We start from the raw sequence: 144,179 nt of genomic DNA, 5'->3' as shown, positions 1-144,179 counted from the left end.
ATCTGCACCGAACCTATTTCTGCCTGACTTTTCTTGTGATTTAATATTATGGTTGGTGTTCACTTTTAAATGATAGCAAAGAGATTCCTGAAATAAATAATATCATCAGGTCTTTCTGTATCTAAAGTGAATACAGAGAGGATCAAAGTCAGAGCAAGCAAACAGGTATTTCTGTGCTAAATAATAACGCATAGTGTCTATAAAATCATTAATTTCAGTGTTTTTCATGTTATAAATTAACGTTTAATGAATTGTAAATAAAGATTAGTTTTTATCATTTACAGTCACAATCACAAATTATTTGTCATTTCTCATTTGTCGGGTTTTTTTTTGGTCATGACTGCTTTGACGCGCTATATCTCCAAATTAAATAAAAACACTGAATTAGCCGAGGTTTCCAAGGCAGAATCACCTTTGTTATTTTTTTTAGGTTTAGTTATCAAAATGTATTTTTGTGTGATGTTCTGTAGATCTTGGCTTTAAAATGTTATGAGGAATAAATAAACAAATGTTGCCTTATATATTTTACCTTAAAAAAATAAATATATAAATGCATCGTCAGTTTTGTCTTCGTTCATCACTTGAAAGACAGTTTTGGTCACTTTAACAGAAAGTTGTTTATGTGTGCTGCTTGTGAAAGAAAATAAAAATTAACAATTTGTACCTGGTCTGGCCCCCTCCCAACCCATGCAGACAAACATAGATATGATTCGACTATCGGTCCACTATGGAAAGATTCGACAATTCTGATTCAAATACGTAAATCCTTAGTCGAGGACACCCCTAAAAGATGCACACATTATTCATGAACATGTTCATCTCTGGCCTGGCTCTGTTATGTAATAGCTGATTGACAGGTGCACAACTCCGTCTTTCGAACAGGTATAATTTTGTATAGTTACTCATTTAGGAAAATTATCCATGATTTAATGATTTTATTATTATTATGAAAATGTTTTTTTTTTTTGCAGATTGATTACGATTTGTATACCCTAGTTTAAATACAAGACCTTTTTTTTTACCACGGAGGGCCGGTGGTATACGGAATTTCCAGATAGATTTTTTGGTCCCACTCCGCCCCTGACTGTATTAATGCGTTAGGCGTCACATTAATGTCCCTACTTTTTAATGGCCTACTGGGCACGAATTAATAAAAATGTATAAGACCCAAGGTGTATGAATTTGATCCTTACATAGCACTGTATCATGAGCCAGTTAATGTCCCAATATGTTTTTTAATTCTGTGCAGGAATAAATAAAACGAACTGTGACTTATTAATAAAGTGATTTTGCATTAAGCGTCATGTTAATGTCGGTTGGGTTAAGTTTTTTTTAATTCTGCACAGGAATTTATAAAACTGTATATGAAGTATGGCTCATTAATAAGGTATATAGATCAATCTTGATCTTTACATACTGTATTTATGCGTTAAGCGTCATGTTAATGTCCCGATGGTTTATTTTTTATTATTCCGAGCAGGAATGAATAAAACGGTTTAAGACCCAAGATGTATGAATTTGATTCTTATATAGCACTGTATCAATGCGTTAGCTCACGTTATGTCCCAATATTTTTTATGAAATTCTGGGAAGGAGTTAATAAAACTGTATATATACACGAGCCTAAGGTGTATGAATTTTATACTTAATAGCAATGTATTAATGCATTGAGCTGCGATAAGCGTCACTATTCCGATGGTTTAAATGAAATTCTGGGCACTTATTCATAAAACGTGGGCACGATTTAACTTAATCCAGGGAACGAGTTAATAAAATGTGGGCACGATTTAACTTAATCGAGGGAACAAATTACTAAAACGTGCACACGATTTAGCTTAAACGAGGGAACGAATTACTAAATCGTGCGCACGATTTAGCTTAAATGAGGGAACGAATTGCTAAAACGTGCGCACGATTTAATAATTCGTGGGAACGAATTGCTAATTCGTGGCCACGATTTAAAAAAAAAGTTTTACCATGTCATCAGAAGGGCTCCGTAGTTTTGTCTTGTTTTCAGTAGAAATATTTTGAGCAAAATGACCTAAGAAAGTGAGTCTAGTTTTACATATATACATAGTTATACATATATGATGTTTAATATAAGCGAGATTGTTTTGTTGTTGTGTTTTTCATCAAGAAAAATATTAAACCCATCATTCAAGCAGCGCTTTTATGGATAAGTAGCCGGTTGCTCCGCTTGGGACTGGCGTGTTCTGTGAGAGTTACCTGCGCACATTGACTCAAGCACTTAAGTAAACCAGCTGTTGCACTCGCATTGCACGCAAATTCATATGCGATTTAACGCAGCTTACGCAAGCACTGCATTTAAACAGTTGCGTAATTCAAAAGTGAAAGTAAAATGTGCATGTCTGCATGCGCATTTATAAGCCCCTCCCACCCGGTGATACCGGGATCACCGAGTTTGTGACGCGCCAATTAACCGGTGGGAAAATTACGTCACCGCAGCAACCCTACTCTCCGTCAGGATGTTGATATCTCCTTCTTTTGGCACACAACTCTCATCAGTTTCCAGAGGAATCGCAGGACAGCTGGAGTGTTTTTGTAGAGCCTGTATGGAACTCCATTGAGGTCTGGAGCCGATGCAGCCCTTGCTCTACGTACGGTTTGTTCTACCTCACTTCACCTGGGTGGACTGATATCCAGCTCGTGCTCTGGTGGGTTGACTGGTGGCATGTCGTGTGAGAGTGTAACTTTTTCCTGGTGTTTGTCATCTGTGCAGGTGTTTTTCAGATGTTCTTCCAGGTCTGCCTTTGACACTGAGAGACTTCCGCTCTTCTCCTTTGTGAAGAGATCTTTGTAGAAGCGTGATCTTGTTTGCTCCTTCCTTCTGTGCTTCCTCAGGAGGTTTTCAACTCTCCTCAGTGTTGCAAGGCTGCCCTGAATATCTTTCTGCCACAGGTTTATACTAGTGCTGTGTTCAAAATATCGATACGACGATACATCGTCATGGACGCCTGACGATGCGCGCATCGATACAGCACCTTCCGTATTGATTCGGATGTACTTTTGAAAGTAACGTGACGAATTGCTGTTGATCCGTGATCCATATGGAAAGGACGGATGTGTCCCGCGGACTACGTAGAGTTAAAGGTGGCGGGGTATACTTTCACTTTGCGTGTCTGTCTCGCTGGCGCACGTGTCTGCATTGTGAGCCGCATACTCGCGCTCTCTCTCTCGCGCGCGCATTAAAGTCAATGAGTTCAGTATGAAAGCTCAGATATCTTAGCCTATACTACTGCAAAGGGCTTTATTAGCCATGCTCTTATAAAACAGTACTAACGCATTTGAGAAGAAATGCGACAAAGATTTGCATGTGAAAAGTGTATGTCTACAGAAGAGATGCAGAGCTACTTCAAACTATAACTGTCACATTAATAATCTGATTTCTATTAAATAGTATTAAGTCTGACTGCATGTTTATAGATATATTCATAGATGTAGAATAATGAGAGACAAGATTAAGGCACCATCTTTGTAAAACTGCTTTTTAAAAAACATAAATTAAGTACTAACTCTGGGATTTTAAATATTTCTAATAGCAAATAAATGAATGGCAAAAACACAACTGTTACAACACTGCTTATTCAATGTACAATAAACAAATAATAATAAATAATAATAATAATAATAATGTTACTAAATTCTGAACAAAAATGTAATTCAAAATAGTCTTGTATCGTGATGCGTATCGTATCGGGACCCTTGTATCGGGGAATTGTTGGCGGTACACAGCCCTAGTTTATACCCTCCTCCTAATCCTCTATGGCCTTCCTGCTTTGCTTCTTCAACTGCTTCATTGCTTCTAAACTTTACCTGTCAAAATGATTTGCAGCATCAGAGTTTTTAGTTTTGAGCAGTAGTAGAATGTCACAACTGGCCAATCAGAATCTAGCATTTTAGAGAATCGTGTAATAAGAAATGGTTAATGTAACCAATAAGATTAACACAAAGTTGCACAAACAGTCAAAATATGATCAACTTGAATTATCACCATGACAAATAACTACACAGACTTCTTATAGAAAGGGATTCTGTTCTTTGGAGTTTGTAAAAAACGTTCTGCAAAAAGTGTGCACTGCTTGGTAAAATAATGTCCAAAAACATTTAAAAAAAAGTTTAAAACATGTCAACAGCACCAAGGAGGGTATATTGCTGGAGTGACTGTCAAAACAATGAAGGCTTGATGGCAGAGATCGCCATCTTTCAAGCCAAGGACAAAAGGGAATGGTTTTGTCACCTCAGCCTCTCAGAAGAATGCAACCATGTTGGTCCCAACCTGTTGAAACAGACAAAACACATGTTAGAATGCAAGCAAAGACTCTAAATGCATCATGCTGCATTATTATACAAAACCAAACAATTTATATTTCATAAATACAAATGTACCATCTAGTTAAATTGTCATGAAATTTATAAATTTCTTTTAATTCAATAACTTTGCAATATACCCTTTGTTAATGCCAATAACTCAGATTCACAGTAATTTCAGAATCTTCCATGTCACTTTACCTGGCAGTAAGCCCAATTTTTAGATTTCATGCTTGCCCTCATTGCTTAATATAGCCAACGCTTTATAAGAATATATTATGTAACAAATACAGGGCTGGACATTAACGTTTGTCTCTAAAGTTAATGTTTTAGATGTGCGAGTGAAAGACAATTTTACTTGTCCGGTTGAAAATGGCAGGTGTTACACCTGAAATACACTGCAAGCATTGGTGGTGTGTTACAGCTCCGAGGTTGCTTTGTTTCGTCTTCTACGTGCTAACTCACACAAGAAGCGGATCAGAAGAGCAGCAGTAGGATGTCACGTGATTTTCCTGTCAGACGTTTTTCTTGATTTTCTAAGTTCTAACATGGATAAGTTGGCTAAATGTTCATGTTTTGTTAGGATTCATTCTGTATATTGTTTTGTTTTTTGCAATGTCCTATTTTGTTGTTCTGTAGTAAAAAAAGTGAATACACTTAAAAATTCAGTTAGTAGGCTACATCCTCAATTATGTATATTTCACAAGATGAGTCTGCACAAGGTGTTTATTTTGAAATTGACTGGATATTTGACTTTTATTTTGTATTTACGGTGTGGCTTCAACGCAGCGCACGTCAAAAATAGACTTTAGCGAAGCAGTGGGGAGAGCCGCTTCTGGGATGTTTTTGAAATGTGTCGCGGCGCATCTGATGTAAACACAAGCGTTGACTAGAATGACCCCGCTCAATTCCGGTTGCCTCTTCTGAGCCGAAGCAGAATTGAGTGAAGCGGTCTGGTCCAACTTTGAGCGGTGAAGTGGAGTTGGCGAACACCCACTTGAGCGGGGAGTGGAATTTCTCACCGCTCAGCTCTGCTCACATACTCTGCTTGCAAACCAAAGTGTGCAATACTTCCATTACTTACATGTAGACTTAAGATTTTCTTCCAACTTTTGTAGACAGGAGTTGGAATATCATCATGGGGTTCTGTAGAGATTAATGTTTTGTTTAAATTAGTAACTTTATTGTCATAATACTATTATTGGAAAACAACTATTCTATTCCCAAGTGTACCTGGAGGTGATTTCAAGGTTTAATGTTCAATTTAATTGTCATTACTCAGTACAGGTACAGGGCAACGAAATGCAATTAAGATCAAACCAGAGGTGCAATTGCAACAGTGCAAAAAGTTTGCATAATTGTAGGACATAAACATGGACATAAATATATATACATATATATATATGTATATGTTAGGCAAATACATTTAAAAAAAAACAAATAATAAATGGTATGAGGAATAAAATCAGCAAGGGTTAGAGTTCAATAGAGAAACAGCTCCTAGAAAAAAACTGTTCTTTAGTCTGCTGGTCCTTGTCCGAAGGCACCTGAAGCGCCTACCGGAAGGCAGGGGAGAAAACAGTGTGTAGGCAGGGTGAGAGGAGTCCTTAAGGATACTGCGAGCTCTGTGCAGACAGTGTTTCATCTGGATGTGCTCGATGGCAGGTAGTGGAGTCCCAATGATACGCTGGGCAGTTTTCACCATCCGTTGCAGTGCCTTGCGTTCTGCAACAAAACAACTCCCATACCATACTGTAACACAGTTGGTCAGGATGCTTTCTATTGCACAGCGATAGAAGTTAATCTGGATAGTCTGGGAAAGCTTATTCTTCCTAAGTGTTCTCAGGAAGAAAAGGCACTGGTGAGCCTTTTTGACCAAATTGGAGGTGTTGGTTGTCCAGGACATGTCCGTCAAGATGTGTATCCCCAGAAATGTAAAACTAGAGACACGCTCAACAACCGATCCATTGATGTGGATGGTGTGTGCCACTTGTTCCTTTCCTACAGTCCACAATGAGCTCCTTAGTTTTGGTGGTGTTGAGGAGCTGGTTATTCTCTGTGCACCATGTGGCCAGGTGCTTGATCTCCTCCCTATAAGCAGTCTCATCATTGTTGCTGATGAGTCCAGTAAGCATAGTGTCCTCCGCAAACTTGATAATAAAATTAGATCCGAACACAGGCTTGCAGTCGGAGGTGAAAAGGGAGTATAGAAACTGACTTAGTACACAGCCCTGTGCTACACCAGTGTTTAGTGTGATGGACTATGTGCAGGTTGGACCTGATCGAACAACCTGGGGTCTGTTTGTCAAAAAGTCCAAAATCTAGTTGCACATGTGGGTATTGATACCCAGGTCTGCCAGCTTAGCTATTAACTTGTTTGGGATAACAGTATTGAATGCTGAACTAAAGTCAACAAACAGCATGCATGCATAAGTATTTTTATTGTCTAGATGTGTGAGCACAGAGTGCAATGTCATGGAAACTGCATCCTCTGTGCTCCTATTACTACGATAGGCAAACTGGTATGAATCCATTGTGGATGGTAGGGAGTCTTTTAGGTGTGCCAGGACCAGCTGCTCAAAGCACTTCATAACAATAGGTGTAAGTGCTATAGGGCGGTAGTCGTTAAGAAACATCGGGCTGAAATATTTTGGCACTGGCACAATGGAGGTGCGTTTAAATCATATTGGGACAACTGCTTGTGGAAGAGACAGATTGAAAATGTCTGTAAAAACTCCAGCTAGCTGTTCCGCACATGCCCTGAGCACACGTCCAGGAATGTTATCTGGTCCAGCAGCCTTGTGTGTGCTGATCCAGCTCAGTGTATTGCAGACATCTGTAAAAGAGAGTGTGATTGGCAATTGGTCAGCTGAGGGTTTAAACTTAGTGGCAGTTTCATTGTTGTCTCTTTCAAAGTGAGCATAAAAATAATTCAGGTCATTCAGGAGGTTAACATCAGTGGTTGCGGGGGAAGAATGAGAGGGTTTATAGTCACTAATGACCTGAATACCCTGCCACATGCGCCGAGGATCAGAATTGGAAAGGAGTTCTTCTATCTTCAACTTGTAGCAGAGCTTGGCTTCTTTGATGCCCCTCTTCAGATTTGCTCTGGATGTACCATAGGCCTGTGTGTCTCCTGATCTAAAGGCAGTATTACGTGTCCTTAACAGGAGTCGTACTTCCCTACTCATCCATGGCTTCTGATTTGGGTATATAATGATCTGCTTCTGGGTTGTAACACAGTCAATGATGTTATTGATATAATCTAGTACAGAGGAGGTGTGACAGTCAATGTCCGTGTGAGAGCCACTGGTAGCTTTAGAAGCAAACATACTCCAGTCTGTGTGTAAAAACCTTTCCTGGAGTATGAAATCTGCCCCCTCATGCCATCTTGATCGTCTTGACTACTGGCTTCACACGATTGATGAGAGATACATATTTAGGAGTCAGGAACAGAGAGAGGTGATCCGACTGACAGAGATGGGGGAGAGGTGTTGTAACGTAATCTCCAGCCATGTTTGTATAAACATGGTCTAAGGCAGTGGTTCTCAACCAGTGGGGTGTGCCCCCCATGGAGGGGTGCCGACACTATCGCGGGGGGCGCAAGTGACTACAGGATGGAAGGGAAAAAATAAAATCTGAAAAAAACATTTTTCAAAAAAATTTTTATCACTAAACTACTGTCATCAAATGTTATCATTTTGTATATACATAACTCCTGAAAAAAAAATGTGTTTGCACTGGTTTGACGATAATGAGCACGGAAATACAGGTGATAAGCGGTTTTATTAAGCGAGTCATTGAGTTGCTCATTCAAGCGATTGTTTCAAACGGCCATTTCATCAAGAATGAGACAGATGTTTGTGAATGGGTCATTGAATCTTTGACTCAACCGATTCGTTTAAATCACTGAATCATTCAACCACGATGGAGTGTTTCGGTGAGACGCGATATGCTGTGATCTTTGTTTGGATTCATCAGATCTATTTTCCCTGCTAAAATAGACCAAAACAGTCAACATTTCGTCTAAAATGTAAGTGATTTGAACTGTAAAACCCGAGTTTAGGCCTACTTCTAATTAAGTTATTTACTATGTTTTCTGTCTTGTAACCATTTCGAAATATGACTGAAAAGACAAGATCAGGGTTGTTTTCTTGGTTGTTTAACATCTAGATGCAATTGTTGTACACCATCTTAACAAACTTCAAGACTATTAAGTTTATTAATGACCAACTTCTAAAAAGAAAATGTTTAGTTGTCTTTGTAAAGAAATTGTCACAGAGTGACTTCGGGCAGAACCAAAAAAATGAGAGCAGAGGTTTCGCCCGGATGGAAGTCGGCAAACACCGGCACTTCCGGGTATCCCCGGGGAAGCCCCAAATCACGGGAATTCGCAGCAGGAGTGGAATCTGACGCAGTGATCGCTGATTGGATGGATTGGAGGGTGAGGAGGAGTATATAAAGAGTGTGGAGATGTAGGAAGGGGAGCACACGATTTGGGAAAGCCTGCGGTGAGTGATTGGTGAGTCGAGACCATTAAGTGGGGTAAAAGCCGGTCGAAGCTTTGAAGGAAACGTGTAAACCACGGAGGAAAAGGACGACAACGTATGGCATATAGGTGAGAGAAATCATATGAAGAAGGAGTAATACTTACCGGTTGTGTGTGTGTGTCACACCGAAGGAGTCTCTGGATTACTCGTTTGGGCAGTGGCGTGTTTACCATTTTGGGGGCCCTTTGCAAAGTCCAAGAACCAAGGCCCCCCATGCCCCAGCATTGCCCAAGGTTTTTCAATTGAATTGCACAACAATAATATTCAGTATATAGAATTAAGTAAGATATATATAAACCGGGTTTATTTTGTTTTACACTGCTTAAAATAACACTAAATTGTTACAGTTTGGCATGACAAAAATTCTTGGTTTAAAAAAAATGTTTCGCGCCCCTCTCAGATATTTATTTTGCTTGCAAATGTATTATAGGATGTATTTAAAACAATGTAATTAATACTGCAACTTCAGTGTCTGACATCTTACTAAAAAAACCAAATGAGGAAAAAGAGGAAGCATTATTATTTTCAGACTGATCTAACAAACTGAACTAACAAACACCAGCAAAGAACATTGTAAGTTGGTTATTGCTTGAATTTATGGATGGGAATCACATAACTCTCAAGTTCATATTGTAAAAACAAACTTACTGTGAGATACAACAAGCATATAGACTAGAAATACACTAAAGACGAGATTTTAATGACAATGATGAGATACAGAATATGATTTATGTATTTTAGACATTATTTAAACCCCTGCATGGTGTCTTTATCATGTTTATACCTGTACGAGTGGGGAACAAAAGATGCGTGTCACCGATCAAACCAAACCACCAATCACAAGTGTGAAGCCCAAAGTGAAATGTTCTGCAGTTACGAGAGCACAGAAAGAGTCGAGCGAGCGCTCATTCCAGCACTTGTGTGGCTGCTTTTGTGCGCGCTGTGCAGAGGTGCGCTGTCCCGTAGAGTTCGCTCATCTGCGCGCTCGCGAGGACGCTTGTCCACGCGCGAAAAGTGTTCTGTGCGCTCGTATCTCTCGCCCGCGCGTGGTTATTGTGCGCGCGATTTTTGGGTCTGATTAAACGCCATATCCGCGCATATAATTGGTTCGCGCAGCGCAGATCACTCGAGTGGCGCAGTTTCGTCCTTCTTTTGATGAGTTCGGCTTCCCATACTATATGTGCCCTCGCGAGGATGCGCGCATATATTATTCTGCGTGCATACTTGCACATCTCTCCCTTGCGCGTGCTTTATCCGTGCCTTAGATTTGGGTCTGAATAAACGTAACATACTTTCGCACACCTTGTGGCCAGTAGGGGGCCCCCCAAGCCCGCGAGGCCCTACGCAATTGCGTGGTTTGCGTGGTGGGTAAACACGCCACTGCGTTTGGGCAAAGCTCCCGCTGAAACTCTGCTTGTAATGAGGACCTGGACCGAAGGAAAGATAAAGAGAGAGAGTATTAACACGGGCACAGTGAGTACCAAAGCCTTTATATCATTGAAGTGGATACAAGTACGATTGTGGAAATAACCGTCTGTTGTTTACATGGCCCCGCCGTTTATGCTGAAGTAGGCGGGTGAGCCAAAACTGAAGTAGCTGGTGTTGCCTGCAGGACTATTACGACCAAGGTGGGGCATCGTTGTAGCTACGCATGCTAAGTCTCCTGCTGGGGTGAGTCTTGTCCGGGTGCAAAGCATGGACCTTATCCAAATTCACCAAAGTGTGTGGAGTGCCGTGAGTGAGGTTGTCTGTGGCGTGTGTGCACCTGAGGCATTGCAGTGTCGTGCCGTGTCTCTCTTGTTGTCTACACTTATCCCCAGATACAGAAGGCCCTGTAGAGACGAACATGAGCCGCTACCACGGTGGTCCCTCCTCCTTTAACCCACAGCCCGCTACAACCCCGCAACCCCGGCCAACGAATGTGGACCGTGTCCTTGAGTGAGGTACTGTATTAAGTGTTTCAGATATTAATATACGGCCAGAAGGGACGTCGAGAGCATTGTATGAAAAACGAACTGTTGTGTGTGGGTGATTCTCACGAAACCATTGGAACACCACGGCACTAATGATTTTAGCTATAAAATGTGTAATATAGTAATATTAAAAAGCATCAGAATTAACACAATACTGTTTTCTAGCTTGCACAATGTGTGATTTTAACATAAGAATATACAATTTGTCAATTTTATCTAATTTTCTGCTTAAATTCTCATTACCGCAATGCGTCCGGCTATGTTTGAACATGCGTTATGTTGTAATTGAAACAAATTAACACAAAAATATTTAGAAAAAAAATAAATTGATGTTTTGCTAGACTACTTTAGATGACAGAAAAATAATTTACTGAATATTCATGTATAATAATAATGAAGAAAAATTAGGAAAATGTTGTGTCCGTGCCTGATGTTCTCATCCTCCGCAACACTTTTTGAGAACAGTTTAAGCACACATACATAATTTTAATAAAGTTTGATTTTGAGTGACCAAGCACATGGACCAGTTACTTCAAGATGGCTACCAGGTAAGATCATCTCTTTATATCTTTCCAGTTAAATTTGAAATATTCTCTTGTCAGAATGCTTACACAACATTTTGATTATCATTACCGAAACAGGTAGTTTTCTACATTTCGAAAAATTTTTGATTTACAATTTTTTTATGAAAATGTTCTTTATTAAAGTCTAATTATATGCACTGAATAAAAAATGAGCAAAGCCTTCATGGCTTCTCTATTTTTAGCAAAACATACTGGGGTACCTCATCCTCCGCAACACCATTCTCATATACCGCAATTATTTAATAGCAGTTGCGGTAAAGAGAACTTCTGTTTCGGAAATGAGAATTTAAGCATATTGTTTATTACTTTTAAATATATCTTATGAATTAAATACAAATTTAAAATGTAATAACTGTTGATATTTTGCTTTATGATGCTTCATTGTAGACAATCAGCAAGTGAGAAAAAAACTTAAGCAAAGGCCAGTTTGACAAAGTTCAGGGAGAAACTTTACAACAACCCAGAATGGCTCGAGGAGCACAGAAGGAAGGAGAGAAAGAGGTTAGGTTTGGAGATATAACTAGCAGGTGTATTTAGCAAAAAACACACTACAGTGTTAGGAAATGTACATGGCACACACACACAACACAACGCAACAAGTCTATAATATATTATGATGTGTACATACATTTTTTTCTTCCAATGTTGTGAGACATGCTAATTTAATGTAATGCTTTCTTTCCACTTTCAGGTATCAAAGACAACCTAGCGATGGCACGCCACGCGTCTAGGCGCTGCAACAGCAGTTGCTTCACAAGATCCACAAAGTTGGATCCCATGTGTGCCTGCATCTCAGCTCCCTGCGACCGCACAACGCGCGCTGTCTGCAGCGTCAGATTGCTGCGTGGGGGCGAGGGACAAAGGGAGACTACCTCCTTTCTGCGCAGTGCGTGAGTCACAGACACCAGAGAGGATGGCCTATAAGCGCCCAGCGCTGTTACAGAAAGCGGGTTTTTGCACAATTCATTAGGACTGTGCATTAACCCTTTCCGCTGTCTTTGCAGCATGTGGGTTGTGTTCGAGAGTGGGGGGGGGGCGTGTTGTAGACGCTTATGTGAGGACGGGCCCTGAGGCGAGCAACACAAAACCAACTGAAGAGAAGAATGCTCTGTTTTTGACAAAATAACAATCTTTATTACATTTAACAGACAAACATTTCAACATTAAGTCCCTGCGTCACCCGCAACAGCCAGGGGGACATCCAACGAGACTCTCATTCTTTTCCGCCGCTCAGCGTTCTCTTCTTCACAGCACTCTTGTCAGGAACACGGCTTCGTTCCGGACGGCAGTCCCCCAGGACCCGGTTTCTTGCATCATATACTGGAGGATTTGTGCCAGGGACTCTTGCGATGCACCACCGGTTCTGGTCCATGAGACACAGGGTGGTGAGGTAGGAAGTGGCTCATAGCCTTAGAGCTTTTCACCGCTTCCGAGAAATGCTCCGTGATTGTGGCCACCGTGTCCCCAAACAGGCCGGATAGAGAAACGGGCGTGACTGTGCATGAGCACCATGAGTGGTCTTCGTGGCCCTTAGCGTGAAATTCGTAGCCATCCTCAGATCCCTGAAGGTATTTAGATCCGTGCTGCCTTCATCCAGAGCCTTAAGCACCTGCGCCTAAAAGATCTGTAGGATCACCATAGTGTGCAATGCAGACAGAGCCTCTCCCGGCGCGGGTATGCTTTTTCGGACAGGTGTGCTGTCATGAGGCTTCACTATCCTCAAAGCTGTGCCACACCATCCAAGGAAGTGGACAAGGGGCAGAGGTGAGCAGCCACAGCGTCCTTGATGGGGGGAATACACAGGTAGCCTACCTAAGAAAAAAAATGGGGGGAGGGGTAGCCCACGCTTTGGTGACTTTTCTCCGAGCGGCAGCGGGGCGGCCCGAGTGAAGAAAACAAAAGTCAAGCTTGCTTCTCTGGGGATCTTGTGGGGTGCTCCACTCAATCTCCAAGTCCTGCAAGGCTTTGAAGAGAATGCGCACCAGTTCCTTGTAGAAGGAGGGCTGTGTGGTTGATGCACCACGTGGAGCCTGGTCCCAGTCTCTGTCCAACGCTCTCAGAGACATCTCATCTTCCTCCGCTGGAAACCCAAAGGAAACAGACATGGCAGCTTCCGGTTCAGGACACAGGCTCTCGGCGACAAACTGAAGTGGTGAGAGAGGGGAGGACAACCACCTGCGGCTCTTTGCCGGCAGTGGGACACTGCAGTAAGAAACATCAAAGGGCGATGTTGAGCCGGGTCCTGAGCACCTTCATCGGGAGATCCTCACAATAAGGGACACCCTGAGCCAACAATTGCCGCCTTTAGGTGGAGAAGCCCCAAGCAGAGCACACAGAGTGGGTCCATCAGACCTCCGCACCACAAGCAGATTTGCGACATCACGGAACATAGAGAGGGCTGCTTACATTTTAACCTGAATTCAATTTTGCTGCCTTTGAAGTCTGTCCTAAAGCATTTCTCATTGTCATTGTCTCATAAGGCAGCGAGTCAACAAGTCAGCTGTCTAAGCTTTCGGACACAGCCTCTCTCTCTCTCTCGCGTATTAATGGAAACAGATACAGAATGATAAAAGGTCAGAAGACCAAATCATATCCAGCAAGGAAATATTTTTCATCTTATTTACACAAATGTTTTTTGATATCCAGCTGACATTGGCTGCAGCCTTCAGAGCTCGCATTTGTAGGCAGCATATGTCATCAAGACCATCTTATTTCAGTATGTTAAATGCATAAATGGGGACTTAAATATGACACAAAGGGATATTAATATAGGCCTTCCTGTTCTCATGTTTTTTCTATAATATTTTTTTCAAAGACTACACAATAAAACAGTTTTGAACTTCAACGCACGATGCTGTAAATATTATCAGTTTTTTCTACTTTATAATTTGTTTTTAACAAAATCTCAGGCTAGTATATGTATTCTCATTACCGCAATAATTAACCTCATTTCCGAAACCTATGTATCATTACCGCAACAGATACTTATTAAATGTTAATTTCATTAATAGAAGCATAATACTTTGATTTTAAACGCATGTGCAGAATCTCCAAATTATGTTCTTTCAGGTTTGTCATGTCATTTTGAAAATGTGTCAGGTTTCTTCGAAATATAAAAAAAAAATAGTTGCAAATTGTGGAAGGTGTTGCGGTATATGAGCTAAATAAAACAAAATAAAAAAAACGTTAAATTTAAAATAAATATTATTTCAGAATTTCAATTTACTGTGCATGACTATTAATAATCCATTTTTAAAAATGTGAAATTATATTAGCTTTTCTAACAGTGTTGATGTTTCTGACTGTTGCGGTAATGAGATTTTTTAGGACTTACTTTTGAAATTATGTTACAAAAAGTGTTAAATGATAAGTAAAAGTTTTTAAATTAATGTTCCCATATACTTCAGACTTTGTTTCTAATGTCTGGTGGAAAAAAAAGTAAATTTAAGCAATTTTTCCATTTTCATGCTTGACATTTTTACAACCAAGTTTTCGTGAGAATCACCCGTGTACATTCTATGGTGGCTGTGTGAATTGAGTGGCCCACCCCAACGGTTTAAGTCTCCACCAGCCTCTAGGAGGAAGGGAAGAGGACGTGTACGCCACGAGGACAAACGCAGGTTGGACACTCTACCTCTAAGTCTAGCTATATTCGACCTTCCTAACCACCCTTGGACGCTGGCCTCAAGCCCCTTCGACTACCTGTAACATCGAATTAGAGGTGACATATGACTCAAAGTCTTTGCTAATGCCAGTGATACTTATCGCCCTCTAGCTAATGCTATACTCACCTAGAAGAACCCTCACGCTGAATCAGAAACCTGTGATTGTCAGTGATACTTACTGCCCTCTAGCTAATGCTATACTCACCTAGAAGAGCCCTCACGCTGAATCAGAAACCTGTGATTGTCAGTGATACTTACTGTCCTCTAGCTAATGCTATATTCACCTCTATATTCACCTAGAAGAACCCTTACGCTGAATCAGAAACCTGTGATTGTCAGTGATACTTACCGCCCTCTAGCTAATGCTATACTCACCTAGAAGAACCCTAACGCTGAATCAGAAACCTGTGATTCTCAGTGATACTTACCGCCCTCTAGCTAATGCTATACTCACCTAGAAGAACCCTCACGCTGAATCAGAAACCTGTGATTGTCAGTGATACTTACCGCCCTCTAGCCTACGTTATACTCACTTTGAAGAACCCCCATGCAAACCTGCAACTTGTGATCACTAGTGATACTTGCCGCTCTTGACAGACGCTATACTTACCTCGAAGCACTTCCACATTGAAGGGAGGAACCTGTGAAGGGGACAAAGAATTAGGGAAAGACGGGGACGTTCGGTCTAGGAGTTGAAGTTAATATTGCACTCACCTGTACCTCACATTCCAGCCAGTCATCTCAAGGCCTAGTGCGGCCGTCGGAGTCGAGGCCTGGAGACGCCCCTGTGGAGTGGAACCGAACAAATCCTTCCCTGCGAAGGCCCAGGTAGTGTTGCCTGTCTCCCCCCCCCCCCTTTTTCCTTACCGTGTGTTTCGATTTCTGCCTTCAGGAGAAGCGAAGGGCGCCACGGGAACAACTCACATCACAGGAATTGGGCAGGGACGAAGGAGCTCTGTCCTGTCCTTCCCCTGGGAATACATACCTGGCTGGACACCCTTTACTCTCTGGACCCCCGTTGTCTCCTGGAGGAGAAGAGAGAGAAATAGTTATTTTAAATTCCTCTTTCCCACTCCCAACTGATTTTAATTAATTTAATATTGACATATTTTTACTTATCTTACTTGTGTGTCTGGTCATTGGGGTGCTTTGGGGACTTCCTCGAGGTGGAACTTAAGGAGGGGCGTGACTCACAAAGCCTGTGGTCCGCCTCGGCCTGTGACAAAATACTCACACGCACGCACACAGCCACGCACACACAAACATGTTTAAATACATTTATATTGTTAATAAATAACAATAAATTGTTAGTTTTGTTTTTCACTGTAAAAATGTCATGATTTGCCAATGAAAAGAGAGTACCGCCACCTTTTTCTCCCATTTCAAGCACTGATTATAACACAAACATAAAAAAATTTCTCAAAAGCGACAAATCCAGCGACTTTTACTGGTGTTTTTGGAGACTGTTGTGGTGTTTGTAGACTCAAAAGCACGAATCACTCTGCAGTTAGACCTACTGTGCTCAACGAGCAGGGGGTGCTGCCGTGAGCCCCTCCCATTCAAAACTGCCGCTGTTCCCGTCCTGGTTTACAAAGCGGTATGTAAATGTAAATGTTTCTTCACTTTTTCTCACACAAAAATAAATCACTGCATTTAAATTGACTCATGACAAAGCTTTACATTCACTCTAGTCTCTTGACAAGTTCGCTTTGTGCCAGCTTTCGTTAGTCTGTTATCATCAATCTCGATTTACATAGGCCTTTACAACAAAACCCCAACAGTCTTTTTAGACTAATCTCACACTTTTTTTAAGATTAGATCAAATCTCAGCCCTAGCCAGTATTTTTTTAACTGCTAGGCAGTAGCTACACTTAAAACCAAAACTAAAAACCACCCACCCGAAGACACACACACACACACACACACACACACACACACACACACACACACACACACACACACACACACACACATTCTGGTTTCCATGTTTTGTGGGGACATTACATAGACGTAATGCATTTTATACCATACAAACTGTATATTCTATTCCCCTTACCTACCCCATTCCCTAACCCCAACCATAACAGAAACCCTTCTCCTACTTCAAATTTTCAATAAACATCATTTTGTTTGATTTATAAGCTTGTTTCCTCATGGGGACATCAAAATGTCCCCACAAGGTCACAAAAACACTGGTATTTCTATCTTTGTGGGGACAATTGGTCCCCACAACGTGATAATTACCAGGTACACACACACACACACACACACACACACACACGAAGGACTACAATCGTTATGTATTAAAATAAAATCTGAATTGTTTGCAAAATTATTATTTTGTTGGTTTTATTAAAGATTGTGCCTAAGTCCCAACTGATTAGCCCCTGTCCCCCGATATGTCTCTCAACATAGCCACACACACGAACACTTGCCTAAACTTTAATATTGGAAACACATAACAAAAATTGAGAAATTTCTTGTGAGGGCCAACAAGCAAATCGATGAAGCATACCTGCAGTTTGTGTTTTATCTATCTATCTATCTATCTATCTATCTATCTATCTATCTATCTATCTATCTATCTATCTATCTATCTAACTATCTATCGGTGTGGGGGGGCCCCAACTGCAATGAACCTGCTTTGGGGGGGCCCAGCTTGTAGAAGATTGAGAACCCCTGGTCTAAGGTTTTATTTTCTCTGGTGTGACAGAGAACATGCTGGTGAAATTTCGGTAATACTGACTTTAGGTTTGAATGATTAAAATTACCTGCAACAATAAATGCAGCTTCAGGGTGAACAGTCTGTTGTTTACTGATGGCTGCATAAAGTTCTTTCATAGCAAGCTTGGCATCAGCATCCGGGGGAATATAGGCTGCCGTTAAAAAAGTGGAGGTGAACTCCCGGGGTAGATAAAACTATTTACATTTAACCATGAGAAACTCAAGGTTAACTGAAAAGTGACTCCCAACAACGGCAGAGTTTGTGCACCAAGCTTTATTAATGTAAATGCACAATCCACCATCCCTGGTCTTGCCGGAGCCATCTAATGTTCTATCCGCCCATAGGCGGAAATCCTGGGGGGGGGGGGTCGGGGGGGACAGGACCCCCCTATCTGAGGGTTGTCCCCCCTAAAATATCATTAAAATATGTGTATTGAAAATAATTTCATGATTTATAATACTTAAAATAGTTGTGTAAGAAGCCAACGCATTAATCAGCTATATGCCTACAAACCAACGTTTCCCATCACTTATCAGTTTAACCTCATATGTTTTAAAACGGGACTATTTGGACATATAAACATGAACATATTTCGTTTTATGAGAACAGAAACAGATAAACGAACAAGAAAACATTTTTATGCATTCATGCAGAGGTGAGGCAGAGCTGAAAGTTTGAAAGACATTAGGTACACAGGTCTGAGAAGCTAGAATACAATAAACGTGTAAAGGATAAAAGTATATGGCACTCATCTCATTATATGCTCATTTAAACTAGGTATATAGTTTATTAAAATAATGTATGTTACCAGCAATACATCAATTACAACCTTACTATAGTGATTTTATTTACTAGCTGCTGACCTCATATTATTTTTGCTTCAAGTGCATAACTCACCAGTAAAAATCATTAAACAATTCCATAAATGTTTCTTAGTTATAAAAAAGCTTTTTGTTTTATTAACTTTTTGTTATTGCACTTTAATTGTTAAGATGTTCCTACAATAAAAAAACAACTAGTTTGAGATTTATATTCCCTTGTCCTTTTTGAACTATACTAGAAAACTCTCTCCGCTGTAAAAAAGTAACTTTTACTCGGAGTAAAATTAAAATGACTTAGTTTTACTTGAGTAGATTTTTAGACCAGTAACTTTACTTTTACTTAAGTAGAATATTTTATCTTTCCACCTCTGCATTCATGTGTATTAAAATAAAATTTGCGTCCGTTCATAGAGAAAGAGAAACATTTTCTATCTGTACACATTTCCTTGGAAGTACAATTTTGCCTGTATTATTGGTGTCCCCTTCAAAAATTGTTCTTGAAAAATGTTATGTTTAATGTCCCCCCAACATTTAAATGAAATGTTCGCCCCTGTATCCACCCGGAGTATATCCCGTCCCACTAACTCAATAGCGTTGTCAGGTATTCCGCTGTTTAACCATGTTTCTGTGAAAATCAGGACATTACAGTTCAAAAGTCTCTTACTGTATGTGATGCTGAGTCATATCTCCCCCATTTTGTTCACCAACGACCATATATTAGCAAGTAAAATGCTGTGTAAATGGGTGATTCTCACGAAAACTTGGTTGTAAAAATGTCAAGCATGAAAATGGAAAAATTGCTTAAATTTACTTTTTTTTCCACCAGACATTAGAAACAAAGTCTGAAGTATATGGGAACATTAATTTAAAAACTTTTACTTATCATTTAACACTTTTTGTAACATAATTTCAAAAGTAAGTCCTAAAAAATCTCATTACCGCAACAGTCAGAAACATCAACACTGTTAGAAAAGCTAATATAATTTCACATTTTTAAAAATGGATTATTAATAGTCATGCACAGTAAATTGAAATTCTGAAATAATATTTATTTTAAATTTAACGTTTTTTTTATTTTGTTTTATTTAGCTCATATACCGCAACACCTTCCACAATTTGCAACTATTTTTTTTTTATATTTCGAAGAAACCTGACACATTTTCAAAATGACATGACAAACCTGAAAGAACATAATTTGGAGATTCTGCACATGCGTTTAAAATCAAAGTATTATGCTTCTATTAATGAAATTAACATTTAATAAGTATCTGTTGCGGTAATGATACATAGGTTTCGGAAATGAGGTTAATTATTGCGGTAATGAGAATACATATACTAGCCTGAGATTTTGTTAAAAACAAATTATAAAGTAGAAAAAACTGATAATATTTACAGCATCGTGCGTTGAAGTTCAAAACTGTTTTATTGTGTAGTCTTTGAAAAAAATATTATAGAAAAAACATGAGAACAGGAAGGCCTATATTAATATCCCTTTGTGTCATATTTAAGTCCCCATTTATGCATTTAACATACTGAAATAAGATGGTCTTGATGACATATGCTGCCTACAAATGCGAGCTCTGAAGGCTGCAGCCAATGTCAGCTGGATATCAAAAAACATTTGTGTAAATAAGATGAAAAATATTTCCTTGCTGGATATGATTTGGTCTTCTGACCTTTTATCATTCTGTATCTGTTTCCATTAATACGCGAGAGAGAGAGAGAGGCTGTGTCCGAAAGCTTAGACAGCTGACTTGTTGACTCGCTGCCTTATGAGACAATGACAATGAGAAATGCTTTAGGACAGACTTCAAAGGCAGCAAAATTGAATTCAGGTTAAAATGTAAGCAGCCCTCTCTATGTTCCGTGATGTCGCAAATCTGCTTGTGGTGCGGAGGTCTGATGGACCCACTCTGTGTGCTCTGCTTGGGGCTTCTCCACCTAAAGGCGGCAATTGTTGGCTCAGGGTGTCCCTTATTGTGAGGATCTCCCGATGAAGGTGCTCAGGACCCGGCTCAACATCGCCCTTTGATGTTTCTTACTGCAGTGTCCCACTGCCGGCAAAGAGCCGCAGGTGGTTGTCCTCCCCTCTCTCACCACTTCAGTTTGTCGCCGAGAGCCTGTGTCCTGAACCGGAAGCTGCCATGTCTGTTTCCTTTGGGTTTCCAGCGGAGGAAGATGAGATGTCTCTGAGAGCGTTGGACAGAGACTGGGACCAGGCTCCACGTGGTGCATCAACCACACAGCCCTCCTTCTACAAGGAACTGGTGCGCATTCTCTTCAAAGCCTTGCAGGACTTGGAGATTGAGTGGAGCACCCCACAAGATCCCCAGAGAAGCAAGCTTGACTTTTGTTTTCTTCACTCGGGCCGCCCCGCTGCCGCTCGGAGAAAAGTCACCAAAGCGTGGGCTACCCCTCCCCCCATTTTTTTTCTTAGGTAGGCTACCTGTGTATTCCCCCCATCAAGGACGCTGTGGCTGCTCACCTCTGCCCCTTGTCCACTTCCTTGGATGGTGTGGCACAGCTTTGAGGATAGTGAAGCCTCATGACAGCACACCTGTCCGAAAAAGCATACCCGCGCCGGGAGAGGCTCTGTCTGCATTGCACACTATGGTGATCCTACAGATCTTTTAGGCGCAGGTGCTTAAGGCTCTGGATGAAGGCAGCACGGATCTAAATACCTTCAGGGATCTGAGGATGGCTACGAATTTCACGCTAAGGGCCACGAAGACCACTCATGGTGCTCATGCACAGTCACGCCCGTTTCTCTATCCGGCCTGTTTGGGGACACGGTGGCCACAATCACGGAGCATTTCTCGGAAGCGGTGAAAAGCTCTAAGGCTATGAGCCACTTCCTACCTCACCACCCTGTGTCTCATGGACCAGAACCGGTGGTGCATCGCAAGAGTCCCTGGCACAAATCCTCCAGTATATGATGCAAGAAACCGGGTCCTGGGGGACTGCCGTCCGGAACGAAGCCGTGTTCCTGACAAGAGTGCTGTGAAGAAGAGAACGCTGAGCGGCGGAAAAGAATGAGAGTCTCGTTGGATGTCCCCCTGGCTGTTGCGGGTGACGCAGGGACTTAATGTTGAAATGTTTGTCTGTTAAATGTAATAAAGATTGTTATTTTGTCAAAAACAGAGCATTCTTCTCTTCAGTTGGTTTTGTGTTGCTCGCCTCAGGGCCCGTCCTCACATAAGCGTCTACAACACGCCCCCCCCCACTCTCGAACACAACCCACATGCTGCAAAGACAGCGGAAAGGGTTAATGCACAGTCCTAATGAATTGTGCAAAAACCCGCTTTCTGTAACAGCGCTGGGCGCTTATAGGCCATCCTCTCTGGTGTCTGTGACTCACGCACTGCGCAGAAAGGAGGTAGTCTCCCTTTGTCCCTCGCCCCCACGCAGCAATCTGACGCTGCAGACAGCGCGCGTTGTGCGGTCGCAGGGAGCTGAGATGCAGGCACACATGGGATCCAACTTTGTGGATCTTGTGAAGCAACTGCTGTTGCAGCGCCTAGACGCGTGGCGTGCCATCGCTAGGTTGTCTTTGATACCTGAAAGTGGAAAGAAAGCATTACATTAAATTAGCATGTCTCACAACATTGGAAGAAAAAAATGTATGTACACATCATAATATATTATAGACTTGTTGCGTTGTGTTGTGTGTGTGTGCCATGTACATTTCCTAACACTGTAGTGTGTTTTTTGCTAAATACACCTGCTAGTTATATCTCCAAACCTAACCTCTTTCTCTCCTTCCTTCTGTGCTCCTCGAGCCATTCTGGGTTGTTGTAAAGTTTCTCCCTGAACTTTGTCAAACTGGCCTTTGCTTAAGTTTTTTTCTCACTTGCTGATTGTCTACAATGAAGCATCATAAAGCAAAATATCAACAGTTATTACATTTTAAATTTGTATTTAATTCATAAGATATATTTAAAAGTAATAAACAATATGCTTAAATTCTCATTTCCGAAACAGAAGTTCTCTTTACCGCAACTGCTATTAAATAATTGCGGTATATGAGAATGGTGTTGCGGAGGATGAGGTACCCCAGTATGTTTTGCTAAAAATAGAGAAGCCATGAAGGCTTTGCTCATTTTTTATTCAGTGCATATAATTAGACTTTAATAAAGAACATTTTCATAAAAAAATTGTAAATCAAAATTTTTTCGAAATGTAGAAAACTACCTGTTTCGGTAATGATAATCAAAATGTTGTGTAAGCATTCTGACAAGAGAATATTTCAAATTTAACTGGAAAGATATAAAGAGATGATCTTACCTGGTAGCCATCTTGAAGTAACTGGTCCATGTGCTTGGTCACTCAAAATCAAACTTTATTAAAATTATGTATGTGTGCTTAAACTGTTCTCAAAAAGTGTTGCGGAGGATGAGAACATCAGGCACGGACACAACATTTTCCTAATTTTTCTTCATTATTATTATACATGAATATTCAGTAAATTATTTTTCTGTCATCTAAAGTAGTCTAGCAAAACATCAATTTATTTTTTTTCTAAATATTTTTGTGTTAATTTGTTTCAATTACAACATAACGCATGTTCAAACATAGCCGGACGCATTGCGGTAATGAGAATTTAAGCAGAAAATTAGATAAAATTGACAAATTGTATATTCTTATGTTAAAATCACACATTGTGCAAGCTAGAAAACAGTATTGTGTTAATTCTGATGCTTTTTAATATTACTATATTACACATTTTATAGCTAAAATCATTAGTGCCGTGGTGTTCCAATGGTTTCGTGAGAATCACCCAAATAGAGCTGATGTGGTGTTGACTTTAGCTTAGCTCTTAATCCTCCGCGCTTACCCCGCCTTTGTTTACGATCTCGCCGCTGTCTGCGAGCACTTCAGCCCGGTCGGGTAGAGTGCATAGCCTCAGGTGTTTTGGCAATCTCAGGAAGGAGTCGCACACTGTCCGTAAAACTGTCAGAAATCCGCAAACCGATATCCAAAAGCTCACATCTTTGTATCTTAACGCACAAGTGTTTTGTACAAACAGATTCAAGATGAGCAAGAAAAAATACAGCAATATTGCAAAATCTGGAGAGACCTCGAGCCCCACGATTTACTCACACCGCCATCATAGCACTTAAACATGGAAAAAGATGTTAAACATTTGTTGATGTTCCTGGCTGGGAAGTTGCATGATTCTGTCTGTAAAATGCAATGCCCAAGTTTCAAATAGGTTTTCTTAACACTTTTCAAATTATCTGCTCCCTCCTCCCTCATGACAAGTATCCAATTTATATACAAATGTAAATTATGTTAAATAAGTGCTAATCTGTAAATAAATATGTGCGCATAATCACTCCAAATCAGTGTATCACAAGTGTTATGTAAAGTCCAACAAGATGTCTACACACTGTAAACCAAATATCAATAAAACTCAATCATAATCCAAGATCAATAAGACAATAGTCATAAATTAAATAAAGGAGTTTGCTTCATTTAAGTTTTAAGATTAATCAGTACTGAGTTTATACATGTGGTGTATATAATTGCTCAGAAGTAAGCCATCCTAAATATTATGGTTAAGACTTTCAAGGTTATGAATAGGCCTGGGGTAAAAATCAAGATGGATTCCAGTCACGAGCATTGGGTTTAGGGACTGGTAATCCTGGAGTTGGGGTTAGGGTTCAGGTATGGTCAGAGTTTACATTAAAAAACAGGTTTAAATTAGGATTGGGACCCAGATGTTGTTTTTTGAAACTAGCAATAATGTCTATCACATTCACATTCCTACTCTCTCGGGTTTCATCACCTCGGGTTAAAACCATTCGGTTTCCATGTCTGCAACCCACTATCCAAACAATTAAATTCAATTAAATTCAATTTTATTTATATAGCGCTTTTCACAATTGTTAATTGTTGCAAAGCAGCTTTACATGAGTAGATGTAGGGGAGAACACAGAAACATACTCCCTTTGTCACGATACGTCTTAACAAAAAGAGAGAACCCAAACGCAGACACAACTAAAATACAAAACTGGAGATTTATTAAACACAAAAACCCACGTGGGGGTAAAACAGATAAATAAACACGGATGATAAACACGAAACAGGAACAAAACACTGGAACCAAATAAACACAGGATCAGGAGTCAGAAACACGGATGACATGAAACTCTGACTGAAGACAATGAACGCGCACACGACAGACAACCAGAGGGCATTATAAAGACACGACATCAATGGGGAACAGGTGAACATAATTAATTACGTAAGACACGAGTACATAAGGGAGTAGGGTGAAAGTGACAAGACACTGGGAACACGTGACACAAATACATCATATGAAAACCCGTGTTCCCACACAGAACACAATGCTGCCATAATCTTGCCCTCTGAAATAAGACCTGAATCTACACCGAGGTCTGGCAAGACCATGACAGCGACAAGACGCTGGGAACACGTGGAAGCCACACATATAATATGACTCCACATGTCCCCCACACAGAACATAGTACTGTCATGGTCTTGCCAGATACACTCAGACCTGAGTCTAGTACCAAAGATCTGGCAAGCCCATGACACCCTTTTCCTTCTCTTAACCTCTGTCCACCGAAGGTCCGTCTCCAACCCAAATATTGTGTACCATACGAACTAAAATGTGTGACCAGGGGCCGTATGTATAAAGCCACTCAGAGTAAAATTTTAGTCTTAAGTGTGTCAAAATTCTAAGAATGACGTCATTTTACTCTTATTCTTAGACTTAAGAATAAGTTTGATTTATAAAGCATCCTAAGTGTTAAGACTAGGTCTCAGCTCCTACATTATTTAAGAGAGCTGGAGAGGTCTCTTAACCTAGTTAAGAGTAACAAGAGGGCAGCAGAGAGGCGGAGATCATGCACTTTACAACAAAGAATTTGTGGAACTACTTTAATTTAAATGTATTTCTATAGCACTTTTGACAAATTTCTTGTTGCGTTGTACCAGAGCAGAAAATGTACAATAAATACATGTTAGTGGTATATAGACAGTAGATAGGAATTATATAACATGAAATATAAAGAGTATAGGGTTTTTTTATACAATGTATATTATATTACACAATATAATATACAGTATAAAATGTATATTAGTGAAATTTATTCAAGTGCTTGCATAGTACCAAGATTTTTTATGGGATTATCAAGACAGCATACTTAAATGGTATATAAATTTGCATAATATACACTGTAAAAAGTTAAAGTTGGTTCAAATTAATGATATTGCCTTAAAATGTAATGTTTTTTTAATTTAAATGTTCTCAGTTTAAGTGAAATAATTAAAGTTAAAAAATGTTTAAATATAGGTGTTACTAATTGAAGTAAGTTTTTTTTTAAGTAGAGCCGCTTTTGGTTTTACAGTTTATGAGGTAAATAAAATACCATAAAATGTAAATAAAATCTACAATAGCATTATAAACCTCAAAAATTGCGAAGTATCTACAAAGTTGCAGTGACATCATTACATGTAAAGTGATATAAATAGAGTATAAAACCCTGACCCAAAACATAATGTTAGCAATGTTAGCAATGAGCAAGCAAAATGTGAAAGTGACAAAGATGGAAAAATTTCAATGGTGTGCAAGTGGAGAAATCCAACTTAACTTAATCATCTTGTTCAGGCTTGATCATCAAAGTATTTTTTATCTAACTATTTGCAAACTTTAGTATTTTCTTATAAACAGCTTGTGAGTAAAATCAAAATGATGTGACTCATCTTTTTAAATAGCACTACGTTTGTCTATTTCATTAACATGTTAAAAATACTGTAGGGATGCACCGATACCGATACTGGTATCGGGTATCGGCCTCGATACCACATTTTCTAAAGTACTCGTACTCGTTAAGAGTCCCCCGATACCTGTAATCGATACCACGGTCTGAGAAATGTCTATGTTTGAGCGGCGTGTAAGGGGTTAATGCCTCTTGTGTTGTCTAAAGAGGCAGAGTTTACAACAAACTGGAAAACTAGTCCTTTGTTTTTTTGTTAAATTATATGACTAAAGCTGTTACCTGTAAATTTAAATCATGTTTTTTTATTAAGTACTCGGTATCGGTATCGGCAAGTACTGAAATGCAAGTACTCGTACTCGTATTCCAAAAAGGTGGTATCGGTGCATCTCTAGTTAAAAACTTTATCAAGATGGTGCAAAATTGTGTAAAATAAATGTATGTACTTATTTGTAATGTTGTTAAACATTTCTTGAAGCAAATTTAAATTAAAATATTTAAATACTAATATAATTTAAATGTCTTCATGATTCATAAATGTATGGTGTCACATGCTGCTGTGACTGTATAACATTGCTGGCTTTCTTTTGGCTGATTCAGAGGTTAAGGGCGGCCATTTTAGGTTGAAATCATTGTAGTCCTCAGTTTGCGGCAGCACTTAAGAATGAGTCTTACACTTTATTGAAAGTTGCGTTCAGCCTCTTTATAAACGTCTCCTATTCTCAGACTGGTCCTACTCCTTACTAAGAATTTTTTGACACTTTCTGAGATATTTTATACATACGGGCCCAGGGTCCGTATTCACAAAGAATTTTAAGGCTAAAAGTAGCTCCTAACTGGCGAATTTAGGAGCAACTCCAAAAAATACTGCGTGTGTCACTCCTAAATTTAGAACTCCTAATTTTTTTCACTAAGAGTAATTCACAAAGCATTTTAGCCCTAAAAGTAGCACCTAAGTCTGGGACAGCTTAAAAGAAGTCGAGAGGACTCCCAACTCAAGACCTATTCACAAAGGATCGTAAAATGGCTTGGTGCTGTCTGATCCTGCTTAACACGGACAGTTTCACCAACTCAAAAGCATTGCCTTAGACTTAAAAGCACACTTTAATGTAAGCATATTGTTTATGACATTTGTTTCATAATTCATTACATTCATAACAAGCAAGAAGTTTTTAGAATTACATGAAACAATAATGATATTATATATTTAATATTGTACGACAACCTGTTGCCATGCTTGCCCGTTTAAAGGCTGCAATCTCAACCCTAGACTGCGATTGTAATGCATATACCACCGCCTCTCGCAGTCGTCCGGGGTCCGCGACACAAGCGGGAATGCTGCATTGATCTGCAAACAAATCCTCTCCTCAGTGATGCGCGGGTTGATCCGAAATGAGCAGGTGCCTGCGGTCACCCGCGGTTACAAGTCATCCAAAAATATTTTAATGATCTTCGGGTCGCGGTCGGTCGGGTCGTTTGAAACAAAGATGCCGGTTAACTATTTTAAACAATTACTACCTTAAAACAAATGCGAGGCAGGGAGCGGGATCGCGTACATTATTATTTTATTTTTTTGCGGTCTGAGTTGCGGGCGGGTTAGTTGAAAACGTTGGTCGGGTGCCGGTTGTTTTGTACATTGACCCGCGCATCACTGTCTCCCACGTCTTGTGCTTAGTTTTGCCTGATATCTCAGTGCCGAAATTCCCTTTTATTACGTTTCTTTTTCCAGCACCAACTGGGAGTAACTGCAGTAACTGATCCTGCGTCCAGTTGGGCTTTCTTTTCCGTTTTGGCGAGTTCATAATCCACCGTCATTTATTTATTACATTAGGCTTCTTCAATAAGGGCAACATTTCCTTGCTTTAAGTAGTCTCTTTAGGCTAATAGGATGTCAATTAATCAAGCAAGTGTTAATGCAATGTTGTTTTTTATTATTAGACAATTGGCGGTTTTCATTTGGGTATTAGGCTAGATTTAATTTAATTTCATTCACGACTTTTCTTTTATATATGCATTACTATTATTATTTTGTGTAGGACACAGACATATTTCGATGTTGTAATTCCATGATTTGATGCGTCTGTGTTATGTTCCGCATGACAGCCCTGTCATCTAACAACCAATCACCGTGGTCATTGCGAGGCAGCTCGTGCATGAGAATTGACATCATCCGTAGCAACGAAGACTCACTCTTAGTTTCGAAGTTATCATTTTTCCTTACTAAAAGTAGGTCTGAAAGGCGTTGTGAATAACTTTTAAGAGAAAACTGCTAGCTAAAATCTTTTAGTGCGATTTAGGAGTACTCATAGTGGTAAGATAAAATGCTTTGTGAATACGGCCCCAGATCAGTATTTAATGTTTTCCTATTCATTGTATACAAATGCAGTTTTAATTGTACCATAATGCTATATCTTGTTTCCCCATATACCTCCTGTTGCAGTGCATATAAGTGATCAAATATACAACATTAATGATGTGCAAAGATATGTGTTGTTTTATAGAATAACCTTCATTCCTTAACCAAACATACTTCATTGGCTGGAAATGAGGCACCACAGGGGGAGTCTGTTTTCGGTCAGATCCAGGCCCGGGGTGGGTAATCGGGAGAACCGGGAAAATTCCCGGTGGGCCGCTTCACTTTTGGGCCGGTCGAGTGGTCTTTTCTTTTACATTTGTCACGTCAGTGAGTCTATCTTCTCTTAAATGACACTTCACACGTTTCGCATTGGCAGCGCGCAGCCTCTGCATGGGTTGTACCATGTGAGGGAGTTTTCCCCTCCCCTGCCATTGAGTTCGTTCGGTCCATAGCACGTCCAAGAAAACTTTTCTCCGGTAGGCTGGGCCGGTGTTGTGTCGAAGTCTGTTCCCCCCATGTTCCCCCCAGGGCTGGACTGGGACAAAAATTAGGCCCTGGCATTTTGGCCCAAACCGGCCCACACTACATATATTTACAAATACCAACCATCTTTGCACGCCTTTAAGCAATAGCAACTCCAATTCCATAAAAGCACTAAGCCCAATTAATAGCAGGTAGAAAAGAGTGAGAGTTGACACAACAAACACTTCTAGAACGTGTTATTTATTAATGCAGTAAAACTGTATAATCCACATGAATCCTTAAACAAGCTTCATCCTTCAAACATTTGTAAACATTTTTGTTAGGTCCTAAAAACACTATTCACTACACACTGCAGCCTATAATAAATAATGAACACAACAAAAATATTCCTATCTGATTAACTGTCATATTATATGTTGATTACAGTTTTTCTGAATTGCTAAAACACTAAACCCCAATCTCTGAACCAAATTCATAGCGGCCTAAACACATTCGTCATGCACTCTTTTGGCTAAACTCTAAACAAACTTCTGAGTAAAACACACATTTTACACTGCAATGAACTTGTTTTATAAATGCTAAACACAGGCAGGCTGCTAAAGATGAACACAACTACAACTCAGTTGTCATCAAGCAAACACAACAACTCAAAATTGTACACGCTTTTTTCTAATGGTATTCTTTACCAATTGTGTGGATTGTCAACAGTCTGAGAGGCAGATGAAGAGTACCCTATGATGAAGAACAGGACACCAGAGATGGTGCAATTGGCAAAATTTGCCATTGAATTGCTGACTTTTAACAAAATACAAGTGCTGCTTACAGTAATATTAAAACCTGATTATTACTTGCAGTACTTACAGGAAAGTATTCACTACTACATTCACTGAACTAAACTTGTGTGATTACAGTAATAGAGCTTTTTAAAATTATCTGTCAATTGTGTTGTTATATACAATAAACATATATTTTGTCTGTAAGCAGATGTCCTGGATTGTTTGATTTTGCTTGAAGAGAAATGACACGTTTTGAAACAGACAATCAACGAAAAATCTACGAATCAGATACACTCTCGTAGTCACTAACACAGTCTCACCCCATGTCGTCAATATTTGACGACACTTGACCATTCGTCAATATGTGACGCGGAGGGTATACCTTTCGCATCATTTTTTGACGAACTGGGGACTTCAATACTATTACGTCCGTTGCATTCTCTTCTCCTATTTTCTTACCATTTTCGCGTCGGTTTAGGGTTAGATTACGCAAAATTAAACGGTGTACGCGAAATTAAACAGTGTACGCGAAATTAAACAGTTGTCACCTGGCGTTGGGGTTAGAAACAGTTGTCACCTGGCGTTGGGGTTAGAGTTACGTTTGGGTAGGGATGTCATTATGTAAATCTAACCCTAAACCGACGCGAAAATGGTAAGAAAATAGGAGAAGAGAATGCAACGGACGTAATAGTATTGAAGTCCCCAGTTCGTCTGGGTTGTAGTCACAGAGCAAAGAGTGCAATTATTTTATTGCAGCTTTATCACCATAATTGTGTGTTTTTGACTTGGTTTTATCAAGGGGTATCTATCTAAACTTGTGTTTTGAAAGCAGTTCTGCTTACCGCAACTCACTTCTCCCTCGTCTCTCTCTCCCTCTCCTCACTGACATTTTGCGTGCTGGTGCTGCCAGTGCCACGCGCCACCATCATCATCATCATCATCACCAGCGACGCGAGTTGAAGAAAACAGTTGTGTTATTTTCCAGCGTCTGCCTGAAGAGTCTGTTTCTTTTTGTCGCGCAGTTTTTCTGCACCTCCCTTGAGTTTTTTCTCCATCTCTCTCTCTCTATTTTGACACGTGAACTGACCGACGTTGCACGCTCGCTTGCACAGAGACCAAAGCGGTGATTGGGCCAGCTTTATGTCATTAAAAAAAATAACCAATTGGCTGCTGCTTAAATGTGAGTGGGCCGGTCTATTTAGGGTAAAAAAAAGGACGATGACTGGGCTGGTCCGTCATTGGGCCAGCTTAATGTCGTTTAAAAAAAATAACCAATGGGCTGCTGCTTAAATGTCAGTGGGCCGGTCTGTCTAGGAAAAAAAAGACGCTAACTGGGCTGCTGACACAAAAATAGTATGAGATGGATCGGCCCAAAAAGTACGTCGGCCCACCGGGAAACTGCCCGGTCTGCCAGATGGCCAGTCCGCCCCTGGTTCCCCCTATTTTTCCCTTCAGTGTAGTGTTTTTATGGCGTTTTTATCACGTTATAGGTTTTATTATTTATATATTTAAAGTTTTAATGGCTACTGAGATGTATATGTGTGCATTTCTGTCTGTATTGTTCTTAATGGTAAGTCAATTATTTTTACAGTATGAATCATATTATATGTATTAATATTTATTTAATTATGTATGCAAACATTACATTTTTAAAACAACCAGTAAAGGAAAAAAAGAAAAAGACAGGCTATATTTTAAAAGAAATACCCTAATAGAAAACTGTCAAATGTATGAAATATTTAATAAATTGTATTATAAAATACATGATATTATGCCTTTTTAGTATAACCAATTCAAATCTTTAATCTTTCTAAATGTAACGTGATGAAAACGCTATAAAAGCACTACACTAAAGGGAAACATAGGGGGAACTGAGTTCGACACAACACCGGCCCTACCGTAACAATACGCGTCTGAGAGGAGGAGGGCGTAAAAAACAGGTTGAAGAAAAAATCCATTGAAGGGAGGATGCTGCCAAATGTGACAAACTTACAGATTTATTTTAAAGAGGACAAACAAAAGTGACAAAAACAGGTAACTTAAAGAGAAATAAGCCTAGTAATGATTAGCATTAGCAACGTAATTATTCGGCTAATACTGTTGTCAAACTATTTACAAGCCAACATTTTATTTTAGTTAAAATGTTAGCCTTTTGTGTATACATGGACTTTGCAAATATTATGCAGACAGCTTCTGAGCAGCAGATAAGCCAGTTTCCCGCTGAAAATGAGGAGGCCATGAAGAAACAACATGAATTAAAGTTATTTAACCCTCAGGTTGTGTTCAGAACCCTATAACACCTTTTGTGTTCCCAGTCAAAAATGACAAGCCTAAAAAAGCTTATAATCACTTGTTATGCTATATATTTACCCAATATTGGATTCAATATTTTTGTCAAATTGTTTTCTTTTTTAATTAGGACTGGGTTTTATATTTCTATTTGCATCTGATTAATCATAGGCCTCAAAGCATTAGCTATGCTAATAGTTTATCAACCTTTTCTTGTGGAATAGATCCAAAAAGGGCTGGGTTATCTTTGACCCATAATGGGTAAATATTGGACAGAACACGCTGCTGGGTTAAAATTGTCCCAATGCTGGGTTGTTTTAACCCAACTGTTGGGTTATTATAATCAATGGTTGCACAACAACCTAACATTGGGTTATTTTTAACCCAGCATGTGTGTTCTGTCCAATATTTACCCATTATGGGTCAAAAATAACCCAGCCTTTTTTAGAGTGTAGAGGAATATTTTTGTTAACTTCTCATCTTAAGTGAAATATTATTTAGCTTTTACCTTATTTGTTGAACCATGATATTAATAAAAACTATAGTAAGAGCTGAACTGTTGCTTTATTTATCCAATTTGAAAAAAGTGCTAATTTGGAATAACACTATGGAAAAGTGGGCCGGTCTTGGGCCTGAAACTCCCGGGCTGAAAAGTGGCCCCACTCCGGCCCTGGTCAGATCTAAACGTTGACTTCACTAAAATATCTTTAATGTTAGGATTTCTCCTATATGCAAATATAACTTAAAAAAATTGAAACTCTAACATTTTGTTGAATCTGCTCAGTTATTCTTTACAGTGGTATGTAAAATGTTTGCTCTTTCAGAAAACGTAGTAATTAAGGGGATGACCTCTTTGGGCTTCGGCACCATTTGTCTAGTCCTTCCCTCCCGTAGTTCCCGCAATGTCTCTCCCTTAATCAGACGTAGAAATCTTTTGGAATGACGCATCGGTCTTAAAGCAGTAAAAAGAGTTTGCATGGCCTCATTAAAGTGATTTTTCTGCATACAAATTATGTAAAACCATATTATTTGAGATTTGATTAAATCTTTAAAGGTATGCTTAGGATGATAACTTTTTTGTGTAAGATTTATTTCAGCAGTTGAAAAATGGCCTCATCTGGCCTGAGTGGGTCAGGATTTTATTGAAAAACTTTCTTTACTGCTTGCAGTCTCAACTCTGTGTTTATATTAGTGTAAAGGCTTTCTAAATCAACTGTAAATAAAAACAAATGCATTGGGAACTTTTAGGCTTAATCTTGTCTATAAAGGCATACATATCCTTCAAGTAACTAGAGTGTGTTTCAGAGATTGGATTCAAAAAGTGATTTATTTTTATCACATTCACAGTTAGACACAATTGATCGACCAATTGGAGTTGGAGTTGGGGTTAGATTTGGGGAATGAAGGCCTTTTTAGGCAGCACTGGCTCAGATATACTTAAAAACATTCACTCTGGGAAAATTAAAAACCTAACAACATACAGATAATGTGTCAAACTGTCAAAGGTGGTTCAGTCCAAAGTTATAAAGTTTTTTTTAGTGTGTGTAGTAAAAAAACAATCTAAAACAAGGAGAGGATATTTTTTAAATGGGAAAATGTTTTAAACAGAGGAAATGGTTTAAAGGATAGAAAAAGAAACAGGAGTGTTAAAATATAAAAATTTTGGGATTGGGTTTAGAATAAGAAGTGGGGAGGGGGATTAGGATTTATAATAATAAAAATGTAAAATGAACAAAAGAGAGCGAGTGGGTTTTGGAAGCCCTGGGGTTACTAAAATTGGGGTTAGGGAAATAAGGGGGATATTGTAATACAATAAAAAATAGGTTTAAAAGAATGGAAAAGAAAAGGGATTTGAAGTCCCAGGGTTACTAAAATTGGGGTTAGGGAAATGTGCAGGGGAAGGGGGTTATTATAGTACAATGGTCTTAAAACCACTGTACAAGCATGTATTTAAAAATCTTTTGTGTAGGGGCAACTGGCACTGACACTAATACAGCCAGGAACAAAAACAAAGGGGAATAAAAATAGGATGTTTTAAAAATCATAAGTGCAAATAAAAAGAAAAAGGGGGGGATAAGTGCTTTCTACAATAAGTGCTTAACCAAATCCACAACAAATCCACACATGATAAGATTCCTGCTGCATGTGTGAGTGTCAGTTGCCCTCTTCTACTTCTTATCAAGGCTGTATGCCCTAATACGTGTGTAAATAAATAAACAAATAAAACATAAATCTATCTACACTTGTAAAGTTATAAGTTAAATGGTTAATTCATGCATACTGCTTCGTATTTAAATAAATCCCAAAAATATATATTTTTATAAAACAATTAACAATTTGCTCAGACATGCTTTTATTTTGAATTTCTCCTTCTCTCTCTCTAACTGGTATTAACATTTTAGCAGAGGCTTGCCCGCAGGTGGCGCCATCTCTCCGACGGTGCTCCTGTATTTCTTTAAAATATTAAATACCCTCTCTCTCTCCTGAATGCGGCTGATTGATAGTAAATTCGAAAAACAATTAAAAGGATAGTTAGGAACCGCATTTTAAATTGCTTTAACTCTTTCACCGCCAGCTTTTTTTTAAAAAGTTGCCAGCCAGCGCCAGCGTTTTTCATGATTTTCACCAAAGTTTAATGCCTTCCAGAAAATGTTCTTCTTTAAATATATAAACATACAATATACCAAATGAAAGAACAGAACCTCTGCTTTCAAAAAAAAAAAAAAGTTTCATCCAACCTCAGTGGTTCTTTTGTAATCAGCTTTTGAATATGGGTAGGTCTCTACAAAAACACCACATTTTGAGCAAAAAGCAGAGATAATTCAATTTTTGTGACGGACTTTTCATAGAGATCCCATTCAGAGCGATCTTTAAAACAGACACGGACATGCAGCCGCTTGCCATAGGGCAATACTTCCGGGTTTAAAAAGTTGCGGAAGGTGTTGCGGAAAGACGGAAAATCTCGTCATTGGCGGGGAAGCGTTTTCTCTTAATTGACGAGATATCTCGTCAATGGCGGTGAAAGAGTTAAAAACACACTCTTGACTCATAACTACAACTTTTCGTTAAGGGCACCTGGATCAATGGTTTTAAGAACCTTCATCCACTTTCTCTCAGCCGCTTGTCTCTGACTCTGTGACCATGTTACATTGTGTTCAAGCCCAGTTATACGCAAATAATCCATTGAACGTTGTTTAAAATGTTCATAGAGGACTGTAGGTTTGTTACCTTTTCTCATATAGTAGAGATGTTGTTTTAGTCTACATTCCATTGTATTTTTAGTTTCTCATATATATAGTTTTTTTTGCACACTGTACATTGAATGGCATAAACGATGTTGAAAGTTTTAAGTACAATTTCACTCAATGTTAATCTTCCCACACCAGTCACATTATTTGAGAAAAAGTTATTTATGTAAACTTATGTTAGTTATGTAAACCTAGTTTGGATTTCTTAGAGGTGAGTTTTGCCATAACTAATATATCTTTTAGGTTTTTATTTCTCCTGTATGCCATGTAATGTAATTCTGTAATTTATCAAATCTGTCTGCGTCTGCTGTTCCTCCTGAAAGTGGGACCTTAGCTGACGGCCCAATTGGCCCAGGGATCGGGAATATGTTACCACCAGAGGTATCCTATTTTCAACTTCCTTTCCTATTTGATCATTTTGAAAGGATTGCCTGACTTCTGCTTTAATTTTTCTAAGGAATCTCCTTGAATAACCCCTGGGCCGCAGGGCCTTAAATAAAGTGTCCGTAGCCACCTCTACATCCCCAGATGTACAGATCCTGCGGAACCTAACGAGCTGGGATTTGATCAAACCCCTATAAGTATGTTTAAGATGATAGCTAGACTTATATAACAGAGCATGTCTATCAGTTTCCATAAAGAAAACTCTGGTGGCTAAGGTTTTGATTTGTTAACTGAGGGCTGGAAGAAAACCTGTGTGTCTTAAATCTCCAATTTATCTAATTGTAAATTATGCATAACTGTAATGGCTGAATGGTGTGTATTCAAGACCCCTACAAAACCCCTAAAATCTTCCTGTGAATGTTCCCAGAGGCCAAAGATATCATCCAGATATCTAAAGTATGTATGGGGCAATTTCTCACATTTAGGAAATGCAGTTTCTTCCCACATGCTCATATAAATATGTATGCTAGGGCAAATGTTTTGCCCATGGCCTTACAGTGAATCTGCAAATAATATTTGTTGTTAAATTTGTGGTTAGACTCATTCTAAGAGTTGTAAAACTTCCTCATCTGAAGAGCCCTCCAAACAGCTTGTAAACCCAATTCCGTGTTAAAGTTTGTATACAGTGAATTGATGTCTATAGAAAAAAGAAAAGTAGACATTGGAACATTGAGGTTTTTGAGTTTATTAACAAAATCATATGTGTACTTAATATAACTGGCGTGTTTTTGGCACAGTGGATTGATGTAATAATCAATGTATTCCGCTATACGGCTGGACTCTGAAGAACAGTCATTGAAAATGGGGCGGCCACAGGGAACCTCAAAGGGAATCATCCACTGTTCCAGCGGTTTATGGATTTTGGGAAGTAGATAGAACTGTCTGGGCCTGGGAGGATCTGGACCGAAAAGGTAAGAGTTTTGTTTTTTATTTATATATTTCTTTTGATAAAGATCTGGAACTATTTTGTGTATTGTGTCCTGTGTTTCTAAATGAATAGGATGAAGTAATGGTCTATAATGTTGATCATTGTTTAGCTGTTTGTTCACTTCCAATAGATATTGTGATCTATTCATAATGACTATTTGTGACCTTTATCTGCTGGTTTGATTATAATCTGACTATTACTTTTAAGTTTATCTAAAGCTTTCCTTTGAAGTTCTGTTATATTTGATATGATACATTGCCTAGGTCTGTAGTCAGAAAAAACAATTAGATCTTTTTGAATTATCTCCCGAAAATTCCCAGAAACAGTTGTTAAATCTGGTTCGCAAGTGGAAGGGTCAGTAAAGGGCACATACTTATAAGATGATTCATATTGAAAGTGATCTAAAAGTTTCAAATTCTATGGTAACAGTGGATGTCCCTTTGGAGTTCCCCGCATTTCTGCCGTTGTCAATCCATAGAAGGAAAGGTTTGTTATATTTGACAAGTGGGAAGTAATGGAACACACTTCTTTCCCACCTAAAAGTTTAACTGGTCTAACCAAAATGTAAGAATGTTTGTAGCAGTTTCACGGATCTAATTGACAGGGTCCTAAGGTTCTGTGCGAAATAACAGTCTATTCACATCAGGTAAGAATTTCCAATAAAACTGTTCAATTTTCCAAGGAAACCTTGCGTAGCATTCTCTAAATTTTCAGAAAAGTTAATTATAGGGATATACATTTGAGCATTTGGGAATTTGGCTTTACCGGTTCTAAATAGTTGCTGTGGCTGCTTACACATTGTTGTTGTTGTTTCCTGCTTACCTAGACAGTTATTGAGTCCTACTGACAGGATAACTATTTCTGTTAGGGGTTTTGGTTAAATTTTCTTCAAAACCCTGTTGATGTGATAGAAAGTGGCTCCCGGGAAACTGTCTATCTGTACATCATCATGTGTGCAGAAAGGAATACGGTCCAAATAAGAATCACCAATTATCACAACCTTTTGGAGATTTCCCAATCAAAGATCTTTCTGTTGGTTCTCTTGTCCATTGTAGGTTCCTGACGAACAGACAGAACCGGACCCCCTTGCAGGCCCATTGCTGTGGTATTAGAGAGGGACTCAGATTCGGGTTCATTTAGAAGAGGAAACTCTCTTGGTATTTTACCCCTCATCATTTGTCCCTCCCCCTCTAACATGTTGTTGCCAGTTTCTGGGGTCCCCTCCGTCTTCATCCGAGGAACCTGCAAATGTAAATTTGGCATCAGGAGAAGAAACATCAGGGTTAGTGCATATGATAAATTCCTCTCTATATACATTGCTATTCTGAATCAAGTTTGTGTTTTTAATATCAGATTCTCCCTGTACCTTGCTAACATCAGGTTCCACACTCTCTGCACTCCCCCTCGGGGACTGCGGCGAAGCGGCTTGATGGACCTGCACCGACATCTCCCTAGGCACCAGAAACGTAGGAGGGTCCGGCCAATTCACCCTGTGTTCAAAGGCACGGGCCGGTGCATCTACCTGTACTACAGTATTCAATGACTGAGTGTTATTTTCAGACTTATTCAAATGTTTGGTTTCATTTATCTGTGTTTTAGCCCTACCATCTACCAAAGCTGATGCATACAATCTCCTCCGAGACAATCTAGATGACCTAGTGAGAGGCAGAATGGGGTCAGAGAGTGCTGGCGGTACATCCTTAATGGATCTTTGTACCATTGATCTCAGCGTGTCTACAGAGCTATCCATAAATTTACGTTTATATCTCATTTTGCTCCACAGCACTGCTTTGTCAAACGCTTCAGCATCAAAAGTGTGTATGCTTTCTAATCCCGTTGCTATCACTACATCATAATGTTCTCTGAGGATGGTCATATCATGATCTATCCACTGAGCGATATTCTGTTTGACTCGTTCCAAAGTTTATTTTTGTTTATAAGGTTTTAAATATGGATATTTCTACAACAACACTGCACTGATTACCCTCAGAAGGCCTTTGTTTATTATCGTGGAGCCATTTGGATTTCTTTGTGAAGGATGGATGCACATTTTTTGGACGTGAAGGAGTGGACCCTGTAACTTTACGTTTGATTAACTGAACGATCTAAGAAATTTTCTAAAATAACTGAAAATGTGTTAGTCTGAAAAATGATGGACATATGCATCTCGGGGACGGCTTGGGGGTGAGTAAATCATGGGTTTAATATCATTTTTGGCTGACTTTTCCTTTAATCGTGCAACCTTACATACCACTTTTGAAAATGACATACTCACAGCAAAATAAGCAGGGTTTTATAATAAAGAAATGCTTTGATATGCCTCATTGCAATATCAACATATAACTTTGAATAATAAAAGGCAAACAAGTGCATTTTCATGTTACCTGTAAAGAACTTGGTCAAAGCTGGAATCAGAACCTCCAAGTTCTGAACCTCCAAGTTGTTTTAGCTTCTCCAGGACAAAATTTTCCAGCTTTTATCTGTCTCTACAGGGTCTGTGTAAAAAGAGCCAGAACTGTGACTTAAGTGGGCATAATTTCTCAGAAATAAAAACATTTAAAAAAGACAAAAATGTCTGTAACTTAAACAGACCAAATGAGAGTTCACAATATGTGATCCTGTCTGTGAACTCGTGGCTAAAGTTTCATAATCTAAATGTGAGATTAAAAACATCAGTTTGATTTTAACTTTTACAACAAATTTTTTTTTATTTAAAAAGTACACATTTCTTCCTCGTATTAACGTTACGTTATCTGTTTTAGACTGGATTTCTAAACCATTAGCATATGTTACCTTCTAACGTTATTTAAATGACGTTTCTAAAATGATTAAAACAACCCATGTTTTAGACATATTTCATAAAACGTTTGATCAAACTAAATAATTAAATCATTTAAAAGCAAGCATAAACATAGTTTAGATTTACTGGGCATTACAGACTAGCCAATGGAAGCTGATAAAACTAGCTTAACAGTTATGTCATGTGAACCATCATTTTGCATACTTTTTTTTGAAAAACAACCCAACGATTTTTAGGGTGTATACTATATATACACATTCATTAAAATTCTGTATGGAATCGCATAAAAATATGGGGGCCTTATTTGTATGCTCCCTTATATTATTCAGTGTCCTATTATCTTATTTTTAACTCTTTCCCCGCCAGCATTTTTCATGATTTTCACAAAAGTTTAATGCCTTCCAGAAAATGCTCCTTTTAAAACATACAATATATGAAATAAAATAACAGACCCTCTGCTTTCAAACAAAAAAATCAGTTTCATCCTACCTTCATGTGTTCTGTTTTTATCACAAATATGTGTAGGTTTCATCAAAAACACCAAATTTTGAGCAAAAAGTTGAGATAATAAAATTTTTGTGAAGGACTTTTGATAGAAATCAGATGCAGAGCGATCTTTAAAACATTAAAACATACATATACCAAATAAGTGCTAATCTGTAAATAAATTAGGGCTGTCAAAATTGACGCGATAATAACGTGTTAACACAAATTCTTTTTAACGCCACTAATTTTATTAACGGTGATTAACGCAACGCCCTTGGTCCAGGCTATAGTTGGATATATTAGGACGCAGCCTTACTGGGACCCGTGCTGTCTAAATGAGTCAGATGTTTTCATAAAAATAAGAACATTAAGCTCTCGTCTAGCAAATCCAATGCTCTAAAGCAGGGGTTCTCAACCTTTTGCAAGCTGGGTGATGGAATTGATTAATCTTTAAGTTCTTGTTTCTTTTTTGATAAAATATTGAACACACAAAAAATGTGGAAACTGCCACTGCTGGCTAGTGCTTAAAAACTTGATTTGTGTCATTATGGCATAAATAGTCAAGTGAACAGCTGCATTTATGTTAAGTAGTCTAAATCAGTAAAAGTATCACAATGTATTTATAATACAGGAACGGCAAATTAGCATGTTACCTTTTACACAAGAAAATGATTCAATAAATAAATAAATATGCCGCGAGTTTAACCCCCCCAATGGTAGACCCAAAGTTACGCCCTTGGTCGTTTGCCAGCACCTCGGCACACACGACACACTGAGGTCTCATATCAGCCGTGACTGTAAACCCAAACTGCAGGTATTCTTCATCGTGCCTTCTAAGCTTTTTTGCAGCTGGTGCGTTGGTTGGCTTGTTGGTCCTTACAAGAAATTTCTCAATTTTTGTTATGTGTTTTCAATATTAAAGTTTAGGCAATATGTAATGTGTGTGTGGCTATGTTGAGAGACGTATCGTGGGATAATCAGTCGGGGCTTAGGCACAATCTTTAATAAAACGAACAAAATAATAATTTTGCAGACAATTCAGATTTTACATAACTATTGTAGTCCTTCATCAGTGTGTGTGTGTGTGTGTGTGTGTGTGTGTGTGTGTCTTAGTCGTGTGGGTGGTTTTTAGAGTAGCTACTGCCTAGCAGTTAAAATACTGGCTAGGGCTGAGATTTAATCTCATAAAAAAATGTGGGATTAGTCTTTAAAAAGACTGTTGGGTTTTGTAGTAAAGGCCTATGTAAATCAAGATTGATGATAACAGACTATGAAAGCTGGCACAAGCGAACTTGGCAAGAGACTAGACTAGAGTGAATGGAGAGGTATGTCGTAAATTTAAATTCTGTGATTTATTTTTGTGTGAGAAAAAGTAAAGAAACATTTACACCCCACTCTGTAAACCAGGGCGGGAACGGCGGCGGCCATGCACATGCGCGATTCATTTGCAGCCTGGACGCAGAGGGGTGTGTGTCTCCTCTCTGCTCTGAGTCAGTCAGAGCCTCTGACTGCAGCGCGATGCTACGAGACTGACCGCCTGTGAGTGCTTTTGGACGGGAGACAGCAGCACCCGCTGCTCGTTGAGCATAGTTAGCCTATTCATGTTTTTGAGTCTCCAAACACTACAAAGCCTCCAAAAACACCAGTAAAAGTGGCGGGATTTGTCGCTTCTGACAAAAAAAGTCACAAGGAGGGTTTGTTTGTGTCATAATCAGTGCTTAAAGTGGGGGAAAAAGTGGCGGTACTCTCTTTGCATTGGCAAATCATGACATTTTTACAATGAAAAACAAAACTTGGAGATATTGCTGTTAAAACAACAATTTATTGTTATTTATTAACAACATAAATGTATTTAAACATGTTTGTGTGTGCATGGCTGCGTGCGTGTGAGCATATTTACAAATACAACTAAACATTTTCTTTTAAGAAGTTGGTCAGTAATAAACTTGAAAGTCTTGAAGTTTGTTAAGATGGTGTACAACAATTTGATCTAGATGTTAAACAACAAAACAACGAAGAAATCAGCCCGATCTTGTCTTTTCAGTCATATTTCGATATGTTTACAAGACATCAAACCTAATACATAAAAAAATAAGAAGAAGGCCTACACTCGGGTTTTACAGTTCAAGTCACTTACATTTAAGACGAAATATTGACTATTTTGGTCTATTTTAGCAGCGAAAATAGATCTAATGAATCCAAACAAAGATCAAGCATAGCGCGTCCCGTCACAGCAACACTCAATCGTGTTTTGAATGATTCAGTGATTTGAATGAATCGGTTGAGTCAAAGATTCAATGACCCATTCACAAACATCTGTTTCATTCTTGATGAATCGGCCGTTTGAATGAACGACTCAATGACTCGCTTAATTAAACCGCTTATCACCTGTATTTCCTCGCTCACTATCGACAAACCAGTCCAAACACATTTTAATTGTTATTCAGGAGTTATGTATATACAAAACAATAACTTTTGATGACAGTAGATTAGAGATAAAAAAAAAATCAGATTTATTTTTTCCCTACCATCCTGTAGCCTACGCCGCCCCACTGGTTGAGAACCACTGTTCTAAAGTCTAAATACTCATTAAAGATCTAAAATGACTTATTTGTACGTTTTCTGAGAGGTGAACCATCATAAATTATCTAATGCAAAGACGGCCCTTCATCTGCGTATTTTGGTTTCGCTTTTAAAGCATGCAGAAATGTAAAAATAAAATGCAGGATTTGCTTGATGTTAAAAGGGCTATTAAGAGAGATAAAGTTTGGGACCTGATTAATGTTTAAAGAGTTATTAAGAGCGAGCAGACTCAAAAGCAATCTTCCTCGGGTGCACACAGAGGCGCAAGTGCGCGACTCCAATATGTAGACATCCACACAAAATTACAGTTTTAAAAATATCTGGTTTGACAAGAATTCATGCAGGTAGGGCCTAAAATCTGTTAAATCTGAAGTGAATGTTTGGTTAACTATGGAAAATTATTTGATGTTTTAACATTAAAGATCCTTGCATTATAGTAGATCTTAAAGTTGTCTGTCTCAATGTAAATCAAAAGTTTAACATATATTGATATTGTTTTTGACTTTGTGTGTGCTAAATCTATTTATTAAATCTATTATTTTAAGGTATGGATGTGGTAATATTGTGGTGGCTGCGCCCCAGCTACCACGGAGCCGTTATTTGTCCACCGACCGACTAGATTGCCGTTTGTTCCCTGACGCGACACCAGAGCAGGTGCGTCAGCCGGCAGGGGTTCCGCCGGTGCGCTGCTCTGACGTCTTTGGCGTTTTCAGGCATGTCCACCAACCGAGTATTTTTGTCTGTTGAATTAACTGAGAGTGGGATATTGCAGGATCCCACCCCCAATTCATTTGACAGTCTCTGGAATGAAGTTTCGTGGACATGATTTTTGCAGTTCCAAACCCGTTTTCCTGTAATCAGCAGGCTCACCTGAGCCGGCCGGTCCATCCGCCGTGAGAAAATCAAACTGTCCACGAACGTTTTATATTTTACACTGCATTAGATTGTACAAGGATGTGCCATAGATCGGTTCTGGAACGGTCTGGCAGGCTGCAAATGGTGCCGCGTCCAAGACTCAACATCGTCTAGCTACAGTGCAAATTTGATGAAGATTGAAGAAAGTCGAAATTTACTTGTAATAACATGTAGGTAGGACCCTTGGCCATCCATGTGGCCACCAGTCCGTTATTCTGCATTCATACAATGTATTTAGAGTAGTCCATGAACCTTGTAAAGACCTCCTTCTTATTAATGTGACATTGGAATGTTATGACATCCCAACTGCTTTTTATTGGACACAATCATCCCATTTACAGTTTATTGGACACAGACCCACAAAAAAATATTTTTTCGCTTATTTAAATGACTTTTTTATGTTTTTATGCATGTTTAGTTTTGGTGCAATTTCCCAAAAGCTTATAATTAGGAAATACACACAACACGCTTAACTTATATTTTCTATATGTTAAAAATGTTGTAAAAATACGTATTCTTATATAAAAAGAATAACAATATGATACATTTATATTGCGCTCAAAATAATTTAGATATGGATAGAGGAATTCTTCTCAACTACCACCAATAAAGTTTTAAAATTCTTCTTTAGAAAAACGGCATTTAAACCCAAATGGACCGAACAAGAAAACGTATGCTTGCATACAGTCCGTGTATGATATATTTTCTATTTAGTTTTACATATTTTTATTTATATGCATTTAATAATAGGCTACCATAAGATCATAATGTACACACTGTTAACACACAGACCAACATGTTGGTTGGTGGAAACTCATAAAAAATATTTTTCGCTTATTTAAATGACTTTTTTATGTTTTTATGCATGTTTAGTTTTGGTGCAATTTCCCAAAAGCTTATAATTAGGAAATACACACAACACGCTTAACTTATATTTTCTATATGTTAAAAATATTGTAAAAATACGTATTCTTATATAAAAAGAATAACAATATGATACATTTATATTGCGCTCAAAATAATTTAGATATGGATAGAGGAATTCTTCTCAACTACCACCAATAAAGTTTTAAAATTCTTCTTTAGAAAAACGGCATTTAAACCCACGTGGACAGAACAAGAAAACGTATGCTTGCATACAGTCAGTGTATGATATATTTTCTATTTAGTTTTACATATTTTTATTTATATGCACTTAATAATAGGCTACCATAAGATCATAATGTACACACTGTTAAAGGGACACAAGGCAGCATTTTTATGTTAATAAATCATCTTCGTAAGTCGTTATATGGTTAAATGACTCATTACATGACGAATGAAGACTCTCTCGCCCGCCCCTACCATCTGTAGGAAGAATACCCCACTTGCAAGTTCGCTGTATCCGACCCGGTGTCCTTCAGTCTCGTATAGTCTTAGATATAGAACGCATTTACTCCCAGACACTAGGGAGAGCTAGTAGAGAAATAATACTCAGACTTGCCTTGTGTGCCTTTAAAAATGATTCAGTGGCTTTGTAAATATCTCTAAAATAAATGATCAAAGTAACTTAATTAAATCTCTTAATGCAGTTATGCGATTTTTTTGAAAATAAATTACTAAAAATAGAACAGATATTTTGTGTAAAATGTACATATATTATTTGATGTATATGCCTTAATAATATAAGTATTACATTTACAGATTATTTTAATCAATATATTTAAGAAGGTCAGAGTTATATATTTAAGTTTTTAAAACTGTAATAATTGCATATTTCAAATTAACGAATTTATGAATATTTTATTTCCTTACTACAAAGTTATAACATATCAGTGTTGTATAAAGTACTAGAAAGCAATACTAAAGTATTGTACTAGAAAAAGACTTTGGTAGAAGTGAAAGTTATCTTTTAAAATATTACTCAAGTAAAAGTCTTAAAGTATCTGATATATACTGTACTTAAGTATCAAAAGTAATTTTTGAAGTAAAAGTAAAAAGTTTTTTTTAAAGCTGTTAGAACTTTGATTGTGAACTTTATTGTGGCTTTCTTATAATAAAGCCTAGGTTCCCATTATCTTCTTAATCTCAATCATCAAATAAAAATCTGTCTTTTCCAGGACTTTTTAGGCACAATTCTCTTAAGTTCAAAGAGCAAACAGCATATTTTTAGAGCTGACATCAAATAAAAAAGCAGAAATTTCACTTTTGTATGAACTTCAGGTAAAAATGAAAAATAAATAATAATTTATTTCTTTCAAAACATGAACATATTTTTGAAAAGAGTGGAGTATCCCATTAAGTTAGCTGCTCTACTAAGAAAAAAATGCCAACTCGTTGTGTGGCAATGAAAGCACTGTGACTATGATCAACAATGCAACATTATCCTATAACCACTGAGTTTTGAGTTAATTAACATAAAAGGAAATCTCAAGTTTGAAAAACGTATGATGCTTTTGAAGATGTGAATACAGTCCTTAACACTTTCTTTCTAACCTGCCACTGATTAACATAGCAGTTTTTAAAAAATATTTCTCAATCTAACATTAGCCTACCGTAGGGAATATTCGGCCGGCAGTTATGCTATAATGTTACCATAAACAGTTAAGCGTGTTTCAGTTGAGAGTTCTCTGTGAATTAAATAAATCCATGGGAAAATCAGCTATGTAACATTAACGTTAAAGTTGACGTTAATTAAACATGTGCGCCTCGCCATCACATTAGACAGATAATTATCTGATACGGCTTACGATAACAAATGTTGAATCACATTGACATTGTGGCTTTACTTATTTTAACTTCAGGTTGGACAAGGAGTTTTTAAATGACAAAATGTAGGGGATTTTCGGTAGGCATAAGAGGCACTTTATTCGGTAATCGGGAATCTTTAATTCCAATGTACAAAAACATTTCTTACAAATACGGCCACGGGTGTATAACGTTAGCTTTCTTACCCTGTTCATCGTCGGGGTGGTCGATTACGATAATGGGAGGTCCTACAGTAGGTGCTTTCATTGCGGTTTCAGTTGTGCTTCCTCCAACTTTGGCAACACTTCCTGCCTCAGGACCTTGAGCATCTGGGCCCTGTGCTTTTCCTGAAACAATTGTTGAAATTTGTTATGACATAATGACGGTTTTACTCATAACATCTCACAAAAGCCTATCGGTCAGGTCACTTACCTTGAGGTCTTTGTGGCCCACCCTCATGTGCACCTCTACATAGCGCACATTTTTTTTGCACACAGGGCAAGGCATATTATCTATTCGGACCTTGCCCCGTATCATATTAATGATGAGCTTACGCTCCATTATGTTTACAATGTTGTGCTTATACCGAAGGTGCTGGCTGATGTGCTTTAGTTTTAACTGGCACAATACACATGTAACCTCCATCTGAAAAATGTCAAAACATTTACAGTAATGAAAAGTTTTAAAGCATAAAGATGGATTCCAGTCACGAACATTGGGTTTAGGGACTGGTAATCCTGGAGTTGGGGTTAAGGTATGGTTATTACATACATCTTGTGATGCACTTTGGACACGTTAGGGTTAGGTACCTGATAGTACCTGGGGTCATGGGGGGTTTCGGGTCTTTCAACTTCAGACCCCCTCACCCAGGCGACCCGACCAGGAGTGATCAGTTCCAGGCCTGTGTCCAAACAGCGTTCACCCACTGGTTGTCCCTCCTGATCCACAGCCATCATGAAGCTTTTTTTCTGCAGCCTCTGAAGCTGCATTGATGGCTCTTCTCTTCCGTGCCCCTGTGATTCCCAGGAGGCTGTATGCCCTGCATAGTGATTTTCCTGCAAAGCCCCTTCCCCCAACCTCTATGGGGAAGCACTGTGCACGCCACCCCCGACTGCGACACTCCTCTACCAGCTCTGCATATTTCTCCCTCTTCCTTTCACTGGCTTCCTCCATCCTCTCCTCCCAGGGCACTGTTAACTCCAACAGGATGATCTGCTTAGATGTTGCTGAGAGTAGAACCATGTCGGGTCTAAGACTGGTCTTCACAATATCTCGGGGGAATTTAAGTTGCTTCCCCAGGTCCACCATTAGCTGCCAGTCATTCACTGTCCCCAGGAGGCCTGTCAGAATTTTTTTGTCGGAAAGGCGGATGTTCTCCTGCTCTTAAGAACAAAATCTTGCGCCTTGGTGGTTGTACACCCTTGCTCTGGTTGATGGCAGTAGTGATAGACTCAGCAACCGCCTTCAGCACCTGGTCATGGCGCCAGCGATAGCAACCATCCCAGAGAGCATTAGGACAGCAGCTGAGGATGTGCTCCAGAGTTCCTCTTCCCCGGCACAAGGTGCATGCTGGAGTCTCAACCTTGCCCCAACAAAAGAGGTTAGATGGGCTGGGCAGGGTGTCATAGACCGAATGAATGAGAAATTGGAGACGATAGGGCTCATCCCTCCACAGCTCTGCCCATGATATCTTTCTCTCCATGGCGTCTTACCATCTGGTCCATGCGCCCTGTTGCCTCAACCCCACCATCTGGCTTGCACGCTGCTCCTCAACACCAGCCCTCACTTCTTTTTGGACTAGGTCCTGACTTTCCTTGCCCTTCAGTTTATTATACTGGATTGTTGGAGTACTTCCCAGTCTTGTACGGCTGAAAGCCACAGAACCCACCATTTCCTTATGGTGCAGCCATGATTCTGCCTGTTCCACTGCCACATGTGCCCTGCATTTTCTGCAAGTCCTGACCTCAACACCAGCTTGAGATACTCTTGGGTCCTTGGATTCCCTGTACTGAAGCACCTCCCTTGCTCTGGTAACCTTGAACTTCTCGCTCAGGCTGTTGATCGGTTGATAAGCATTAGCTAGGTACTTCTTAGGGAGAAGTGGAACTGGTCTGTTACTTTCCCTCTCTTCAGTACCAAGAACCTGGACTTCTCAGGCTTGAAACGCATCCTAGCCCAGGTGGTTAACCTCTCTAAGCCCTGGAGGATCCATCTGCATCCTGTGACCCCCTTGAACTGCCTCTTTAAGAGTCGGAGTTCCTGCCTCAGCTGTGCAATCTTTTCTGCCCTGCGGTTCTTGGAGTACTTGTTTGTAGCACCGCCCTTCTCCATTGAGCCAAACCTTTCGGTGGCAAAGTTTTCTGTCTGCCGCCCCCTTCATCGTAGCTTCCAGGATACCATCCACATCATCATCATCGAATTTCTGCCACTCACTCCCTTTGCTAGCTGGAGGCCACTTAACCCACCCGTTGATGTTGTGGGATACCTGGTGCTTGGGCTGCCGGAACATGGAGGTTCTGAGCGCTATGGGGTGACTCTGGGCTCCGCTCCTCCTGCGTCTCACCAGGGTCCTCTGGAGTGTGGAGGTACTGGGCTCTTTGGGGTTCCCGGCCTTGTTCCTCCTGCATCACAACGAGGCAGTTCCTCCCAGGGCACTGTCAGAGTTTACATTAAAAACAAAAGGGATTAGGTTTAGAGACTGGCAATCCTGAGGTTTAAATTAGGATTGGGACCCAGATATAAAGCCTATCACATTCACATTCTTACTCTCTCCGATTTCATCACCTCTGGTTAAAACCCTTCGGTTTCCATGTCTGCAACTTCACTATCCAAACATACTCCCTTTTCCTTCTCTGAGCCTCTGTCTACCAAAGGACCGGCTCCAAACCAGTAATGCTCAAATATTGTGTGCCATACGTACTAAAATGTGTGACCAGATCAGTATGTAATGTTTTCCTATTCATTGTATACAAATGCTGTTTTAATTGTACCATAATGCTATATCTTGTTTCCCCTATATACATCTTGTTGTAGTGTATACAAGTGATCATATATACAACATTAATGATGTGCAAAGATGTGTGTTGTTTAATAGAATAACCTTCATTCCTGAACCAAACACACTTCATTGGCTGAAAATTATGCACCACATGGGAGTCTGTTTTCAGTCAGACCTAAACTTGGACTTCATTAAAATATCTTTAAGGTTAGGATTTCTCCTATATGCAGATATAACTTTAAAAGATTCCAACTCTCTAACATTTTGTTGAATCTGCTCAAAGTTATTCTTTAGAATAGTATTTAACATTTTTGCTCTTTCAGAAAACGTATTAAAGGGATGACCTCTTTGGGCTCTGGCAAGATATGTCTAGTCCTTCCCTCCCGTAGTTCCCGCACTCTCTCTCTTTTAATCAGACGTAGAAATCTTTTGGAATAACGCCTTGGTCTCAAAGCAGTAAAAAGAGTTTGCGTGGCCTCATTAAAGTGTTTTTCTGCATACAAATTTTGTAAAACCGTATTATTTGAGATTTGATTAAATCTTTAAAGGTATGCTTAGGATGATAACTTTTATGTGTAAAAAAGACAATGCACATCTGTAGCTTAAAAATAAACGTTAATTTGCTTATATCCATTAACTGTGTCTATAAAAAAGACTGTATTATTTAAAAATTGAATCTTTGTGAATCTTTCTTTTTTAAGTTTTTACAAGTATGATGTGAATTAGCCCCTTAAATAAACTAGTGAAACGACTACTGATCGTGGTGCCAGACCCCAAAGATGTCATCTAGATATCTGTAATACATAAAAGGCCATTTCGAACACTGCAAAAACAACGTCCTTTTCCACTCCGCCATGTAGATATTCGCATAAGCTGGAGCAAATTTCTTGCCCATCGCCGTTCCCTTAAATTGCAGAAAAAACTTTGAATCATACTCAAAAAATTTTGTGTAAGATTTATTTCCAGCAGTGGAAAAATGGCCTCATCTGGCATGAGTGGGTCAGGATTTCATTGAAAAACTTGCTTTACTACTTGCAGTCTCAACTCTGTGTTTATATTAGTGTAAAGGCTTTCTACATCAACTGTAAATAAAAACAATTGCATTGGGAACTTTTTAGGCTTAATCTTGTCTAAAAAGTCATACGTATCGTTCAAGTAACTAGAGTGTGTTTTAAAGATTGGATTCAAAAAGTGATTATACTCTGCAATGCGATAAGTTTTACATTTACAGTCAGACACATTTGGTTGACCAATTGGAGTTGGGGTTAGACTTGGGGTTTGGGTTAAGATGTCTAAAAATGTAACAGAAAGTGATTCTAACCCCAACCCCGCCACAATGGTAAGAAAAAAAAAAATACATAAAATTAAATGAAAAAGAAAGTCGTGCCACTGAAAACCTATTTATAGAAATCCATTGGACTGTGTTACGGTCGGTGGCTTGGTCTTGTGTTTTTTTGTCCCTCCCATGTATTCTTTTGAAGCATGTACACACTCTTTCTCTCTCTCTCTTTCGCTATTATGTGGATGCACCTGTTCGTGATTTGAGTGGCTGATTGAGAGGTTGCTGATAAAACGCCAATGAGGAGGAGAAAAAGATGCACCACAGATCTTGTGGACCAGCCAGCAAATGAGTGTTTTTCCTTGATTTGTGTCTCGTTATTTTTCATTTTTAATTGATGTCCGTTTTTGTTAAAGTTTTCTTTTGGTTGCTATGTCTGTTATCTTCGTGTTATAAGTGGGTAATTAAATAGATTTCAATCGAGTTTGCTGTTCTTACCGTTTGCTCATTCTTATGGTTATTATGCTATTGTAACATTGTGTCTCTGTGCAACCTGTGTTTGACTTGTGTTCATGTATGCCCTTCTCCCTGTGTTGATTAGTGTCTCCGCCCCCTTGTTTGTCTCCATGGATATTCATTGTTCTCATGCTCTCCCCTTGTTTGTTGTCATAGTTACTGATTGTTTCCGGTTTGTCATTGGTGCTTATCATGTATATATACCCTGCTAGTTCACATTATGTTGGTCGGTCTTTGTGAGATGTTACATGTTGTTACTTCTGAGTTTCCCCCTGTTTATGTACCTTATTGTTTGTCTTACCTTTATTAAATGGATTAAACTGCAATTGAATTTGCCTCTCATCTTATCTCATTGCTTTAACCGTGACAGAACGATCGACCCTTAAAGGACCCAGCAGTAAATCCTCCTGTTCCAGTGTGTTTCCTGCATATCCAGTTATCCTTCGGCCCTGTGTGCATCATATTACTCCAGTATGTGCACTTATAGTGGTGCAGGTGTTTGTGTCCTTCCACCCTCCTCGGAGAGACCTTCTGACTCAGCAGGTTTTCCAGAGTTATCTGTTGGATTATCTGAACTGCTCGGCTTAACCGAGTCATTTTAACAATTTAAATCTTCTGTGTATGCAGTGGCTTTGTGTTGTGTTTGGTCTGCTTTTTGCTCTTCTGTTTCACAGGAAATCTCTCAAGCCCCTGATTCCGAGTCTTCCGAATTTCCTATCACGGCTGGAAGGTTCGAACCTGAGTCACCTGAACTTTCTAACACGACTGGAAGGTCTGAAGCTGAACCACATGCACTTTCTGTCCCAAGTGAATCTCCCGAGTTCTGTGAATCTCCCAAGTCCTGTAAATCTCCCGAGTCCAGTAAATCTCCCGAATTACTTCACCAAATTGCTTTGGAGGTATGTCTTTTGAACTTTGAGCTCCCTGTGTTTGCAATGGCCTTGTGGTGTTTTTGGTCTGTCTCCTGTTCTTCTGTTTCATGTGAAGATTTTGCAGCCCATGAAACTATGTCATGTAAATCACCAGAACTAAGTGAATCGCCAAAGTCTCCTGGATCACGTGAGTCTTCTGCACTTTCGCCTTCTGCTAGGAAGTTTGAACCTGAATCCTCTGTAAAGTCTGCTTTGGCTGAAAGGTATGATTTGAGCCCTTTGAGCGTTTTGTGTCGACCAAGCAAACTGAACCTACGTTTCCTGAAGTTTTGCCCAGACCATAAAGCCTGTTTCCGAGTTCCCTGAGTTTCCTGTTGAGGCTGAGATGGTTACTCCAGAGTGCCCTGTGTCAAGTAGGTTAGTTGATATGTATCCTTCCAGGCCTTATAGACTCTCAACCCTTGCCAAAATGACTGTGCATGACCCTCATAAACTTCCTACCCTTGCCAAAACGACAGTGAATAATTCACATAGACTTTTTACACTCACCAAAACGTCCACGGATGACTCCCAAAGTCTCTCTGACCTGCCCAAGATGGGCGACCCTGAACTCTGTCTTGTCTAAAAAGGGCTAATGCTGCATCTAGGGTGGCCATTCGTGCCAGTTCCGCCGGACACGTCCCAAACATGTTTTCGGGTTCGTTCTCCAGAAGTTGCGTTGCTCGACCGCATATACGTCATCGAGGTTCTCACATTTCAGTTAAAATACATTAGAAAATTAAGATTTATTTATTTTAAGACATACAGTCATTGTAGTTTCATTCTTACCTTGAAATGTAACGGTTGCTTTTTTAAAATTAAACCCGAAATATAAAACCTTGATGACGTATGCGGTCGACCAACGTGACTTCCGGAGAACGAACCTGAAAACATGTTTGGGACGTGTCCGGCGGAACTGGCACAAATGCCCACCCTAGCTGCATCTGAACCGCATACTTCCATACTTAATAGTAGGCGAACAGCAGTAGGAGAGGCGAGTAGTATGTCCAAATATGTAGTATTCCAAAAACAGTATGCGAAAAATACCCGGATAACCTACTACTTCCGGTAAGATTTTCGAAGTGTGCATATGATGGACACTTCACTACCCCATGATGCCCCAGGAGTTATGCAACGAAGAAGAAAGGCGTAAGCAGCGATGCGGCTGTTTTTGCGCTGGTATGATTTGATGACGACGGATGTCACATGATGTATCAACATGGCGGATGTAGTTGTCCGAATCGCATTCATACTACTAGGATTCATACTATACAGAACCTACTGTTTTAACAGTCAGTAAGTACTTCATCTCATTCAGTACCTACCTGTCAAAGATGGCCAATTATAAACTCTGTGCCTGGCCCAAGATGGCTGTCTCTGAGCTCCATAAACTTTCTGCCTGGCTCAAGATGGCTATTCCCGGGCTCCATGAACTCTCGGCCTGGCCAAAAATGCTCTGGCAGCTCCGCCTTGGCTTCAGCCTCCGCCCACGGCCCTGCCGTGGCTCCAGCCTCCACCCACGGCCTCGCCTTGGGCTCAGCCTCCGTCGCTGGATTTCCACGGACCTTGCCCTCCATCCTTCCCCCTGTTCCTCCTCCGCTACACCGCCCACCTGGACTTATGTACTCTATGTTTTCTGGTGGGGCATCTGGAAGCTGCCCCTTTGAGGGGGTCTATGTAACGTTGTGTCTCTGTGCATCCTGTGTTTGAATTGTGTTCATGTATGCCCTTCTCCCTGTGTTGATTAGTGTCTCCATCCCCTTTGTTTGTCTCCATGGATACTCATTATTCTCATGCTCTCCCCTTGTTTGTTGTCATAGTTACTGATTGTTTCCGATTTGTCATTGGTGCTTATCATGTATATATTGTCACGGTTTATAAATCATTGTTTCCTTCTTGTCTCGTGTTTCTGTTGTTACGTGTTTGTGTGTGTGTAGTGGGCATCACCGCTCAGTCACGCTGATCAGCACTCCAGCTGATTCCATTCATCACTCCAGCTGCAGCTCATTCAGACTCCTTTAAATACCTCACCGCATTTCCTCTCCTTTGTCAGATCGTTGGTTGATGTCTCCCGTGTGTGATTTCATTGCTGTTGGCATTCCTGTTTTGAGTTCGAGTTTTTGTTCCTGTTCACTGGGATTTATCGTCACTGGATTATCACTACCTTTCACGAATACCTTCGCTGACCATCTAGTAACTCTGTTACCATTCAACCTCGTCTCATCATTGGACTATTACTCACCTTTTCAATAAAACTATTTTCACTTGCATATTTGCTTCCGTCTTTGTATTTCAGTGTTGTGACAGAACGATCTGACCATACTACTTCATCACTCCAATCATTCGTCAGCACTAGTGTACAGCGGATGGATCATCAGGAGAAAAACCTCAACGACACAGCGAGAGCAGTTCAAGCGTTGGTAACACAAGTGTCCGAGCTCACACAGCAATTTCAACTTCTGCAAAGTCCCGGTTTGCCGCCCCCGCCGCCCGTTCCTCCCGCACCATCAGACAATGCTTTCCAGTCAGAGCCCCTCCTTCCAGAACTGGAGCTTTACACAGGTGAGCCTAATTAATGCGAAGCATTCTTAACCGCTGCTCGATGCATTTCTCCCTGCAACCCAGGACTTTCTCAACTGAATCAACCAAGGTGGCATTTATACTCACGCTGCTGACTTGGAAGGAAGCACTTTGGGTAACGGCGGTGTGGGAGAACCAAGACCCATGCTGCACCTCGTTCCAGACGCTCTCTGCAGAGATGAGACATGTTTTTGACCACGCCAGCACTGGGAGAGAGGCAGCTCGTATATTAGCTGTACTCAAACAAGGAGAAGGGTCAGTCTCTGATTATTCCATAAAATTCAAGACTCTGGCGGTAGAATGTAAATGGAACGAGGAGGCGCAGTGGGAAATGTTCCTGCATGGGCTGGCTGACCGAATGCAGAAGGAGATCTACGCCATGGACCTGCCGACATCCCTTAATGGGTTAGTCAAACTGGCCCTCCGAGTAGACACACGTCTCTCCCGGGTCGAACGCCGGAGCATGACGGGTCGTAGGACGGGTCGAAGAATGGGTCAAAGGACGGAGGGAGTCGAAAACCAAAGACCTGGTGGCGGGGATTTGGTCAGTCCCGTCTACGATCACGAGCCCATGCAGGTCGAACGAGCTTGGTTAAGCACTGGTGGAATCTAGGGCTGAAGGTAATTTTATGGACTACTTTTTTGCACTTAAATTCAAGATTCCCCTCCTACCACTCAACCACAAGATTGAAGTTCATGCACTCAGCGGTCAGAAATGACCTAACATCTCACTCACAACCGGACCCATCATGCTTGTCACATCAGGCAACCACACCTAAACCTTTCCATTTTACATACTGGACTCCCCCCTTGCACCCATTGTTCAAGGTCATCCTTCGCTCATTCGTCACAACCCCAGGATAGACTGGCAGTAGCGCTCAGTACTGGAGTGGAGCACTAAGTGTTATGAGTTCTGTCTTGTGTCCACCTGCTCGTCTGTTTCTGTGTTTCAGGATGAGGCAGTGGATTTATCTAACGTGCCCGCGGAGTACCAGGATCTAAGTCTCGGGCTGGGTCTCTTCCTCCGCACCGTCCCTATGACTGTGCTATAGATTTACTGCCAGGTACCACTCCACCTGGAGGCAAGTTATACTCTCATTCTGTTCCTGAAAGGGGGGCCATGGAGAAATATATTTCTGATTCTCTAGCTGCAGGGTTCATCCTCCCTTCCTCTTCTCCAGCGGGGGCGGGGTTCTTTTTCGTGGGGAAGAAGGATGGGTCTCTGAGACCTTGTATTGATTGCCGAGGGCTGAACAGCATCACGGTAAAGAATACTTATCCCTTGCCGTTGATGTCTTCAGCTTTCGAGAGGTTGCAGGGAGCATCTATCTTCACTAAATTGGACTTACGTAATGCTTATCATTTGGTCCGTATCAGGAAGGGGGATGAGTGGAAGACTACCTTTAACACCCCCAGGGGGCACTTTGAATATTTGGTCATGCCTTTTGGGCTGTCCAACTCCCCAGCAGTCTTCCAGGCACTCGTCAATGATGTGCTGCGAGATATGGTCGACCAGTTTATTCATGTTTACCTGGATGACATACTGGTATTTTCTCTCCAGGCACATGTGCAGCACGTTTGTCAAGGCGGAGAAATGCGTCTTTCATGCACAGTATGTTCCTTTCTTAGGTTACATTGTGTAGTCTGAGGGAATTCGTATGGATCCTGAAAAGATTAAGGCTGTTGTGGATTGGCCAAGTCCAGATTCCCGTAAGGCCCTACAGCGGTTTCTGGGGTTCGCCAATTTCTATAAATTTTTATTAGAAATTTCAGCCAACTAGCCTCGCCCCTGAATGCCTTGACCTCCCCCAAGACTACGTTCAGGTGGTCAGACGCAGCTGAGGCTGCATTTTCCAAACTTAAAAGTCGCATTGTCTCGGCTCCCATTCTTATTACTCCTGATCCATCACGTCAGTTCGTTGTGGAGGTCGATGCGTCAGAGGTTGGGGTAGGTGACGTGTTATACCAACGATTTCCCACAGACGACAGAATGCACCCTTCCTCGTTTTTATCCCACCGGTTGTCCCCTGCAAAACATAATTATGACATTGGTAACAGAGAGTTGTTGGCAGTCAAGTTAGCATTGGAGGAATGGCGCCACTGGTTAGAAGGGTCAGGGGTACCTTTTTGTCGTCTGGACCGAACTCCAGGCAGGCTCGGTCGGCACTTTTTTCGGAGGTTTTGACTTCATTCTTTTGTAATGGGTTCCAAAAACATCAAACCCGAATCTTTATTGGCCATTTTTGACCACTCCAAACGCCTGTCTACTCCTGAGTGCATTTTACCTGAGAATCTATTTGTCTCCAAACTCGTATGGGAGGTCGAATCAGGGGCGTTGCTAGACATATAGCTCTACTAGGGCACAGGCCCCCCATTTTTTGCTGACTTTTTTTGAAAGCCTGCTGTGTGCAACAAGTGTGCAACACTTCTATACAATGTCCTTTGCTTAACCCAACATTCTACAGTGCAACAGTTGAAAGATACATATATACAAGTGTAATCTTCATCATACCTAACATTATTACCTGTTTGGAGGAATAAATGCCATAACATGTTTGGAAATAATGACAGTAGAGAAATATTTTCTACATTATACAATGATAGCAATGATTAATAACTTATTTTTACATTAATATTTTTACAAGAATATTTTAAGAAACCAGTCATTTTATGACTGCTATACTAAATAATCTCAGTCATAGTTACTGCTAACTGTTATGTTACTTAGTGTCCTAGAGTTAAATATTAGTAAACTAAGTATTAATTTCATATCTGAAAATACAGAACAGTTTAACACATACATCTGTTTATTTTCTCAGCAACAATGCAATTCTATATACTTGAAAAGAGGTTTTCCTGAGATTTTTCCTCTAATGTTTGAGACCTGAGAGGGTGAGAATGTAGTTTGACTTACCTCCCCCTAAACTCGTCTTATCTCTCCTTTTTTCTTCCCTTTCCCTGCTTCGCACAAAACATTTCTGATGTACATCTACAGAAGCCAATTATGATTAAGTCAAAATAAGATTAGCATTATTATTTAGAAACTTACTCTAGTCTCGTCATGTTTTCATAAGCTAACTCACTCGCGTGGCGTCACCTTTTGTATGCGGTTGTGCACGGATGAACGCAAAGACTTGCGCAGACATGAATACGTGCGTGCACGCGTCAATGCGACTGCTTCGTTGCTAAATAGATCAGTTTTTGCCGCGATTGTCTTTGTAAAGGATTGCACTAGTTAACTGCAAAAATTTAAAACTTGAGATTTACACCGGGGCACAAAAGATTTACACTGGGGCACGTGCCCCAGTAAAAGGGGTCTAGCGACGCCCCTGGGTCGAATCGAAGGTCAAGACGGCCTTAGAAGGGGTAACGCCTCCGCCCGGGTGCCCACCGAATTGTTTATTTTTGCCGCAGGGATTAAGATCTGAGGTCATTCATTGGGGACATTGCTCCAACGTGGTTTGTCATCCAGGAGTTAGTCGTACCGAGTTTTGGTCAAGCAACGATTCTGGTGGCCACGTATGGCTCATGACGTTCACAATTTTGTATTGGCTTGCTCAGTTTGCGGCACTGGTAAGATTTCCAAACGACCCCCTGATGGGCTACTTTAACCGCTGCTGGTCCCTTCAAGAACGTGGTCACACATTTCGCTAGATTTTATCACCGCCCTCCCACCCTCTTAGGGTAACACGGTAGTTTTGACCGTGGTGGCCCGATTCTCGAAGGCAGCCCATTTCATCCCCTTGCCCAAATTACCCTCAGCCAAGGAGACAGCGTTGACCGTCGTAGATCACATCTTTTGTTTACATGGCCTCCTGACAGATGTGGTTTCCGACAGGGGACCCCAATTTGTGTCCAAATTCTGGCAAGAGTTTTGTAAATTATTGGGGGCGACTGTCACTCTGTCCTCAGGGTTTCATCTCCAGAGCAATGGACAAACTAAGAGAGCCAACCAGGATTGGTCTGGTCTCCAAGAATCCTTCCTCTTGGAGTCAGCAACTATCTATGGTGGAGTACGCCCACAATACATTACCAGTGTCATCCACGGGCCTATCTCCGTTTGAGTGTAGTGTAGGGTACCAGCCACCAATCTTTCCTAGTCTGGAATCCGAAGTCGTGGTCCCCTCCGCCCACGCCTTCGTCCAAAGGTGTCATCGCACTTGGACTAGACCCGAGAGACTCTACCGCTCTAGGCCTCCCGTATACGTCTCCGGTCAAAAAGTGTGGCTGTCTACCAAGAACATTCCTCTCCATTCTGTTTCGAATAAACTTGCACCCAAATGTATTGGCCTGTTTACTGACACCAAAATCATTAATCTGGTGGCAGTCCGCCTCAACCTCCCTCCAGTGTACAGGATGGTTCATCCCGTGTTTCATGTGTCCAAAATCAAACCCGTGTTTTACTCTCGTAGTAATCCGCCCTGGTTCCCCCTCCGCCGTGACTCGTAGAAGGGGAACCATCATATTCGGTAAATCATATTTTGGACTCTAGACGGAGGGGGCGTGGATTCCAGTACTTGGTGGACTGGGAAGGTTACGGTCCCGAGAAGAGAAGTTGGGTTCCTACCAGAGACATTCTGGATCACTCCCTTATTGATGATTACAATCAACAGGTAAGAGAGCCTGGGGATGCCAGGAGCGTTCCTAGGAGAGGGGGTACTGGCACGGTTTATAAATCATTGTTTCCTTCTTGTCTCGTGATTCTGTTGTTACGTGTTTGTGTGTGTGTGTGTTTGTGTGTATTGTGCACTACATTTAGGTACACCTTACTAGTACCGGGTTGGACCCCTTTTGCCTTCAGAACTGCCTTAATCCTTCGTGGCAAAGATTCAATAAGGTACTGGAAACATTCTTCAGAGATTTTGGTCCATATTGACATGATAACATCACGCAGTTGCTGCAGTTTCGTCGGCTGCACATCCAGGCCATGAAGCTCCCGTTCCACCACATCCCAAAGATGCTCCATTGGGTTTATATCTAGTGACCGTGGAGGCCATTTGAGTACAGTGAACTCATTGTCATGTTCAAGGAACCAGTCTGAGATGATTTGCGCTTTATGACATGGCGTGTTATCCTGCTGGAAGTAGCCATCAGAGGATGGGTACACTGTGGTCATAAAGTGATGGACATGGTCAGAAACAATACACGATGCTCAATTGGTACTAATGGGCCCAAAGTGTGCCAAGAAAATATCCCCCACACCATTACACCACCACCACCAGCCTGAACCGTTGATGCAAGGCAGGATGGATCCATGCTTTCATGTTGTTGACGCCAAATTCTGACTTTACCATCTGAATGTCGCAGCAGAAATTGAGACTCATCAGACCAGGCAACATTTTTTCCAATCTTCTATTGTCCAATTTTAGTGAGCCTATGTGAATTGTAACCTTAGTTTCCTGTTCTTAGTTGTCAGGAGTGGCACCCGGTGTGGTCTTCTGCAGCTGTAGCCCATCTGCTTCAAGGTTTGACGTGTTGTGCGTTCAAAGATGCTCTTCTGTATATCTCGGTTGTAACGAGTGGTTATTTGAATTACTGTTGCCTTTCTATTAGCTCGAACCAGGCTGGCCATTCTTCTCTGACCTTTGGCATCAACAAGGCATTTGCGCCCACAGAACTGCTACTCACTGGATATTTTCTCTTTTTCGGACCATTCTCTGTAAACCCTTGAGATGGTTGTGTGTGAAAATCCCAGTAGATCAGCAGCTCCTACAGAGACATCGGAAGCGAAGCGGTGTCATGGAAACACGTAGCAATTCAAGTTGGCATTTCAGGTGTGTTTTAAGTCAAGTAGTTTGTTGTAAGTAGGCAGCTTAAAGTTACGTGAAATGGAGACGGGCAACATCAGTCTCTGTATTCCTCATCCACTATTTAACCCAAATATAAACACTGTAGTAATTTATTGAAAACCCTGCCTACTTTGGTCTGGCCAGCAGAGCACGAATCGCTTGGCTGCGCTGAACCCTGCGGCAAGCGCAGTGCACACCGCTTCCTAAAACGTCTTTTTACGCTCAAAAACGTAAACAAAATGCGCGTGCAGATGGACTAAACCATTTGGCGCATTAGCAAGTGGTGGGACTGTGAGACTTTAGATACTTTTTACTTATTCAAAATGTAGTCAGTCAAACAGTTATTCAGCCAATACACTAACTTTACATTTCATCTGACATTAATTATGAAAATTTAATAAGGAAATGAATATTTCCAGGTAAAACATATTCCAGACTTCTCAAGGGCCCTCTCTTTCCTTGGGGCCCTGGTATTCAGTTATGGTTTTACCCCCAGTCCAACGCCCCTGTACACTATAAGTATGTATTCTGGTATTACCCAGTACTTATCTAGAGTTACATAATAACTACCAAGTATGTACCACTGGTAAGTACATAAATGATACAATTTAATTACCAGGTAGATACTTAAAATAAGTACCAAACATTTGTCTGTAAGTACAACATATTTACCATATATGTACAAGGTAAGTACACGTACTGTAAAATAAAGTGCTTCCAAAATTTACAAATGGTCTTTTTTATTTGATTTTGACTTTACTCCCTAATTTAGGTATTAGTCTAACTTTAAGCTATGCATTGCATAAATAAGTTTCATTTTGGGTTGTTGAAAAGAACATAACCTAATAATAATAATACTGTTAATTTGAATTAAACATTTTAATATTATAGTGTATAGATAATCTTAGGAAAATTCAGAAAACATGTTTCTAAAATTAAGAAGTCATTGCCTTATATGAATGACACATTACTCATCTAAGGCTATTCATTGCTGAGATAACACACTAGGTTGTTTTAAAAAAAATGCTTCGAAATAAATAATTAAAAACGAATAGATAAATGCTATAACATTCGGCTACGCTGTGTTATTTGCTAATATCATCAGCACGTGTTGTAACTTCAGTTGCTTTTGCGTATTGCATTAAAGTTTCAATCGGTACATGACGCCGAAGTACCGCGAGAGCAGTGCTTTTACATAGCTCTCGCGGTACTTCTGCGTCATATGCCGATTATTCTGTGCAGTGACTTACGAAGTCGACCGCACGTCTGTTTCGCGGGTGCGGGTGACGTCACACGTATCTCCGCGCTCAGTCCGTGTGCACGAGCGCGTCATGGCGGAGGCCGGTCGGTTTAGGATATACAGCTGAAATATGCCCGCTGTCTTATCGGTGTTTCCAACACATGGAATACGTGAAACTGTTTCACATCTAAAGGCGCACTTGACCGCGGACATAAAAACTAAGAAGTTCTCGCCTTAGAATAAAGTATAAGAGTTCTCGAGTATTCAGCAGAGAAAGAGTCGGTCAGCGGTGCACAGGCAGACAGGTAACCAAAAACACATTCAATGTGATTGTAGTCTTGTGTGAAACACGAAGATATTCGCTCATAAACACGAATTAGTACTCGTGTAATGGATTCAGTGGAATTTAGGTGTGTTTGTGGCGGTTCGGATAATGAAAACAAACTGAGTGACGGATCTTCTTAAGCGCAGTTCGGGAATCAACAGCGGGATTGTCGGACAACATTAGTCTGAAAAACAACTGAAATTCAGTCTGATCGGGAACAAATCAACTGTTCATTGTTGCACATGTTTGTTTTGAGTGCGAAAGATCGGCCAGGTATGTTTATAGTGAATATCCCATTTAATTCGCCCCCTAAGTGAGTCTGCTCGGTTAGCTTGAGGCTAACTTAGAGTTAGCTTGAGCGAACTGGCTTTACCAATAAGTAATGCTACATATCAGACATTAACGTCTTTTTAAGATCATTTTGAAATAAAGTAAAGATTGGCTGTGTTTTAACAATGCTCAAGAAAAGAGTTCGCCGACCGGTAGCCAAATAGCTAACACACGCTTTTCTTTTAGCGTTAGCATGTTAAAGTACCATAGCCAGTCTGGTGAATACAGAAACACGCTGAGGAAAGATTTGAAATGTACCGCCAACCCACAGCTACTAGTGGGACGAAAGATCAAAACATGGTCCCTTGATAAAGATGTAGGATTTGGAAGTTCACACCCGAATAATGATCGGATCAAGGGATGTTTGTTGATTTTGTTGTACGTAACATTACCGCGACAGCATTGCGGGGTCATGCCCAGAATAATGCTGTCCCGGGCGACCACGCAGTGTAGGAAAACCCGCGGCTTTCTAGGCCTGAATCCAAGAGGCCTCTGCAGCGTACATCACACTGTACGGGTTCATTCATTAATACAGACAGTTTCGTTTTACATGAAAGGTGATTAAAAGTTCAACACGACTCGGATTTTACTTTGAAAAGCATATAAGAATCTCTTACATTTTGTTCCCAACATATTAATACTCAATACTGTTATGCTAGCAACATTGATGTGAAGAGTGAAAACTCACCTGTTCTGCGGTTCATAATACATAACGTTCAACATTCATTGCGGGAAAATCAGGGAATCCGTGGAGGGAAGTAAAGTATAATAATACGACGAATATGTAATGCCAATTCCAACATTTGTACACCACCTGTTTGTTCTGCCACTGTACTTTATTGAAAAACTCGTTGGGAAATCAAGTGTTAATATATTCTGTTGTTTTAATGAAACATGCTTCTGAAAACCAGCTGTTGAATTGTCAATAGTTGAATTTTTGTGACGCAGTCTGTGAAATCCCACCCCAAGTCATTTTTTGGTGATTTACTGTTTTCTACATAAATAATCCAGTATTATGTAAGGAACATTCTGTGAAGATATATCCTTGTTATCTTTAATATTAAGTGAATAAGGTCAATGAACAAACTTGCTCAGACTCATAATAATTATATCGAGACTTTAGTCTGGATTTCACAGATAAATACCTAATAAATCATACAGTTTAACATGTTAGTTTTTTTGTGCTATCACAATAACATTTTAGGTGATCTGCTCTGAAGTTGCACACAGACTGTACAGGATCTGATCAGGGCACTGGTTCTTTCATATTTTATCCACTGAGATGGATGGACGTAGTGAAGATGAAAGTGCCAGTAACAGCAGTGGAGAGTCAAGGTACTCGATATATGCATTGTACATTTGTTTTAATATTGGGGGACAATGTTAAAAATAATTTACACAAAAATTAGAATTTTGGCGTAACTTGCCCTCATGATGTTCCACGCCGTTTTTAATACCGCAACAAAATATTTGGACTTCGTGATACTGAAGAAAAGTGTTATGTCACATGATAATGCTTTTTGAAATCAATTTAAATTACAATAAAATATACTTAAGATTGTATAATCAATGTATGTTGCACATTGCTTTTGGGAAAAAGATCGTTGCTCTCTGTCTCATCAGTCTTTCAGCTGTCTGCATCAACTTAAAACTTTAACTATTCATGACTTTTTGACACATTAAAACATTCAGTTATTGCAAACTATCACAGTTTAAGATATAAAAAAGGATATTTTGCAGCCCTAAAAAAAGTTTGTAAGCAATAGTACCCAACAAAGTGTCATCACTTACACACCCTCATGGCATCCCATTATCATTACAAATTTTTATGTGATATTTAGTCACAAGACGTAGAGCAAATGATGTTAAGATTTTAATGTGCTGTTTACAAAATGGGATTCATTTCATTTCTGTAAATAATTGTGTAGTCGTTTTATTAAAAACCACTGGGCATGCCATGACATGAAAAATTGGGGGAAAATAAATAATTTTTAAAGGAATATACAGTATTGGGATATATGAATATTTTACGTATTGCATCCAAGGGTTTTGTAAGTAAAAGCACACAAATAGACCTCGGTAGTGTTTTTCACCAGACACATTTGTTTTTTTATAAAATCTTAATAGTTAAAAATAATGTCAAATTGATAGTTTCTATATTGTTTGTATGCAATTTTAAGTTTTCATCACGGAATCCCAGTGACATTTTATGAGAAATTAGCTTTTTTGGTATAATTTTCTTAAGATTATAATTATGGTTAGTATAGTTTACAATCAGCACAACTTGCACTGTAAATAATTGGAGGGTTAAAAGTGACTCATTTGTTTGTGTATGCGTGTTAGTAACTCGGATGATGAGTCCAAGTCAGGGTCGGGATCTGGCTCCAGTTCGAGCAGTAGCAGTTCCAGCAGTAGCCAATCAGGAAGCAGTGAATCAGGAAGTGGCTCAGATTCTGGCAGCCAATCAGACTCTGACTCTGAGAAGTCCAAGGAAAAGAATAATCAAGAAAACAAGATTGATGGAGCAGCGGTAAGGCTTCATAAAACTTGTGCATTGCATCAACTTACCTGTCTACCTCTGAAGTTTGCATGACTGAGACCTAAAGACTTATGGATCTGAGATGTACTTTCACCTGGTTGTACACAATTAAAATCCCAGTGTTCTATAATATGGCAGTATTAATTTCACTTTACACCAAGTCAATGGTTGGCAATCATGCCATTTTTGAACATTGGTCGACCTAGTTTTTTCAGTGTCACCTTCAAAACAACTTTTTAGAAAATATCCCATCTTGAGGGGTCCATACAGTGCAGAGAAACCTTTACCAAAATGTTGTTCATCCAGAACGCACATACAACATTTAAAAGTAATCCATGCGACTCCAATGTATTCATAAATGTCTTCTGATGCTACAATAGGTTTTTGTGTGTGGATGAATACATTTGTGTTTTAAACTTGATTGAATTTTCTCTGCTGTAGTTTTGGAAGTCCAACCCCAGTATCCTGACAGTGCAGAGGTCGGCCATGCTCAGGAAACAACAGTTACAACAACAACAGCTCCATCATCCACCTCAGAGCTCATCCAACAGCGGTTCAGATGAGGTACTACAGCAAAGTTACTCCTTCAAACACTACCAATCCAATCAAAGGTCATTTTAGAGTTTCTCATGTCTTGTTTTTTTGTTTCTTAAAGGACTCTTCTAGTAGTGATGACTCGGACGATGACTCAAAGAGCAAGAGTAAAGGGTGAGTGAGTGTCTTGTGTTGATCCTGAATGTAAGATGACATTCTGAATAATTTGGTTTCAACCGTATATGCTGCTGTTCTGTTTGCAGGTCTGGATCAGATTCTGATTCGGGTTCAGACTCGGGTTCAGGAAGCTCATCTGCCTCCTCAGCAGAGGAAGGGAACAGTGAAGAGTCTATGTCCGACTACGAGCCCAGTCTCAAAGTCAAAAGCAGGAAACCTCCAAACAAGTATGCTTTTCACCTTCTTTGATGTTTTTTTAGTAAATCTCCTCACCTTTTATTTTAATCCAAAAATGTGTTACTGGTTTAAAGTCTTTTGGTGCTTTTCTACTGCGTGGTACAAACTTGGCTCTGCTTTCTTTTCTTTGTCTCGGTTTGCTTTTCCACAGCGCCATCACAGTAGTCTGGCTTTGATTGACACAATATCTTTGACATAACCTTTAAAATCATACATAGGCAACTAAAAACAATTTTGTTTTACTAGATGTGCTGTTTTGGATCAAAAGCACATATGTTGTGTATAATGCCATTTGGTGTATCTGCCAAATGGAAGACCTGACATCTCTTAATACTTTCCTCATTTGCAGTGTCGTTTGATTGTCTTGATATAATAATCACTCCAATACCTACTGCGTGTGTACTGTTTCATCTTCTCCAGGTCCAATGCCAGGAATGGCAAAAAGAGTAAAGCGTCAAAGAAGCCCTCCCGATCCTCCTCCGATGATGACGATGATTATAAGAAAGCTCTTGCAGGCCCTCGGCGTCAGGCCACGGTCAATGTCAGCTACAAAGAAGATGAGGAACTGAAGACCGATTCAGATGACCTGGTGGAGGTGTGCGGGGAGGATGTGCCACCACCAGAGGAGGACGAATATGAGACGCTGGAGAGGGTGATGGAAATGAGGATAGGACAGAAAGGAGGTTAGGATCCCTCCAAGATTTCAGAGGGGCAAACATGGATTATTTAGTTATTTTAAAGATTAACCCGTGTCAGTTTATGAAAAGCCAGTTTCGAAAGCATTGTCTCTTTTTTTACAGTGACGGGGGCTATAACCACAGTTTACGCTGTCGAGGCAGACGGCGACCCCAACGCCAACTTTGACCCCAGCCGACAGTCAGGAGAGGTGCAATACTTGATTAAATGGAAGAACTGGTCTCACATTCACAACACCTGGGAGACAGAGGAAACCCTCAAGCAACAAAACGTGAAGGGCATGAAGAAACTAGACAACTTCAAGAAAAAAGAGCAAGACAGGAAAAAATGGTATCTGTGCTTCTTCTAAAAGATGTCATGTCCTAAAGTTAATGTGCATGCATATGCTGATACTGTTTTTTTATGTCTGCAGGTTAAAAACTGCTTCACCTGAGGATGTGGAGTACCTCAACTGTCAGCAGGAATTGATGGATGACCTGCATTCACAATATCAACTGGTGGAACGAATCATTGGTAAGAAAGTTCTGTCCTTTCACTTCTTGAGGTTTAAAATAATTGTTTGGCACATGTATTTATTATTGCCGCCATCTTAAACTTGCAGGACATTCAAATCAGAAGTCGGCCGCCGGCTATCCAGACTACCTGTGTAAATGGCAGGGTCTGTCGTACTCCGAGTGCAGCTGGGAAGACGGAGCGCTCATCGCGCGAAAGTTTCAAAAGTGCATTACTGAATACATGAGCCGAAACCAGTGCAAAAACATTCCCTCCAGAGACTGCAAGGTGACTGTCACTAAACACCAAACATACTGAGAAATACTGCACTATGAACACTGAATCTTATCACTTCATCTTTTATTTTCTGTAGGTTTTAAAACAGAGACCACGGTTTGTGCCCATGAAGAAACAGCCTACCTATATCTGTGTAGAAGGTCTGGAGCTGCGGGACTATCAGTTGGACGGTTTGAACTGGATGGCCCATTCCTGGTGCAAGTATGTTTAGTTTATTTCTAGTAAATCTCTTAAACCTTGTTTTAAATTTAAACATGTACTACTGGTCTAAAGTTTAAGGTTAATTGACTAAAATGTTTCTCATGATCTTAAAAAAATAGTTTTATCTAAAGTTATTTGACTAAATGTTTGAAATAGTTTTTGTAGAATATAAAAAACTATAATTTTGCCATTAATTGATTCCTTTTATTAGAAAAACTGAAATTGGATTAAAAAATTTGAAATTTGGATTTTGCTTGTTATTCTAAAATAGTAATAAAAAAAGTGACCCTAAATCAGTGGGCGGGGGCCGAGGGCGTGGCAATCAAATGGGCGGGACGTATGCGTCATGATGAAAATTAAAATATTTTAATAAAATAAATAAAATATTTATTTTTAAAACACTCAAAGAAAACTTCATTTTGAAGAAACTATGACAAAAAATTAACACATACTAGATTATTAATGAATTAAATATTTTAACAGTAGTAATAGCTGCGTGATGAATTGAAACTAAAGGGTTAATAAACACAATCTAAAGCAGATGTTGTAGAACGTCTGGCGAACGATGATAGATAGCACAAAAATTTTAAAAACTGATTATTTCCCACTATTAATTACATTATCTTAAAGGAGTGTAACTACTGTAGCATGTAAATAATGCACATAAATAAAGTGAGCAAGAGCGCTCAACAATTATATCTAATCAACAGGCACGTGAAATAGAGATGCTCCGATCAGCATTTTTGGGGCCGTAGCTTTAAGACGTGGGAGAGATTGCTCTCTTCACGTGCACTGATGACCGGCTGCTGTGTATGCGACCGGCGGGTGTCCGCAAACAAGAGCAGCTGTGAGGAAAATGGAAGTTTAAACCTTCAAAACTTTAAAACGAATGCAAGTAATAAACTTTCGGCATGAGGATGCAATTGTCTGCGATAGATATGTGTTGTATACGCTGTTTGATAGGGATGTGAAGACGCATCGCGCTGAGGACCGTAGCGCGTCCTCATAGAAAATACGCATATCTCTGTAAAGGCAGAGAGAGAGATCCAAATCTGCACGTCACACATGAGCAACGGGTAACAAAATGCTGGCACTGTCTAAAATGATCTCTAATTGCAGCCACATCAGGAACGCTATGATGACAAAAGTAAACAAAAAGATCGGCTCATGAGATCGGCAAATTTAGCGAGTGCCGATCGCGTCATTTAATGCCGTTATCGGCCGATTACGATCGGCGGCCGATCAATCGGAGCATCCCTAACGTGAAACCCTAGCAGGTTGCTCAAACAACAAAATCACCAGCTAACTTACTTTAAAATTGCAAGAACTATAGACTAATACAATAACAGGCTTAAATAAACCCCAAAACATAAGTCCACTTACAATTCTCACAGACACGTGTTTTACCAACTGGCTATCCTCCAGACATGATGGAGCAAGTCTTATCTCATTTCAGCCGTGTGGTGCGCGTGCACGCTCGCGGTGTGAAGCGCGTCTGCGCTATTCTATGAGATGTTTTATCAACTGGCTAGTTATCCTGCAGACAGTGACGGTCCGGACCACGTCTTTCTCATTTTGGCCGTGTGGCGCGCGTCCCCGCTCGCGGTTTGATGCGCGTACACGCTATTCTCCAAGATGGACTTGACGGCCTTTTGTGCAGCGAATTTTTTTTGGGACGATCTTGTTAAGGCAGTAGGGTTTCCAAGCTTAGGCAGGCCGCCTTAAATGAAATATGCTGCAGGAAACCCTGGTGTAATGCCAGGCGATATATTTTCTTCAATAGAATTCCTCTTTAAATGCCTACAACGAATGGCCGGTTTGGACTACAGCCCTCTATTTCCTGCTTTAATGACATCAGTAAAACAGTTCGTTGACTAAACTCTGCCCACATGAATACGTCAGTCACCAGCTGCTAAGCTAAGCTGCTATCGAATCACAGCACACTAAACAAACTACACAATCAGAACTCTATACGTATTTCTGAAGGAGGGACTTCACATAACAAGGAAGACATCAGCCTGTTTTGAGGACAGTGAAAACAGCGCTATTCAGATAAGTAAATTGTGTGAAAAATATCACGTTTTTTACACGTGAAACATGAACACATGTTATATTGCCCACTATAAACACAATCAAAGCTTCAAAATCACAGACAGAATGGGAGCTTTAAAGCTAGGGCCATATCAAAAGATTATTAGATTTTCAAAATGTGTGAGATCTCGAACATGATGAATAAATCTCTGCTATGTGGTCATCACACCACACATCTTATAATTCCCTTCACAGAATCTTGAAATGTCTCTCATTGTCAAAATTTACTTTAAAGTATACAAACGTGACGGATGACAGTGTCATTAAAACTGTGGCCTGCTTTTTTATCTCTGATGTTCATGTAAATTTGAACTGTGCCTGCTGCGCTATGACTGCGGTTGTTATGGTTTTTCATCAGCTCGCTCTTTGGTTGGGTATTGTTTTGTTTCACGTGACAATCTACAGCGTGCGTGTGCGTTTGTCCTCGAGGTTCACCCCACACTAGTGGCCTTGATTGTTTGGTTGAGAACCACAGCTCTTTTCGATCAGTAGTGTTGATAGATGAGTTGCTGATTGATTCACGAGTTGCTGTATCACTAACAACCTTTTTTCTTTCTCAGAGGGAACAGTTGTATCCTAGCTGATGAGATGGGTCTTGGTAAAACCATCCAGACCATCAGCTTCCTCAATTATCTGTTCAATGAGCACCAGCTATATGGGCCTTTCCTCCTGGTAGTGCCTCTATCCACACTTACATCCTGGCAGAGAGAGATCCAGCTCTGGGCTTCCCAAATGAACGTTGTTGTCTACCTCGGTGACATAAACAGCAGAAACATGGTATGATATTGTAAAACGCAGGCGTGTGAGGTGTTATTATAGTTTTATATATTTGTGCTTGTTATAAAACAATGCATAATGCAGGGACTAAAGAAAAAATTTAATACATTTTAATGTATTAAATGTGGTCTTTGCGCTGGTTGCAATTTGATCACGTCATCAGAGTGAGAGACGCGCAAATGCAGCAAACATATTGGTGATAGCATTTGAAAGTGTCAGAGAAAGATGCAAAAACATACAGCACTACACGTTTCATTTATTATTTAAAATCAAGACATCCTAAACACCATGCAGTGTATGAGAAAAATACGGCAGCTGCGATCCTGGGTATTTGTCTGCTGAATGCACAAACACTTCCTAGAACCAGGAAAGTCCTACAATGACAAACACGCTTATACTTAACAAAAAATGAAACGTTTATTAACACAAACTTCTTGTTAGACCTCTTTTGTCTCTCTTAGCTCCTGACAAACTTTCCATCGTCTCTCTCCCTCTGCTTATGCTTGACCGTGCACGCAGGCATGCGTCCGCTGCTCAACACACAGTACAGTGTTGCATAAGCGTCGTTGCAAGTTTCTTAAGGCAGAGTAATTAATAGGTTATTTGCATTATGCGTGGGAATAAAGATGTGATTTAATATCCATTTAACTCATTTAAACTCATTTTTGTGGTTGAATGTAAATGGAACAGTTTAGATAGCTGTTAAAACCAGGTGTAAAAAGGCCCTATAATTTCTGCTGAAATGTAAAAAAATTTTTATTGTTAAATAATATGAAATAAATATAGTAAAAAGGACATTCTGAAAATGTAACTTGTGCAATGGTGAGAATATTGGCAAAATAATTAGGATAAAAATAGTTAAGTCTTTGGCTGTTTCATTTTATTCAGCTACGGCCAAAATTTTTCCTTTCAGTGCATCCCTAGTGTCTGATGCTCTTAGTCATGTGCATGATCACAGGCCAATGAGCTGTGGGTACAGCAAAAACGAGACTGAAATGTAAGGAGCGTCTGACATACTAATTAGTAGCTCTGATGTGCTAAAGCTAATAGGCGGGGCATCCACATCATCTGTTAATCACTTGCTGTGATTTTTGCCTTGAGTTCTACCATCATCTGTGGGTGATGCATGTATTTTTAATATGTACTAAGGTCTTAATGCAAGGATGTAGTATGCAACAATACCTTGTGATTTGCATGTGATTTACAATTTAAAGAGAGGCAAAAGTAGAATTCAGTAAAGCATCCTTTGTGTTTATCCTCTTATTTTGCTATGTATGCCTGATGTCTCACATGTTTATATACATTTATATGTTTATATATTGAAAATTTCGAATTGTCTCTGGTTATTTTTTTAGATCCGGACACATGAATGGATGCATCCACAGACGAAGCGCTTAAAGTTCAACATCCTGCTCACTACTTATGAAATTCTGCTCAAAGATAAGGTACGACTTTGACTTCCTTTTGGTAATTTCTTTATATCAGTGTGTCTGTTCACACTTTCTTGAATTCTTTTACGTATGTTTAAGTACGTATGTATATATTGATATTTATTAAGGGTGTCACGATTTCGATTTAAAAATCGAAATTAAGTCACAACCTCTAACTTCGAATTAAAAAATGGGATCGTCGATGCTGCCCCATGTCACGTCCGGTCGGCTTGCCAAGCGGGGGAAAAACCTCTCAGATATTTACATTTTAAACACGAGGGTTGTATTGCTACAACTCCTTGAAATGCATATCATAAACAGGATTACTACCTAGTGATCTGCCTTTGGACAGAGTGCAGCTCTCTGCACGTGCACGAGAGTGAGAGAGGCGCCAAGATGCAGCAGATTATATTTTAAACAAAAGGGATAGTTTGCCTCAGCTCGCATGAAACTCATAAAACTGAACAAATACGTAAGGATTACTACTTTAGTTTATGTTTAGACTTCGGACAGATGCGAAAGCGCGTGCCGTGCACGTGAGACCGAGAAAAGCGCAGCTGCTCATGACGCACTGGATTTATTTCAGATGCTAGTCCAAGACGCGCGCATTAAGTCCATGTGATGGAAGAAGGAATCCTCTCTCTACAAGCTCTCTCGCCTAAAGTGAAGCCTGCAAACCCCCATGCGAGGAAAAGCACGCAATGTGCATGTTAATGTGATTGTGAAACTATAATAATAATAATAAATATTAATGGCATGGCATTTTTGTCTTCCAAAAAAAGTATAGAAGAATTTAACCGAACCGTGACCTAAAAAAAATATATATCGAAAATGCAATCGAATCGTGAAATTCCTAATATTTATATTGGGGCCGGGACTCGATTAAAAAAATTAATCTTATTAATTAGAGGCTTTGTAATTAATTAATCGAAATTAATCGCATATAAATATTTGACCTGAGAACATTGAAAAGTTATTTTTTCACATGGATTTTTAGTATACCATCCATGAATAATGACTGAATACGTAAGCTTACGCAACAAAATATTGTTTATTTTTGTTCAACCAAGTCGTTGTACCCGGAGTCGGGCTAACGTCCACGCTAGCTGCTATATGTTTTGCATTGAGATGATAGTTGAGGCTCGATGTGCTGCGGGTGATATGTGAATTCCTTGTTGCATAGCTTACACACAACCATGCTTTTATCGACGCTTCCATCCGTTCGTTTTTTATAAAAAAAATTCCCATCCACGGGGCCAACCAAAGCGATCTCATCAGCTCCTTCGTTCATGTTCACTGTGGTTTGTTGTTGTCTGAAGTCATGAACGCTAGTTGGTGCTCCAGTATAATCGGTCCGCCGAAACTCATCCAATGAGAAATGTTCCACGGTGCAAAAATAAATGTGATTAAAATGCGTTAAAAATGTTTAACGCGTTATTTTTTGTGTAATTAATTAATCTTAATTAACGCGTTAAAGTCCCGGCCCTAATTTATATATTATTTTGTTTGACTGTTCCAGAGTGACTTATAGAAGCAGTTTCTCAGAGAGGTCTAATTTATATTAGGACATTTTAGGAATTTTCGTAAGCATACCTTATGAATTTACTGCTGTGCATTTTGAGACAATACTGAAGACTGATATATAAGACTGTATATTTTAATATGTGAATGCAACTTGTTTATTTTAGTTAATAATGCTGAAACATGCATTTTAGTCTGGGACTAGGCTTAAAGCGATAGTTCACCCAAAAATGAAAATTACCCCATGATTTACTCACTCTCAAGTCATCTGAGATGCATATGTCCATCATCTTTCAGACAAAAACATTTTTAGTTTTTTTAGAAAATGTCCTATATTTTCCAAGCCTTTTTTTAACTGTAGAATATGGGCTCTACCTAAGTCCAAAGAATGTGCATACATTCTTCACAGAAGTAATCCACATGGCTCCTTGGGGTTAAATATATGCCTTCTCAGGGTAATCGATGCAATTTTGTAAGAGAAATATCCTTTTTTTTATTGACAAACTAAAAGAACTATCACTTTAAAACTGGTCTGGTAAACAGCCCCATAGGGCAGTGGTTCTTAACGTTATTCCTCGAGGCCCACTGCCCTGCACATTTTGTATGTCTCCCTTATTTAACACACCTGATTCAAATCATCAGCTCATTAGAAGAGATCTCAATGAACTGAACTGAGTCTGCCAGATAAAAGAGACATACAAAACATGCAGGGCAGTGGGCCTCCAGGAATAACGTTAAGAACCACTGCCATAGGGCATTCAAGGTATACATTTTGTCACTTTTTTTTTCTGGTAGTCGAACCCATGACCCTTGAGCTACTAGCTCAATGCTCTTCTACTTGAGCGTCAGTAAGACACTACTCAAAATAAAAACTAAATTAGGTGTGTATAGTTCTGCACTTGGATTTCCACAGTATTGCAGGGGTGACAAAAATAAATCTTGATTCAAATCTTGTAATGCAAGCTTAATAAGTTTTAGCTTTATCAGTAAAAATGGTTAAGAGCAGTTGTTTATAGGGGTCAGGCAAATGCACCTGCAAGTGGCAAAGTGCTCACATTTGTTTTTCCTACAGTCATTTTTAGGTAATGTGAGCTGGGCGTTCATTGGTGTAGATGAGGCTCATCGACTGAAGAATGATGACTCTCTTCTCTATAAGACCATGATAGACTTTAAGTCCAATCACAGGCTGCTAATCACAGGCACACCTCTGCAAAACTCCCTGAAAGAGCTGTGGTCCCTTCTGCATTTCATCATGCCAGAGAAGTGAGTATACTCATCTTGTACACTTTTCCATTCAGTCTGTTGTCATATTACCTGCTGTTCTCTGTGTGTTTATCTCTTGTACTAAGTGCAAATCTAAAGATCTGGGTTTAGTGATGCATGTAGATGCATGACTGATCTTTTTGGCTGTGTGTTTATGCAGGTTTCACTCATGGGAGTTGTTTGAAGAGGAACATGGAAAGGGCAGAGACTCGGGCTACACCAGCCTTCATAAAGAGCTGGAGCCCTTTCTGCTGCGTAGAGTAAAGAAGGACGTAGAGAAATCTCTGCCCGCTAAGGTGGAGCAGATCCTCAGGGTTGAGATGAGCGCTATTCAAAAACAATACTACAAGTAAGGAAACCACTTGCAATCATTCCTGGCCTGGTCAGACTCAGGAGGGTGTGAAGCAAGTTTGTTATAAGTTAAGAAATACAATGGCACTTTATTGTCTTGAACACAACCAAAAGTGCATCTGAGCTCTTCAGTTCTTCTCTTTACTTGTTTCTATGGACAGTTAAAACATACCTGTGCACATCTTTGTTTAGGTGGATATTGACGAGGAACTATAAAGCTCTGAGTAAAGGCACTAAGGGAAGCACATCTGGCTTTCTAAACATCATGATGGAGCTGAAGAAATGCTGTAACCACTGCTACCTCATCAAACCACCTGAGGAGAACGAGTTCTACAACAGACAAGAGGGACTTCAGGTGTGTGTGTGTGTGTGTGTGTGTGTGTGTTTGTGCAACGCCACGGTTCGTTTCAGGAGCGTCCCAGTAGCAGCTCTATGTGCTGCTTCACTAAAGATACGCGCCTAGTCTATTTTTGATGTGTGGCGAGTCGAAGCTGTACAGTAAAAAATCCTGTCCATTTTAAAAGGATCACCTTTGTATACTCCCGTATTTCACATCACCTATATCCTTTTGTTTACAAGCACTGCATGTGAAATATAGATACATAATTGAGGTATTTTTGATGATTATACACCGCTTCAAATCTTTTATTCTTGTCCTTCATAACTGGACTTCGAGTCAAGAGGCATTTATTTGTCATTTGCATAGTTAACACTGGGGAAAACTGGGCATTGAAATGCTTGTGACGAGGCTCAGATATACAGTGACAATAACAAGACATAAGACATAGACATACATGAAGAGCTCTGAGATTTTTGAGTGACTACAGTGCCCATAGACCGAAAGACATGGACGGAGCATTATGTAAGCAATAAGGTACGAGAGGCTGTGCTGTATCGTGAATAAGTAACAGCTGAAGGGCGTTGTTAGGCGCGAAGCGGAGTGCCTGCAACCCCTTCAGCCGTTACTTATTCACGATACAGCACTTGCCTCGAGTACCTTATTGCTTTTATAAAACGGCTACTACACAATATTAAAGTAAAAACAAATATTAATGCAACTTTCATGAAGTTAAATCAATAAAAGCATTCCTTCTGCTAGAAAAAAATAGTCCCTGACTGCGAACAATAACATGAAAGCTCAAATAAAAACAACAAACTGTTCTCAAACTTTGTCTCATTATATGTTTATGTGTTGCTAAGGGTGTTGCTAAGAGCGCAGTGATATTAAATAGAACTGTTGGGTGAAGTGGTCATAGCAGTGTTTTATCATGAATAAAGCACACCTATTGACCAATCAGAATCAAGGATTGGAACTAACCGTTTTATAAATACAAATAAGTGGAAGTACAATAAAGGTAATCAATCAGTGTTTAGAATCTGGTGTACATAAGAAGTCCTGAGGTAATGTTGTGATTACTGCGGTAGAACGGTGTCTAAAATGTTTTAGTAGAGTGACGTAGAGCTACATGGAGGAAAATTAAAGTGGCAGTGCAGATGCAATAAATAAATGCAATAAATAAACAGATAAACTTAAGAGCAGCACTCATTAAGATGCATTCCAGAGTAGAACAATGTTTTTAGATGGAGGACAGCTGATTATTAAGTAGTCGAAATGTGTTATTTGTAGTCTATGGCCTAATAAAATAGGACATAGCAAAAAACAAAACGATAAACAGAATTAAACCGGACAAAACAACGTATACACGTTAGAACACAGGAAATCAAGAAAAACAATGTTGGACAGGCAAATCACTGTGAATGTACCTTAACGCACCACAGACGAGTGCATTGTAAATAAAGGGTTAGGGTTAGGATTTCACAGAGAGGGTCTCAAATAATTCCTATAAACCTAAAAATAACATTAGGTAATTAGGTAGATAGTTTTGAAATATAAAGGCAAAAGAGAAATGCATATTTGTTGCTTCCATTTAAGGCTACGTTCATACTGCAGGGCTTAATGCTCAATTCCGATTTTTTGAAAAAATGAGATTTTTTTGCAAGGCCGTTCACATTTCCAATAAAATGCGACCTTTTGTGATCTCCTGTGTGAACGTGAAATGACCCAGAAGTGACCCGCATGCGCATAAGAGTACTCCACGGTCAAGGACGTCACTTGTAAGCTAACGTTAAACATGGATGTCAACAACGGTGTGGTCAACAGTGGAGCTCTTTTTGCAATATTAAAGTTATTTTCCCAACGGAGCCAGCACAATTACAATCTTCTGTTTTTTTATGTAAAATGTAAGGTAACATTTGTTTAATTATTCCTCATATCATTTTAAAGCCACGATCTACAGAACATCACACAAAAAACATTTTGATAACTACACCTAAAAAAAATAAAGGAGATCCTGCCTTGGAAACTCCGGCTACAATTCAGTGTTTTTATATAATTTGGAGATTTAGCGCGTCAAAGCAGTCATGACAAAAAAAACGACAAATGAGAAATGACAAATAATTTGTGTTTGTTACTGTAAATGATAAAAACTAAGCTTTATATACAATTCATTAAACGTTAATTTATAACAAGAAAAACACTGAAATTAATGATTTTATAGACACTTCGCGTTATTATTTAGCATAGAAATACCTGCTTCCTTGCTTTGACTTTGATCATCTCTGTATTCACTTTAGATACAGAAAGACCTGATGATATTATTTATTTCAGGAATCTCTTTGCTATCATTTGAAAGTGAACACACGAAGACAGTCGTGTTAGGCATAAATATAGGTTTGGTGCAGATATTTTCCGTTTCAGCACCGAAATTTAAAGAAACGGCTTACCTGTTTTGTAGTTTAACTTTTGACAAAATAACCAGTTTGTTTTAAATACATTTTAAAAACTTATACCCGTCGAAAAACATCCGTTTTTTAATGTTTAGTTTGATGAACTCCTAAATATGAGACGAAGAGCACCTAGCACGTTCGGCTAAATTGCATGCGCAAGCATGGCCAGCACGCAATAGCGCAACATCGATACAACGAAAAGCAATCCAAAATTTACAGACTTAAATTAGATCAGAATTTACGTTTATTATAAATACAATTTTTTTTATAAAATAAGGTTAGAAGTAACAAAGTGCAGAACAAATGTGCAAAATGCCTCAAGTGCACGGAAACAAAACACAAGCCAAATAGATAAATCAGATAACCCAGAGTGATTTATAAATAAAATGAAGAAATTATTAAAAGAACGAAAGTATAGCCAGAATTGCCAGCTTTGTCTTTTAAATGTAGAAACAAAGAGGCAATGGTTTATAAACATACCTCTTATGGACGTGTCGACCGGTCACAGGGGTTGTTGGATTTATAAACGCATTTTAAAAATATTTATTGAAAGCTGCTTCACATATTATTCGCAGCATTATAATAATATGCTATATATTAATATATTTGGAGAACGCTGTTATATGTGAAATCATATAACGTGTGCACCCATACGGCCAAAATTTAATGATGTGGAGCAGTGTTAGCAACGTCGCCCATGGTTGTTGTTTATCTTATCGTTCTTGCCTACTTCAATGCAGAATTATGACGTTTGTAGCGTATCAGTGACGTACGGGTCGGATCCATGTGGCCTGGCCGTTCAGACGAAGGTCGCATTTCAAAAGATCGGATACGTATCGGATTCAGGACCACATACCCAAGTGGCCTGGGTCACATTTGAAAAGATCGGATCTGTGTCGTTCAGACTGTCATGAAAAGATCAGATACAGGTCGCATAGGGGCAAAAAAATCGGAATTGGGTCGTTTCAGACTGCAGTATGAACGTAGCCTAATTTGTAGCCCATCATATTTTGTTCTTGTTATGATTTGTGGTCATGTCCTGCCAGTGTTATTATGTCCTTTTCAAATGTTGCTTCCAAGTGTTTATCTTTAGGATTCTGTGTGAGTTTTAAGTTTGTTTGTTTTTTACAAGCATGTGCTATGTGCTGCAGCATAGTGTTTAATTATTAAAAAAGTTATCCCGATTCTTCTATAAATTTGACTTGCGTTCTTAAAAAACATTGAACTTCATATTAAAATGTGAATTTGTTGTCCACAGAACTGAAACTACAAAATCAATATTTATTGCCAGAGACTTTACATTAACTTGATGTTAAATTTCTTGTTCATGTAAAATCAAACAGTATGTTGAACCTTTTTTGAGCATCGTGGCACATTCCTGTAAAACGCATGTGTCTTGCATGAGCTGTAACTGTCGTGAAGTGACTGAATACTGATTTACAATCTGCAGCACCTGATTCGTAGCAGTGGGAAGCTGGTTCTTTTAGATAAACTACTGGTTCGGTTGAAGGAACGAGGTCACCGTGTGCTCATCTTCTCCCAAATGGTTAGGATGCTGGACATCCTTGCCGAATATCTGAAAAGCAGGCAGTTCTTGTTTCAGGTGAGGGGAACGTACACTTTCAAAGCCCTGCAGTGTTTGTGTAACAGCTGTGACATCTGATCATGTTTGTGTTTACAGAGACTGGACGGTTCTATAAAGGGTGAGATGAGGAAACAGGCGCTGGATCATTTTAATGCTGAGGGCTCAGAGGTATATGTGGTTTAAATGTATTTGTAATGCAGTATACTTGTGTTACTATGTATATGTGCTTTGTTGTTAATGGTGATTTCTACTAATACTGCATCACTGATGATGTCTTGACAATATAGGGTTAGCAATTAGATTATGGTTCACAAATATTGATAACACAAATTCATAAATGTATAAAATATGATACAAATATGTAGACCTCACCCAGCATCCACTCAGTCCAGTCAGAAACTTTCATATTGCGCTGGCCAGTGTCATTTGCATTTACAACCAGTTTACCGGGTTTTGTTTTACAAACAGCATTACTAAGTACTAAGGTCGTGTAAAATGAGCCTTAGTCTGTGAAGGACAATAGTTCACTCAAAAATGAAGATCAGTTTCTTATCAGTTCTCACCCTAATCCCATTTTAGATGATTATGATTTTGAATTGTATCGGATGAACACACTTTGATGTTATATGGGATTAGGCATGTTTCATATGTCATCTGAAAAAAATAACTCACTGGATTACTTATAGTTTAAAGCACATACATTCAATTACATAGAGTCCCTTATGTAAACATTTCAGATTGGCTAGGTTTGTTTTGTTATAGATGCAGTATTGATTTTATTTGTTCAAAAGTAATGGGTATTGTCGGTATTGATGAGTTTTTACTTGGATTTTGCAGGATTTCTGCTTCCTGCTGTCTACACGAGCAGGTGGTCTGGGCATTAATCTGGCCTCTGCTGATACGGTGGTGATTTTTGACTCCGACTGGAACCCGCAGAATGACCTACAGGCCCAGGCCAGAGCTCATAGGATTGGACAGAAGAAACAGGTGAACAACACAAGACATCCTAAATCTCCCCCCCAGCGTTTTTTAAACAATTTGCCAGCCAGTGCCAGCAATTTTGTATGATTTTTACAAAAGTTTAATTCCTGCTTATACTACGGTTACCACACCTCAAGACATCGATCACATGATATATTTAAAGTGATTCATTCGGTTTTTGTACCTAAATTGCTATTGTGAGTAGAACTGTCTCTTCCGCGTTTCATCCAACGGCTCTTTTGCTTGTTCCAAAATGTTATTTTAAAGCTGGCAATTGAGGCTTGAGCCGTTGATAGCATTCTAATTCAGTTATTAATGAAGTTATTAGAAAGAGAGCGACAGAGACACAGAGAGAAGCAAGAACTGAACCAAGCGAGAGCGAGAGAGAGGGGACGAGAGACAGAGATTGTGTGAACGAGAGACAGAGATTGTGTGAACAAGGCTACCTCTGTGCATCTCTAAACAGCACTGTTATTGCCTCGGAAAATCATCTGTCATGTTGTTTTTGTTATTCCGTTATTACAGTTAAATATCTGAAGTGATATGGAACTGTAATGCGGTCAATAGAGCTGCTTGTACCTACGTTTGCCGTGCGTTTCCCAGAAAATAAGTGCACATCTCAGAACGTTCATCAGCCAATCAGATTCAAGCATTCAACAGACCCGTAGTATAACTTAAAATATCTCTCCAACTCTTAACAACAACACTATATCTATATGCTACAACATTTCATCAGAGCTCTTCCATTAGCATTTACTTCCAATTCGAAGCCTGAAACTTGGCCATACATTTGGTTACCAAATGCAATTTTTTTTATGTTTGTGCTGCAATCTCTTTCAGGTAAATATATACCGTCTAGTAACAAAGGGCTCAGTTGAGGAGGAGATTATCGAGAGGGCCAAGAAGAAAATGGTGTTAGACCATCTAGTTATTCAGAGAATGGACACTACAGGGAAGACTGTTCTCCACACGGGCGCTGCTCCTTCCAGGTACAAAAAACCCAATTTAACCGGATGTGTTGTGTTATAAGTCTGATAAATGCTTTATGAATGCCGCTGAATCTTGCTTTGATTGTCTGAATCCACTTTAGTTCCACTCCGTTCAACAAGGAGGAGCTGTCTGCTATCCTGAAGTTTGGTGCAGAGGAGCTCTTTAAAGAACCGGAGGGAGAAGAGCAAGAACCTCAGGTCTGTAGACTCAGTCAGCTGTCTGTGCTTTTCATTTCATGAGTTGATACAGGGCAAATAATAAAACAAATATTTTGTAACTCTTTAAAATGGAGCCAATACGTTTAAATAAATACGCTGAATCACTATGACTGTATTGAAGATTTTTTGCTGATTAGAAAAATATAGTAGTCATGCACCTCTAGTTGCTGCCAATGTCAACACATTTTAAATTGCTATTATTCAAAACAATAAAGCAGTAATATGAAAAACAAGCAAATTTAAAGCAGCAGTGCAAAGAAACATCTTTAAAAAAAAATCTACAGGCAGCATAAAGCAATTTTTAAGTAAATTTTGTGTAACTTAATGTTCGAAGGAACTATTCAAGTCGAGATCCAAACTGTATGATTATTGGAGATAATCAGCAAGTGTGTCTAGTGACATTTGTGTATACCAGTATTTGTTTTTACATCTTTTAACTTGTGTGGTGTTTGTATAATTTATAGGAAATGGATATTGATGAAATCCTGAAAAGAGCAGAGACCAGAGAGAACGACCCTGGACCATCAACTGTAGGAGAAGAGCTCCTCTCACAGTTTAAGGTATTTATTCTTCAGCATTATTTCATATGTAGTGTTTCTTCGTAGGAAACAGTCATTTAAGACAGTCACATGATTAATACATCTTTAAATCCAGGTAGCAAACTTTTCAATGATGGACGATGAGGAAATTGACATGGACACAGATAGAAACAATAGGAACTGGGATGATATTATCCCTGAGGAGCAAAGGAGGAGACTGGAGGAGGAGGAGCGACAAAAGGAGCTAGCAGAGATCTATTTACTGCCCCGCATGAGGAAATGTGCTAAACAGGTTAGTGATACATTAGTTTAATGGTCATATATGATGCTTAATACTGGGTTTATTCCTTGTTTTCAGTGGTAGTATGCAGCTGTAGACATAAATGGTGTTCATTGTTGGTCAGACTTTTCTGTTGTTTTAACCTTTTACTGAAAAATGTGTTTATGAATTATACATCACTGGTAATGTTGTGGGTTCACCCTACCAATGAGAAGTGTTTTTGAAAGGGGTTTTTTTTGTATTAACAGATCAGCTTTAATGGAAATGAGAGCAGGCGGAGTCGGAACAGGCTCAGATACTCTGGTTCAGACAGCGACTCGGGTACTGACAGGAAACGGCCCAAGAAACGTGGAAGACCTCGAACCATTCCAAGAGAAAACATTAAGGGCTTCACTGATGCTGAGATACGCAGGTAAAGTTTTACAATTTTCACTTCATACAACCATCACTAAGTATGGGTAACAAAAGTGCATCACGGTTGGGGCTGCAACAACTAATTAATCATAACCGATCAGCGTTCAATGAATGTCATTATTGGTGAGGTTGGTTTGTGACATCACTGCCTCATCACAGCAGTGCGAGCTGCACAGAGGCACATCTGCACCATGCAATGGGAGTTACATGACAATGTGAGACGTGCGATGCATGACAGGACAATGGTGGAGGCAAAAGCGCAATGTTTGTTAATAAAAGTTTCATAAAATTATTTGATCTTGTTTGGAGCAGATGCACAGCTTCGTTGAATGTCATTTTCATAATTCAATTTTATTATTTTTTTATATTTATTATTAAAACACAATTGTTTAATTGTTTCAACGCAGCTTTACATTAATAGATGCAGGAGAAAACACAGAAATATCGGTGGACAACATAAGAAGCAGAGTACAGCGGCTAAGATTAAACCGTACTAATGAGCGTAGTAATAATGTAACATATTGAAGAAGGTGCAAAGTTAAGCCAATATCAGCTGACTCCCTAGGGTTGAAGAAACGTTATCGATTAGCTGCAGTCCTAAGATGCAGTCCTAATCACGGTAGGAGTAGCATCATTGTAATAATTATTTTAAACTTTAAACTTTTTAAAGGCTCCTTAGAATGTAAAACTGAATTTACCTAGGCATAGATGAATAATGAGTTTTGAACATGGTAATGACATATTATGAGCCTCAAACATGATTGTTTTCTCATTCCTTTGTAAACCTTGTGCATGTAAAAGACTGCTGGAAAACAGACAAATCTCAAAATAACACCAACTGTGACATTACAGTTGAGGTATATGCCCCAACATTAAATTACACATTAAATTAATTACAGTGTTGTTACAATGCTTAAAAGAAAGTTGTGACTGCTGAGTTGGGGCTATATGCTAGTTAATGCTATATGCTAGCGTTTAAGCTGAAGTTGTACTATTGACGTTACAGTTATGTTTTGCTGGTCCATACTGGAAAAAACACAAACTTACCACTCAGAAACGTCCATTAACAATCTCCAAACAATTGATTATTCCTCAAAGTCTTTATCTTTGTGTGAGAAAAGCTCAAACGCAAGTTTTTGTAAAAACGTATCATTTGTATGGCAAAACCCAAATGGCGGACACATTTCTAAAATCATACAGTATATATGATTATACTGTCCTGTCATATATCATAAAATTTTTTTTTGAAGATGTTTATTACTGAAAACGGATTGTAGATTGTCAATACTTAGCCAACTTTGTAAATCATTGTCTCACATGTAACCCTTTACTCTCTTCACAGGTTTATCAAGAGTTATAAGAAATTCGGTGGCCCTTTAGAAAGGTAAATAACTATCATACATTTTTAGAGGCCTTTGCTGTCCTCGCCTCTCTTTTTGACCTTTCTGTATTCGACAGACTCGATGCTATCGCCCGCGATGCCGAGCTGGTGGATAAATCTGAGCATGATCTGCGGCGGCTGGCTGAAACTGTCCACAACGGCTGTCTGAAAACCCTGAAGGAGAATCCCTGTGGACCGGAGAGAACCTCAGGCAAGACCTACCTAAAACTACATTTACTCAGTTATTCATGAAGTCTATAGAAACTGAGTCCTGATTGTCCCCTTTTGTCATCAGGAGGCAGGCGAGGCAAGGTGAAAGGACCAACTTTTAGGATCTCAGGGGTTCAGGTCAATGCCAAACTTGTGATCTCTCACGAGGAGGAGTTGGCACCTCTACACAAGGCCATTCCTGCAGACGCAGAGGAGAGGAAGAGGTAATCAGATGTTCAAGATCTTAACAGTGTATCATAACTAACTGTTAGGAGTTGGATCCTAATCCTATTTTTTATAGCTGTATAATAAACATCAGAGATGAGCTTTTAATCTTTATTGTTGTGTTTCATTATGTATTCAGGTATATGATCCCATGCCACTCAAAGGCAGCTCATTTTGACATTGAGTGGGGTAAAGAGGATGACTCCAGTCTGCTCATTGGCATCTATGAATATGGTTATGGTAGCTGGGAAATGATCAAGATGGACCCAGATCTCAACCTCACACATAAGGTACACAATAACATGAAAGCTTTGGTGTATTTTACTATTTGGTTACACTTTGTTGTAAGTCATGTCCAGTTTCTTTTAATTTGTTTTTTTTTTATTCAGTCATGCCAGTTTTGTACTTGATAGACCAATAGTGGATTTTACCAATACCAAAAACTAGGTTGGTCCGTACTTGCCAATACCCGATTAATTGACTGATAGTTAAAGGGATACTTCACCGATTTAGCATTCAGCTTTGTATCTGTAGAAACCCGGCAGTATTACTGAATGACCATGTTTCCCTCCATCATTTCCCCCTGAGAGGAGAGATATCTGCATTTTGGTTCTGCAAAAAAGTCCTCCGATGATGCAAAAATCGTCATATTACATCATCGGAGGACTTTTTTGCTGAACCAAAATGCAGATATCTCTCCTCTCAGGGGGAAATGAGGGAGGGAAACATGGTCATTCAGTAATACTGCCGGGTTTCTACAGATACAAAGCTGAATGCTAAATCGTTGAAGTATCCCTTTAATAGTGGATAAAAAAGAAACGTAACACTTAAAGTGAAACTGAAATTTATTACAAAAATAATAAAACAAGACTGAACCATGAAGATGTGCTAAATGAAATGAATGTATAAATCAATATTTATTAATATACTTAATACATTTTGAAGTAAATGCTTGTGTGAATACTGACATTAGATATTTGGGTTGGATTTATCTGCATGTATTTTTGTGTTACTATTTGAGGTACTACTAATATTAAGGGTCCTGTCAGCCTTGACGACAAACTTGGGTTCCTGCAGTTGTTTCTCTGCTAGTGCAGCATCTAGTCAGCAAATTAATTACATTATAATGATATGAAGCAACGAACGCAACTTGGAACAACTATCGACATAGATTTTTGCTATTGGTGCCGATTAATAGGCAAGACTGATCGGTGTAACTCTAGTACTTGACTTTCACAGTTTGCATTGTCACTTTACAAAAACTTTACAGAAGTTGAGATATCCCACAGATATAGTATAAATATTCCTAGAGCATTTATTATATAGCCTTCAGCTATCAAATCTTAACCCTTTTACATGATTTATAGTATGACAAGTTTTATATTATTCTTGATCAGTATAGGACATTGTAAACTTAATAGTCTGCAAGCAAAAACACGTTGCCGCTGCACTGAAATATTAACTTTTTGTTTGTTGTAGCTCCTTCCAGACGATCCTGACAAGAAGCCACAGGCCAAACAGCTGCAGACACGAGCTGACTACCTCATCAAGTTATTGAGCAAAGACCTGGCCAAGAAAGAAGCACAGAAACAGGCTGGCAGTGTAGGTTACACTGGTTACATACAATCAGGATTATCGTAAACATCTGAAAACAAGCAAGACGTCATTAAATCTTAATATCAATAATCATCTTTACAACAAACAATGTGTTTTACACGGTTCACTATAGTACTTGTTGTTTACAATAATAAAGTTATAGCGAGATGTAAATCCATGGATGTCTCATTATTGGGGTTATGTTATACTTCAGACACTGATTCTTTTACTTGTGCTCTGTAGGCAAATTCACGTAAAAGGAAACCACGGGGGAAGAAAAATAAAGCAGTGAAACCAAAGGTTGATGAACTGATGAACAGTTTATCCTCAGCTCCTCCTTCAGATAAGAGCTCTGAGGATGAGGACGAGAAAGAGGATGAGGAAAAGGTCTGTATCGCTCTCCTTTTTTTTTGAAATAAGTATTTATGCACTAGGAGTAATGGGTGTCCATGAGGTCCCTCGATGCGCACGTTTGCCGAGACCTTCTACTCTACAGATGCAACACTATTCAAGTTCGGATTCAAAGAAAGGCTGTGAGAGCACAAGGTGAAATTTGGGGCAGGGACTTAGTTTTCTCTCTTTTCCTCACAGGAAACTGCTCTAGTGAAACTGCCTAGCAGAAGAGCACGTGTCACAGAGCGACCGGTAGAGGAGGAGGAGGAGGAGGATGAGGAAGATGAGTCTGAGGAGGAGGAGCCTGAGATTAAGGAGGAGGAAGAGGAGGAGGAAGAAGAGATAAAGGAGAAGGTGGTCAAAAAAGAAATAAAAAAAGAGAAGAAAGAGGAGGGCCGTGACAGCAAAGAAAAAGAACCAAAAGAAAAGGAAATCAAGCAAGAACCTGTACTAGAAGAAGAAGAAGAAGAAGAAGAGACTCCTATAGAGGTTACAATCTCTATATTAACACATCTTAAAATATGACCCACAGGCTGGGGCACGTGGCACATCAACAGACAAATGCTTTAGATCAGTTGGTATTGTGTATTGGGTACAATATTTGCATAACTAGTTATTTAAACAGCAGGTGATTTGTGTTCTCAGGCCGTAGAGGTGAAAGCAGAAGTTCGGGAGAAGAAAGCAGATACTCCTGTGATTGTACCCACAGTAGGAGAGAGTATTTTATCATCTGAAGAGTCTGAAGAACTCGACCAGAAAACCTTCAGCGTGGTGAGTTATACTCAACTAGAGCCTTAAACATAGATGGACTGTTACTTACTAATCTGATCATTATAAGAAGTAGGTTAGAATATTGGCCAACTCACTGTTAAAACCTCTGGAGCTGTCAGTAGATCTGTCCTAAATCTGTACTTATACAAAAAAAATCTAGAAACCTTCTTAAGCATCGTTCTACTCTGGATCAATATTGTCTCAAGAAACAATAACTGAAAAAGACTTCTACTTTTTAGCAAAGCATAATTGAGAACAGGAACTAAATTATTTATTATAATTACAGAGTTATCTAAATACAGAAATTTAATAGATTAATAACATTGTTACAATATCGTATTGTCCAGCATATAAGATGAGTTTTTTGTTTATGGAAATGCCTTTTTATAAACAACTCTCATATATTCGAGCTCTAGACGATTTCATGTCAATCACACTGTACACCTGCAAAAATGCAGTAGGTAGCGCCAAATACACATAAATACGTTCACCTGGACTGAAGCAACCCAGTGGACTACAGTCATTTACAGTAAGGCAGACTTCTACTGTTAATGAAATATTGGCTATGTGTTTTTTTCACAATGAGATGGACATCCTAGGCTAATTGTTATTAAATCCAGATGGACTAAAGGTTATATATGGTACTGTATGCCATATGAAACGCATTGAAGAATGTGGAGAACCAAACTGATTCCCTTTGACTTATGAAAAGTATTTAAAAAAAGAAAAAGATGTTTAACAAATATCAGGTGTTATTCTTGCAGTTTGATGCATTTAAAAGAATCGTTTACCCCAAAATCATTTACTCACCCTCATGTCATCCTAGATATCTATCACTTATGAAATATTTATACCCTTCTTGCCCAATCTTTTTCACATCCGAAAATATTTATAAATTAACTGGATTTATAATGGATGAATGTGCTTTTTGGAGTTTTAGTGCAATTTATAGTTCTGTTTAGCTAAAGCGTACACCTCTCCAAAAATGTAACAACGTGCCAATTCTACACAGACTGCAAGCATTGTGATTGGTCTGCTAAAACCCCTCCTGTCAGATAAAAAAATCTGCATCGCATTTCTTCAAAAGCATTTTCGCTTGCGACTGTTAAAACAAAGATAGGCCAAGTTGAAGAGCGACATTTAACTCGAGGTGCAATAAAAGTCACTGTCTGTTTACCTCTATCCCTGTTGATGCTTCTCCAACAACACGCACAACAAGCTTTGCCTTGAAATGCAGTACATTTGATACTGTTCGTTACACCAGTGGACATTGCCTAAAGGCGATCTGCAATGGCACCTCAACGATGCAGAAGTATCCTTTTAGGTCCATTTTGATAAATTTAATTGACATTAAGGGATCCCCTTGGGATCAGCTAAAGAAATTTGTACACATGTGGGTGTGCAAATACATTTTCAACCATTCCTATAAGAGTGCATATGTATACAACACAAAGTAATATGAAAACCCCATGTTTAGAAAGTAATATCATTATAATAAAGTATCAGCTAGTTTTTATTTGTCTTGGCTGTTTATATATGGAATAATTGACGACAGGCCACTTCGCGTCGTGCCGTTACACCTTAGTATGCATTCTTTTCAAGTAATTCAAAGGACCGGTGTCAATAATTCTGCTTATACTACGGTTACCACAAACAGAGCTCTGATTGATTATTTTAAGAAATTTGAAAGATCTGATGTGTGGTTTACAGAAAAATAATCAACACCCATGGAACATTTCTCAGCCAATCAGAATAAAGCTTTTAGCAGGCCTGTGGTATAGACCATTTTGGAAGATGTAAACAACACTGGTCCAGAAGCACTTCATGTTTCAATTTTTAAAACTAGATAAACGTTTGGATAAAATACAACCAACAGAACATATAGAACACTTAATATGTGATTTTGTTGGAAGTAACAGGTTAGCTTTTCACTTGCCGAGTTGTAAAAACTGAAGCATACCAAGGATGAAGTCAAAATGAGAGATCTTCTTGAACAGCACAGTACTGCTGTCTTGAGTTGGACCTGTGATGCTTAAAATAATTCCCAATTCAGTTAACCAGAGCTGATGTCTGTATTTAACAATATCATGAAGATTTCCTTGGCATTTATCATTGTTTATTTATTTGTGTGTCACAGTGTAAGGAACGCATGAGACCGGTAAAGGCAGCACTAAAGCAGTTGGATCGTCCAGAGAAAGGCCTGTCTGAGCGAGAGCAGCTGGAGCATACACGCCAATGCCTGATCAAAATAGGAGATCACATTACAGAGTGTCTCAGAGAATACACAAACCCTGAGCACATCAAACAGTGGAGGAAGTAAGGCCATTTTAGTCTGTGACATCATGTCAAGGTTTAAGTGATTGTATGATAGATATGAGCTTTATTAAGTCTTCCATTTTTTTCCTCCTAGAAATCTTTGGATATTTGTTTCTAAATTTACGGAATTCGATGCAAGAAAACTGCATAAACTCTATAAACACGCAATCAAGAAGAGACAAGAAAATGTTCAGGTATGAATGCATGAATAACATCAAAAAGCATAAGGTCTGTGTATCTACTGTCATAAAACATCAATAAACAAGCGAGACTGATTTTATTATGTTAATATTTACGTTTGTTGCTTGTCTCGTTTCAGGCAGTGGAACAGAACACTAGCACTGTAAATACACAAAGCGCTAAACATTCAGGTTTGTCTGGTGTCTGTTCACATTTATAAAACATGATCGTGATCTTTATCTTAATACAGGTGAAATCCCACGATTGTGTTGTTCTTGTGTATAACACTGAATGCTGTTGCATCATCAGATATCGAGCGGATAAAAGAGTCGCAGCACGATGACAGCAGCAGAGACAGCAGCAGCTCTGACAGACATCACACATCTCGCTACCACGAACACAACAAAGAACGTAACCCTTCAGACTCGTACAGGAAAAATACAGACTCCCGAAAGAGGCCGTACCCCTCCTTCAGCAATGGCAAAGACCACCGAGAGCGAGAAAGAGACCACTACAGAGAAAGAGGAGAGCGGCAGGACAGCAGGTCAGTGGATGCATGATATGGTGCGACCGCTTTTTAAACTCACTTGACCTAAATTAAATACTTTAATCTACTTCATGTACCACCTGAAATTTTAAATAAATATTTTAATAGCACATTAGCATTTTTATCTTAATAAAACCGTTATTTTTCATTCGTTTTAGTAGTATCGTACCTCCATCTGGTAATTTTCTTTTATTGGTACACAAAATGTATCTGTCCACTTTTCATGAGTTCTCAGTTTTTGTAGTGTTGTGTAATGATCACATGACATGCAAGAACACAAAAATATTTTTGCTAGTGTTTTATTTAGATTTTTATTCCAAAATTATTTACATTTTATGATTGAATAATAACTGATTATTTTTCATTATTTGATGATTAAGATGTGTGCTTTGCTTTTCTCTACCGTAAACTTTTACATTTGTGAAATTGAGAATGAACCCCACTCATTTGAAATGGTTGTGAATGATTATAGGCCTATAAACTCATTTGAATAGAGGATTTGCCATTGCACACACTCTCTCTTGTAATGATATCTTAGTATTGATAGATGTGGCAGTAAAATATAACAGTTAAATGATACAAGGCAGTTTATGATTCCAATAAATGTAGGTTTATCATCTCAAGTAAACTTTTACTGTCATAACGTCTTGCAGATATTACAGTGACAGCAAGCACCGAAAGTTAGACGACCATCGCTCCAGCAGAGATCACCGGTCAGACAGCACTTCAAAGGACTCGAGGACGCACTCCGATCACCGTTCCCATTCCGAGCACCGATCTGGCACTGACTACGCTCACCACAAATCTTCCCGGGACTACCGCTACCATTCGGACTGGCAGATGGAGCACAGGGTTTCGGGTAGCGGCCAGCGCTCACCCCGTGAACAGCGCTCACCGTATGACTCTCGCTCGCCCTTCGAGTACTCGTCTGACCACAAGAGCACACCCGAACAGGTCTGGAGCAGCCGAAAGACATAACGCTCTCCTTTAATCAGCCATAGACACAAACACACACAGGAATGCCTTAGGGGACTGTCGGCCGCTGCACGGTGCACTGCGCCTCAGGGAGTGCAGCTCTCTCCTCACCTGGGAGGAAACATAAATTCGCTTATTTTTGTATTTAAGAATCAGCTGCGTCCTTTGTAGCTGCTGCAGAGTAATTTTTTTAAATTGTTATTTTTATAAATTGACTTTTCTGTTTCCTTTTTTTTGTTTTTTAAACAACTTGAGAATAGACTGATCCACATTTCGCTATCACGTGCGAGAAGTGGATCCAGGCATTGACTTCGTACCACCACACACAAACAAACACGCCACGCGGCTCACGAAAAGGATGCTAAATACGCTAGTCTTTATCATGCTAGAGGATGTTCTGAAGGACTGGGGTTTACCTTCCAAAGTACCTCGTTTACAGTGTTTAGTGACCACCTTGCCAATTTTTATCAGTCTTTTGTTTTTCCATCATGTTTGAATTATTATTTAAATCTGTTTTGGCTGTAAAATAATCTGGGCTTTTTAGTGTATGTCAGATAATGTCACTTTCTCACATTGTACTACTGTAAATTATTGTAAAGTAAATCAAATGGGCTTTTTTCTCAGGCTGGTGTAGTGACCCAACCCTCAACTTTTTCCCCATTAACTCAGGCTCTTTTCTTGGTTGTGATGATTTTAGACGTATGAAAATCTAAATAGTTCTGATGAAATATTCCATGTGTGTATTCTGTAGAGACATTTTTCTTTGTATACTCGCTTTGTCGTTGGTTTACTCTTTATTTGTAAATTAAGCCTCAGTGAAATCATGCACCCTGTTTAAAAAAATGATATAAAAAAGGACATGAAAGGGTCAGTCGTAGTGCTAGGTCGCGGCGCTTGTGAGGTTTCACTGGAACATTTTCATCGTCATCATCTTTCCTCCTTTTTTTCTAGAAATGTTGGCAATAATGTAATATTTTCTATGCAGCCCAAATTTATTTCTGGTGACCGGCCCGAGTCAGAATGCTGTTACAGGAAACACTGATGTATATATAACTCTATATTTCAAATCCAAATTTACACTGAAATGCATGGATTTTTAAAGTAATTGTTTTATATAATTGTTTATAAAGTCATTAAACTCCAATCACTGTTTTCACCTGCAATCTGACTTTGTTGACATAAATTAACTTATTTGTCTTACGCTGCGTCTGAAATTGTGTACTGGGACGGTATGTACTGAATTAGATGAAGTATCTATGAATACATTTCGGACATATTGCATCATCTTAAAATTGGTATGTCCTTTGACTTGAGATGTAATCGGAACAACCATAATTTACTTGCGTGTTGTTTAGCAAGTACAAATCACAAGGAATACATTTCTTGTTACCTAAATCACTTAAATAAAGGATCATAGATAAACTAAATTTTTATTTACATTTTTTATTTGCCCGGCTGTTTCTAAAGTGTCCATTGAATGCACACTTAGTCTAGCCGTAAGTACCAGGTCATCCAGGTACTTTTCACCCATTTTATACTACTTATCTCTTTGCTTACAGATTTTAATTTCAGACGCAGCGTTCGAGGTGTCTCAGACCACATTTGTGGTTGGAGGTTGATTAGTGTGAATGAATACAAACAGACTTGTTTTTAGGTATATTTATTAAATTAGGATTAAACAGTTGCATTCATTGACCAAACTTTCACTTCCTAGCAAATTCAGAATTGGTGCTTCCTTCAAAATTTAGGCAAAGACTCATAGCAGCCTGGTAATGTAATGTACCGTAAAAACAACTTGTTTACTGTGTTTACATGTACACCTGATCTTGTCATGTCAAGGAGGTGAAAACTTAAGGCTGAGTGATGGCACACAATCACAGCAAAACAAAAAATGACCAGATTATCACTGATTTACATGAGGTTCTCTTTTTTTTCCATGTCAGTTCAGATTCAGACAGCTCCTGTGAACATAAGCCATCATTCAGTAATACATCTGGTCTGAGACAAAAGTACAGATAGGAATTTTTTTGTTAATGTAATATTGTTTTCAAATGTTTCTCATTTAATACATGCAGTGTCATACTGTACGTGTGCCAGCGATTGGAACTCTAACCTGAGGGATGTGATGAGAATTGAGTTTCATGCCCTTGATTCCTTCAATAGTTGTTTAATAGTTCAAACGTTTGGTTCATACACCTACAGTTTCACCGTTATCTCATAACAGTCAGATGAGACTTTATAACAAATATTAAATCTTATTCTTGCACATAAATACATCTGAGAACTAGCGGACCAGTGACTAAGATAGATTAAACTATTTGCATAGCCTGTTACTATCATCCAGCAAAAAGGCATAGGAAAAGACACATGAGAATTACATTTACACGTAACAGTGATATATGATAGATGCCATATCCGCTTAAGCATAACTAGGTATTTTCAGCTCTGAAACGCTATCTGATGCAATATTTAATATGGTTGCTGTTAGATTAAAGGCAGAATAAAAGGAGTCGAAGTAATTGGTTAACTTTCAGTTAACCAAAAGAAAGAAAGGATTTATTTAGAAAAGTGAAATCCTGCAGGATATGCAGCAGTTGAAACGCCGATGACCTTTAGGAGCTTTTCTTCTCTTCAAAAATAATGTTGGCGGTCGCTTTCTTGGCTGCAAGACAAAAATTATTTATAATGCAACCATGCTTACAGACTGTAACATATTAAAAATATCTGTTTTCACTCTTAGTCATTGGTTTATAATGCATGACCAAGTAAGATCCCAAACAGCACTAAACAATGACATGCACATATCTTTTACCCTCATCTTTAAATTTGTCTGCAGCCTCTGATGCTTTATCCGTAATGTCTTTCATCACATTGTCAATCCTGGCTTCATTCTTCAAGAAGAAGGGACGAATGATTCTTGTGTAGAGCAGAACTGAGCCGTTTGATGGAGTAGGAGCCATGCACCAAACCAAGAAAGCACACTAACCAGTAAAAAACAAACAAACAGGCATTATATTCTTCTACACCATGTGAATAATAGTATCCAATAGTCAGATTTTTACTCCTGAGTCCTGGTCTATGCAAGTACATGAACACAGAGGATTTTAGCTGTGCATGTTTCTAAAGTCATGTCAGTATAATCTTTCAGATCATCTACTGTGATGTACAAAGCTTTGTTACTGCCACAGTGATGTAAAGCACACAACAAACTCGACACATCTTTAAATTGTAAGACAAAATACAGTAACACTGACAAGTGAATAAACTAGGGCTGCAAATAACTATTATTTTTGTAACCGATTAATTTTTCGACTAATCTGATTAAAAACCTACTACAGAGTTTTGCTAATATAATCTTTTTGTTTTTATATTTTAAGCCTTAAATAAAGTTCGTACAGCTTTTAAATAGTAAAACATCTTAACATATCAAAATATAAATAAATAGGGATGCTCCGATCGATCGGCCGATAATGCTTGCTATGTTTCTCAATGAATTACGGTGAAATGCCACTACATCCAAAAGCCAGGGGGCGCTCTCGTGCAGAAACTCAAAATGCGCTGTAGACGAAGAACAATACACACGCAGCTGTGATGACACGCAGCTCCATGAAATGGCTGAAGGATATATTTATATTGCTGTTCTTCATATCTTTTCAGGTATTTTCATGATAATAAAGAATATGTTTAATAATTATGTTTGACGAGTGTTGCTTTTTCAAATGCATGTTATAAACGACTCAAACTAACAGTGATTTTAGATTGATAAGGACTTACTGATCAAAAGCCGTAGTTAATGAAATAGCTGTAATAAGATCGGCTGTCCGATTCAGAAATGTGATCGGCTACGTATTATTAGTGGAGATCGGGACATCCCTATAAATAAACAAAATGAATCTTCAGGGATGTGTTGGTGAGGAAAATTTTCCACAGATTAATAAACTCTTGAAAATGTTTAACTTTTTTTTTCAATTTTCAACTTTAGACCTTGATCAAAATTAACAATTCATTATTAACAAAATAAATAATTCAAATTTTATGAAAGTAATATACATGCATTGTTACAGTAATAAAAACCTGGATTTCTCCCTTACTTTAAAACAGATGCTTGGTTTAATACTATTTTTATGAAAACCCAACAACAATTGAACAATACAAACTCACATTAAAAGACGAAATGAAACGTTTATTAACCAGTGTTCATTTCGCTTTTGCTTCCGTCATTGTTTTGACCTGACAATGCTGCCTTGCTTTTGAACAAGCTGGTCATTTGGTGACAAGCACGTAATAAACGTGCAGCTTGCGTTGTATGAAAAAAAAAAAACGCACAGCTTGTACCGTATGAAGCGGAATTCGTTGACAACAAATTTCATAATCAATTGTTATGGATTTTATTTGGATCAATTCATTGTTGCAGCCCTAGAATACAACAGTGTGACTTTTACAAAATCCTATGCATATTGGCTCTGTTATATATATATATATATATAGCAAACAATTAAGACTGATATGCAGCAGTGAAATTTTAATAACCATCTGCTGTAGTATTGCTCCACCTAAATATTAAAGATAACAACCATGTAATAAAATATAGTACAATAGCTAACATTACATTTACATTTGTTCATGAAGCAGGCATTTGTATCCAAAGCGACTTCAAAATGAGAGCGCATTCAACATTTTGTCTAAGCAGCAAACAATACGTCTGTGTTTACATGTAGGATTAGAGTTGAAGATGTTTATTAGCATACTTAAAACATACTGTACATTACCTTTCCCAAAAAGTAGAACGGGAACCAAGAGAGGAAGATGTCTGCGAAGAACTCTGCCACACTGAAGACCCCATAAACCACCCAGTAGGTCAACCACTTAGTGTCGTCATCTTTGGTCGCGCTCTCAATGGCTTTGATTCTGACAAAAAAAAGACAATCTGATATGAGCACTTTTTTTAATTTAAATGATCACTAAGTTTCTCAAAGCTGTTCTGCAAGTAAACATAACAAAAAGTGATAATAACTAGGGCTGTGCAAAAATATCGATACGGCTAACTATCGTGATACATTTTACCCCAGATAGTGTTTCGCTATTTCTATCTGTACTATCGCTATTTTTTTTTAAACCTATCAAATCCCTCTGTGTGCTTCAAACGAACTCCTCCGCCTTCCAGTTGTCTGTCATATACGGCCATTCAGCCAATGTCTCCGAAGTTAGCGGGAGTGAGAAAATGGTAGAAAATTTAAAAACACCTGCAGCCTTCAAAGCCAACGTGTGGAAGCACTTTGGCTTTAAAAAAAAGTTTAAAAAAATTATGCTCTTTTTACATTTTTGATAAAAAAGGAAAACTATTGCAATGTATCGTACCGTGATACATTATATCATGGTTCACGTATCGTGATATGTATCGTACCATGAGGCCCTTGCCAAAACCCAGCCCTAATAATAACAGTAGATAAAAAATTAGATGCTTGCTTCTCTGCTTCTTGGTAGCGGATTTAAATTTAAATGCAGCTCAACTGATGACCTGAAGTTACTATCCCTTTTCCAATATCTGCTGATGTTTTAATTATTTAATTAATTATATTAAAAACTTTTATATTACAGTTTCAATGTTTAAATATTTTTAAATATTAAAAGAGGCTATACTTTTATTGTTATATGATTTTAATATCATTATATAATCAGTGATATGAAATGGTTTTATTATCGCCATTTTTCTAGGACAATTAATCTACTATCATGACAGGCCTAGTTTGAAACACACAGCTATGTTCGGTATGATGGCAGTTACTGCAGATCCTTGTGGTTAAGTCACAAGGCTTTCTGTGGTTTGCCATGTTTAAGCCTCAGTTACCAGTTAGCATTCTATTATCGCATGATAAACTGAAATGATACTTATTTATTAATCACATTGTTAAGCACCTATAGAATCGCGCATGCACACAAGTTTACACAATATGCACGTTTAGATTGTATATTACATAAACCCCATTCACACAACACGTTGATCCCAGAAAAGTTCCATAAAATTGCCAGCGTGCCTTGTGTGTTAACTGAGGGGCAACCTTCTGATTTCTCTGATGATGCCGATACAGAAGTGACTTAAGGTACATTCACATTATAAGTGACTTTGTCGCCGTGTGTCACTCGTCTCTTTCAAAAGAGGCGTTTCTAAATCTGGTTATCATAAACAAATGAGTACCGTACACTCCAGTAACTGATGAAAGACGGATGACGTAAATGCCACTGATTCATTGGTAGTCGCTCCCGAAAGTCATTCATAATTTGCATAAAGTTAAACATTTCTCAACTTTGTCACGCAAGTGGACACGCCCCATATAGTCGCCAACGGTCACTGGCGCTCATGTCGTCAGAAGTCGGCAAGTTTCCATTGAAATCAGTGAGATCGTGACTCTGTTAGTGCTGATCGCTGCTAGTCTAAAAAACAGTTTTAAGCTGCATTCATCGACTGGCCGCTAGAGGCTGGCGAGAAAAAAAATGTTTACTGCCTGGTACAAAAATTGTTTTTGGTCTATATAGCTAATTTTGCCCTATATGACAACTGTGGGGGACTAATTTTTTTGCAACCGATCTGTTTAAATTATATTAAGCCTTAAAGTTCTGCATAATTATGGGCGTGGTCACTTGAGTGACAGTTAAACAGCCACTGGCTGTCACCAGAGTCGAGCTAGGCAGGCGTGGTTTCAGCAATCAGACACCTCAGCATCACCCACGTTCCGCCTCTTTACCCATTTTCGTATATCCGCGAATGATGCATTGTGACGGCAGGCACAGCTTACTATCTTCAGAAACCTACGGGTGACGTCATGGATACTACTTCTATCTTTTTTTACTGTCTATAGTGTGAAAGTGAAAGCCAGCATCAGTCGTCTCCCACCCCTCCCCACTCAAGCAGGTTTCACTCACGGTCGAGCTGTTTGCACGCGTCTGCAAAGATTAAGCATGTCTTGATGTGTAAACTTTAGAGAGAGTCGCGCTAATGTGTCTCATACTGTAATCCATTAACATACATTTGGCGAATAAAGCAATGAAACACAACGTAACGTTTTTATGTGGAGCGACTATTGCCCTGTTTGGGATTCACCCTCGGTCTCTGTATGTGCATGCGTTTAAGTGCCCTCGGTAGTGCACATACGAGAGAAACGCGTTTAAAAAAAAAAACAAGCAAACATAAAATCTCGCTGTTATTGACAGGGCACATATAAACAAAATTCTCTCCACAGTATTCTTTTTCTAATAAAAACATTTGTTTATGTCTTAAGTGTATGTATAGATTACAGTCAGATTAACCTACTTAAGTCTGTGTCATTAATGTTAATCAAACAACCCATGACAAAGAGACAAATAGCTCTAAAAAATAATTATATATTTAATTGATTGTGTTATGGTTCATTTAATTTGATTTCTTTACCTAATGCTAATTTCAGACCTTATTAATGTACAACTTTGTTCTCTTTTATAAATGTTTGCAATTTCTTTATTGTTTATTAGATTTTTCCCACCTGCTTTTTGCTGATCCGAAAAATAATCTGATCTGTGCCTCAAAAACTGTAATGTGATCCGAACTGTGAGTTCTTTTATCCGTCACAAACCCCTAGTAAAGTTAGTACACAGTGATGGCCATAAATGCAATTGTACTAATAATTGGCATAATAATTTATTTCGGTGTTTCGGTTTCGGTTTTTCGGCCTTGGTGTCCTTTTTTCGGTTTTGGCCAAGAATTTTCATTTCGGTGCATCACTAAAAAATATCCAATGTTTTTTATAGTTGTAATTCCATTTAGCCGGAAAGTTTAAATACACATCATCACAAAAATCTACTTTTATGTTATGCAAGTTTTGCATGATTTAATGATATACTAGTCATAATGGAAAGTTAAAAATGTCATAATGTTCACACATCCTTGCAACATATCAGCCAAATATTGTAAACCTTAACTAGAATGAGTTCCCTGTTCAACTGTTTACTGATTTGTATTTATGCCCATGTTAAAATGTAATTTAATAAGTTTAGTGTTTCATGATGTTTATAAAGCTGTATCATGACAAATATGTTTTACAGCATAAACCACTTTTCTTAAATACTTTACACTTCTCTAGGGATATTTCAAATTTTGATATTGCAAGTGCATCTGATGCCACAAATAAACGTTTATGCAAGGCCCCATGAGCACATCTCTGCAGTACGTATTTTTAAACAGATTGGAATCAGATGCATTTATCAGCCCGATCATTTTTACATTGGCTGTCACACAGGTTTTAAAAATGTAGAGGACAACTTGTGACTGAATTAAACATTTAAGCATCTGCAGTATGAAAATATAAAACAGGGCAACAAACACTTGCGATGTCTGCAATGAACACTTTACTTCCATGGTAAAGAGACTGTCGTGCCATTCTAGTTGGTTTTTCAGGTTTAACTGTAACGTTGCTAATCTACCTGGTGTTACCTAACCTATTATGTAGAAACTGATTTAAATTTAGACCATGTTCATGTTTAGTACACTTTGCTAGTTTTACTATATGCTGCACTAAGTTGAATTGTAAAAATAATAATAATACATAATTAAATCAAAATGAAAGTAAATATATTTTGTTTATTTTATAAAAAGAAATTCAATAATAAAACTGAAATTTGACTGGATTCATGCTGTTTGTAATTAATGCATTGCAGAGATTTTTAAGATGTGAATCAAATGCACTGGGTCGATTTTAATAACCTTAATGTATTTTAAGTTTGCATCTAACACTGGAAAAATACAAGTACCAGTATGTGACTCAGTACAGGTCGATACTCAAAATGAAACTCCAGAGACCAGTAAACTCGATCGTGACATCCTTAATCTATACGTCTACAGCTAAACCCTAGAAATGATCAGTTCTGTATAATAAAGTGTCAATCTATGAACATCTAAATATTCATTCTTTATAATAGATATATTAAGAGACAAAAGTACAAATGTAAAAACATGACAGTTATAAACATTAGCATTTCAGTTTTCCAAAACATAAAATGTGCTTATGCATTTTGTATCCACCTGTAAATAAAGTTTTAAAAAACACCAAGTTATTATAACACCTGAACCTCATAATTTATATAATGTTCATGTCATTATGTACATGTCTAATAACAGTTGACTCACTACACCCACCGGGAGCAAAGTCTGATTCACAGAGTAAATTAAGTGCAGATCTTTTTGGCTTACTGCGTGACACCTGCTGCTGCCATTATTTCAGGAACTGCGTCACATTGGCCATCCCAGCACTCACTGAGGAGTGGCACCAATTGGGCAACAAATGCTACTAGCTAATAACTGCATAGAGGCAGTATGAAGGCAAAGGGTATCCACCAACTCTGTGTTTCAGTAAATTGGTGAATCGTTTTTTTTCCCTAAGTGACTGCTACAGCGGTTTTAATGTATTTAATAGCATAATTTCTCGCCTTACTTCTTGGTTATATCAGTAACTGTATCCTACTGGACAGAAACGTTTGGGAGAGTGGAGATCAGGAGGCTGGAACATTACATTAGAACATGCCATTGAAAACTACATTTTCCTGTAGGCTACATGCATAAGCGACCTACTCATACAATGTGTGCTGGGTTTTGTGCGTACACTATGCGCACACTCTTCTGATGACGAAAACTGTGTCACGTGCACTGTATGTGCCCTTAGAGTATGTGTAAAAAATGGACCATACTTTGGCCTTTACAGTGCATTCAAGGTATTTTATCAGCATGTGTGTGTGACCTGGGAATCGAACCCACAACCTTTACATTGCTAACACAATGCTGTACCAGCTACAGAAACACACTTTTGAAATACTTTTGAGGTGTATTAAGACTGTACTCCAGTGTTGGGAAATACTATTTCCTTAAAGTGTGTATGGTCACCACCCTGTTGCATCCGGACAGAGTCATATCAGAGGGTAATACCGCGTTTCAGGCAACCTGTAACCCGTGTTTTTCCAACCTTCTACCCGTGAACTTTTACTAGATCGATGTACTCCCAGTTCCGAGTCCTGGCTTTGAAGTCATGATTTACGGGCACAAAAACCTGCCTGGAACACAGCATAAGAACCAGGAACACTTTCCCGAAACCTGTCTGACTTTAGGAGAGAGGAGCAACCCAAAAATAGGACTTGTGCCAGGTACAATACAAATGACGTCACTCTGCCAGGAAGAGTCGCGGTAACGGCCACAATGACGTCACTCGCCGCAGAATGATGAAAAGAAGAGGGTTGTGAGCAGAAAGATTGATTAAAATGCAAACTTACGATATGTACGCGGGATAGACGAAACCAATGAGATTACACAAAAGAGATGCGCCATATCCGATCACCAGATAGACAGCAAGGAAAGCGATGACAGCTGCAAAAAAGCACAACACCGTACTTTTAATCAGTGATGTTCGTGTTGTAATCCACCCATCTAAGGCTTTATTTCTATAATCATAGACTAAAATAGAGTTATAATTTGCGTGTTGTTATTTATATATGGTCTGCTACAACATGCGCACACACGTGATGTGTTTCCTGCAGTAACTACTCACCAAAAGCGATGTACGATCTGTTTACACCAGTCTTCGCCTCGATCTTCGCCAACACGTCCGTCATTACATTTTTCTCGTGAAGAAACTTCTCGAATCGCTCTTTAAGTGCTCGTGCCATGATTTGTCTAAAGTGATTGTCGTTTTGTCGAAATGTAAAATGATTCTCGAATAGCAGCTGGCCTCGCGCTGCTCCACTAGCTCGACTGACACGCAGAGACTGACGTCACGAGTGAACACTTCCTCGACCACACCCTTCCTCTACAGAAAAATACTTATATATATATATATATATATATGTATTAATTACAGATTCATAATGTGTGTGACTAGTCAAAATTATATGATCATTTAAATTAGAGTATGGAGTCAAAGTCCGCAACTAGGCAAACAAATTATTGTGAATGTGCACGTTGCGTCTATGAGCATCCATTTTTTTCCACATTTATTACCCTGGTGTGTTGGTGGAAACATTTGGGCAGGTTAAGATTCCATTTATATTCTACAGAAATGTCATAAAACTCAATTAATATTTTTTAAATATTTTTTTTCTTTTAAATAAATGTAAAAACTTTAAGTTTCAAGTTTTTTGGTTATTTTATTACGTTAATTACTTTAAGTACTCCATTTATTTCACTGTAAAATAAAATTTTCTTACGTTTTCACCCAAAAATCACGTAAAAATATGATATTCATAAAAAACGTCATTCCACTCATTTAAACACCAAGTGTTCAGTGTTTACACCTTTTAAATGCCACTTTTGTTTTTGTGACATCTTGATTACATGCCATATAAAATATAAATGCTTATATTTAATATAAAATAAGCATTTTTCATTGTTCTTTTGACTTAAAAGTCACTTTTAAAAGATTTTCATGAAAATCTTAATTCCACTAATTAAAATTCAATTTCAAAATCACACCCACTTTTGTTTTTTAGTGACATCTAATGGAATTAAAAAAGCAATTACATGTAATGTCAATGGCTGTACTACTTACTAGAAGCATCATCAAATCGTGCAGTAAGACTTTGATTTCTTTGTATTGGAATATGGTTAGTGTTCTGCACATTGGCTAATTGGCCTTTTTTGATTGCTCGGTTATTGGCTCATTCAATTGTCTGTTTATATATCTGTGAGTAGTTGTTTTATATTTGACAAAATAAAAACGGTCTGTTATAGGCTCATTCAATTGTTTGTTTGTGGGTGTGTGCGTGTTTGTGTGAATGTGGGTCACATTGGAAATGTTGTATACCACTTCATGTACCGGTATGTGTATATAGGCACTCTGTTGTATTTAATGATGGTTATTGAGCAAATAAAAATAGGCCTAATCTAAATCAGTGGTTACCAACCCTGTTCCTGGAGGTTTACCCTTCTGCATACTGTAGATCTAGCCCTGCTTTAGCACACCTGCCTCTGATTTTAGGTAGCCATGAAAAGCTTGATTAGCAGGTTCAGGTGTGTTTCATTGGGGTTGGAGCTGAACTCTGCAGGAAAGTAGATCTCCAGGAACAGGGTTGGTGGCTACTGCTCTTCTTCTTCCTTTATTTCTTTACGCCATTCCAGCATCTATGGCTATATTCATGGCAAGAACCAGTTAATCCATACACAAGTTTTATTCAGACAAGTTGATCCATACATAGGTTGGGGGAGGGACAATTTGGCATCTCTAATTTGCATAACTTGCATTTTTTTGGCCTGTGGGAAGAAACCGGAGTACCCGGAATAAACCCACGCTGACACAGGGAGCACATGCAAACTCCACACAGAAGGGCCACATGCCCTAGCTGGTGCTCAAACCGGGGACCTTCTTGCTGTGAGGCAACAGTGCTACCCACTGTGCTGCCTCGACCACTGCTCTAAATTATAGTCAATTCAAATGGGCCTTAATAGCTCTTTAAGGAGTTTTTTATTTTCACTAACTTAACATTGTTGAATAATGTCCAACATTTTTGGGTGTGCTTAAGTAGCAAACTTAGAAAAGTAGCCAAGTTCATTTTGCCCACATTTGTCCCCATACATAACTTGAGTAACAATGCCTGTATGTAACTGTATGTAATGCCTGTTGAGCTGTATGTAACTTTGACTTCTAGCGGATGAACTCTCGGTGCGCCACTCTCGGGTTGCCAGACACATATAGGAGTGCTCTGATGTTAAAAGCATAAGAAAGTTGTCATACTGGGCTCGTTTGCTGCGGTCCAAGCCCGAGTGCAAATGTTCCTGCATTGGTCTGGTTTCACGCTCACTCGATTCAATCAAATCCCAGTTACTTGGGTAATCTTACGTCACCACCAATGCACACGTACAAAAAGATGTAAATCACAAAGCGACTCAACATGTTTTTTTGTTTTTTTATATGTTGGTGTTGTCATGCATAGCAGAGAGAGGGACATCTGTGCATATGTGTTTTGGAATGTGGAATTCATCAGTTGTCATAGTAATCGTGCCACAGTTCCATTGCAACCAAGCGCAAACCACCTCCTTCAGGTTGTCTTGGGTTCGGTACCCCAGTGCGCTCCCAGCTTCACATGACAGCTTTCACAAGTTTTTCATGTGAACTGTGCCCGGTATCACACTAAACTGCCATTATGGAAACGTTAATATGTTAATTTTTACGTTTGCAGTGTTTTTTGTTGTCTGCATATTACATATCCGCTCGTGTGGATTTTTATCTCAATCTCTATTATTTTATCTCAATCTCTGCACATTTTATAACTCAATTGGCGCACATTTCGGGAGTAGCATTTATGTGCCATTGAGGTCTCATTTAAAAAGAACCTTTTTCATTGCTAAAAACAACATTATTTTGTGTATTTGGTATAATACAATGTGTTCGCATGGATTATGGGAAAAAAACACATTATTTTCCACATAAAGTATATTATTGTTGCTCCATAAATCCCTCCATTTCTCCCTTTCACACTGATATTTTACAAAGCTCATCGTTCTGAAAAGCACAATGTCATCCGATTGGCCAACTAATCTATACGTTGTTATTGGTCTGAGATTAGCTCACAATGCAGTGCTGACAAGTATTAGCAATACAAGCTGAATCTAATCCAGAAAATGCAGATGACCAAACTCATTGGTTTTGCTTAAACATCTAAAATATGATTTGCAATAAATCATACTAAAATTAATTTTTTTAATAAAAATTCAGGTTTTTAAAAGAACAAGCATATCTCCAGTATGCTACGTTTTGTTTGTTATAAAGAAACTTTGCGCATCAGGCTCATTCAAATCCTCAGTGATACACACGCAGTGTTAGCAACTCGGAATCGTTGGCAATCCTCTGCAAGCTTAGAAATTTGGCTGAACTGGCGCATACGGTTCTTTTTGAGTCCAACGTGTCATTTCGGCTGTGTGTCCTGCATCATCAACCCGGAACTAAAGTTTGATTCTGTTCGATTTGCCTCATAAGGGGTTGTGCACACCAAAACACACAGAGCTTCCATTAGAAACAATTGAAAACGCTGCTGAAAATGCCTGGACAAAGCTGAATGCCAGCTGTTTTTTCAGCTGAGTGCCAGCTGTCTTCAGCCGTGCGCTTTGGTAGCTCTGATACTTCAGCTGTGAGCCGGTTGGTTGGTGTGGTAATGTCCCGCCCCTCCTCCACTGTGATTGTACGACTGTGTGAGAACTGACATTGACGAGCGGAGCTTTCACCCAAAGTTGAAAATCTTGTGGGCGTAAAAGCTTTGGTGTGCACGCCTCCTAAGGGACCAATCACACCAAGCGCGTTTATGGCAGTTGCAGGCGTCTTTTTTGAATGATATTCTATGGGCAGTGAGCGTTTGTGCGCTGTTTATGCTTGCCAAGCACCTTGTGGTTTTTGCCGCTGGTAGCAGCATGCGTTTTTGAAGGAGCGCTGGGAGCGGAAAAGCAACCGACGTCATTCGCGTCTTTCCATTGTCCAATCGAATGAGAGGAGGGAAGTTTACAGTTGCTTTGAAGAACTGGACTCAACTCGCTCACTCTCTCCTGCATGTTTGTGCACCTCTCACCCTCAAACAAGGTCAGAGCAAGCGTCCTCTTTTTAAAGTTTCTGCTAATATGACAGTTAACAGCAAAAGAGCGCTCACACTTCAACATTTGATTGACAAGACAGCTGACTCGGTGGTTACCTAGCAATATAAAAAGCTGTGTCGCACTGCTTTTATAAAAAAGGCAGTGCGTCGCGCCTTGCGTTTCCAAGCGTTTAAAGCGCGTTTGGTGTGATTAGCCCCTGAGGCAGCAAGGCAACAAGTCAGCTGCCTGAGCTTTTGGAAGCAGCCAGAGAAAATCTCTGGGTGCTTTTTCATTCTCATTTGTGGATCTTCGTTTCCTTTCCTTGCTTCCTTTTCTCGCGTCTTAGCTCCACCCTCCTCGGATGCAAGCGCGGAAAGACATTCTTGATCTATGAGTTTTGAAAAACACTTTGGAGTCAGGCCGACTACCAAAACACACTTGTAAGTCAGAGGCGTGTCTATCAAATGAAGGTCCAGATTCTATTGGGGTGGGGAGTGTTTGTTTAGGTGATTTCAAATGTCCACATTGGCTTGCAGAGATCATGGACCCCACCTTTAAAAGTGCTGTAAAATTAATATATGTGTCTATACCACTGATCATTTATATAGATCGATGGTTTATACATAAATAATAAATATACTGTCTGAAACGAGTCTACATTTACAATAATTTAATGATTAATAGCAAGATTTATGTGATGTGAAGGGGGAGGAGATTTATACATGCGTCAGGTTTAGTTGATAAAACACTTCCCTTCTTGACCCACTTCTCTTATGACCCCTCAGAAAGCTTCCTAACTCCTCGTTCCTCACCTCCTGATGGTGTAATTAAAGAATTGAGATATAAAATGGTTTCTGGGTCGTATGATGTAAGAGCGAGGAAGCACCGTGTGCTTCGTTCAAGGCTTCATTTTCAGAATAACTACCTACAGCATTGTTTTTCTGAGAAAGATATGTGACCTTAGCATATTTACCAAATATCTACATTATTATTTAGTACGGTCAAAAACCTAGATACAGCTCCTTTAAACATCTTGTATTTTTTTCTGAAACACTTTCCTCCCGCTCAGCCAAACTTCCTACTAAACGCGTCACTTATTGCTGCTGAACTGTGTTTGGTGTCTGGTAATGTCTATCATTTAGAAAAGTGGATGATTGGTTGAAAAGACTTTGAGCAAAGTTTATACGTTCTATCATTGGCTGTTGCGTCTAGTTCCCGGTAAATCCCCGCCTTTGTTCATGCGCGGTGTCTGTATTTTTATCTAGTTAGCATTCTAGCATTTGCGTCGTCGAAATAAATTCGTAGCAATGTTTCTTTGTTCTTTCGATTTGACAGGGCAATGTACTTGAATCGTATCGTATAAATGCGATGTACGCACGGTTAGTAGCTTTGCGCTGTTAGAATCGACCGTACTAGTTTCGGTTGTTCGGGATGTTTTTACCCTTAACATGGAGACAAAACGAGGGGAGATACCTAACGGCGTACTGGACGACCTTTGTAGGTAAACAGAGACTTTACATTTACATCTGAACGTGTGCTTACAGTTATTGTTATATGCAAGTTTAACATTTTGCTTTGTTACAAGATCACTCTGTAATGATGTGTTGCAAACCTTGTGAACTCCAGCTAACTCGCCGACATGATCTACCGCTAACCAGGCAGCATTTTGTGCCGCGTTCCGAGTCATCTGCTATTCTAGGCATAATAGTCTCTTATTGACGCAGTTATGTGATGTTTTCAGCATTATGCGGCAAAAGCCCAGACCAATCGACCTGTTATTACATCAAAGTACCGCGAGAGCAATTCGAAAGCACACATTCGAATCGGTCTCGCGATACTCTGATGTCACATCAGTTTGCGCAGCGCCGCCTAAAGTCAAGGACACATGTAGTTTTAAATATGCTCCAGGTTAATATAGCAGTTCCTAAGTCAGCATTATAAGTGATAATGCTAGAAATTATTACTTTAATTATTATTATTAATGTTTTTGTTTTTCCTGCAGTCGCTTTATTTTGCACATCCCAAGTGAAGAGAGGGACAATGCCATCAGAGTTTGCTTCCAGATTGAACTCGCCCATTGGTTTTACCTGGACTTCTGCATGCAGAATGCACCAGGATTACCTCAGTGTGGGATAAGGGACTTTGCCAAGGCTGATATCCTTAAAATTATATTAAAACTACATTTAAGCTCAAATTAGGATTGTAGAGGAAGTGTATTAGTTTGTACACAGTCCATTTGTTGCCCCAGATGCTTTTGTTTTGTTTTCTCTCCTTAACTTCATAATCACTTTTTAATCACTGTCCATTCCTGCTGCCACAAGGAGAGGATGTTCAGAAGGTTTTAGAGCAGTGGAAGGAGTATAAAATGGGTGTGCCTACTTTTGGTGCAATAATTCTTGATGAAACGCTTGACAATGTGAGTAAAATTAAACAAAAGAAGTTGAGTTGTGAATGCTATTGACCCCTCATAACACTGTATTTTGTAATGTATAATTCAAGTTACTTTTTGGCTGTTTGTGAGACAATAAAATCTGGTAGTATTAACTTAAAAATTGTTTTATTTATCTGACACTGACCGTTATTCTACACCACAAAAAGGAAAAGTGTAAATGCACCAATTTTTTCAGTTTCAAGCTCATTTTAAAACACCTGAAGCAAATGTTTTGATCTTTTGTGGATTCAGATCATAGACAGAGTTAGATAATGTGTTATTTGTCACTTTATTTAAATAACCGTTACAGGGCTTAATGCAAATTAGTGGTTCAGGTTTTCACTTACCCTGCCAAAATTTTCACTGGCCCCAGCAAAAAAGATTTCAGTGTCACATATTTAAAATAATAATTTAAAAATCAAATATAATTGTATACCCATAGATTTTATTCATCATTTGTTGAAAAGAAAATTGGCAATTTTAAATGTGAACTCTAATACTGAAATTTCACCATAACACGCAACAGTGTTTTCAACAATCAATAAGGTAGGAGAAACCTCATCACATTGCTGAGAAGTTAAAGGTGGGGTGCACGATAGGGAGTCGGGCCATGTACCGAAATACACTTGTAGACAATCAGCAGTAAGGGGCGTGTCTACTAACCACCATTGTTGCCTGGGTTGAGTATGTGTGGGGCAGGGGCCTGTTTCAATGAGGAGGTTCAACCAACTCTGAGTTAAAACTTAAACTCTTGAGTTGACTTACTCTGAGATAGGAAACTCTGAGTTTTCGGTTACAGAACAGCTGATCTGAGTTAGTTCAATCGACTCTGAGTAGTTTGACTCTGAGGCTGCGTCCGAAACCGCATACTGTATAGTAGGTACTGAATTAGATGAAGTACCTACTTACTTGGCGTTAAAACAGTAGGTACTGTATAGTATGAATCCTGGTAGTATGAATGAGATTCGGACGTACTACATCCGCCATGTTGCTACATCACGTGACATACGTCGTCATCACGTCATGTCATTTCAGCGCGAAAACAGCCGCGTGCCTCTTCTTCTTCTTTGGATAACTCCTCGTCCGGGGCATCATGGGATAGTGAAGCGTCCATCGTATGCACACTGCAAAATCTAGTAGGTCATCCGGGTACTTTTCGCATACTGTTTTTCGAATACTATGTATTCGGACATACTACTCGCCTCGCCTACTGCTTTTCGCGTACTATATAGTATGTAGTAGGCGGTTTCGGACGCAGCAACAGTTAAGGGCGTGCACAACCACTATGAAAAGCCATCATCAATGGAGCTCCGATATTACCATTCACCATGGCAACAGCACGTGACAAAGAGGTCTTAATCCTTTTACTACTAAAACTGCAAGTGTTACTGCAAGTGTACAGCAACTAAGAGCATATATTTTAAAGAAAAGAGTTGTTGTTGGAAATTGCTACTCTAGTAAATGCAAACATTTAATTTTTCTTCACTGTTAAAATATCAGAAGTAAATAAACGGAGGACTGTACTTTATTATATTAATTTTTTTATGCATTCAATCCTATGGACAAAAAGATGACAAAAGCTCAGCTAAAAATGAAATTAGGCATAATACTTGGGCATAAAAGGCTACGAACTTTACAAATGTTTGTCATGAATAAAAGAGATATGCGTCAAGCCGGTATTCGAACTCAGATCACCGACAGTATGGCTGCCCAAACCACTGCGCACAGCACTACCCACTAGACGGGCGATAATAATGAGTGAATACTAGGGCTGCACGATTTGGGCAATTTTTCCCATTGCGGGTATTGATGCTAATATTGCAATGCGCGGTTACGATTATAATAAGTGGTGTCATGAGTCAACTTGTTGGGTTTTAAGGAAAATCCACACACAGTTTAGTGATAATGCTAAAATGTGTATTTGTAAAACTAGAAATGTTTTCGTATTGCCATGTGATGTAGCAACTGCTCAGTGTCAGTAATCCTAAATCCAAATTACCGCCATACAACAGACGTAGAGTTTTTTTTTTTGTAGCTAACAGATCACTGTCAATCTCCTCTGCATCCATCTTCGCTCTGGTATTCCGCGCTGCACACACACAAGTGACGACGCACGCCACACACGTTTCTTTTTTTTTAAACAACAAGGAAAATCATTCAACTGTTATCAGAAAGTTTGTGTTAACAAGTCCACACATTTATTTATTTAATATAATTGCTACATTTTGCTGTCATATAATTAAAATGTGCGCAATGAATGAATGTACTAAAGCAACTAACAAGATTAAAAACAGCTATTCATGTAAAAATGGGGAGGAGACTGCCAGAAACTCTGAGTTTACAGGATAAAACCTGCTTTAAAACCAGGTTAGATTTAGAGAGTAAGTTACTTCGGAAACAGACTCTGAGTATAAGTTACCTCTCCTTCTGAAACAGGCTTGACTTGCCCCGCTGTTTCAGGTTTAACCTACCTCCCATTTTGAAACTGAAAACTCAGAGTTTCCCTCATTTCAGGGTTAACATACTCAGAGTTTTCAACTAACCACCTTTTTAAAACGGGGCCCCAGGTCTATCAAAAGAAGGTCCAGATTCTATTGGGGTAGGGGCATGTTTGTTTAGGTGATTTCAAATGTCAACATTGGCTTTTAGAGATCGTGCACCCCACCTTTAACATCCGCAACACTTAAAATGTGTTTCGATGGTAACAGTATATAAGAATACATGCAGACAAATGACCACAGGCAGAAAATATATTTTAGTGACTGAGCGCAAAGCGCTTTACATATAACATGTAAAGAAATAAATAATAAGGGACACAAGACAAATATCTTAATGCATCATTGATTATAATGACAAAGAAATAACGCTTCTACTTATACTTAAAGGGATGGTTTCCTGGACAAGGTTTAAATTAATCCAGGAATAGGCATTAGTTATATTAGGATATTTAAGTAGTTTTTACAAACGAAGCTTACAAAAATAATACTGTAACACATGACAATGGCACTGACGTGTTAAAATATGTTAGTACAAGGTGTTTTTAAATTAAGGGAGCTCAAACATGCATTTTAGTCTGTGACTAGGATAAACCCTGTCCAAGAATCTGCCCCAAAATGACCTATAGTTTTGGCAGTGCACCTGAGCACGTGCTTGTATAATATTTTACGTGAAAACATTTTAAAACCGTAAACAGGAAAGTTGTTATGCACTTTGGCTGATTGTTTACACAACAACAGTGTTTTAGGATCCTAAAAACGGTTGAAGACGGGTTTCAAAGTACAAGTTTATGAAAACAATACCTTGTTGCCTTTGTGTAAACTATGTAAACGTAAATCTGTGATAACGCTAACATCATGTGCATGAGTATAACCAAAATAACAATAGCGACCTACAGGACTTCGAGTTTATTCACACAGAGTTTACTTGGGTTTATACTTGAGTCACTTGTTATTATAAACCTACCTCATCACCCATCTAAACAAAACAGCTTGATGCTTTGTCATCTTGATTGTTTTTATTTATTGCTCTGTAGAAGAATGTATATGTGCAGTGCACTGGGGGTGTAGTGCTTTTTATACAAAGTAACATTGACACTACCAGACTGGCACTTATAATACAGCATTTTAGTTGTCCTTGTGAATCCGTCTGATCTCTTGTGTACATGACATAAGAATGTACTTTTTAGTTTTTTACTACATTGTTGTCATGCTAATGTAACCTTGGAGTCCCCACTGAAATTTGATTGTTCCTGAAGGTGTTGCTGGTCCAGGGCTATCTGGCCAAGTCTGGCTGGGGTTTTCCTAAAGGCAAAGTGAATAAAGATGAAGCGTTTCACGACTGTGCTGTGAGAGAGGTACAATCGTCTTCCATTGTGAAAAAATACACTTTATTATATTAAAAATGTTTTCGTTTATGACATGAAAATGTAATATGTGATTTTTCCCTGCAGGTTTTGGAGGAGACAGGGTTTGATATCAGAGATCGGATCTGCAAAAAAACGTATATTGAGCAGAGAATTTCAGATCAGCTTGCTCGATTGTATATTATACCGGGAGTTCCTAAAGACACAAAGTTTAACCCCAAGACCAGAAAAGAAATCAGGGTGTGTATACATTTATGGCGCTTTTCCATTGCATAGTACCCCACGGTTTAGTTTAGTTTGGGTCGGGTCAGCTCACCTCACTTTGGCGTGGTTAGCTTTTCCATCGAGTTTAGTATCACTTCGGAGTGGGAGGGATTATAGGCGTGTCGTTATATTTACGCTGCCTACTGCTGTGACATCATACACGTGAGAGCGTTGTTGTACATTCCCATACATTCATTTATTTCTCAGTCTGCCACAAAATTAAAATTGGCCACCACAAATAGATGTTTGCACATCGCGTTTATAACTACCTCTGTCTCACATGACAGTTTCTGTTCAAACACCCGACCCGTGGCGTCAGTCGACGGCGCTCCGCTGAGCCTCATTCAAGTTGCATTTAAGCATATATAATGCGGACGTGCACGTCGCGAATGTGCCGCCACAAACTGTAAGTCTGGAAAAAACTGTTATGGTGTCCCGGATTCTCAACCTGCGGATGTATTTCATCGCTAAAAGGGTGTTTGGAAACTTATAGCAGAACACAGATAACAACATGTTTGCTTTAGACAGCGCAAGCTAGCAGTAAGTTAAAGCTAATATTTACATTATAGCGATGACGTGACGATTCTCTCAGACCAATCAGTGATCTACAGTGTTTTCGCGTCACGTTTGGTATCAGCTCGGGTCGCTTGGAACCCCAACCGAGGTGGTACGAAAAAAAGTATCGGGTACTACGTACTGCACCCAATGGAAAAGCTCCCAAAAGTAAACTGACCCGACCCAAACTAAACTAAACCGTGGGGTACTATGCAATGGAAAAGCGCCATTAGTCCTCTCTCTGCCTATTTACAAGCACATTCATTTGATGGTAAAAAGGCGTGACATTGCATATCTCTGCCCTTGATTCCTGACAGAACATTGAATGGTTTCCAATGGACAAACTGCCCTGTCACAGGAATGACATGACGCCTAAATCCAAGCTTGGACTAGCTCCAAACAAGTTTTTTATGGTGATCCCCTTTGTGAGGTACCTTTGTTTTTTTGCATTATCAATGATCTTCTGTTTCTAAAGTGATTTTTGCTTAAATTTGTGTTTGTTGGTTTGGATGGGTATAATTCAGATGAAATGTTTCTGTATGTAGACAGCTCAGAGAGTGGATTGCCAAACGCAAAGGAGAGTCGACAAGCAGCGATGAGGATTTTGCGTCTAGTGGCAGCACACCGTCCAAACCTTTCCGGTAGGATTATTTTGCCATTTAAAGACATTTATCCTCTGTAACATTTCATATCTATGAAACTAGAACTAAAGCCTGGAGCACACCAAGCCGATTGTCGGCGTTTGGGCAGTTTTTGTGTGTCATCTGATTCAGGCCCGGTGGGTAAATGGGAGAATTCCCGGTGGCCCCCTTAACTTTTGGTCTGGTCAAGTTTTTTTTTTACATTTGTCACCTTAGTGAGACTATCTTTCTTAAATAAAACTACACACGTTCCTCATTCTGACACCGCAGCGCGCTGTACCATGTGAGGTAGTTCTCCCCTCCCATAAAGTTGGTTGGGTCCATAGCTCGTCTTTTCCAAAACTTTTCTCAGGTAGGCTACTGCTGGCGCCTACCGATAGCTGGGCTGGCCCTACCGTAACTGTATGCGTTAGGGAGGATGGGTGGGAGGAACAGGCCAGGTGGGGCTGAAAAAGGCATTAGAGGAGGATGCTGCCAAAATGTGCCAAGCTTACCGATTTATTTTCAAGGGGCAACAGGTAAAGAGAGATAGGCCTATGATTAGCATTAGCAACATAATTATTTGGCTAATACTGTTGTCAACCTATTCACAAGCAAAATATAAAATGTAATTAAAAGCCTTTTGTGTTTCACCCAATACAAGGCAATTCATAGACTTTGCAAATATTATGTAATTTAATATTGATAACAGAATTCAAGCTTGATCTGTATATGCAGAAAAATTACTTTGTATTATTATTTTATTTTTATTACTAATAATTTTTGTAGTGAATAAGTGAATTATTATTTAATTTTTATTTAATCTTTACATTATTGGTTGAACCATGGTATTAATAAAAACTATACACAATAGTAAGAGCTGAACTGTTGCTTCATTTATCCAATTTAGAAAGTGCTATTTTGAAATTACACCATGGAAAAAGTGGGCTGGTCTTGGGCCTGTAACTCCCGGGCCGAAAAGTGGCCCCACTCCGGCCCTAATCTGATTCAATTTTTTGGTGCATTTCAGACCATCCGCTGAAGTAAATCTTAGTGGCTCATGTTTTTTTTGCCTATTCTCCATGTCGAATCGGTGGTGAAACTTGACTGGGAATTGATTGGCTGTTTTCGGCATAGCCAGCCATGGCACAAGAAGATAAACAAATGTGATAAAATAAGCAAATGACGAAGTCAAGAGGGAATGCACAGAACACTTAATCTCATTTTTCTTTGCATTTCTCATTCGAATACATAAACATTTTTTAAAATTATGGCTCATAAGACATTATAGATATATCACAAATTCATCTCTGGTGAGTGAGATTTGTGTGAGACTGGATCACTGTGGTCACTAGCTCTTCCGATTTTCAGTTTTGACTAATGAACCTCAACTACTGCCACCTGCTGGTACAGAAAGTTATCTCGTCACACGCAGGTGCAGAGTAGACGTGCTACTTGGCCAATGTCTTTGGACTCACATAAGCCAATGTGAGCTGAACTCATGGTTCATTTTTTTGCCATTGTTTCAGTGTGTCCCTACCCTAAAGCTGCTTGCACACTACCAGCAACTTTGTCACTTTGTGTCGCCCATCTCTTTTAATGAAGTTGTTCGGAGGCGTTCCATATTCTTGTACTAGTAACAATTATAAACAAATGAGTAAACGTCCACTGCAGTAACCGATGAATGTTGGATGACGAGAACTCCACGTTTCACTCCCATTTGGTAGTCGCACCTGAAAGTTGCTGGAAGTAGCAGGTTTTTTTGTGTGTACTGATATTCATTTTAATATAAGTAATAGTCATATGAATGTTAGAATTACATGCATGCCAATAAATAAAACTATATTTGAACATTCCTATTTATACTGTTGATAAACTAGGATTCAGAAATCTTGTTGAACAGCTTGAGAGAAGATATGTAAGTTAGAATATATATTCAGAGACAGAGTTTGTCTTCTTAATAAATGTTTTCTATTCATTTATTATTTGAGGCTGTTTATTTGTAACCTATGGTACCGTTTTAGTATCGGTACGGGGTATTAAGTTCTGGTACCGTACCGAAGTCAAAGTTTTTTTTTATCATCCCAACCCTAATCTGTTGTGTAATGGGCAACAGTATCTGTCTGCGTCCTGCAAGACGGAGGCGTAAGTTGTAGTAGGCGTGTCTTGTAGTAGTAGGAGGCATGTCTTGTACTTTTCTAAATCACGGTCCACCACGTTTGATCTTCCTCGAAGTCAGAAGCACATCAACAACGAAAAGCCTTTTAAAGGTAAATTTCGTTTTCTTAATGCAGATTTATTCAGTATTGTGTAATTAGAGGGGCTATTAAAACAGTGTCGGTACATTGTGCATATTTATGCATAAAACGTATGGGTGGAGTGTTTTGCACTGGGAATCTGCTGGTTAATTAAATGCAATAAATTAATTTATTAATTACTTGTATTAATAAAATGTATATTATAAAACGGGCAGTTCTGGTTCTTCATTCTGATTGGTTGAAACGCGTTCTAAGCCGTGATAAAATACACTGGTAACCTCACGGTTCAGACCACATTACATAAGTATCACTGCGCCACTGTTGCTGCATACTGCTTTATGAAAATAAACACCACAGTCTATAATCATATTTTTAATTTGTCTACAATTGCACAATTAATGGCGATATCCAGATAAATGTCAATAAATATTGTTGAGTCATCTCGTCGATAAAGAGAAAACGTTGTCTGAGGAGTTTATAAGTCAAGTTCACACGTCCGCTATTATCCACTGGGTGGCGATCTTACCCAACTTAAACACTGACGCATTCACTCAACACTGAAAACACAGCGTGTAAGTTTTGATGGCTCAATCTGATCTCTTACAAAAGTTCTTCACAAATATGGAATTATCTCCGCTTTTAGCTAAAAAATTCGAGAGGTGATAAGAGAACAATGAAGGTAGGATGAATGAAAGTTTTTTTGTTTGTTTTTGATTGAAAGCGGATGGTCTGTTCTTTCATTTGATATTTTATGTTTATTTAAGAAGATAATTTTTCTGCAAGGCATTAAACTAAAACTGGGTGGCAACTTAAAAAAAAAAACCGCTGACGGGGAAAGAGTTCAGCATGCTTCCAAGCATATTTGATCATCACTTCAACAGCAGCACAATATAAATGTTAATGTATAAATTAGATAACTGGTGATTTATGAAATAAACACCACAGTCTTAAAACATATTTTCATTGTGTCTTTGCTGCATCTCTGTTGGTTGGAACTGCGCTCTGTTTCAGTCACACTTGATTCTGAGGAACTACTTTGTTTGGCGGAAGAGTAATATTTGTACTAATATAATTACAACTTATTTGTGTTTTATTTTATAAAATACCGCTAACGTTATGCATATGAAGTAACCGTTTTATAAACGCAATAAACCCCTTGAAGCGTTGGGTTACCAGTGCATTTTATAACAGCTAAGGGGGTTTTAGGCACTCCGCTTCGCGTCGTGCCTAACAACGCCCCTTAGCTGTTATAAAATGCACTGGTAACCCACTGCTTCTCGGGGTTTATTGCTTTATATTAATTCTTCCAGGGATTATAAAAAGTGAAAGTGATGAAGATGGCATTTCCCAATAGATATTTAAATCAACAAAAGAATGACACTAAGCCAGGGGTATTATTATAATTAACAATAAATTTAAGAAGTGCCTTATGAGTCTATTTTTTATCTTGTTCTTTGTATATTTACAAATCAAACCGGTATGAGATACATACACAGCACACAGTCAATTGTACATTATAAACATGCATAAACATCATAAGCATACATACTACACATTGTTTACACACACACACACACGTAAACATTGTAAATTAATCATTGTAAATCAATGCGTTACAACAACCTCCCTCCCTATGGCCCCGTTTTAAAAATAATAAACACCTTTACCAAAAAGACAGCAGAGTAATAATTAAATTTTTTTTATTTAAGACGTTTTTCATTTAACACATTTCTCATGTAACACATTCATTTAAGACGTTTTTCATGTAACACATTTCTCATTGAACACATTCATTTAAGACGTTTCTCATGTAACACATTTCTCATGTAACACATTCATTTAAGACATTTCTCATGTAACACATTCATTTAAGACATTTCTCATGTAACACATTCATTTAAGACATTTCTCATGTAACACATTCTGTAACACATTTCTCATGTAACACATCCATTTAAGACGTTTTTCATGTAACACATTTCTCATGTAACACATTCATTTTAAGATGTTTCTCATGTAACACAAAGCCATTTTTCCTCACTGGTTTGACAAGCCACAATGGACTTTAATCGTTGTATTTTCAATTTTTTGAAAAAACAATTCCATGTCCTCAAAATACTCAAAATTAAAATTGAAGGGATCCATAATTTCATGCTTTTCATCAGCATTTAAAGGGCGTTTTGCAGGTAAAATTTTTCAACGAATTTGTGCAATTTGCTTGTTAATAATAAACATTTAAACTGTTATCCATTGTATTTTATGTTGTTGAGTATCACAAAACCCGAAAAAGTATGAAAAAGTACAGCGGTTTGCAATGATTCTCCTTTCCCCCACACCGCACTGTATGACGTCACGCTGGGGAGAGAATTTACCAAAGCAGCCTTGAGAGCATTGAGAATGACTATAGAAAGACGAGTAAAGTACAGTTCTGATAGCGCAGATTATTTACATAGATAGATAGATAGATAGATAGATAGATAGATAGATAGATAGATAGATAGATAGATAGATAGATAGATAGATAGATAGATAGATAGATAGATAGATAGATAGATAGATAGATAGATAGATAGATAGATAGATAGATAGATAGACAGACAGCTAGATAGACAGACAGATGGATAGGCTAGTACAGAGAGATAGGCAGACAGCCAGATAGCATAACGTTAGCATATTATCTTCGTGTAGAAAGTAAACAAACAATTAACATACTCGTGCATGCTGGCTTGAGGGGGTCCATGATCCTGCCTGAAGTGGGTGTAACTTTTATGCGATCTTCAGCACAAACGGTTTTGGCAGCATGTCTCTAATCCTGGAAGGTGAGTGAAGCACGTCACATCTGTTCGCGGGGACCAGCGACCCAAACGCACTCACTTTCTTACAGCCAGTAGCGGAATGGCAATCGAGAGAGTCGGGACTTTCCCGGTGGGTCGATCTGATAATAGTTATACGTTTCGAGTTAACAACACCGTATGGCGGCGTGATGTGCGCCGGTTCCCGCAGCCCGCTGGTCAAAGTGCAGCCTCTCTGCTCAACAAAGTATATGAAAGTGCTCAACCTGTTCGGCGGGTCCAAACATGTACAGGATTTATAAAAATACGGTGATCAATGAGCGGTTCCTCCTCAAATGGCATAGTCTGTCGTGATGTAAAAAGCCGCCGAACGCCTGTTTATTACAGTATGTATGCGGTCGGATCCGAGTGTGCTGCAGCTGCTGACTGCTGCGTATAAAATGATTCGTTATAATCACATAAACAATATAACAAAGCATCCTTTTATTTCACAAAACAATATATTTGAGATATTATTTGATAGACTAGTAAGTGTGGATTAAGGATGTTTAAAAATCTCTAGCCTGGTGGTCAGGACATGAATGGATGAAATCAGCAGATTTGCGAAGTTTTATTTATCTCCACATATATCATAAATAATAATTAGCATGGTAACTTTGCAGTATAACACATTATATATTTCCTACGATGTATATATGATTTCCAAATTATATACGTAAGTATTAAACAGCAATAAATGTCTCATCTATCTCTATGGCTCTGGCTGAGTCTTTCTCCACTTCTCCCCAATGTGACGTCATCGCAGAATTGCGTTAAAATAACCGTTAATACCAAAAACGTAAAAAAAGTGGTCTTTAAGACCATTTTTGAGACATTTTAAAAATTATACACATATCTTGAGTGATTTATGTACCCATTAATCGACAGTGGTGGTTAACCTGCAACACGCACTTTAAGGTGTCACCATTTAAAAATGAAATTCTCCAGTGACTCTACAGCCAGCCTCACTGTCTTCCATGCCAAGGAAGCGTGGCACCTGGACCTCACCTTTTGAAGAGGTTCTGTTCCTTTAGCTGTGTTAACAAATTGCTCGCTTCCTGCATGTCTTCAATATTCTGCATGAGGTAAAAAAACAATGAATTAAAATAAATATTACTGATGATAGAAACAAGACATGAAAAATCTCACTAAGGGCGCACTCACATTATCCAAACCAAACCAAGCCCCAGCACGATTGTCACCCCTCCCTACTCCCCCAGATGCACGCACTCACACTGTACTTCTTATCGATCCGAGTCCGGGCGCGCTTTCGTCATTAAGATGCGATTGTTTTGAAAAAAGCAGGAAGTAAAGCTCTCTCTTAACACTGGAACCCACCGTAATGATAAGTCTGTGTTTTTCATTCGGAGTCGTTTGGTGCGCGATTACAGACAGCCCTCTCACATGTCATCATATTGCTTAGTTCATCTGTCACGTGCGCAGCTCAGACATTCACGTAACCCCGCTGCGCGAATCAAAAGGTTTCTACGGAGGCAGATGAAGGTGAGTGGTCGCGCAGCTGACGTCTTCACCTTTTGAATCGCGGTCAGGCGCGATTGCGCTCACACCACAGCCTTCCGCGCCTGAGCCCAAGTGAACCGCGCTCCGGCCCACCTCTGCAACCCGGCCGCGGCGCGATTAAACAATCCGCGCCCGGGCGCGGAACGGAGCGATCACACTAGTCAAACAAACCAGGCTTTGGGGGTCAAACGCGCCCGAGCGCGGTTTGGTTTGGATAATGTGAGTGCGCCCTAACAGGAGGATAGTTATGAGAAAGCCTTCACATGTCATGTATTCATTGGCATTAAGTTGTGACCATTTTGCATTTATAATAACATTTACCAGTTGGCCACACCACCACCTTTCATACTAAATATTGCTTCTCCATAACAGTAATTTTGTTTTTGTACTAAACTTCAATAATTCTGGAAGATCTATGTGTCATACCAACAAAGAAATAGGCTGGCTAAAATCAGAAGTGGAACATCACGGTCATGACTACATTTTTGCAGAGCACATTCAGAATTGGGTCAACATTCTGTTTACAGTAACTAGATCTAAAGTTTGACAAAATTCACTGTATGTCCTTTTATACCATTACTAATCCTTTGTGCTATTTACCAGTCTTAAATAGTAAAATTGTTACCATTGTTTTCACTGGTGGCTCCTCTTCTTCCCCCACTCTCAAAGCCTGAAACAGGCAACACAAACTTGTTTGCATTTTGTGATATTTTTGCACTAGAAAACTTATTTGATGATAAAGAAAAGTGACCTTGGGGTCATCAACCAAAGTAACAGGAAGCCTCTGTCGTTGCTTTTCCACGCTTAAGGCCTGATAGAATAGAAAGGAAGAGTTACAACAGGTATTTTTGTTTATTGTGAATTGTACTTTGTACAATAGTTTCAGATTCAAGGAATACAATACAGAAGAGTGGACGAATATACAAAGAATGGAAAGGGGCTTACTGAGGATGGGAAGAGCTGTTGTGGGGGGGTAAGTGTACTGTGTATGTTGTGAGGGTGGCCTTACTTAGCCTGATATGACCAAGCGCTTTCACTACGTATGTGGTGGAATGAAATTAAAGTCGAGCGGAGCCACTAGACGGTGCGGCCTAGCAAGGTCTTGATGTTCTAAGTGCAAACTTAGTATAGTGTGTTAAAACTCTTTTAATTCTATTCCTGGTATCATTTCTGGTTAATGGACCCATGTTGCAGCAGGCAGTTTAGTCAGTTTTTCCAGGAGGTAGCAAAGTAAGTGCAGGTGAAACTAATAAAAGCCAATAATCCTGTCTTCACAATGTTTACTTTTTCATCTAGCAAATGTAAAAGCAACCATCATCTGTGTTTACGACCAAGCATTCTATGAAAGGCAAACCTATTATCTCAATCTCCTTTAACTTGCACTTCCTCAGATGCATAACAGGCTGCTGACGACCTTTAGGAGATCCATGGACTCATTGGTCCAATGTGCAAAAATCTTGCCATGGCTAAATGAGGTAGTGGAGGGAAATAAGAGTGAAATACAAATATTATCAGAAATGCAATCACTTGAAGCATAAATCCTGCTATTAAGCGTTGAATCATAATCCTGTTGAATCATGTGAGAATCTGTAAATGCCCTAATGTTAAATAAGTACTTCTCCAGTTGGAAGTTCTCCATCAACATGATACACCACCACCTCCTAAGGGCCATACCCTTATTGAAAATAGGTGCATGCTGTTAATTACAAAGTTCATTGTGAACACAGTGACGTTGTGAGAAGGAAATCACAGTATCTGAGAACCTAGGCTAGACTTTATAATATCATGTCTGTTGTATGCATGAGTTGTAAAACGCAATCCTTTGTTCATTAACCCTAACAATACAGTGACTGTAAAGAGTAGAACAATATTCAATATGACCTTAAAGGGGAATTCCGCCTTGAAATGATCCTAGGGTTAATAACAAACGTGTACCGAGTTCGACCGTTCACTGGAGTTTGTTTTCATGTTAGTCTAACGTGACCAGTGTTATTGCTAAACGCAAATTAGCATGTTATGGTAGCCTTCGGGGCATCACTGCATTAAAAACGAAATCGCTATGTCTATACTACTAATAATGCTCAAAATAACCCCACACTTACACTGTAGCACAATGAGGGTCTCTATATGTAAACCGAAGCATTGAGAACTTTGCAAGTGTACAGGCAGTTTATTAAAAAGGAACACTTACCGTTCACGTCTGGATCAAATATCCATGCGGGCGCCATCTTGGGAAAACTGAACTCTCGCGTGAAAGCACAACACCTGTTCCACAACAACGGGCAACAACGTTTCACGCGAGAGTTTAGTTTTCCCAAGATGGCGCCCGCATGGATATGTGATCCAGACGTGAACGGTAAGTGTTTATTTTTAATAAACTGCCTGTACACTTGCAAAGTTCTCAATGCTTCGGTTTACATATAGAGACCCTCATTGTGCTACAGTGTAAGTGTGGGGTTATTTTGAGCATTATTAGTAGTATAGACATAGCGATTTCGTTTTTAATGCAGTGATGCCCCGAAGGCTACCATAACATGCTAATTTGCGTTTAGCAATAACACTGGTCACGTTAGACTAACATGAAAACAAACTCCAGTGAACGGTCGAACTCGGTACACGTTTGTTATTAACCCTAGGATCATTTCAAGGCGGAATTCCCCTTTAAACATGACATATATAATATTATAAAGTCTAGCCTAGGTTCTCAGATACTGTGACTCCCTCTGCTCACAACGTCACTGAATTCACCATTAACTATTCACCTGAACAGTTTATTGTCGCTATAATCCTTGACCATCAAAACATAGACAGCACATTTTCTAGGTAATTATGTTCGGTTCAGGAGATATGATGCAAAATACATAATTCTGTTATGGGGACGTTAAAATAGTTTGTAAAGAATGTTAAACAGTAGCACAACCACAAAAAAACAAAACGGCTTGTAAAAACAAAACATTCATTCTTGTTAATCCACTACTTACAGACATCATCTTAACTTCCTTGCGTGATGCATGATCTAGAAGTTTTACCGCAAAAGAGGCAGGTCTCTTCTTCTTCGTCGTCTTTGAGCTTATTGGCGCCTCGCATTCTTAAAAGAGCACTACCGCCATCTACTGTGGGTAATGGATCAGGAAGATCTCGCGTGGTAGACCGCGATTTAGAAAAGTGCAAGACACGCCTCCTAAGACAAGACACGCCTACTACAACTTACGCCTCTGTCTTGCAGGACGCAGACAGACACGACTTGTAATGGCCTACAGTATATAGGATTTTTGTGGAGTGGATATTCAATTGAATTAGTTGAATTCAGTTTTTCTCTGTTGTTTTTCAGCTTGAAGCCCAGAAGATCTCAGATGTTGTTGGAAGCATCTCCAGGGTCGGGTGACAACTGGCCAAAGCAAAAACTGCAAAAACCTTTTGGACAAACTGCCCAGAGTGAATTAGTAGATGGGCTTAAACCCATGGTACGTTTTTATCTTATTGGATAAGTGTAGCCATATCTTTGCTATGTTGTGTTTATATGAAACTCTTAAAGCATTACAGACAATAATTCAAGAAAGAATATTTGCTTGTCTTTGAGAAAACTGTGTTTTCTCTTTGAATAAAGTACTGTTTTGGATAAATCATAGTGAATGATTCAACGACTTGATAGCAGTTAGATAATATTACTATTTATAAGCCAAGTTTTTTTTTTTGATGCAACATTTCAAAGGTGATTGGATTATTTATAAATGGACAATAACTTGTATGATAAGACGTGCACATAGAAAAGACATGGATAAAGATAAGACGTAAACTAATCAGTTATATTTAGTCATTTCTGTCTCCTTCATTATTCCTTTAAGGCAGCATTTCTCAAACTGGGGAGGGGGGCAAGATGGTGCTAGGGTACTATGATTTGTTTAATAAAAATTCTAAGGTCGTGATTGTTTTTTGTCATGAATTATCTTTGGGAGGCCACAGAATCATGCTCCCTACAAGGAGCATAGGGGGCACACACTGAAAAGTTTGAGAACCATTGCTTTAAAGGGGACTATTTTAAGAGGTCAAATAAATTTTTGGGGTCCCCAGAGTATGTATGTGAAGTTTAAGATCAAAATACCATATAGATAATTTATTATAGCATGACAAAATTGTCACTTTGTTGGTGTGAGCAAAACGTGGTGTTTTTGGGTGTGCCCTCTAAAATGCAAATGAGCTGATCTCTGCACTAAATGGCAGTGCCGTGGTTGGACAGTGCAGATTAAGGGGCGGTATACCCCCTTCTGACATCACACGGGAAGCCAAATTTCAATTACCTATTTTTTCACATGCTTGCAGAGAATGGTTTACCCAAACTAAGTTACTGGGTTGATCTTGTACACATTTGCTAGGTTGATAGAAGCACTGAGGACCCAATTATAGCAGTTAAACATGGAAAAAGTCAGATTTTCATGATATTTCCCCTTTAAGGTGTCTGGATAAACTGCTTTAAGTGTTGCAATCCTAAATAACTCCTTATATAACACAAATAATAGTTATTCATATCTTAGCAGGACAGATGATGTTTTTTTGCTAATTCATTATATGTTTTTTGTGTGTTTTTTCAGAGTCAGGTAAAAGGCAATGGAAAGAAACATCAGGACTCTCCAAACATTAAGAAAAAATCTAATGGTGTGAGTCAGCTGGTGAGTTCTCCCAAAAACCATACTGTTACACATTCACTCTTCATCAGAGTAAGACTGTTTCTGTTGACTAACACAGTGTTGTCTTACAGAAAGATAAGAAACTTCAGCCCAGAAGACTGCAAGACAACTTTGAAACTGGTAGGTATTTGTGCTATTCAATAGCTGATACAATAATATATGTACGCAACCTGAGCACTTCATATACCAATACTGGATAAATGGGCCCTTTGCGCTCAAAGCAGCCGCTTTCTTGCCATGACGGATAAAAACAGTCCTTCTGTTCATGTTGACATAATACCTCTGGACATCCGCCTTGCACCTACAATTGCTATTTTTAAATCTAAATTGAAAACATATCTTTATTCCCTGGCATTTTAATCATCTACTAATGCCATTTCTGTCTTATCTGTTTGGTTGTTTTTAGTTTTATTAGACTTGATTTTACCCTGTACATCACTTTGGATAGCCCTGCTATGTTTAAATGTGCTATATAAATAAAATTTACTTACTTACTTAATACAATGTCTGCAGTGAAAGACTACAGAAGAACAGTCATGTTAAAGAGTAACTAAACCCTAAACCAACTTTTTTTAGTTAATGATCTGTAAGAATGATGCTCTATTAGTGCTGTTCATTGATTTTAGTAAGTTTTTTGACATTTGGATATAAAGTGTTTCAATACTACAATATATGGTGTAAAAACGTCTGAGTGCTGCCCTCTTCAGGTTGAACAGTGGCTACTGCAGTTGAATTTTCCTATTGGATGTTGGGTCCAAGAAATAACTCGTGACGTAAGCAGGTTCAAGCTCACCACGCCCTTGTTACGATCTCACCACACACTTGGTACGAGGCTAGTTCGTCCCCTCTATCTCCGTTGGGATCTGCCCACTTTTCTTGCATTTTTCAAATATTGCAGTGGGTGGAGTCAGGCTCTGACCAGGGGTTTAGTTACTCTTTAATGAAATTAGTTTACAGAAGCTTGCTTTGTGTCCCGTACTAATGATAGAACTAAACATATAAAACGTGGCAGGAAACTGTAGATGTTTGTGCATTAAAATAGCAGGAGATCAGCAGTTACTGTAATATTCTGGTTAACCCATCTGGCCAGCAGTCATGCAACGACCAAAATCACAGAGATTTCATGTTACAGTTCACCCAATCTCTTAATGCACTAAACATGTACTGTGATGAATTGATGTTCACATACCCATAATGCACCTCGAGGGTCAAAGAACAATATGCAAAAGGTATTTTGATGCACTCAGTGACTGAATTTACTAACTTGTGTTAAATAACCTTTTCAAGTGTACTATATAAATTAAATCTTGAAAAATCAGAATAGCCTAATTAGGGCCTTCTTATACAATGCTGTACCTGAGCTAATACAGCTTACCAACATTATGAACAATTTAGACATTGCAACCCCTAGGTGGTGCTGTCTCCATTGCTCACATATTGTTAGAAACTAAAAACTATGTACGCTCACCTAAAGGATTACTAGGAACACAATACTAATACTGTGTTTGACTCCCTTTCGCCTTCAGAACTGCCTTAATTCTATTTGGCATTGATTCAACACGGTGCTGAAAGCATTCTTTAGAAATATTGGCCCATATTGATAGGATAGCATCTTGCAAAGATGCTCTTTTGGGTTGAGATCTGGTGACTGTGGGGACCATTTTAGTACAGTAAACTCATTGTCATGTTTAAGAAACCAATTTGAAATGATACTGCCGCATTCTTGGATGTTTTTCCCTTTTCACACCATTCTTTGTAAACCCTAGAAATGTTTGTGAGTGAAAATCCCAGTAACTGAGCAAATTGTGAAATACTCAGACCGGCCTGTCTGGCACCAACAACCATACCACGCTCAAAATTGCTTAAATCACATTTCCTTCCCATTCTGACATTCAGGCCGTTTCTCAATGTCAAGGATACTTCCTTGGCAGGACTAGTCCTTAAAAGTCACTTCCTTCAGAGGCTAGGTGAGGCTTCTCTTAAGCATTCGGAGAACACGTTAAATGGAACAGGCTAGCAAGTGCACGTCATTGCGTGATTGAAAGGTGTGCTTTCGGTGCTGCACACATAGGATTGTGGGTGATTTCAGCGCCTGAAGCATGCGAAGGATACACATATGCATCCTTTCTTGTACATGGGATATTTCTCGAACGAAGGACTCAGTCCTTGGCTGAAATTTCGAGGATCCTCGACATTGGAACAGTCCTTCGACGGACGTCGATGACGTAGCATCCTCGAAATTCTGGCTTCCGAGGATCCTTCCTTGACATTGAGAAACGGCTTCAGTTTGGAGCACAGGAGATTATCTTGACCAGGACCACACCCCTAAATGCATTGAAGCAACTGCCACACGATTTGTTGATTAGATAATTGCATTAATGAGAAATTGAACAGGTGTTCCTAATAATTCTTTAGGTGAGTTTAAGTACAAAAAAATTTGTTTGGGTATTTTAGCATTGTTTTCCAGTTAAAATATTTTAACATCCTAAAAATATATAAGTGTACTTGATTCTTTCTTTTTTCGCATTACTTTTTAACTCTTAACATTGTCCATATTTGTTTTCAACAGATGAAGCTGTTGATGAATATGGTTTAAACGGAGAGTTGTGTTTTGGAGAACATGAATGTGTCCTTTCCTCGCAGTCTTTCCTCAGTTTCAGATTTGATAGGGAGGCAATCATGAAATCCTGCTTCGACTCCTGAACTCCGCTCATTTTCCTCCTCTGTTTTAAGAGTCTCCTCAGCTGGGTTAAGAAACATTGTGTGTTGGACCAAGACTACAAAAAACTTTTATCATATACAGATAATTGTTTTGAATGACCTGGATCTGAAATACAGTTAGGTTTAGTTTTTGGTATAAATAGTTTGAATATTTATGCAAGTACTCGATGTGCACAATCATGAGAATGTCATGATAAATCTTTACATTTCATATCATTACTAAGAACTAGTTACTTTATTTTCTGAAACACATTCGCTTTCTCTGAATAAACACAGATGAGTGTTAATATTGATTTTGAGCCCCTGACGTTGTACACCTGCTTGTGTTGTATTGTGAACTAGCTGAGGAAATCATGCCTACAGTCACATGACTGGTACGATTCAGATTGCTGTCAATATTACTCATGCGAATTCAAAACATTATAATTTTAAGACCACAATCAGCAATTATCTGCTTACCTTAGACTTTCACAAATGATATTTGTGCACATGTTGCTACTGACATTGTTTCTCTATACTAATAATAATGTCATGTATTATGTGTTTCAGGTTTTTGGTATTTTTTTATATGTGAAAAAATATAAATCCTTTTGATTTTTATATATAAGTGTGTGTGCGTGTGTGTAGATTGTATGTTTCATCTGCTGCTGAGGTTGTATGTAAGTTTCTCTTAAAGTATTGTTAAAGTATTTCTCTTTGTGACAGCACTGATATCTTTGGTATCTCAGTTTACAGAACAGCAGTTTTAGTCACATCATCTATGGTCTTGATTTTCTTTTGGTGCGAGAGTTTTTGTTTTGTCGTAAATAAAGATACTTTTTCAAAATGGCCTCTTTTGTCTTTTTATGTGAAGAATATTTTTATAGGAATTTAATGTTTTTATATGTTTTCTCTTATGACCACAAAGGGTCATTTTAGATTCTGCACAGGATGAATTAATGTCAGCTGACACTCGCAGTAGAAATTTACAGTCTATAAATAAATAACCTTGACTATAGCCGCAAAGAAACTACACTATGTGCAATACATCTGACTAAACCAGATATATTTTAAAGATAATATTTAGAATTAAAGGCAGGTTAGTAGACATGCCCCTTACTGCTGATTTGCTACTATGGGTGTGCCAAATCATACCGTTCACGATTATACCTGTATAATTTTTTACATAATAAAAAAAGTCATATCATGATATCAATGATATAGCGACGCGATGACGTGTGTTTCATTTACGTTCCCTAACGCGCAGAGAAACAACCAGTGTTGCCAAGTCCGCTTATTATAAGCGAATTTGGGCTTGTTTTTCTGTAAAGTCGCTTACAAATATTGGTAGTAGCGGGTTGCGTGTTTTTTTTTTGGGCTTGTTTCTAAAGTGTAGTTGCTTATTTGGGCTTGATCCCATCTCCATTATAAGTTGTCAATCAGATATTTTTTTTAAATGTTATTTAAATGTAGGAGTCTGTCTAGCCTGTTGTCTCTGTCCCTCCCCTTTCCCCATACACACAGGAGACAGGCACCAGAGTTTTTTCCCACCCACATCCTGCTTCTAACTGGCTATGACCCAGATGGGAACGAGTACCAGCCAATTGGAGGCAGAGCAGGGCAATCAGTTTTTTTTCTGGTTAGGAAAACGTAGTCAGTGAGTGACGTAAACTTTAAATTAATGCACGCGAGTTGCGACTGATGGGACTGTAAGAGAGTTTTTGGGGGGAACAAATGCCTGGGACAAAGTATGGGAGAAGGAGAAATGAGTAAAAGGTTGAAATAAAGAAATGTAGTGGAGTAAAAAGTATATAATATGCTCTGGAATGTATGTTTTTCAAAGAAAAACACGGATAAAATATGAATACTTAAAAATTTTCTTTTATGTAGAAGGTAAAAATACTTGAGGAGTGTCCGCCTCCAAGTAACAGTTAAGTGTGAAATACGTGCACAACATGCGGACCTCGCACAGAATGCTAGCACAGAGAAACATAAAAAAAATGCAGCACCGTTCTCCTTAATGAAGCTCGCGGACATGGGGGGGGGGGGGCGTAGAAAAGTCACTTGTTTTGGGCTTGTTTTTTCACAGGCCTGGGGTGCGTTTCCTAAGTTAGCAACTTTGTTGGTTGCAATGCAATTTCCCATTGCCAACCAACTAAGTTGCAAGAGGTTAGCAACGATGCTTTTGGGAAACGCACCCCTGGTTGCTTATTTGTCTCGCAAGATCTGGCAACACTGGCAACAACACCTGAGAGCAAGAGGAGCGAGGGGGAGATACTAGCAGCGAGATGACTCAACCGAGCATCGCTGTGTAAATTACTCTAGTTACTGTTAAACTTAAGTTGTGTTATATAGGGAAAACCCTGCCAACTCATACCTCTATGATGACAGTAACTTACTTTACTGACTGAATTTAAATCCAAAAAATTTTCACAAATGTTCACATTCTAGTTGTACTGATGCATTTTTACTTAATATTTAATTAGACAGATCCATCTTTTCTATTCATTTTCCATTAAATTATGGGGTTGTGATGAGTTTAAAGCTCCGTTTTACCCTGTTTGTTTCTTCAGCGAGTGACGCGATACACTAAATACAGCCCATAGACAAAGACGGATGACTTGCTGTTCTCTTTCGAGGAACTCGAGCTACGTCGCCATAGCAACGCTTCTTGGAACACCTCGGCGTGAATGATCTGAAGCACGTGTAAAACATAAACAATGATGAGATAACTGGATACTGACCGTGATGCCGTGCAGACCAGGGGTATAAGAAGGCATCCGATACAAACACACTTGCTTTTAGTGCCTCAGCAAGTGACTGCGTGTATGTTTAACATGATCTGAAGTATGTCAGAGAAGTTTAAGTTGTGCGTACCTCCCTGTCTGCTTTACATCACGAACACACACAGCCTCTGTGTTAAATGCCTTGGAGAGCAGCATGCACAGTTTGGTCTTGGGGGATCTAACTGTGTGCATTGTGAACGTCTTCCCATGCCTGTGTTGCATTCTTGTCTCGCACTCTTCGAGAAGGGTGCTCAGGCTCGTGCCCCTCATGGCTCCGGTCCCGCTTCTGTTGAGCAGAAAGGCGACTGCACTCGTGGGGGTCGCAAATGGATCTCACCAAGAAGATGGAGTTGGTTTCTCTCCCCTCCTCTGTGGTATCATTTCCCCCCTCCGGTGTGGCAGGAGCTGTTCCTCCTGCCCCCGAAGGTAGTCCAATGCTCTCTCTGTCCTCTGAGGAGGTGGATGTGTTAAGCGTTGATGCAGGAGATATTGGAGACTTTGACGACGCACCCACGGTCTCCCCCGAGTACGACGAGCTGGTGGAGGCGGTGACTCTTGCTGTGACTCAGCTTGGCTTGGACCGGCCGGCTGAGCAGCAGTGTGCTCGCCCTCAGAGCTGTCTGGATGAGCGGTATCTGAAGCAACCAGCACAGCCTATTAAACGGCACCTCCCCTTTTTCTCTGATCTCCACGGAGAACTGTCTAGGTCTTGGAGTCATCCCTATTCAGCCCATACATTTCCCCCTCAGTCCAATATTTATTCAAACATCTTGGGGCAAAGGATCACAGGTATGGATCGTTACCTCAAGTGGAACCGACTCTGGCGAGTTACCTGTCTCCCCCCTCGGCTTCCTCTCTGAAGGCACCCTCGTTGCCAAATAAACCATCCCACATCACGTCCATGCTGGTTGGTAAAGCCTTTACATCGGCAAGCCAGGCGGGCGCTTGTCTGCACACCATGGGGCTGTTGCAGGCGTCCCAGGCTGAGTCAATACAACAGCTGGTTAAAGATAAGGAGGCGAACCCAGACGTGGTCAGTTTGCTCTGTCTGGGGACGGATGTCTCCCTACAGGCAACTCGCGAGGTGGCAAAGTCAGTCGGGGGTGCTATGGCCGCACTGGTTGCAGTTAAGAGGCATCTTTGGCTGAATTTGTCCAACATTAAATCCCCTGATAAGGTGTTCCTCATGGACGCCCAGATTGCTCCCTCGGGTCTCTTCGGCAACACTGTTAATTCCGTGGTCAAGAGATTTCAGGAGACGCAGAGACAGGCTGCAGCTTGCAGAAGATATCTCCCTCGCCAAGATCGCTATGCGCCTGCCGGGCGTGCACTGCCCCAACCATCCTGTAGTTACTCATACAGAGATCGTCAGAAACAAAGTGTAGCGTCTCGTGCTACTCCTCAGAGCATACGGGGGACCGGACATCACTCTCAATCCCGGGAAATCCGAACCGAGGTCGGATCTGAGACAGGTCATACAAGTGAGGAAGGCTTCGGCAAAGAAGCGATCCTAGTATCAGACGTAGCGGGGGCTCCCCCTGCCGGGGCAGAGTCTATGGTGCCCTCTGTGTCTCGGTGCCCCCTGCGCATCATGATGCCAGCTCTACCGCACATAGCGCAGCAGGGCAGAGCAGTCTCCATTACACAAAGTACTCAAAGCACACCAGAGACCAGTCTCAAGGGACTGGTTCCTTTGGTAAATTACATTGCGGGCGTGGGAAAAGCTGCCCAATGTATCAAAATGGGTAAAACGCACAATCGAGTACGTGTATGCCATTCAGTTTCAATGTCACCAACCTCGGTTTTCCAGCATGCTGCCCATAGCGGTGCGACCCTAGCAGGCTCTAATTCTAGAACAATAAGTAAACTCAGTCTTGTGCAAGTGGGCTATAGAGATTATTCCTTCACACAAGAGAGACACAGGGTTCTACAGCAACTATTTTACTGTCCCAAAGAAGGACGCCGGGTTACGTCCCATTCTGGATCTCAGAGAATTAAACCACTCAGTTATGCGGTTAAAATTCAAAATGTTGACACTAAAGCACATTGTCACACAAATAAGGACAAATAAGGTTGGGCTACTGGTTTGTCACCATAGACCTCAAAGATATGTTTTTTCACATTTCCATCCTTCCCCAACACAGGAAATTCCTGAGGCTTGCGTATCAGGGCACAGTACACCAATATCGGGTTCTTCCTTTCAGCCTGGCGTTATCACCCCGCACATTCACAAAAATGTGTGGGTGCAGTTTTAACCCCCCTGCGCATGAAAGGCTTTCGCATATTGAATTATATAGACAATTGGCTGATTCTGGCTGAGTCAGAACAAATAGCAGTTCAGCATCGAGATGTGAGTTGTTCTTGCTCATATGAGAGATCTGGGGTTGCGGCTGAATACCAAAACATTTTGCTTTCTCCTGTTCAGAGAACCACTTATTTGGGTGTGATTTTGGGATGCGACGATGCATGTATCGATGCCATCATAACAGCCGTGAGCGTTGAAGCTGGGCCAGCTGCGCACGGTGAAGCAGTTTCAGAGACTGCCACATCCAGCATTATCCCCGCTGGTCTGCTGCACATGAGACCTCTACAGTGGTGCTAAAGACCAAAGGCTTTTCCCCGAAGGGGAACCCCTTTCATATGATCAAAGTCACACACCGTTGTCTGCGTGCTCTGGTGATGTGGAAAAAGCCAGTGTTTTTGTCCCAAGGTCCTGTGCTGGGAGCGCGTTGTCGACGTGTGACGCTGACAACAGACCAGTATCTCACAGGTTGGGTTTGCGATAATGGAAGGCCGTCAGGGTCAAAATCTCTGGAAACCGCATCATCGGCTATGGCACATAAATTGCCTTGGAAATGATGGTGGTATGGTTTGGACTCAGGCATTTCCTTTCAGATCTGAGGTGCTATCATGTTCTTGTCTGGACAGACAACACATCTGTGGTCTGTGATCAGTGGTTCTCAACTCCATCCCTGGAGGCCCACTGCTCTGCACATTTTGTATGTCTCTCTTATCTGGCAGACTTAGTTCAGTTCATAGAGATGTCTACTAATGAGCTGATGATTTGAATCAGGTGTGTTAAATAAGGGAGACATACAGGGTGCCCACTTGGGATCTAGCGTCATACTGGAAGGGCTCTTGTCGGCTCTGTTTGAGCCACTTGAGACTTCGCCAGATAGGTTTCTGGCCTTTAAGACTGTGTTCCTTCAGGCAATTACTTCCTTAAAGTGAGTGGGGGCCCTTCAGGCCCTGTCGGTATCCCCTACATGTCTTGAGTTTGCACCAGGGATGGCTAAGGCTTTTCTACACCCAAGGCCATGTTATGTTCCCAAGGTGCTGAACAATGTGCCGAGGCCCATTGTTCTGCAGGCCCTTTGTCCTCCCCCATTCAGGAGTGCAGACCAGGAAAAGCTGAATTTGGTGTGTCCTGTGTGAGCACTGGACACATACGTTCACAGGACTGCTCAGTGGAGGAAGTCCGAGCAGCTATTTGTGTGCTTTGGTTCACCCAGAAAAGGTTTACCGGCGACCAAGCAGACTCTGAGCAGATGGAAAGTGGATGCTATCTCACTGGCTTATAAACATCAGGGTATACCCTCACCCATCGTTGTGAGGGCCCACTCTACCCAGGATATGGCTGCCTCTAAGGCCTTAGGGACAGGCACTTCACTCCAGGACGTATGTGATGCGGCCGGTTGGTCTCTTTGCCGCTCACCTTCGTCAGTTTTTATAATTTAGACCTAGACACCTATTTAGGGTCCCAGGTTCTTTTGCCTTGACTGTGTTCAGTTATACATGCTACAGGCATTTGGTAGTATGGAAGCGTGGGCATCTTATTCCCCAAATCGTTGCTATGGCGATGCAGCTCGAGTTCCTCGAAAGGGAACGTCTCAGGTTAGGTATATAACCCTGGTTCCCTGAGAAGGGAACGAGATGCTGCATCTCCATGCCATATTCCCTGCATCCCTGTAGGCAGCGGGTGTGTTTGTATGGGATGCCTTCTTATACCCCTGGTCCGTACGGCATCACGGTCAGTATCAAATTATCTCATCATTGTTTTATGCTTCAGATCAGTCACGCCTAGGCGTTCCACGAAGCATTGCTATCGGGGAACAGCGTCTCGTTACCTTCTCAGGAAACCAGGGTTTTATAATGTAATGAACTATAAGGTTTTCTTTGTGTCGGCTGAGAAGTGTGTTGCTGGCATTGATCTAGACCTGCGAGTTTGACAGTCTCTGTCTCCTCCCTCAAACTAAATGAGGATGATTGGTGTCACCTGGAGGAGAGGAGATTTAAGAGACCTGATGCAAGGTAAGCGCGTGGGAGAGGACTAAATGTGAATGGCCGTTTTGCGCTCAGAAAGAGTGGCGACGCTTTGGGTTGCTCGAGGCCAATAGGGTCTGTCCGGCAACGAAGATAGTTAGCGAGGGTGCTTTTTGTGTGTAGTTAGATATGCTGGGGGGGGATTTAGGAGTGCTGGCCACTTATTCATGTGCATGAGAGCTCAGACGCGCAAGGACATTATTTGGTAACGCGCAGAGCAAAAGACATTCGATACTCTGTCCTGTTATGGGGTTATTGAAACCGCATTGATCAGCTAACTCCCACCTGAAGCGTGAACATTTATTCTGTGAACTTGAGAACTGACAATTCATGAATAACGGAGCCTCTCGGATTAAACCCAATCCTTACCAGGAAGAGTCCATCTGTCCGGTTGACGACCGGCTTGACTGTGCTTCCCTGAGACCCCGGGGCGGGGTCTTGTTGCCTGGAGACAGGGTAAGTGTCTTTTAAACATTTGTTTCAATTGTTTGTATGAATGCATGTATGAGTGAACATTGTTATGTGTCATTTTAAAAGTTATATGTAAAGTGAATAGCATTAATGTATGTGCGATCTTGGGGGAAATGCCAGATCTATCACTGTAAAAATTGTGTGTGTCACAATTCTAGTATTGCGGTGGAGTTTTGCAGTGCGAGGTCTTGAGTAACCACTAGAGTCCAGTGTTGTGTGGTGAAGTGTGTTATTAGGTGTCATTTAACCCAGGAAAGCCATATAAATGTGACACCAGCTGAATCTGTCTCTCTCTATACTCTAAAAAATTGGGTCAAGAAGGGATGAAACCAGTCGGTTTGTTTGAAATTTAACCTAAGCTTGGTTGTTGACTTTGCTGAGTTTTTCTTAAAATGTAATTTTTTTTTGTTGGGGGGGGGTAATTTAGCCTTTTTGGGGGCTGGGCTCGTCCCTTTTTAACCCTACGCGGATTTGAAAATAACCTATAGTATTTTTTGTTAGTGTAGTGTAAGTTAGTAACTAGAGTTTTTTATTATATCCCACAGTCACTTTTAGCTGCTCAGTGAGGACCAAAGACAAAACCTTTTATGCATTCTTACAATATTTTTATTTATACAATCTGAAACATGTTGAGTTATCTTCAATCCCAGCATTGGGTCAAAAAGGGCTAACCCAGTCATTGTGTAAAATTTACCCAGAAAATGTTTATGTTTGACCCGACAATGCATTAAAACAACCCTGGATAGGTTACATTTCAACCCATCAGGTTGGTAGTACAGTACTCAAATGTAGCTGTGGAAAAAAAGTGAATCCTGGTTGAAGTGAATTCAGCTGGATGATTTCTTCTTATTGCTTTACTCATGGAACAGTTGAAAATGACGATAAATCTCTGTCTGTTACTAAGACCATGGATATACTATAATGAAGAAGGGACAAACAGAAAATAAACATAATAATCGTGAAAACAGTAAACATAAGACAGAATAACAATTTCCAAACCGTCAAAGATAAAATAATAAAACTTCTCCACGAGGTGTTGAACACCTCAGGAAACTGCAGATGAAACAAATATCAGAACATAAATATCCTTCTAAAAAAAAATTTCAGTTTCTCTCATTTATCCATTTGATCTGTGAAAATCCTGGCAACATTATTCTCTAATAGCTCAAAATCTTATCATTCTGTAGGTAATTCATCAATAGATGTTTTTGAACATTACAGAATACAGTTTTTGTTTGATCAAAGGAAACCTCTCTAGTTGATATGACAGAAGGTACTCATTAAATCTCTCTGAAGAACGGTTATAATGAGGGATTATAGATCAGGTCATAATCCTTTCTCATGTTCACTCACAGAACTCATACTGTCACACTTCAAACTTAGTTTTGGAAGAGTCTCTCTGTTGTGCAATGCATGAAGATTTCAAATAAAAAAAGACAGCAACCAGACTTTATTACCGTTTCATCTCTCCTTTCAACTTCCAGAATATTACATTAAATTTAACCAATTATTTAATTTTGGAGACAATATGTTGTCTTTATAATAATATAAAACACATTAGAATATTTCTTTTAACAAAAAAAAAACCATATAGATATTTAGTTTAGAAAAAGCGTTCAACACAAAAGATAATCTTATTTGGGGCTCCTTGGCATCATAAAGTTTAAACACCCATTCGGCTACACCATAACCACCACACCTATGCAGGGCCAACAGTGTGTGATGGATACAGAAGTATAAATCCTCTTGAAAGGTCAAAGTTCACACTGTCTGAGACCTGAGGGTAAACACAGTCTGATTGTTAAGCAATATAGTTCGGTCTAAACTAAACATAATGTCTATAAAGGAAGTTGCAGTGTATGTTTTATAGCACCCTTATAACAGCTATACAGGTTGAGCATCTACAGAACGAGTCACATTACTGTGGTATCTGTTGAATGCACTTTCATTGGAATTTATGCATTTTCTTACAGAATAAATAATATAGCTGCCTCAAGTAAGTAGCATATTTAATGTATGCCAGTTTTGGAGATTTGATTCACGTATCATTGTTTTTATGCGATACCACAAAACACCTGTAGCTTAAAGTCATGACTTTTATTCCCAGGTAAATACTGAACTTATAAAATCTGTAGCTCTCCAATGCACTTTAAGGAGCATCTATTACAGTTTTTCTCAATTGCTAAAACACTATAACCAGGCTTTTGAACTAAAATTTCTAAACCATAATGCCTTTTTTCAAGAAGCACAATCATTTTGCTGGACTATAAACACTACTCCCCTGCTTTAACATATGAGTCAGATTTGATAAACTGTTACTTCAAAACTCTACACACAAATCCCTACATTTCTCAGTGCTTACACCATCTGGTCATATGGAAAGCACTAGCATTCAATACTGTTCACTCAAGTCAGCACAGCTTAGGCTCAATTAGCAAACAATTACCAAGGTGGAAACACTAAATTGAACACACATCAATCAGATCCTTCAATAGTTAGATAAAAGGACCGGAATCAGTTCACTGAGTTTGGAACAATGGATCCACAGAGAAATTAAAGAATAGGTCGATGAGAAAGAGGAGGAGGGAGAGGAAGAGACAGAGGAGGTGGGAAAGAAGGAGGACGTGGTGAAGGAGGAGGAAGAGGAGGACGTGGTGAAAGATGAGGAAGAGGAGGAGAGAGAGGAAGAGGAGAAGGGAAAGGAGGAGGCAGAGGAGGAGGACGTGGTGAATGAGGAGGAGGGAGAGGAAGAAGAGGAGGGAAAGAAGGAGGACGTGGTGAAGGAGGAAAAGGAGGAGGAGGACGTGGTGAAAGAGGAGGAAGAGGAAGACAACGTGGTCAAGGAGGAGGAAGAGAAGGAGGAAGTGGTGAAAGAGGAGGAAAAGGAGGACAACGTGGTGAAAGAGGAGGAGGAAGAGGAGGAGGCAGAGGAGGAGGGAAAGAAGGAGGACGTGTTGAAGGAGGAGGGAGAGGAAGAGGCCGAAGAGGAGGGAAAGGAGGAGGACATGGTGAAGGAGGAGGAAGAGGACATGGTGAAAGAGGAGGAGGACATGTTGAAAGAGGAGGAGGGAGAGGAAGAGGAGGAGGCAGAGGAGGAGGGAAAGAAGGAGGAGGCAGAAGAGGAGGGAAAGAAGGAGGACGTGGTGAAGGAGGAGGGAGAGGAGGAGGGAGAGGAGGAGGGAGAGGAGGAGGACGTGGTGAAAGAGGAGGAGGGAGAGGAAGAGGAGGAGGCAGAGGAGGAGGGAAAGAAGGAGAACGTGGTGAATGAGGAGGAGGGAGAGGAAGAAGAGGAGGGAAAGAAGGAGGACGTGGTGAAGGAGGAGAAGGAGGAGGAGGACGTGGTGAAAGAGGAGGAAGAGGAAGACAACGTGGTCAAGGAGGAGGAAGAGAAGGAGGAAGTGGTGAAAGAGGAGGAAAAGGAGGACAACGTGGTGAAAGAGGAGGAGGGAGAGGAAGAGGAGGAGGCAGAGGAGGAGGGAAAGAAGGAGGACATGGTGAAGGAGGAGGAAGAGGACGTGGTGAAAGAGGAGGAGGACATGTTGAAAGAGGAGGAGGGAGAGGAAGAGGAGGAGGGAAAGAAGGAGGAGGCAGAAGAGGAGGGAAAGAAGGAGGACGTGGTGAAGGAGGAGGGAGAGGAGGAGGGAGAGGAGGAGGGAAAGGAGGAGGACGTGGTGAAGAGGAGGAGGACGTGGTGAAAGAGGAGGAGGGAGAGGAAGAGGAGTAAGCAGAGGAGGAGGGAAAGCAGGAGGACGTGGTGAAGGAGGAGGAAGAGGAGGAGGAGGAGGAGGAGGAAGAGAAGGAGGACGTGGTAAAAGAGGAGGAGGGAGATGAAGGACAAGGTGACAAACAGTCTCAGATGAAATTCGAGCCACTCTAGCTGACCATGTCCTTGTCCATGGTATGACTGAGGGAGGCTGAGCAACGAGTGAAGCCTAATTTAAGTCGCTTCACTGTCACCTCATCTGCAGAACCTTCAGGTAGGGAAACATGTAGATGTACTTACAGTAAGACTGCTCTGTACAGTAACTTTAGTGTGCATACACTGTTGGACTATGCTACTGGAATAAAGAAATGCATCAGATTGCCTTCCGTACAGATCGACATATCAGAAGATAAATGCCAGGGGTGTATCAGGCAAGAGGATTTTACCTTCGCTGTTTGGCCTGGGCCAATATAGCCTGTGATGTGGATGAGATTCTCTGGCCTGACCCAGAACAAAGACGGGATGTTGAGGTGGAATAATAGTTTTACAGTTGTGCTGTGTAGCATATGAATGAATAAAAATGTGCTAATGCATACGTTGATTGTGTCTTTTTTGGTCATGTGAAAAGGTTTTTGAGGGGGAGAACCACAAGCAACTTCCAGTTTTGGATATATTGTTTTGAATTTATTGTACCAGTATGTAATACTATGTTGTAGTGTTTGTGTGTTTTTGAAAGCTTATGTGTGATGTCTGAGGAAAAAGTTTGGTTTTTCAGTAAGATTGAATGGTTTTAAGGGTAGAGCTTCATTTTGACCTGAAAATAGGATGTTTGGAGAAATGTGTGAGACATTATGAAATTCTGTGTACTGTTTAGGAATATGAGGCAAAGTTTCAAGAAATCTGTTTAAGCAACCGGGAAAAACTAAATAAAAACAGATGCAGACTTTAACTGGCTGTTTACACATATAATTTATAGTTTGACAGTTTAAACAAACACACACTTGGTGCAAAATGTATGTGTATAAATATTAATATAAGATGCACATTTCTGCTACTTAAGCATGAATTTTGCTTGACATGGGGCGGTTTCCCAGACAGGGATTAGACTAGTCCTGATGTCACCAGGTGACTATGTAGGGCAGGAACAAAAAGTGGCAGAGAAGGGTTCCGCTTGGGTATGGTTTCCACCCGGACCCGATTTTAAAGCACCATTGTACTTCCTGGTCTCCCTGACAACAAAAAGCATGAGAAATGAGCAACAGGTGTGGCGAATCAGTGGAGCAACCCGCGATTGGAGGAGGGAGTGAAGACAAGCACATAAAAAGGTCCAAGAAGCACAAAGGAGAGAGAGTTGTTTTCGGGCGTGAGTCCCTTTATGCCTTGGGAAAACTGAACCACACGCTCCGTCCCTGGAGGAGCCGGAGGGCGCCGTTGATCCAGGAAACACTTATGGTGTAAGGAAAGAGTGCGGCTGCCAAAAAGAGGCGAAAAGGACGGGGCTGTGGAAATTAAAGGGACACCACACCGGGGTGCTTTTGGTATACTTTGTGTGCGCTGTGTTGCTGCTGTGCAGACCTGCTTTATCGTTCTATATCGATCCCTTGGGGATAAAGGAGGTGTAAGACGACCGGGCGAAGAGGATCACTGGGCGATTTCACGTGTGACTGTGTCACTATCGAGTCAGAGAGTACATTGCTGTGGGATTGTGTTGACAACAAAGAGTGAGTAACAGCTGATGTGTGCTGACGAAGTATTTATAAGAAGAGCTACTTGGTGTACATTCGAAGTGTGTTGAAGGTCCCTGGCCCCACCAAAGAGAGGAGCGTGGGCGAGCCGTGGATCGACCGGAAACACGGGTAAGAAACTCGACTGGGGAAACGTGTGTTGTCTGTTTATCTGGCCCTGCGGAGGAAGGAAGCGTGGGTGAGCCGAAGAGGTAACTGTGAACATACTGGGGCTGCATTGATCGACATTGTGTACTAACCCGTCTTCTCTAGGGATAGAACAACGCTCCAACCGTCTCACGAGGTAGTCAAAGCCAGGCGGCTCCAGTCCATATATACACGTAAAGTGTGTGTGCAGAGTGCTGTGGGTGAATTGTGATTATCAATTGTGTTTACACTAAAGCTTGCTGTGTATGCTGTGCTTGTAGCGACCAAAGCTGCCCTGGCCCGGACGGGTCGTGAGAAGGAGAGAACACGCTGTGGTCTGAGCCCTATGAGGAAGGGAAATTACACTTCTTTTTGTTTTGCCTCCCTGTGTGTTAGCAAGAGTCACGCCACCCCAGCTAGCAGGCAGTGGTGAAGCCCGGCGGTACATCGGAGTGAGTAGCAGCCAACGTGCATTGTACGGACGGAGGGTCGTAGGGGTGTGTAGATATATCCCACCGAAACCTTGGGTGTGGGCGGAGCCCCGTCTAGTGTTCGCCCCAGCTCGTTACCCGGTTACCACAACAGAAGGGGGGGAGTTAGGGAAGCGTTCGGCTCTGTGCCACACGACTCCTCAGTCCCCACGACACCCCGGAAGCTTAGGTGAAGGGTGGAGGTATACCGTGTATGGACGCTGCTGCGAAAACCCACTGCCTGTAACAGCAACGAGAAGTCTAAGTCTTGTGAGTTACTTACCATTGTGATGTGTTACCTACCTCTGCCTACAGCAACGTCTTAAGGAGGGACAAACAGGGCAAATAGCGTGAAACGCTTACCGGTGCCCCAGTGGATGTCCCGGAGCGAACGAAGAGCCCAAGTCTTGTGAGTGTCTACCCTAGTGGCGTGTAACCTACCTTGCTCCAGTACGTGCCCCAGAGTGAACGAAGATCCTAAGTCCTGTGAGTAATTTACCTGCAAAGTATGTAACCTACCTTGACCCATAGTAACCCTCGAACGAGAAACAAGCCGCCGACGTAGTGTGAGTATCCGCCTCTGGCCACGGTTCGCACCCGTGGGGCGTGAGAGTTCCCCGAGAGACCGGGACGCCCAGCCAAGGAAACCTGTCGGGAGAACAAGAGACCGAAGAGGTTAGGCAAGTAGCAACGAGTACAGAAACAAGCCACTAATAGTGTTCTCCCCTGTCTGCCTCCAGGAAGAAGCGGAGGGCGCCACGAGTCCAAGGACCAACCCAGGAAAGAGTCCCAGTCCCCGCTTCATGCAGAGCCGGCCCAGCCACTAAACAACACTTGCGACTGCAAAGGGCCCCGTGGCCAGCAGAGGGCCCCATAGAGTCACTGCCAGCTAGTGGTTGAAAAAAAAAATACATCAAAAGTAACATAAAATAAATAAAAAGAAATGGATCTACAGCGCTCTTTATAGGGCATAATAATAAGCACAGTTGTTTTTATTTAGTTCTTTATTATGGCGAGTTCCCCGCTAATCTTGACCCTGACTGACCCTATGATGTCACTCATCACCTGATCATTGTCTGTCAGACGCTTGTTTGAGATGCAGCTTGCCTTGCCTGGAATTTAGACGAGCGCAGACGGCTGCAGTAAGGTGAGGAGTAAAAAAACTGCAGGCAAGCCGGACACTTTATGAATCTCGCTTTGTTGTGGACTGCAAACATCAGCAATGGAAGAGATCGCGTTCGCGTATTTTATCGCGGATTAAATAGATGCAACTGAAATACCAACAAATGCATTTACATTAAGATGTTTATAAGGAGAATCAACAAAGGTGAACTGTTCATTACTGGAAGGCTTCTTAGTAAATGTTGGGATGTAATCTAAGTCTAAATTTGTTTTTGTGTAAAATATAAACAGCTCACAGTACAACTAATCCAACACCAATACAAAAGTTTAAAGGAATTAATAAAAAATATGAATGTCATAAGTCAAGAACAAGTTGAAAAACGCATCTCGCGCTGATCACCGGTGATCGGTTATGCGCAGATTTAGCTCATCTCAAACAAGCCTATTAACTTTTGTCATGCTATTTACGTAAGGGATAATATATAGTGAGGCGGTTGTTATAGCGAATGTTAGCTACTTTTAATCTTGTTTGTGGTGTTTGAGATATTATGGTTAATGTTGTTTATTTGAAAAATGTAAACATTTAAGTGTTCTATTTATTATTTTATATAATATTTTATTTAAATGTTATTCTATTTACTATATTTCATTCAAATTATATATAGGCTGTTGTTTGTGCCTCTTAAACTCTGGTGTCAATTAAAGTTTCTTTGATGGTCAGTGAAAATAACTTTATCAGTCTTTTTATTCAGCAAGTTCATCAGGGTGTGTTCGTTGCACTGCACTGCTATTCAGTTCAGTGGTATTATATTTTTCCTGTTAGACAGTAAACATGGAACTCAAATCAAGATCTCAAGGGGGCAGTTTCCCTGACAGAAATTAAACTAGTCATGGATGGACTAAAATAAAAGTAGGCTAAGAGCTGTCCAAATTGAAAAAAGCTTGCACTGACATATCTTAAAATACACCCGTGCCCTTTGTTTTGCCTCAAAATGCACACAAATAATGTTTTTAGTAAGGCATGTTTGTAAAAATTGGTTATGTTTTCTAATTAAACTAAGGCAGAGTCCTGGCTTAAGATAATCCCTGTCCGGGACCACCCCAAGGTCTTTTATTGAATTCTGTAGGCTACATGTTGCCACATAAGAACGTACTCAGGACCAGCAGCGTAAAAAAGATCATTAACATACAGTATACATAGAATAATTAAAAAACATAATTTAAATGACAATATAAAAAAATAACATAGTAGATATAATATGTACAGTATAGCTATAAGGTAGTCATTTCTTTTCTTTAGGCCTTACTTCGGTCAAATGGGCCCCCGACCAAATTGTGCTTAGGGCCCCCGAAGGTCTAGGGCCGGCTCTGGCTTCATGGTCCAAACCGCCTGGAGGCGAGAAAAAGAAGATTGTTTTAAACTGCCCTTTCCCCTTTCCCTCTGCTTTTAGATATTTAAATAAAGTTTCATTTTAACTTATAGAATACTTGTTTGTCTGGTCATTGGGGTGGTCTTGGGAAACTCCTCGAGGTGGCAATTAGAGAGGGGCGTGACCCTTATAGAGACCTCGGGTCCGCCCCGGCCTGTGACACTTGACTTAAATAAATGTAAGGGCTATCCAAACTGAAAACATCTTGCACTGACATATCTTTAAATACATCATGCCAGTAATGTTTTAAGTAGGACATGTGTGTTAAAACTAGTTATATTTCAACTAAACTAAGGCCTAGTCCTGTTTTAAGCT

At 39.6% G+C, this 144,179-nt stretch overlaps 4 protein-coding genes across 4 annotated transcripts; 2 read left to right on the top strand and 2 right to left on the bottom strand.

The window, feature by feature from the left end:
- Positions 1-37,909: 37,909 nt before the first annotated feature.
- On the bottom strand, positions 37,910-38,792 carry LOC135753565 (uncharacterized). The gene is made up of 2 exons (XM_065271540.2): positions 38,283-38,792; positions 37,910-38,158 (listed from the first exon to the last, which is right to left on the bottom strand). The coding sequence occupies exons 1-2, from the start codon at positions 38,790-38,792 to the stop codon at positions 37,910-37,912; spliced, it is 759 nt and encodes a 252-aa protein (XP_065127612.2).
- A 23,015-nt stretch (positions 38,793-61,807) lies between these two features.
- chd1 (chromodomain helicase DNA binding protein 1) lies at positions 61,808-92,552 on the top strand. The gene is made up of 37 exons (XM_065240537.1): positions 61,808-62,045; positions 63,600-63,730; positions 64,739-64,925; positions 65,376-65,498; positions 65,590-65,642; positions 65,732-65,872; positions 66,303-66,565; positions 66,683-66,908; positions 66,991-67,091; positions 67,180-67,358; positions 67,444-67,568; positions 70,220-70,436; positions 71,792-71,881; positions 74,460-74,650; positions 74,811-74,999; positions 75,194-75,356; positions 79,239-79,391; positions 79,470-79,541; positions 80,211-80,360; positions 81,195-81,343; positions 81,445-81,541; positions 82,027-82,122; positions 82,217-82,393; positions 82,630-82,793; positions 84,138-84,179; positions 84,254-84,387; positions 84,472-84,610; positions 84,751-84,901; positions 86,091-86,213; positions 86,451-86,594; positions 86,799-87,089; positions 87,246-87,371; positions 89,509-89,687; positions 89,782-89,881; positions 90,007-90,058; positions 90,177-90,411; positions 91,068-92,552. The coding sequence occupies exons 2-37, from the start codon at positions 63,678-63,680 to the stop codon at positions 91,390-91,392; spliced, it is 5,400 nt and encodes a 1,799-aa protein (XP_065096609.1). The 5' UTR covers positions 61,808-62,045; positions 63,600-63,677; the 3' UTR covers positions 91,393-92,552.
- A 481-nt stretch (positions 92,553-93,033) lies between these two features.
- reep5 (receptor accessory protein 5) lies at positions 93,034-102,179 on the bottom strand. The gene is made up of 5 exons (XM_065271544.2): positions 101,955-102,179; positions 101,680-101,773; positions 96,159-96,297; positions 94,202-94,370; positions 93,034-94,051 (listed from the first exon to the last, which is right to left on the bottom strand). Exons 1-5 carry the CDS (start codon positions 102,070-102,072, stop codon positions 94,002-94,004), a joined length of 570 nt encoding a protein of 189 aa, XP_065127616.1. The 5' UTR covers positions 102,073-102,179; the 3' UTR covers positions 93,034-94,001.
- Positions 102,180-107,170: 4,991 nt separating this feature from the next.
- On the top strand, positions 107,171-128,538 carry dcp2 (decapping mRNA 2). Its single transcript, XM_065271537.2, has 11 exons — positions 107,171-107,462; positions 107,964-108,115; positions 108,250-108,377; positions 112,147-112,245; positions 112,342-112,494; positions 113,391-113,503; positions 113,619-113,714; positions 123,635-123,767; positions 124,893-124,970; positions 125,060-125,108; positions 127,558-128,538. The coding sequence occupies exons 1-11, from the start codon at positions 107,410-107,412 to the stop codon at positions 127,689-127,691; spliced, it is 1,188 nt and encodes a 395-aa protein (XP_065127609.2). The 5' UTR covers positions 107,171-107,409; the 3' UTR covers positions 127,692-128,538.
- Positions 128,539-144,179: the final 15,641 nt, after the last annotated feature.

Source organism: Paramisgurnus dabryanus, chromosome 10, assembly GCF_030506205.2.
Source record: "Paramisgurnus dabryanus chromosome 10, PD_genome_1.1, whole genome shotgun sequence".
In the NCBI taxonomy this organism is placed as follows: domain Eukaryota; kingdom Metazoa; phylum Chordata; class Actinopteri; order Cypriniformes; family Cobitidae; genus Paramisgurnus; species Paramisgurnus dabryanus.
The sequence above is the reverse complement of the archived record's forward strand: the minus strand, read 5'-3'. Positions and strand labels throughout refer to the sequence as shown.

Bases quoted from the DNA above. Each gene is read 5' to 3' on its own strand.
- LOC135753565 (XM_065271540.2), bottom strand. From the start codon at position 38,792: ATGACCATCCTCAGAGAACATTATGATGTAGTGATAGCAACGGGATTA. The intron at 38,159-38,282 runs GTACAGGGAGAA...TTACATTTGCAG, and splicing joins TGGAACCTGATGTTAGCAAG to GTTCCTCGGATGAAGACGGA.
- chd1 (XM_065240537.1), top strand. From the start codon at position 63,678: ATGGATGGACGTAGTGAAGATGAAAGTGCCAGTAACAGCAGTGGAGAG. The intron at 82,123-82,216 runs GTATTTATTCTT...CTTTAAATCCAG, and splicing joins AGCTCCTCTCACAGTTTAAG to GTAGCAAACTTTTCAATGAT. The intron at 84,388-84,471 runs GCAAGACCTACC...TTTTGTCATCAG, and splicing joins TGGACCGGAGAGAACCTCAG to GAGGCAGGCGAGGCAAGGTG.
- reep5 (XM_065271544.2), bottom strand. From the start codon at position 102,072: ATGGCACGAGCACTTAAAGAGCGATTCGAGAAGTTTCTTCACGAGAAA. The intron at 101,774-101,954 runs GTGAGTAGTTAC...GCTTTTTTGCAG, and splicing joins CAGATCGTACATCGCTTTTG to CTGTCATCGCTTTCCTTGCT. The intron at 94,371-96,158 runs GTAATGTACAGT...TTTACTGGTTAG, and splicing joins CGTTCTACTTTTTGGGAAAG to TGTGCTTTCTTGGTTTGGTG.
- dcp2 (XM_065271537.2), top strand. From the start codon at position 107,410: ATGGAGACAAAACGAGGGGAGATACCTAACGGCGTACTGGACGACCTT. The intron at 112,495-113,390 runs GTGTGTATACAT...GATTCCTGACAG, and splicing joins AGACCAGAAAAGAAATCAGG to AACATTGAATGGTTTCCAAT. The intron at 124,971-125,059 runs GTGAGTTCTCCC...GTTGTCTTACAG, and splicing joins CTAATGGTGTGAGTCAGCTG to AAAGATAAGAAACTTCAGCC.